Source organism: Mustela nivalis (genome assembly GCF_964662115.1).
Source record: "Mustela nivalis genome assembly, chromosome: 14".
Lineage (NCBI taxonomy): Eukaryota > Metazoa > Chordata > Mammalia > Carnivora > Mustelidae > Mustela > Mustela nivalis.
In genome coordinates this window covers 12,052,493-12,196,070 of record NC_139033.1, presented here as the reverse complement: position 1 = coordinate 12,196,070, position 143,578 = coordinate 12,052,493, and the positions used below count along the sequence as shown (strand labels likewise).

General features: G+C 43.5%; 2 protein-coding genes and 2 long non-coding RNA genes across 6 annotated transcripts; 2 read left to right on the top strand and 2 right to left on the bottom strand.

The window, feature by feature from the left end:
• Window positions 1-42,758: 42,758 nt before the first annotated feature.
• ATP2A2 (ATPase sarcoplasmic/endoplasmic reticulum Ca2+ transporting 2) lies at window positions 42,759-101,397 on the top strand. Of its 2 annotated transcripts, XM_082698379.1 has the most exons (21): window positions 42,759-43,022; window positions 43,721-43,738; window positions 43,844-43,926; window positions 50,605-50,709; window positions 55,884-56,022; window positions 77,429-77,509; window positions 79,237-79,322; window positions 80,466-80,930; window positions 85,205-85,293; window positions 85,766-85,868; window positions 86,680-86,811; window positions 90,169-90,291; window positions 90,392-90,610; window positions 91,362-91,697; window positions 93,145-93,365; window positions 93,795-93,997; window positions 95,657-95,742; window positions 96,010-96,143; window positions 96,758-96,875; window positions 96,966-97,086; window positions 100,596-101,397. In XM_082698379.1, the coding sequence occupies exons 1-21, from the start codon at window positions 42,905-42,907 to the stop codon at window positions 100,607-100,609; spliced, it is 2,994 nt and encodes a 997-aa protein (XP_082554505.1). In that variant the 5' UTR covers window positions 42,759-42,904; the 3' UTR covers window positions 100,610-101,397. The 2 variants fall into 2 exon arrangements, with proteins under 2 accessions (XP_082554505.1, XP_082554504.1); XM_082698378.1 differs by lacking the exon at window positions 100,596-101,397 and having other exon boundaries at window positions 96,966-98,077.
• On the top strand, window positions 63,315-65,089 carry LOC309847803. The gene is made up of 2 exons (XR_014302635.1): window positions 63,315-64,642; window positions 64,857-65,089. It is a non-coding gene; the product is annotated as an uncharacterized lncRNA (long non-coding RNA).
• Window positions 101,398-102,172: 775 nt separating the features above from the next.
• On the bottom strand, window positions 102,173-109,330 carry LOC309847789. Its single transcript, XR_014302619.1, has 3 exons — window positions 109,186-109,330; window positions 107,586-107,689; window positions 102,173-102,844 (listed from the first exon to the last, which is right to left on the bottom strand). It is a non-coding gene; the product is annotated as an uncharacterized lncRNA (long non-coding RNA).
• Window positions 109,331-117,970: 8,640 nt separating this feature from the next.
• Window positions 117,971-141,017, bottom strand: ANAPC7 (anaphase promoting complex subunit 7). Of its 2 annotated transcripts, XM_082698429.1 has the most exons (11): window positions 140,813-141,017; window positions 136,162-136,348; window positions 132,905-133,024; window positions 129,372-129,483; window positions 128,786-128,939; window positions 127,917-128,059; window positions 125,924-126,041; window positions 125,178-125,374; window positions 121,848-122,072; window positions 120,454-120,604; window positions 117,971-118,841 (listed from the first exon to the last, which is right to left on the bottom strand). In XM_082698429.1, the coding sequence occupies exons 1-11, from the start codon at window positions 141,010-141,012 to the stop codon at window positions 118,652-118,654; spliced, it is 1,797 nt and encodes a 598-aa protein (XP_082554555.1). In that variant the 5' UTR covers window positions 141,013-141,017; the 3' UTR covers window positions 117,971-118,651. The 2 variants fall into 2 exon arrangements, with proteins under 2 accessions (XP_082554555.1, XP_082554556.1); XM_082698430.1 differs by lacking the exons at window positions 132,905-133,024; window positions 136,162-136,348; window positions 140,813-141,017 and adding an exon at window positions 131,317-131,350.
• Between the last annotated feature and the right edge of the window lie 2,561 nt (window positions 141,018-143,578).

Sequence of the window (143,578 nt, the reverse complement as noted above, 5' to 3'; positions counted from 1 at the left end):
TCCAGGATCCATTGAATTGTTTTATAGATGTTTCTTGCCTTCCTCAATGAAAATGCCAAGGCTAAACCAAAGAAGTTAGCAAGATGTTACTTGATTAATTGGAGAAGGAAATTGTAAATTCATTTATTTATTTGCAAATATTTATTGAGTATCTTCTGTGTGCTTGACATTGTGCTAAGTGCTAAAATATAAAGTAAATGTAACCTGGTTTTGGCTTTCAAAGAGCTCACAGACTAGAAGACTCTAATATTATGTAGCAAAAATTAAAGTTCTTTTATGTATAAAAAGAACTAGGAGGGGACGCCTGGGTGGCTCAGTTGGTTAAGCAGCTGCCTTCGGCTCAGGTCATGATCCCAGCGTCCTGGGATCGAGTCCCATATCAGGCTCCTTGCTCCGCAGGGAGCCTGCTTCTCCGTCTGACTCTGCCTTCCACTCTGTCTGCCTGTGCTCGCTCTCGCTCGCTCTCTCTGACAAATAAATAAAATCTTTAAAAAAAAAAAAAAAAAAGAACTAGGAGCTCAGAGGAAGAAGCAATTAATCCTGACACAGGAGACTGAGAAAAGGCTAGTGGGAGAGGTAGGACTTGAGCTGGGTTCATAAGAAGGAGTTAAGATTTCGATAGCCATGGGAAAGGAGGAAGACATAAACACATTTAAGAACATGGCATGCTCAGGAAATGGCAAGAAGTCTAGTGGCTCAGAAAGTTACCCAGATACATTAGGGAGAGGAATGAGCTCCTATCACGTGCCCAGCCCTTGTGCTCTGTAATCTGATGTGCTAGGTGCTCAGCTACACTCTATGAAAAGGTACAGTAAGTATATAAGACATGGCCCCATCCTTAACAGGACTAGCAATAAATTAAACAGTAGCAAACATACCAAAACCTAGTAATCAAGTGTTAAGTTCTGTGGTGCTATCAAAATTCAATCACAACAGATATTTAGAGAAGACTAAAGGGTCCAAGGGGAGTCCAGGAGGTCTTGCCCAAGAGGGAGGAATGATCAGGGTCTGGAAAGATGAGATTTGGACAGGTGAATGGGAGAGTGTGAGAGCGTCTCAGGGATGAAACCGGCAGGTGCTTATTGGCCCTTTCCTGCATCCAGCTCTGTATCAAGCACATCAAGCAGGAAAGGTATGGCCTCCCCTTTCAGGGAACTTCAAGTCTTAGTTACCAAGATGAGAAATGTAACCAATAATTGAAGTAGTCTTCAGCATTGGATTATCCAGTAGGCAAATTGATACACTCCAAATTTTCTGCAAGTGTTTGATATTTCAGAGATCAAAGAAGTTTTCATTAGAAAAATCAGAACTAGGAGCGCCTGGGTGGAACAGTCAGTTAAGCATCTGCTTTCAGCTCAAGTCATGATCCCAGGGTTCTAGGATCAGATCCCACATCAGTCTTCCTCCTCAGTGGGGAGCCTGCTTTTCCTTCTGCCTCTGCTGCTCCCCCCGCTTGTGCTCTCTTGCTCTCCTTTCAAATAAAAAAAATCTTTAAAAAGAAGAAAAGAAAAGAAAAATCAGAACTATTCGATTTCCTTACACTTTTCTCAGAGTTTAGGGTCTCTAAAAGTTTCAGTGCAGGTTTTTGGAATGGGATCAAGTTTAACAGAGCTAAGGGCAAAAAGAAAAAAACAAAAACAAAAAACTTTGGGCTGGAACAATTTGGACAGGCTGAAGATGCAGGTACAAGTTAAAACCCTTCTGCATATCTTCAGATACTAACCAGGCAAGACCAGAGGGAATCAGGAATAATTTGGAGATGGAAACCAAATTGCTGAAGGTTTTGAGGTGGTGCAATCGTGAGTCATGTCCATTTGGTGTATGATACCTGGGAGTTGTTAATATCTCTGCTGCTCCTTGAACACTTGAAGCAATGAGAGACTCACTGCATTGTAGAGAATGACAGACAATCGCTGCCACAGGAGACTGCTAACCTGGACTAAGTATGTTCTTTTTTTTCATGACAGAGGAGAGGCAATAAGCCAGTTGTTTATTTCTTTGCATTTAGGGGGATTTATTTTTTTAGGATCTTATTTATTTATTTGACAGAGAGAGAGAGACAGACAGACAGACAGACATCACAAGTAGGCAGAGAGGCAGGCAGAGAGAAGGGGAAGCAGGCTCCCTGCTGAGCAGAGAGCCAGTTGCGGGGCGCGATCCCAGGACCCTGGGATCATGACCTGAGCCAAAGGCAGAGACTTAACCCACTGAGCCATCTAGGCGCCCCTAGGGGGATATTTTTTTACACTAACTCAAAGTTTCAGCATTTTATTCTTTGATTCAGGTTACTCTGTGTCATCTCTATGTTGAGATGACATACCACTTTTTCGTTCCATGTAACATTTTCAGACGTGTGAAAAGGATTTGATAATTCCAAGGAATTGAGCTTAGAGACAGTGTATTTAAGAGTTATGCTTCTGTTGAGAGACATTTTTATGAGTTTAGATGATTCTCTATATATTAAAAAATGTGAGAGAAAATTCAGAGCTGGTGTTTAACTGTGCTTTCTTTCTTTTTCTTGAGAGTAGGAAAAAGAACCTCCTTTTTGTTGTAGTTAATTGCCAAGTCACCAAGGAGAGCCTCCATGCTTGAAGAGACCCACTTGCTAGTGACTTGGCAGTGTCAAACAAATGTTCAACTTTTATTCTGACACTTCTTGAAGAATTTGATTGAAACTATATATGTCCAGATAACACTCAGCAAAGTGCCCTTCTTGCATTTGTTTCAAGATATATTTGGAAACAAGAGAGATGACCTTGGATGCAGCTGCTTTTCCAATTTAGGACTTCTCTCTGGGTCTACTGAATAATATTTCCCAACATTGAAAATTCAAAGGATGGAAAAACATTTTGGTTACTATATGCCATAAGTCCCATGATGGAAGATTTTTTTCCCCCAGCAATATGTTCTGCTTCTGAAAGAATGATATATTTAGACCACAAACTCTATGTTAGCTTTCTAACCATCTATTTCAAAATACATTTAGGAACACATTTGCTTTTCATCAGAGCGCCTTTTTGTAATCTAAATTGAGCTGTCCCTGCTTTTTAAAATATTTTAGCATCTGAGAAATAAAAAATAACGAGCGGTTAACCCTTCGCCTTTGCTTTCTGGCATTCAAAATTTGTTCCGAAGCCAGGGTTCATTGTAGCTTGATGTAAGATCTAAAAGAAGACTGGGGAGGCTCTGACATCCCCGGCTAAGGTTATTGCCACCTGTCCAGATGACAATACAAGTCCTGCTAGTCTAACCTCAAGCCTGAAAGCCAAGGTTAGCTTCCAGTTGTATCTACATTTAGCCCACGGAGATGGATGGTTTTAACTGTCATTGAAGTGATGTTCTTTCAGTTACCATTATGCATATTTTGGAGGTTTAAGCAGTTCCATTTTTAATTTATTATCACAGTCACAGGACAAGACTTAGGTAACCTGTTTGATAAAACAATTTTACTTGCAAGCAAGTAACTAAGAATTAAGAGTCTGATCATTGCCCTGCACAGCATGTCACCAGAGATAGTAATATTTTCTGTTTTCCTATGGTTTCCTAAGATGTTATAGTCAATCAGAGCATTTATAGAGATGATTACATTGTTAGCAACAGTCTCCAGCATATGCAGTACATTAATTCCCAGTAAAATGTGTTAGACACGCGCACACACACACATGCACGCACACACACACGCACACACACACATGCAGACACAGAAAAAACACCATATTATAATACTTCAAAGGATAGCTTATTCTTGACAATTCCTTGTTGCTTGATTTGGAATCAGATCAGTAACATCAACTGTTAGCCACAACGTGAGTAAATTTGAAGAGTCAACAGATTTTTAAAACTATCTTACGATACTTCTAAAGATGATCCATCCCATCAGACAACAGTCTCATCTTAAATTTTTAATTGTTGTAAATTATTGCCCCAGCCTCACTTTGCAGTTTCCTAATTCAAAAACTGGTGACTTTTATTTTTAATCTGACATTTACTCCTTTATAAGAACAGACTTTCCATGGGCGTGCCTGTCTTGTGTACATTTCCATTATTTTATTGATGTTAAGCTAGAGTATTGCTATAGTCACCACACAGCCCTAATTAAGTAAATAAGAGTTAATAGTACCCAAACTAATGGATTTTATAGAAAAAGCAGTAAAGTTATCCTATCCTATCCCAGAGACGACTCCAACTGCACATTTGAACTGTGCTTTTTAAAGATATGAAAAAGAAAAATAAGGTCATACCTACAAAATGTTCCCAAGATCTGTAGTGCTCAAAGACGATTTTAATGAGGGAAAAGTCCCATAGAAAAGGTAGTTTTATTTTAAGTAATACAGAGATTAAATGTGATTTTTGTGGAATGTTTTTATAAAACATTACTTTTCAAATGTATGTTTTCTTATCCTTCTAAAAACATGAACAAAACTTTGAGCCAAAAAGAATATTCCTGCATGGTTTGTGTTGATTAAGTTTGTCAGGATGTTTCAGGAGCCCTTCTCTCTCTCTCCAGCTCTCCTTATATTCACAGATAGTCTTAACCAAATCAGAGCATTATTGAGGTTCAGTTAAGTATTTATTACTTGAGAATTAGTATCTCGCTATCAACATTCCTAACACAGGAGAGATTTCTGTCAACTACAAAGTGAGTATATTTCTCTAAACTCTTTTTATCTGTGTCTTCCATAGATGGAATTCATAACCAGCTTTCTGCAGATTTATATAGAATCTAGTTTATCCAAATATTTGCAGTACCATCAAATCAAGAGTTTCTTTATTTCCTTATCATGCTCGAATATCTTACCTTGATCTTTTTGTTACAAAATCCAGATGTGTTTATTTAACAAAGGCAGATCTAATGTGTTCCTGGTTCAAACTCATTTTAACATCTTTCTTTTTTTCTGTCCATGACCCTCTCCAACTTTTTCTGTTCTTATATATTTTTTCTTCTTTTTTATGTGTATCATTCCATTACTATTTAAACTTCCTCTGATTGTATCTCACACATTCTCTTGCCACTAATAAGTTCACTTCTTTTTTTTTAAGATTTTATTTGATTTTTATTTGACAGAGATCACAAGTAGGCAGAGAGGCAGGCAGAGAGAGAGGGGGGAAGCAGGCTCCCTGCTGAGCAGAGAACCCGATGTGGGTCTTGATCTGAGGGCCCTGGGATCATGACCTGAGCCTAAAGCAGAGGCTTTAACCCACTGAGCCACCCAGGTGCCCCAATAAGTTCACTTTTGAAGCATCTCCCATTTTGGGGGGGGGAGGCAAATTTGGTATATAACATTATATGAGTTTCAGGTGAACAACATAATTATCTGTGTACACTGATGATTATACGACTCTGTGATGATGGTACAGCTCTGTGAATATATTAAGAAACACTGAATGTGGGGCTTTAAAACCGCTTTAAATTGGTGAATTGTGTGGTATGTGAATTATGCCCCCAATTAAACTGCTAAAAATAAAAATAGAGCTCAATGTAACAGAAGTCAAATAATATCAAACAGTATTAATTATAAAAAATAAAAAGCCCTCAGCAACCTCAGTCTTCTCACTCCTCTGAGGCATTTCCAAAGTTAACTTTTGGAATATTCTTCCAGATGTTTTCATTACACAAAGGGGGTTATAGTCACTGTTCTGCAACTTGCTTTTTGCACTGAACAGTCTTTGCACTCTTATGCAAGTATATATGTCAGGGAGGAAAAAAAAAAAACCCTTAGAAGTAGCATTATTTTATTCAGATGTATGTGCATTTAAATTTTCATACTCTCCAAAAAGCTGGTGATAATTTGTAATCCCATTAGTTGGGTATGACAGAGCCTACTTTGCTGTTCCCTTGCCTAAGCTAAGTGTACTAGCTTTATAAAATCTTTGTCAGTATAATAGGTCTAAAGAATTATTTACTTTGTATTTTTAAAATTATGAGTTAAAGAAATTATGAGTGAGGTTAGTTTTTTGTGGCTTATTTTTAATTGATCATGTGATATTTTTTCTAACTGAAAATTCCATAATGTTAATTGTAGAATTTTGAGTAACTAAAATCATATATAATCCCACCACCCAGAGATTATCACCATTTACAAATTTACTTCTAGTCTTCTTTCTGTGAAATTTATCTTGTAATTTTTTTTTAGCAAATAATGAAGGTTGATAAAGGAGCTTTTTTTTTATACTCAAAATACACAGTTTCCAAAAGGAGGTTATAATTCAGCTGCTTAGAATATTGCTTCGAGCTCTTTTAATCAAGGTACTATATAAATATTCAGTGGAGTTCCCCTGTGCCAAGCTTTTGGGATCAGCTAGTGGAAAAATCATTAGCATTCTTTCCTTGACACTGTACTGTCACTACCAGGGCTCAAACTGGATGAGATTTCCTGGGAGCCAACAGGTCTCTTAGTAAAGTAGACAGAGCTCTATGATCCTTTAATGGCATGGAAGATAGAGAATCCTGTACCTTAAAAAACAAACACACATTTCATAAGGCATGTTTATATATGGGCCCACATGTATAATCATTAATCTCACTCACATGCACAAAACAAGACGAGATGACATGACATGAGTAAGCCAAGATAGGAACCTGTAGAAAGAGTGCTGAACACCTGGGGAACAGTAAAACGATTAGCATTCAGAGATTAGCCATTCAGAGACACAAGTCCTGTGTGGTAATCATGTTTCCTTACCTGATTCTTCTTGGAACTGGAAAAACATGGAGTGCAGGATGGATCTCTGTTCACAGTTACATTCCCCGTGCCTAGTTAGGCACACAGGCAACTTTGATCGGGAAGAATGAATGAATAGACATGAAAGACCGTGACCTTGAATAAATCACATAATTGCTTTAGACCTCAGTTTCTTTCTCAGACAGCTTCAGAGAATTATCAAAAGGATAAAATAAGGTAATATATGAAGGTGATAGGTGAGACTGGCAGTCCCCTCCAAGCTGACTGTCCCTTCTTTATTTTTACAGAGCTAGATACAGTTGCCATTCAGACCCTCCTCAAGGAGGCCCTACTGTAGCAACTGCCCAAGAATCATCCTCTTGGTCAACCAGACAGAAAACAAACTAAACACTATGGCACTTTATAATTAGAAATAACTACCAGTAGGACCTGGAGACTATGCCATCTTAACCACTGCTTCATTCTCAGTATTTAAGGGTAGCTGAGGTAAATCTAACACTAGAACTCCCATCAGGCTGTGGGTCAAGTTATAGAACATTTAAGACACTTTGAATTGCATCCATATGATGATTGTTTTTTTTTTTAAGATTTTATTTATTTAGTTGATAGAGACAGAACGATCACAAGTAGGCAGAGAGGCAGAGAGAGGGTGGGGGAAGCAGGCTCCCTGCTGAGCAGAGAGCCCAATGTGGAGCTTGATCCCAGGACCCTGAGATCATGACCGGAGCCGAAGGCAGAGGCTTTTACCCACTGAGCCACCCAGGTGCCCCTTATATGATGATTGTTTAAAAGCAGAGATGACAACTCAGGAAGGCACATGGTACAGGTTTAGAATAGTTAGTAGCTACTCCCAGAGTTGACCTATTGTACGTGATTATAAATGAATGCCTGTCCTTTATGGCTTGTTTTATATCAAATTGTCAGAGGCCATTCCAAGCAATGATTATATTTCAGAGTTAATGTAAAGAAATTTTTAAAAATTCTATGAAAGATTTTGTGATTTACTCAAGATAGATTCTATGACCTTTTGAGTTTGTTGAAAGAGGAAGCTAGTGTGTTGTAAAACCAGTTAAAATAAGAATAAACTTGGAAATATAAAATAGCCACCAGCTCATAGCCCTTAGGGAAGATAACTAATGGCCCAGGCCCTAAAATTCCAATTTATTTAGAAATAAATTTTCATAAAAACTTCATATAAATAGAAATATTTCTTAGTCCAGTCCTCTTTAATGAAATGCCATAAAAATAAAAGACTAGCACATAAATTTTTCTTTTTTTCCTCTTTGTAACCAAAAGCATTGCATAATCAGGCAGGAACCAGGAAGTAAAAATAATCACAAAATTAAACCAAGTGATCTGTTTTCATTACTCCAGCAGGAGTAAAAAGTGAAGATAAACACAGCCAGCAAGTTCCTTTATCAAATTCGAAAATCCTTTCCTTGTCAGTCATTCCTTAATAGAAGAATAAAAATGGAATTTCTATTAAGCCTTTTAAATCAACACTGCCTTAAAATTGTTTTAATTGAGGTAAAAAAAAAAAAAACATAACCTAAAATTTACCATATTAACTATCTTTAAATGTTCTTTAGTGTTAAGTATATTCACTCGGCTGTACAGTAGACCTCCATAATGTGTTCATGTTGCAAAACTGAAACTCTGTATCCATTAAACAACTCTCCATTCCCCTTCCTTCTGGCAACCACCATTCCATGTTATGTCTGTGAGTCCGAGTACTCTAGGTTCCTGATTAAGTGGAATCATAGAGTAGTTATCTTTTTGTAACTGGTTTATTTCATCCATCACGGTGACCTCAAGGTTCACCCACACTGAAGCATGTGGGAGGGTTTCCTTCAAGTCTGAACACTGTCCTTCTTAATATCATTTTTACAGCACTGTCTATTCTACCCTTAAACATCTTTGCAGGTGTTGTCTGTTTCAATGTTCCAGAACATGACTAAATACAGAATGATGAGAAGCAAGGCAAAATGCACATTTGACCTTCCGAATTCTCCATTTGACCTTCCGAACTCTCCTGTCAAGAAATCCGGGGAGGGGGCGCCTGGGTGGCTCAGTGGGTTAAGCCGCTGCCTTCGGCTCAGGTCATGATCTCAGGTCATGATCTCAGGGTCCTGGGATCGAGCCCCACATCAGGCTCTCTGCTCAGCAGGGAGCCTGCTTCCCTCTCTCTCTCTTTCTCTGCCTGCCTCTCTGCCTACTTGTGATCTCTGTCAAATAAATAAATAAAATCTTTAAAAAAAAAAAAAGAAATCCGGGGAGGTTACAGTGATTGTAGACTGTAGGACTTCCTTAGAATGAGAAAAACTATTAGATGCTAAATTAGCAGTCAAGACTCTAGAAACCTTTTCGCAAGCCCTTTGTATTGAAGGTTTTTAGGTTTTTGTTGTTGTTGTTTTAAATATCGTATTTGTTTATTTATTTATTTGGCAGACAGAGATCACAAGTAGGCAGAGAGGCAGGCAGAGAGAGAGGGGGAAGCAGGCTCCCTGCTAAGCTTGATCCCAGGACCCTGAGATCATGACCCAAGCTGAAGGCAGAGGCTTAGCCCACTGAGCCACCCAGGTGCCCCAAAAGCTTTTAGTTTTTTCTAGAAATGCATTTAACCTTAAAAAAAAAAAAAAAGCATGTAACCTGTTACTTTTTTTTTTTTTTTTTTTTTAAGTCCCTGCTAATCTATCTCCGCTGCTGGGTTATTTTTTCCCTTCAAGCTACAGACATTCTTTCCAACTTCTTCAGACTGAGTTAGCTGTGTTCCTGTTTGTGAACAAGCCCCCTCTTCAATTCTGTCCTAGCGACAGCCTCATGTTCCACAGTTTGTTAAGAGAATGCAATTGCCAGCTGTAGATATTGTTAGGTCACAGAACCTAACAGGAGTAAGTTTTAAAAAGAAGCAGAGCTCATTCATTTTCAGTCTTCTTACCTTACTTTTTAAACAGCTTTGTTGAGCTATAATTCACATACCATACAATTCACAAATTTAAAAATTCAATGGTTTTTAGTATATTCCCTGAGTTGCACAACCATACCTACAATTCACTTTGAGAATATTTTACCACCCCAAAGGGAAGCTGGTAACCAGTATCAATCACTCCCCATTCCCCCACTAGATCTCCCAGCCCTCAGCAATGACTAATCTCACATTTGCCTATTCTGAAATTTCATATAAATGGGACTGTATGGTGTGTGGTCTGGCTTCTTAGCGTAATGTTTTCAAAATCATGCATATTATAGAATGTATCATCACTTTACCCCTCTTTTTTTATTTTTATTTTTTTTTTTTAAGATTTTATTTATTTATCAGAGAGAGAGGGGGAGAGAGCGAGCATAGGCAGACAGAATGGCAGGCAGAGGCAGAGGGAGAAGCAGGCTCCCTGCCGAGCAAGGAGCCCGATGCGGGACTCGATCCCAGGATGCTGGGATCATGACCTGAGCCGAAGGCAGCTGCTTAACCAACTGAGCCACCCAGGCGTCCCACCCCTCTTTTTTTTAATTGTGGAAAAATACACAACATGAAATTTACCATCTTAATCATTTTTAAATGTACCTTTCAGTATTTTTGTTTTGTTTTTGTTTTTGTTTTAATTTTTTATTTTTTATAAACATATATTTTTATCCCTAGGGGTACAGGTCTGTGAATCGCCAGGTTTACACACTTCACAGCACTCACCAAAGCACATACCCTCCCCAATGTCCATAACCCCACCACCCTTCTCCCAACCCCCCTCCCCCCAGCAACCCTCATATGATCTCCCTGATATGAGGAAGTGGTGATGCAACATGGGGGCTTAAGTGGGTAGGAGAAGAATAAATGAAACAAGATGGGATTGGGAGGGAGATAAATCATACCTTTCAATATTTTAAGCACATTCTCATTGTTGTCTCCAGTCTCCAGAACTCACTTCATCTTGTAAAACTAGACTCTATTCCCATTAAACAAGTTCCTCCTTCTCCCTTTCTCACCACCTCTGGCAACCACAATTCTACTTTGTCTCTCTGAATTTAACTACTCGGGGAACCTCATGTAAGTGGACTTACACCGTATTTGTGACTGGTTTGTTTTGTTCAGCATGATAGCCTCAAGACCCTTGTCATTCATATGTCAGAACTCCCTTCCTGCTTCGTTCCTTTTTATGACTGAATAATATTCCCTTGCATAGATACACTACATTTTGTTTCTCCGTTCATCAGTTGATGGGGCTTGGGGTTATTTCCACTTTTTGGTTATTATGAATAATGCTATTGTAAACGTTCATATACAAGTTTTTGTGTAGACATGCTTTCAGCTCTCTCAGGCGTATACCTTGGAGTAGAATGGCTGAGTCACATGGCAGACTCTATCTGTTTGTTTTAAGATGGGAATTTCTTTTTTTATTTTATTTATTTATTTGACAGAGAGAGAAAACACGAGCAGAGGGAGCAGCAAGCAGAGGGAGAGAGAGAAGCCGGCTCCCCGCTGAGCAGGGAGCCCAATGCAGGCTCGATCCCAGGACCACGGGATCATGACCTGGCAAACTATGCTTGATGTTTTGTGGAACCAGGCAACTTTTTCATATCAACTGCATCATTTTACACCAGCAAATTGTGGAGGTGCAAGTTTCTCCACATCCTCACCAAGGATGCTGGAGAGAAGGATGTTGTTACTGCCCACCTTATTAGTCAACCGAGTACGCATGAAGGAGTATCTCATTGTAGTTTTGTTGGCATTTCCCTGGCGACTAATTTTCTTATGTTTAATTGGCCATACTTTTTTGGATCAATGTCTGTTCAGATCCTTTGTCCATTTTTTCATTGGGTGGTCTCATTATTGTTGAGTTGTAAGAGTTATTTATGTATTCTGACTGCAAGTCCCTTGTCAGACATACGACTTACAAATATGTTCTCTTAGCCCGTGGCTTGCCTTTTTCACTTTCTTCATGGTGTCCTTAGAAGGTTTTAATTTCAATGAAGTCCAATTATCTATTTCTTCTTTTGACACTTGTATTTTTGGTATTGTATCTAAGAAGGTTTTGCCTAACCCAAAGGCACGAAGTTTGGAGCTCCTGGCTGGCTCAGTTGGAAGAGCATGTGACTCTTGATCGCGGGTCATGAGTTCTTGCCCCATGTTGGGTGTAGAGATTACTAAAATAAGATAATATAGATTTAAGAAAAAAAGGCATAGAGATTTACTCCTGTTTTCTTTTAAGAGTCTGTAGTAGTTTCAGCTCTTATAGTTAGGTCTTAGATTCATTTTTGGTTAATTTTTATGTATGATGTAAAGAAGAGAGCTAACCTCAGCGTTCTGCATATGTGTACACATTTGTCTCAGCACCAAAGACCATTCATTCCCCACCCCTCATCATTGGCTTAGCATCCTTGTGGAAAATCAATTGGCCATAATTGTGACAGTTTATTTCTGGATTTTCAATTCTCTTTCATGGATCTGTCTGTCTATATATATATTATGCCAGTACCCTACCGTCTTGATCACCATGATTTATGGAGTAAGTTGTTTTTTTATAAAGATTTTTTTTTTATTTGACAGAGATCACAAGTAGGCAGAGTGTCAGGCAGAGAGAGAGGGGGAAGCAGGCTCCCTGCTGAGCAAAGAGCCCGATGCGGCGCTCGATCTCAGGACTCTGGGATCATGACCTGAGCCGAAGGCAGAGGCTTTAACCCACTGAGCCACCCAGGAGCCCCTCCTTTTCATTTAGATGTTAAATATGCAATCCTCCAGGGACACCAGAAGGGATGAGTTGGTTTGGGGGAAGGAAACTTTGGAAACAGATGTTTATGAAGCTGATCCAGATTTGGACGGGCCTAGAAATCATGACTAGGTGGTAAGGATGGTGGAGCCTGGAAAGAGAGTGGAATGGAGAATGGACAGCCCCTCTGGCACACAGGAGGCTGTACTTGTAGTACTCCACTGTGGCATTTCCAGCTCCACCAACTCAAAAGGATTTTTGGTGTTTTGGGGGGGCTATTAGTTTATGAGAGAAAGATTTCACAAAAGAAGGTCAGGAAGGGCCTTCCCAGGGAAATCAGCACTTTGCTGTGATCATCACATTACAGAGTCTGATTAAAAATTTTGCAGATCTAGGGGTGCCTGGGTGGCTCAGTGAGTTAAGCATCTGCCTTTGCTCAGGTCATGATCCCGGGGTCCTGGGATCAAGCCCCACATTGGGTTTCTTGCTCAGTGGGGACCCTGCTTCTCCCTCTGCCTGCCACTCCCCCTGTTTGTTCTCTCTCTCTCTGTATCAAATAAATAAAACTAAAATCTTAAAAAAAAATTTTTTTGCAGATCTAGGACAGTGGTGATGGTTGCACAACAGTGTGAATGAACTTACATTTAAGAACAGATAAAATGTTAGATTCTATGTTATGCATATTTTACTACTATTAAAATGTTTTGCAGATCGGGAAACCAGACCCCAGGGCCTAGATGTTTCCATCTAGCCCCTAAGATGCCTCTTTTCCTGTTATCGAAAGATCTGAGACAACCTATTGGTAATCAGAAACTTACGGGGGGCCTGGGAAGTAGTTGCAGAGGCCTGAGATGTTTTTACTTCTGATTATGTATGCAAGGCTCTGTGGCAGCTGGGAAACTGACCGGGAGACTGTGTCCCTGTCCTCCCCTGCCTAATGCTACATAAATACCACCAAATTCCTGTTGTGGATGGTCTCCTTTTGTCAAAACCCTGCAGGCCATCCCTCTGTTTGTTGGTACACATGACAGAGTTCAAGTACAGGGTAGCTGGGTGCAGCTTCCTTGGGTTGTCCATGGTGGGGAGGCCTTAGCGGCCAGCTACAAGGAGACCAGAAGGGTGGGTAGAGGTCAGCCCCTAACTGGAACTGGAAGTTCACATCTCTTGTGACCTGTCTGCTTTTAAGTGGCAGACCTTACTCTTGTTGGATTCTCATTAGTTTTTTTCTCAGAAATTAACATTATGAAGAGCCTCCGGGGGCCTCTCCTACATGATCCTTTGCCCCAGGGCCCTGTCTTCCCTTCCCACTTCTCCTCACCAGGAAAACCCATTTCTCCATTCTCCATGCCTTGTGTGAGCACATCTCCAGCCCAGGGGAAGGGGGTCTGGGGGCCTTGGTTATTTTTCGTTTAGGACTAGCATGAGGTTAAGGCATGGCCAACCAAACATAAACCTGAGCCCACAGAGAGCTCAGATTTTAAAAAGTGCTCACCAAGTCTTCCCAAGTGCCACCTTTCACTGCCCTTCCTTTCACTTGTCTTGATATCTTTGGACCCTCCATGGTATTGTTTTATCACCTACCTCCATCCCGATTTTTCTTTTTTTCAAATATGGAACGCCTCGTGAATTTGCATGTCATCCTTGTGCAGAGCCCAAACCGACCTTCTCCACATCATTTCAGTTGTAGTAAATGCTCTGCCAGAGCGAGCACCCACCATTCGGATGTTGAGGGTCACTTGACTGCTTTGCGCAGCTGCTGTTTTCTGCCCCCTGCCTGCCGCGCACAGGGTCCATGTCGTAGTTCAGCCCACTCTGGGCCCCTGGGGAGGGCACCGAGCAAGATCAGCTTAATTTCTCCATCCACTTTGCCAGGACAGTCTCATTAGGAGTCCATTACACTTTGAAAATGCTAAAACCAAATCACTCCATTCTCTCTCTCTCTCTCTCTTTTTTATGTAAAACTTGTTTTTTTAAGATTTTATTTATTTATTTATTTGACAGAGATCACAAGTAGGCAGAGAGGCAGGCAGAGAGAAAGGAGGAAGCAGGCTCCCTGACAAGCCGAGGGCCCGATGCGGGGCTCTTTCCCAGGACCCTGAGACCATGACCTGACCCAAAGGCAGAGGCTTAACCCAGTGAGACACCCAGGCTACCTCTTTTTTTTTTTTTTTTTTGTCTTACAGAAAGTTTTTTTGTCTTTCATAGCCTTTGAGAATCACAAAAAGTGGGTGGTAAGAAAGGAGGGCAGCCATGCAGACCCGCTGGAGAATAGAAATGGTAGAGTGCGCGGTGCTTGGCGGCATTCACGCGGAGCTGTGGGTCTCAACCGTTCTGGCCCCGAAGCCGCCGACCGCACCTGTCTGGTGTAAGCCAGCTCAGTCCCCTTGCCGTGAGCTTGGGGAATCTGTTAGCTTTGCCCCTCAAGTTAGATTCCGTGCTGTCTCAGAAGAACGGTAGAGGGAGAGAGGAGGGGAGGGATGAAAGAGAAGCTAGGAAAAGATGTGTACTGATGCTAGACAAAAAACGAACGCCCTTTGTGGGTTTACTTACCGCAAGGTGTAGTGCAAATACCTTGACCTGGCAGTTCCACACCCCTGACTACCTTCCAAACTCACGCATGCACGTGTGTACACACACACACATCAGACACACAGAACAACTCAAAGCTCTGGTCTGGAAAATCTTTCCACTGGGGTGTCTGTTGGTTGTCTTGTGATGACAGGTTTAATGGTTTTATATCTCTGCATTCCACTGAGACCACCTACCCAGAGGCCACACCCTGCTGACCTGGTTAGCCAGGGCCTGAGACTCCGTGCACGGGAACACAGGAGCCATGCAGATGAAGGGTCAGGAGGCCTGTGCTCTGGCTTGGGTGAATCGCTTTGACCTGCTGTGTGACTGCATCCAGGTTGCTTGCCCTCTCTGTAATTTGGGGTCCCAAATTACAAAATGGGACTAACGCTCTTATCTCCTAGAAATGTCACAAGACAGAGTAGGGGCGTGTTCCAAGTGCTTATGCTTCTAAGAGTCAAGAAATCAGGGAAATCTTATGTTTCTCTCTCTTTGTTGTTGTTGTTGTTGTTGTTGAGGTAGGGTGTTCTGGGCTCTCATATGCAAGCCCTTAGAAGATAGGAGAAGGAGATAGGAGAGTAAGACTGTGAAAATAAATAAATAAAGCGAGCCTGCTCATGAAAGAAGAGCCTTTCCTTTCCTTTGTTCTAGTCAACAACCTCAAGTGGGGAATAGAGGTGCTTTTTTTTTTCCTCTCATTTTCCCTTTCTGGTCAGATGTCTCTCTTTGAGTGACACTGGTCGGGCCACAGGTTATGGTAGAAAACAGTGTCCCAGATGCTCGAGTCTTTCTATGGGGTAAAACACTGATCAGCCGCCTTGTGGGTTAAAAAAAGCAACAGCTCTTCTTATTGATGTGCATTTATTTGATTATTCGTTTAATCAGCCCAGCTGATTGCGTGCCCTCTGATGGTCTGGTCGTCTGTGGTAAAGTACGTCCAGAGGAAAACACCATGGTCTGAGGTTCTAGGTAGAGTGCGGTGCCCAAGAACGAACCTGAGGCTTCTCGTTCTTGTGCAAGAGCCCCAGGTTCTCAGCTGCTGTCTCCACCTCCTATTGTTGCTGCAACCAATTGCCACAAGCTTAAAACAACACAAAATTTTCTTAATTTTGGAAGGTCAGAAGTCAGGAAGGCTGTGTTCCTTCTGGAGCCTCCAGGGGAGAACTAACTCCATGCCTTCTTCAGCTTCTGGAGGCCACCGTGCTCCTTCGGTCATGGCCCCTTCTCTGTCTGTCTTCTGGGTGGGCCACCCCAGCCTCGGTCATACTTTTCTCTAGCAGACCCTCCTGCTCTCCCTGGCCAAGGACCCTGGTGATTATGTCGAACCCCACCCCCACCTTTCCTGGGTTTCTCTGGGCCTCAGGGCCCAGAGCCATTGGGGAAGTGCATTGATTAGAGTCTGCGGAACTTTCCTTAGGACAGGAGGTGGCCTGATATTCCAGGCCTGTTGACCCCTCTCCCCGTCAAAGGTGTCAGTGATGGTGGAAAGAACTAAGAGTATGGGCATAAAAAGAGGGACCCAATATGTCTGATTCTAAGAAGTTCATTTAGGAAGGGGTTGGCGCCATAAGCACAGCCTCACTGACGACATTCTCCTTCACCCGGATTTTGGAATCACTTCACCAGAGTGCCACCACATTTTCCATCGTCGAAGGCCTTTATTTTTAGTTTGGGGTATTTTCTATTGTTTGAAGGTTGCCTTGCAACCCGTTTGCCTGCAGGGTTTAAACAATATAGAGTTTCTTTTCTGAGCAGGAACAGTAGCCAAGAGAGACCGAGTATAAACTTTTAAGTCTATTTTCTCAGAGTTCGTACATCAGCAATGGCTTTAAACAGAAGAGCTCACGCCCCCTGGCTTGCCTGTCCCTGGGGGAGGGGGAAAGGGTGGCTTGTGGAGAACATTTTGTGTTCTCTTATCTTTCGTACTAGTGGAAGGGGATAAGCACCAGAATAGGAAAACAAAATATCTGGCTATTAATATACCCTAAGTCCTCTAGCACATGGATTGGATTTGTTTATTTGTGAAAGAGAAAGATGCTTCTCTCTGACCGCGGCTCCCCTGCCGGCCGGAAGGGTGCGGCAGGCATAGTGCCCTCCATAAGGTGAAGGGGATAGGGAACCAAGACCTAACTTCCCACTTAGAAGAGAAAACCCTCAGACTTTTCTCCAAAAAAGTTGCTTTTCTGGCTCAATTTGCCTCAAGCCCCAGCAGCGTCACTCAAGGAAATTAAGAAAGAAAGAAAAAATAATGACAAAGTAGGAGGATTCACCATCAAAGGGCCAGAGAGTGCCCCCACCTTTCACACCAGACACCTTCCACATGTCCAACCTGGGGAACCAGAGCACTGGGGAACCTCGTGGGAAGAAAGGACATGCAGGTTCCTCAGGCCAACCACTTAGCTGGCCACAAGGAGGGCAGACCCAGGAGTGTTTTCCCCTCAGAGGATGAGCTCTTAATGAGGAAGACGACACTGCTGAGCTCAGGTTCGGGGCTACTCTCCTCTAACATGTTCCCTTGAGCCTCTTAGTGGTTTGAAGAAAGCAGTGTCCCAGAGTAGACAAGAGTTTTCTGGAGGGACAGATGGCTAATTAATTATAAACCTTCTGGCTGGGAAAAAGCCAGAAGGGAAGAGATTTCTTCTGGGGGCAGGAGCACGCACACGCCTCCGAGCCCCATTCCTGCCGTGTCTTGAACAAGTTTCAGAGCGCCCTTTGACTGCCTCAAGAGGTCTCTGCTTGCCACCCACCAGGGTCAGGCCTTCTCAGGTTCCCGGGAACATTCTGATTAGCCAGGAGTCCCAGGCACACACGGAGAAGAGTTAGACAGGATTGGCAGGGCCTGCCCTCCCCAAGAGCAAACAGGGACAAAGGTCGGTGTACTTAAGGGTGCCCCTCCCAGGCAGGTCAGATGCCCCAGGTTGTCCCCTTGTTGCTACATGATGGAGGAATCTGTCATCTCTGTGCCTGCTGGGTCACCCATTACCCCAGATCCAGTTCCCAAGCAGGGAAGGTTAGGACACCTGAGCAGAAGCAAAGGCTTTGGCATTCAACAGCTCTGAGACAGAAATGCTGTCATGTCTTTACCTGTTCGGTGGAGAACCAGACATGTTACACGTTATGACGCGATCGTGGAAATATGTATGAAAGGAAGAATTGGTGAGCTAGCTCTCCTGCCTGTCTTGGGAACGGGGACTCTCTGAGCAAACCACAGCTCTACAGACACTCAGAATTGGAACAAACATTCTTTTTTTTTTTTTTTTAAGATTATTTATTTATTTCACAGAGAGAGAGATCACAAGCAGGCAGAGAGGCAGGCAGAGAAGGGGAAGCAGGCTCACCGCTGAGCAGAGCGCCCGATGCGGGGCTCGATCCCAGGACCCCGAGATCATGACCCGAGCTGAAGGCAGAGGCTTAACCCACTGAGCCACCCAGGCGCCCCTGGAACAACCATTCTTTGTGATGATTTCTCACACTGTATTTCACTGTCCTCCTACCCCCCGCCCAGAGCGTTTGAATTTGTCTCTGCTCCAGCCGGGTCTAGGTATCCGCTGGGCTCTGCCGTGAGAATCTCAACATGTTGGAGGTCACTGAGGTCGCCAAGCGTAAACCAGTCTGGCACAGATCTGGCGTGAGAGCAAGCAGGGAAAGAAGCTTGGGGCTTTACGAAATCATCACGGCTCCGGCCCACAGCCCTTCTTGTTTGGGATGAGAATTAGAAGGGGTGTTTGCTTGTTCTCCTTCTCCGGGCCCGGGAACAGTCTTCCGCCAATGGAAGGAGGACACCGCAGCTGAAGTTCACGGACGTGTCCACCTGCATTCTCTCATTTCACTTGCACGTCACACCTGTGAGGGAGACATGACCGACCCCCCAGCCTGTGGGTGAGGCCCAAGGCTCAGAGCCACTGCCTGCTACGGTCAACGGCGAATCTGACCTGCCAGCTCCCCTTGTTCTGAGCGCCGAGGAGGAAGAAACAGGAGGGCTGCACTTGCGGACAGGTTTCTTGGAAGCTAGGGCCCTTGTGATTTATGTTCCACGGGGCCATCTGAGGAAGCTGTTTAGTTTCTGAGGTGATAGATGAGGGCAGAGCGTGGGCCGAGGGGTAAGTCAGGACAGTGTGTCTCGTCTGGTCCCCGTCAGGGAGTCCACAGGCCGACTTCTGGGCTGTGTTTATATCATTATTTTTAAGGCACCAACCCCAGCTCAGCAGCTCTAAGCTTTCTCTTCCTTTAGCCATCCTCCGTGAGGAAAGGAGCCAAGAGGGAGAGTTTCCCCAGCCATTTCCCTCAGGCAGCTGATCCCAACTTGAAACCTAAGACCTGTCACCCTGTGGCCCAACTGAAGCCCGGCTAAGCCGCCTGTCTTTAGACCCAGCAGGAAGCCATTCCCGGCTCCTGGATCAAGAACCATCTCCGTGGTCCGGGGCGGGGGGGGGGGGGGGGGGGGCTCTGCTTCCACAATTTGACCTCAGCGGGGTCAGCTGGCTGCTGGAGCCTGTCAGTAGCGATCCTATAGACTGGGACAGTCCGCAGCAGTTTACTGGAAGCGAGGGGGGAGGGTGCCCAGGGTTCGCCTGTTGAATTTGGGGCCTCTTCTTGAAAAGTAGTCTCTTTGGGAAAGGAAGGCTGTAGAGGAGTTCCTACAGCATTGAAAGAGCCCATTTGCTGCCCTGAGGGGAGCAGTGGTGATCCAGAGCCATGCCCTGCCCCCCACAACTAGGGCTCGTGCTCCTGCCTTCAGAGCCATCCATCATCCTTTGTCCCGGCCGACAGAACTCCTCTGTGGAGGGGCCATGCGGTTAGTGAACCCTGGGGCCTCCTGGCCACCCACAGGTCACAGGACCCTCCAACGTGATGCTCCGGCAAGACTTTGGTTCCATCCTGCCTGCCTGTGTCTGTCTCAGACGACACACATCAGCTTTGCTGCACTCTGCGATGCTGAACTACCCTCCCTGGCAACCGGCACCAGCAGTCCCCTCCCAGTGTCCTGATATCCCCTGGTTAATAAGCAGCTCACATAAAGACACCAAGGACTGTTGCAAGAGGGGGAGAAAGGCTGAGGTTCTCTGAATACAGGCCAGAAAGCCCTGGACTTGACCCAGGAGCTTGGTGGCTGTTTCTGTTCTCTGCCCTTTGGTAGCCTTCCTCACGGGTTACAGAAGGAAGAGAAGCCCGAATGCCTCATCTCAAGCTGGGGTGGGCCATGAGGCCACGAGGTATTTATTAATCAATGGGAGACTCTTGCTGAAGCCTGAGGTCCCTTCCTGGAGGATTCTTGTCCTCTCTAGAAGAGAATAAATTTCTGCCCTTTGTTCTTTCAAACTTATTTCTAGAAGGGTCCTAGGTCCCTGTTAATTAAACCACTAATCATTCACTTCCCTCCCCCCTGTCTGTCTGAGCTGCCCAGATGGCACTCTTCCCACAAACCACCCCCACCTTCCGTACTGTTTTATCCCTGGAGTTTGGAGATGTCCTTGAGATGTCCCTGTGGAAGGAACTAGTGGGGAGCGTGTGCCAGACACCCCCCCCCCTTATTGTCAGTCCGGGCTGAATCCAACCCACAAGGGGAGCTGGAGCCCTCTCCCTGGGACTGCCCACTGTCAAGGTCCTGGTCACCTTTAAAGCCTCCTGCAGGGATCCCCACTGCCAACAGAGCCGTTTGCTGAGGCCGGGCACTGTGACATTTTAGACTTGGAAATCCCTAGACAAATATGTCTCACTTAATCCTCACCGAGCTGGCCCCCAGTGGAGACTCATTTGGCCAAACTTATCAAGTACCACTAGTTCTTGCAGCAAACATTCCCTTTGTTCCAGGCATTGTGTTCGGGGCTGGGAATGCAGGAAAAACAAGGTAAGGTCTCTGTCCTTGAAAAGCCACCCGACTGTCAGAGGAGACACACACTATGGGCCTGTCTTACTGGGAATGCCTCCGACTCAGCACTCCTCTACCTTTCCAGGCTCGGGACGACCCTGCTCTCTGCCATTTCCCAGCCCCGTGACTTCAGCTTAACTGCTTACCCTAACCCTCAGGTTGCTTATCCGCAAAGTGGGGCCATTGATGGTATCTATCTCCTAGAGACATGGCGAGGATTAAATAGAACCACTTCTGTTTAAGGCACCTAGAGCTAAATACATACTGACTGTTAGCATTTTCCTCCTTGAGGTCACGTGTGCTGGGGGGGCGAGGTCACCTGTGCTGGGGGGCGAGGCAGAAGCCGGCCAGCTGGGTTTGCGTCCCAGCTTCCAGGCAAAAATGATTCTCCCGAGCTTCCTCTTCATCAGTGATAAGAATTTACTTAATCTGAGTAAATTGGCTGATGTATGTGAAAGTACCTAATACAGAGCAGGAGCTGCCCACGTGTTAGCTTCTTGGAACTTCTTAAGGATCTGAAGACCCTACCGCTCCAGGAAGCCAGAAGGGACTCAGAGAGAAGCCAGCGCCTCCCTTAGGAGATGTCCCCCGTTCTCCCAGTTAATACTCCAGGCTTGACCCTCCCTGCTTCGGTTCTCATGCCCTCAGAGAGGCGCGCTCCGTGATCAAGTGTTCCCTCCCTCTGTCCTCTGCGCTTCTGTACTAAGTACCTGGAGGCCCTTGTCCTGTCCACACTCAGGCACCACTCGGCCTGAGATAGCCATTCAGCTGCTCTAATCGGCCCTCCAGCTCCGGCTCCCCCCTCCGCAGCCCCCACTTCATCCCTCGTTCCCCTAACCCCTTAATCAAATTAAGGGAAAGAAGAGCGTTTAGATAGGGTGACTAAATATATTTCTGTTCAGGGGAGGGAGAAAAAGGGAAGAGGTGGGGGGTGCGGGGAGGCAGAGTGTGAAATTCCTTAACGGAATGCGCTCTGAGAGCCTCCTTTCTCTCGAATGAGCCCCGAATCACCTATCTGGGGTGGAGTTTTCTCTCTGGCAAAGTGCTTTCACAAACATTATCTCATTACGATACAGGCCTGGTGGCAGGGTGCCCACTCCCCGGAAAGGTCTGCCGAGGCCATCGTGCCTCACGAGCTGGGCTGACCCTGGTCTATATATCTCACAAGACACCCTGGCCCCACAGGGGTGACTCGGCCTTCCGTGGGGGTATGACACCAACGGCGGGGCCGCTCACGGCTGGAGGTCACAGTTTTCCCTTCTGTGTTCCACACGCACACACCCCCTCCCCAGATCCGGAATCTTCTGAACATTTTTGCTTTCCAAAAACTGTAAAGCGCCAACTGTAGAAACCTTTGACAATGTCCTCACGTATCAAGGGGAGAACGAAAGTCCCCCATAGTCCACAGCTCAGTTCCTGGCAAAATCTTGAGGTGGCTTCTGAAGCGTGTCTGAATTACACCCACGTATTAGTGGATGTGTCTGTGCATTTGTGCAAGAGGAACCGTATGCATACCTATTGTATGTATTCAGCTTTTATGTTTTGTGTTCCACTTCGTCAGAAATCGCTCTGACATAATACTTTAAAATAGCACAGATTGGGGCGCCTGGGTGGCTCAGTCTGTTAAACGTCTGCCTTCAACTCGGGTCATGATCCCAGGGTCCTGGGATCGAGCCCCGCATCAGGCTCCCTGCTCTGCTTCTCCCTCTCTGTGCTCGCTCTCTCTCTCTCAAGTAAGTAAATAAAATCTTAAAAAGTAAAAATAAATAAAATAGCACAAATTTGGATTTTTTTTCCCCTTATTGAAAAAGAAGACATGTCCATTTCCAAATATGATTATTCACACAATCATGAGTTTTATAAGGCCGGGGACCCTGCTCAGCACTTTACACCCGGGATCACACTTAATTCTCACAGCAACTGTCCCTGGTAAATGCTGAGAAACTCATTTTACAGAGAAGGGAGAGAAGCCTCAGCTGAAGGCGCTCCTCCCGGCCAGCAAAGGGATTTCACACACACTGTTTCGTCAAACTGCCACACCACTGGCCTTATGTGATGACGACATAATGTTCTTTAACATGGGTTTGCAGTGATTAACCATTCCCTTTTGTTGGGCATTTAAAGATTTGGGTTTGTAGTTTTTTTTTTTTTAAGATTTTATTTATTTGACAGACAGAGATCACAAGTAGGCAGAGCGACTGGCAGAGAGAGAGGGGGAGGCAGGCTCCCTGCTAAGCAGCGAGCCCGATGCGGGGCTCCATCCCAGGACCCTGATATCATGACCTGAGCCTAAGGCAGAGAGGCTTAACCCACTGAGCCACCCAGGCACCCCAAGTTCATAGTTTTTTTAGCAATGATCATCTTCGCATGAAATCATCTTTGTTCACATCTCCTGCTATTTCTTTAGAATGATTTCCTAGGAGTGACATTACTGACTCATCCTTTTTCAAAGTCTTGTTACTTATTACCAAGCGCCTTTCCGGAAAGGCAGAGGGCACTCCCCGCGCGCCTAAGATCCGCTTTGGGAGGCTCTCGGTGTGGTTGCTGGAAGGTGTGTCTCTCTGACTGGGTTTATGTCTCTGGGATCACCAGTGAGGTTGAACTTCCCTCTCACACACCGATTAGTGGTCCCTGAGAGTGGCCCGTCACTCTTGCTGTCACTTCTTTCTCACTCTTGCTCCCTATCGCTGCAGATTTTGCATTTCAGTCCGGACCCAGATAATTCAGGGGTGCATCAGCGAGGAAAATTGTCTCACAGTCAACGTCCCAAGCAGAACTTTGTTCTTCTGGAGGACCTGCGTCCGCATTCCGACCCCTCACCTCAGCCCCTGCCACGCACCACTGCCCCACCTCAGAAGAAAGGTCGGGGTTAAGATTGCCTTCACCGAAACTCAGTCTGCAAGTTCAGGCCCTTCTGGAAACTTTTTTTTTTTTTTTTTTTTTTTCAGGAAGTAGCTGAGCCACAGCCAGAGGGCCCATGCACCCTGCTTTCTCTGCCTGGAGAAGTTTCCATTCCTTTTGTTCTCAGGGGAGGTGAGAAAGGGAGGAGGGCCAGAAGAAGAAACCCGACTTCTCCTGAGCTTTCTGACAGGGACCCCGGTCTTTGGAGAGCCTGCAGGCCTCTGAGTTAGACAGGAAAGCATCGTCACCTCCCATAGGTTGTGTAACCCCCTTCCTCCGGGACAGAAGGTGCTGCCAGGCTCTGAGGACAGGCAGGCGCTCGCTGCGTAGACACGTGCAGCACCGGAGTCCAGAGGGATTTGCACGAGTTCCTCACCTCAGACTCCAGCCTGAGTGTGTGTGCAGGAGTGTGTCCACCTGCCTGCTGCTCCGGGATCACCTAACACTTCCTCCGGCGTTCAGTCTGGGCTGTCCTCTGACTGTCATTGAAGAACTCAGGAATCTCCCTTCAGGGGACTCCCTCCTCCACCAGGCGCCAGCTTTTCGCTCTCATTTCCCTCCTCCTCACCAGCACTTAGGATCCTTGGCTCAGGTTGTTGGATGTCTGGTTCCCTCAGGTTTTACCTGCGTGGAGCCAGAGGTTTCAAATCTCTGCAGGTAGGAGAAGTAAAAATAAATAAATTTAAAAAAAAAAAATGCAGGCATCTGGCCTGAGAACTGGACCGTAGACCTTTCCTCAGACTCTTTTTTTTTTTTTTTTCCTCAGACTCTTGACGTACATAACTCCTATGTGGGCTCACATCAAAATCTGGTCTTTGGCTCTATTCCCTATTTGGAGTCGTGTTTCCAAAGCCCCTCTTGTGTTATTTCAGCATATCCAAGCCCCAGGATACGGGTGGGGGTGCTCCACACCATGAAAGTGTTGGCACTTGTGAAGCGACAGGAATAATGAAATGCCTCAGAAAGCTAAAGATGGCACCTGCTTATGTGGGTAGAGCTTCAATAATGTCATCAACAAACGTCTAAGTATATCGTTTGGGTGGAGCAGCCATTAGGGTTGGGGAAACAAAGACCCAGAAGTCACGCTTCTGACCCTTGCAGGGTCATCACAAGACCAAGCTGGTCTGCAGGCCAGGAGAGTAGTCACCCACAGCGTTGTATGAATTCACAGGAGGGAGCCCTCACACGTCTGAGGAAGCCAGAAAGTCTTCACAGAAGCAGCTCTCCAGCCTGGACCTGGAGGAGAACATTTCACTCAGGGGTATAGGCAACAAGGGAAGACTCACAGGTGGAAATTGCGAGATCATTCTAGCAGCTCCAGGACCCACATGAGGGGTTCTGCCTCAGTCAGGGCTCCCAGAGAAGCAGAACCAGTAGGAGATATATAGTGAGAACTGGCTTATGTGATTGTAGGGACTGGCCAGGAAAATGTGAAACCCCTAGAGCAGGCCACCAGGAAGGGCAGGCGGGAAGGAAACTCTCCAGCAGGAACAGAAGCTGCTGTCCAGGCAGATTTCTGCTTCCCCATGTCAGCCTTAGCTCTCTCTGAAGGTCCTTCAACTGCTTGGATCAGATGATCCAGAACAAATTTATTCAAAGTCGATGGATGTTCTTTTTCAGCTTTATTGAGGTATAATTGACAAAATTTTAAGATATTTGAATTGTACATCATGATGATTTGATTCGTGTGTATATTGTGAAAGGGTTTTTCCCATCTACTTAATTAACTCATCCATCACCATCACCTCATATTACGCATTTAACTTGTACTCTCAGCAAATGTCAATGACACGGTATAGTGTTATCCACTATAATGTTATACATTATATCCTCAGATTGGCATTATTCATCTTTTTTTATTAAAATTAATTTTATTTATTTATTTGAGAGAGAGAGATATCACAAGCAGGGGGAAGGGGTAGAGGGAGAAGCAGGTTCCCCACGGAGCAGGGATCCCCATGCAGGACTCGATTCCAGGACCCTGGGATCATGATCTGAGCCAAAGGCAGACGCTTAACCGACTGAGCCACCCAGGCGCCCCTGGCATTATTCATCCTACAATTGAAAGTTTGCGCCCTTTTACCAACCTCTCCCTATTTGTCCTACCCTCAGCCCCTTATTCTCTGAGGTGTCCTTGAGTCTGACATTTTCTTAGATTCCACATATAAGTGAGATCATGCAGTATTCGTCTTAATCTGACTTATTTCACTTAGTGTTAAGCCCTCAAGTCCCATCCATATTGTTGTAAATGTCAGGTTTCCTTCTTTCTCATGGCTAAATAATACTCCATTATCATTCCAATACCATTACCAACGGTGCTGGATAATAATGCTCTCCAATAATATTATTCAGTAACATTCCTTTACCATTCCATTTTCATTTCAACTGTCTCACCTTCACCTACCGATGGACACTTCTGTTGCTTCCATACCTTGGCTATTATGAATAATGCTGCAATGAACATGGGAGTGCAGAACTCTCAATACCCTTTTTTCATTTCCTTTGGATATATTCTCAAAACAGGATTGCTGGATCATATGGTAGTTAGTTCTATTTTTAAATTTTTCAGAAACCTCCGCACTGTTTTCCACAGTGGCTGTATCAATTTACATTCCCACCAGCAGCGCACAAGGGTTCCCTTTCCTCCACATCCTTGCCAACACTTATCTCTTGTCTTTTTTTTATGACAGTCACTCTAATAGATGTGAGGTGATAATTCATTATGCTTTTGATTTGCATTTCCCTGATGATTAGTGATTTTTGGCACATTCTCATGTACCTGTTGGCCATGTCTCTTTGAAAAAGGTCGGCTCGGTTCCTTTGCCCATTTTTTAATTGGATTGTTTCGGGTTTTGCTATTGAGTTGTATAAGTTCTTTGTTTGTGTGGATATTAACCCTTTATCAGATAGATGGTTTGCAAATAGTTTCTCCCATCCCACAGATCGCTTTTCATTTTGTTGATGGTTTCCTTTGCTATGCAGAAGCTCTTTAATTTGATACAGTTCCACTTGTTTTTTTTATTTTGCTTTTGTTGTCTTTGTCAAGACTGATGTCAAGGAGCTCACCGCTTATGTTTTCTTCTAGGAGTTTTATGGCGTCAGGTCTTAAATATAAATCTTTAATCCACTTTGAGTTGATTTTCAGAGATGGTGTGACAGAGGGGCCCAGTTTTATTCTTCCGCACATAAATGTCCAGTTTTCCCAACATCATTTTTTGAAAAGACTATCTTTTCCCGATTGTATATTCTTGGCCCCTTTGTTGTAAATGAGTAGATCCTTTATGCGTGGATTTATTTCTGGGCTCTCTATTTCTATTCCATTGGTATATGTGTCTGTTTTCATGCCAATACAATACTATGTTGATTACTTTAGCTTTGTACTGTAGTTCGAAATCAGGAAGTATGATGTCAATCACATCCACAAAATACCCTCACAGCAATAACTCGATTCGATCAAATAACTGGAGACTACAGTCTAACCACGTTAACACATAAAACTGAACATCACAGATAGTGATCAGAAATGAGAATGGAAAAAGAGAATGAGGTCAACATGGTTTTTCAAAGCCTGAGACTCACATACATGAGTAAATTTATAATTTACTTCCCATGAAGTCAGATTTCCATTATCTTTCCCTAGTCCCAAATTCTCCAACTGGGCAACTCTTTAGTGGAATCTTAGTATCTAGAGAGGGATCATCATGATCCCTTTTTAGAACTACATCATTTTTTCAAGGCTAAATCAGATTGGGTAGTTAATATGTACAGATTCCAGCCTACCCATGTTCCCAACAGACAGAGTATCAGTAAGCACTTGGCCTGAGAATTTATGGTTAAGGAGGAAGACTATTTTGAAGTTTTCTCTCCTCTCTTTTCTACTCTATCTCTACTGCAGCTGAGGTTCTAGAGGGCAAGAATAATGTTTGAGAGTATTGTATCTCCTTTTATCCCTGCTACCCTTCTCCAAAAGTCTAAGGTAGACCTCTCCACACCAACAGGTCACATCTACAGCTGAAGCCAACTGAATCAGGCACAAGTGGGAAGCTGACCCTGGTTAGATGATTCGGGATTTACCATCTCAGGACTGGCAATTAGTGGGGTGGTCTTCCAGAAAGAGAAATAGATGATAACTTTCTGGTCTGATATGGAGCTGATGCAGAAGATCTGAGGAAGGACTCCATCCCTCTGTGTCTTGAACTGAATCACACGTGACTCTGGGCCTTGCTGTTTAAGAGGTCAGCGCTAGCCAACCCTTAGAGCCCCAGGTGACCCTGAGGAACAATGGGGAGGAAGCTTCTACTAAAAGTTGAGATTTGTATACCCGGGCTTCTGAGAGCTCATTCTCTCCACTGCGGTAACCTCAAGAGCAAGAGAGATGACAGAATGAGGCTGACAAACTCCTTCTGACGTCTGCCTTCCTGGAAGAAAGAGGAGGAAAAATAAGAAACAAGTGGCAATGCTTCCCAGATTTAGAAAGCAAAAAATAGCCGATACGGAGTCTGAGATGGTTTGGTCACTGGGACCTTGGGTCCTGCGCCTGAGCCCTGCTCCATCTGGAATCACTCTAGGAGACCTAACCCTGGTAGACAGAATGGGGTGAAGCCGCAGTCGAATGAGCAGGGCGAAGGGTGGGCCTCACCAAACTTGGTGGGGTGAAGCAGGAGGGTAGAGCAAGGATCCGAATGAGCTGGGGCACCACGGCTGGTGGGAATGTAAGACGGAGCAGCTGCTATGAAAAACAATATGGAGTCTCCTCAAAAGTTTAAAAATAGAACTACCGTATGATCCAGCAATTCCACTTTGGGTATATATCCTAAAGAGCTGAAAACAGAGCTTGAAGAGATATTTGCGCCCCGTGTTCACTGCCGTGTGTTCATAATAGCCAAGAGATGGAAGCCACCTACATGTTCACCAGCAGATGAATGGATAAAAGGATAAAAAAGATGTGGTGTGTACATGCAACAGAATATCATTCAACCTTAAAAAAAAAAATAAGGAAATCCTGTCATATGCTACAATGTGGATGAACCTTGAGGACATTATATAAGCGAAATAAGATGATCATAAAAAGACAAAAGACCGCATGATTCCACTTACACGAGGCATCTAAAATAGTCAAACTCTTAGAAACAGAAAGTAGAATGGTAGTTGCCAGGGACTGGGAGGCTGGGGAGAGAAGGGGAGTCGCTGTTCAGTTGGCACAGAGTTTCGGTTTTGCAAGATGAAAAAGTTCTAGAGATCTGTTGTGCAACAATGTGTATGTAGCTACTACTACTGGACTGCACACTTAAAAATAGTTAAGATGGTGGCACGCCTGGTTGGTTCAGTTGGTTGGGGGTGGGACTCGATCTCAGCTCAGGTCTTGATCCCAAGGTGGTGAGTTCGAGCCCTGTATTGGGCTCCATGCTGGGCATGGAGACTACTTTAAAAAAAAAAAAAAAAAAAAAAAAACAGGTAAGGTGGCAATTTTTATGTTGTATTTTCTTTTTTTTTTTTTTTTAAGATTTTATTTATTTATTTGACACACAGAGAGAGATCACAAGGAGGCAGAGAGGTAGGCGGGGGGGGGGGGTGAAGCAGTCTCCCTGCTGAGCAGAGAGCCCAATGTGGGACTCGATACCAGAACCCTGAGATCATGACCCAAGTCGAAGGTAGAGGCTTAACCCACTGAGCCACCCAGGGGCCCCTTTATGTTATATTTTCAAGTGCAATAAAAAAAAAAAAAAGAAGGTGGAGCACCATAAAATCCAATTATGCATGTGCTAAGGTTCGCTCCATAAGGAAACTTGAGGTGAAGCTGTCTGCTGTGTGGGGGCATCGCCTTGCCAAACCTCACCAAGGCACCCGGTCTACCCAGAACACATTATCTGGAAGACCCAAGGCATCAGCTTCGTACATATGGGCCATTTTCCATGATACCCTAAACTGATTTTTTTCTTCAGGTATTTTTACAAATCCGTGAAATACTTCTTCTCTCTGATAATAATAGTGATAACTAGCATTTATGGAAAACTTACAAAAAAGGAATTACATTATATATGATGAGTAAGGTGAAAATTAACTACAGTCAAACCAATCCCTGAGAGCCCCTTAAATTGCCCACAAAATACAATATATATATGATTTAGTGTAAACAACCTTCCCATACGGTAGTTCTCAGGCCAACAAAAGTGTTTGAATTATTGAGGTAGCTCAGAGGAAAGAAGAAAAGGAAAGTTTATATGCAGATGTCTGGGATTCATAACTATAGGGAGGGGACTTGTGAGTGAAAAATTCATGCTGACCCACAGGCTTTACTTGATTCTCTTTTGATATTAAGGCTCTATCAAAAGTCCCACAGTTCGGAAATTGTCATCGGCCAGTATCCCCACAGTGCCAGAACCCCATGGCAATGCTGGCTTTGGCTGTCTTCAAGGTAGGAGCAGCCTTCACAGTCTGAAAGAGGAGGTGGGACCTATCACATGGAGACGAGTTCTCTACAGCGCACACCAGTCTATTTCCAGGCACCAGCAGTGCAAAATTTGGCAGCCCTAAATGAAGTCTCATCAATTTTGGAAGCCGGGGGAAAAAACAGAGCTAAGTGTTTTAGGGAAGAGGGAGTGAAATTCTCGTCTTTGATTTTATCTGGGAAACCCAACATTGTACACTAATAATATGGACTACAGAGGGAAAAAAACTATGGAGATTTCAGCGCTTTGTTTGTGTTGTTTTACTTGTTTATTAAAAAAAAAAAATACATGTAGGGGCACCTCAGTGGCTCAGTCGTTGAGCGTCTGCCTTCCACTCAGATTATGATCGCAGGGTCCTGGGATCAAGTCCCATATCAGGATCCCCACTCAGCGAGAAGCCTGCTTCTCCCTCTCCCACTGCCTTTGCTTGTATTCCCTCTCTTGCTGTCCCTCTCTGTCAAATAAATAAATAAAATACATGTAATGAGAGAGCCAAAAAATGAAGTAACTATAGATGTAGCTAGAGATATAGGTAAACCTAAAAAAACAAAAAAAAAAAACAAAAAAAACAAAAGCGTAATTGTGAGTGAGGAAAGGCAAGATGCATGCAGGATATGCACAGCATCGGTGATGTGTGATGTGCGATGCAGAAAATGCAAAACAGCATGGTTTGCAAAATTTCTTGTGGATCAATATATATTATATAGTAGAAATATAAAAATGTGCATGAGGGTGACAAACGTCAAGTTCAGGATAGACGTCTCCACTGGGAAAGAAAGGAGGAGGAATTCACGGAGTTCCTGAGGACTCCCATTGTACTAAGCATGTCAAATTTCTTAAACTGGTTGGGGGGTGCATATGAGTGCTTATTATATAATGATTGTACTTTTTTTTATATGCCTTGCCTAGCATATTTCTTACTTTTTAAAATTAACATATAATGTATTATTTGTTTCAGGGGTGCAGGTATGTGATTCATCAGTCTTACACATTTCACAGAGCTCACCATAGCACACACCCTCCCCAGTGTCCATCACCCAGCCACCCTCTTTCTTACTTTAAAAAGGTGGGAGGGGAGGGGCGCCTGGGTGGCTCAGTGGGTTAAGCCTCTGCCTTTGGCTCAGGTCATGATCTCAGGGTCCTGGGATCAAGCCCCGCATTGGGCTCTCTGCTCAGTGGGGAGCCTGCTTCCCCCTCTCTCTCTGCCTGCCTGTGATCTCTCTCTCTCTGTCAAAGAAATAATAAATAAATAAATAAATAAATAAATAAATAAGGGGAGAAATGAAAACTAAGAAGCCTCTACATACTCAGTAATGTTAGTAGATGTGTTTATTATGAGATTGAACTGAATGATTTGTTTTGAGAAAGCCGGATCTGAAGATGATCCTAAGATAAAGGTGTGTGTCTGTCGCAGCTCTTCTCCAGGTGCTGTGCTAGACATACTCCACTTCATGAAAGCTACGTGAGGTCAGTTCTCTTTCCCACATTTCACCAAAGAGGAACTTAGGGGCAAGGGTTAAGTAGTTTGCCTAAGAGCATACATTCCTTACTAGGTGGCTGCAATTCCCTGAATTTGTTTCCTTACCATTGCCAAAAGGCGGTATTTTGAGGACCTGTGATAAGGTTGAATCATGTAGTGGGAAAAATAGAGCAAATCACAAGCTAAATCATACCTAATGCCTGCCCTTTAGGAAACACTCATTGAGAACATCATTAGCCGGAAGTGTGGGTCTAATGCACTAAGCCTTTCCCCCCTAACCAGGGCTGTCTCTTTAATTGACACTTAGTTGCCTTCCGTAAGACTTCTTTCAATCCCAGTGCCTACAGGCTCCTGATCTTGGGGGACTGGGAGAGCTAGACCTAGCTTTTCTCAGGCCCGCTGCCTTCTCAAGTTTTATTCCTGGTTCCATGGGCTTATCTTGCTTTACTTCCCCTTTTGTGTGTGTGTGTGTGTGTGCGCGCACACATACTGCTTTAATTGGGCAATCATGATGCCACTCTCCCATTCACGTTGGTGGGGAAGTGAGTAATCAAACCCTCAGTCGTACACTTCGGTAAGATAAGGTCAGCAAGTTGTGTGGCACCGAGATGGTACCCTGCACCCGCAAGAGAAAATGACTCAGTGGCTCTCATTGTTTTGGGGCTTGTTTGCGTTGCTGTGCAGTTGTAATGGAAAACGAATAAAAATAAAAATCCCGGGGCCCGTTTTGGCCCGAGCTTGGGAAGTTAATCCCACTGTCCTGGCAGAATTCCAGTTCAGGTCACTGCATTCTGCTGGCAGAAGCCGCCTCATGCGGTTTTCAGTGGATGTCACTTTCTTCTTTGCGTCTTTCTCAGCTCCGTGTGCAGCGAATTAAACAGCTGTCCCTCCCCCACCCGCGGGGACTACAGCTCTGCAGAACTCAGAATGACCCCGCCTCTTGTCACAGTGGGCTCAGGGGCCAGGAAACTAACCTGCTCCCAGAATCAGCCGCCGAGACATTTGCTACAGTCAAGATCCGGATGCTTGTGTCTTTCTCTGAGCGCATGCACGCTTCGAAGCAGACTCCTGGCATTAAAAGATTTTTCAGGAATCATGTAGTTTCTTTCCCACTCTCTATGCATAGAGTCCCTCCATTTGTTTTGTCACCTTTCTATGCAAGTTAAAATGTTTCCTTATCTGAGGTACTTAGAAATGTATCTCTCCTCCATCTGTATATGCTTTTGTTGATGCTTTTAATTGTTTTTACAGATTTTTTTTTCCCCTATGAAACGTATTGCATTTCATGGCGTGAGGAATGGTTCTAACTAACTAGTCCTTCTCCCATACAAATAATCTTGTATTCTTTTTTAAAGTTTTATTTATTTGAGATAGAGAGGGAGAGAGAGAAAGAGCACAAGCAGAGGGGAGGGTCAGAAGATAGGGAGAAGCAGACTTTCTGGAGAGCAGAGAGCACAATGCGGGACTCGATCCCAGGACCCTGGGACAATGAACTGAGCCTAAGGCAGGTGCTTAACCAGCTGAGCCACCCAGGCGCCCATAATCTTGTTTTCTTACCAATGTTTACTGAATAGCGATTTCTATGTGTGTGACTTCAGCAAAGGACTTAAACCTGTCTGAGAGTCAGCTGTCAGTAGCTGGGAAAATAGGAGTAATAATGATACCTACCAGACAGGCTCCTCCCGAGGATGGGGTAAGACAACACATGGAAAGCTCCTAACACGTTGCATGCATGGCCGGTATGTGCGTGATAAATGTTATCTTCCTTTTTGTCTCCTTTCCTTCCCTTTTATCTGCATCAACCTATTTTTTTTTTTCCCCAGAGCCCTTTTATGTACCACTGAAATCAAGGCTCTCTGGCATGACCCAAAAGTTGTCTATCCCAGGTCTGGTTTGGTTTTGTTTTTTAGATTTTTTATTTATATGACTGAGAGATCACAAGTAGGCAGAGAGAGAGGGGGAAGCAGGCTCCCTGCCGAGCAGAGAGCCCAATTCTGGGCTCCATCCCAGGACTCTGAGATCATGACCTGAGTGAGCCTAAGGCAGAGGCTTAACCCACTGAGCCACCCAGGCACCCTTATCCCAGGCTTTATATTAGGAAGCTACTAAATAGAAAGTTTGGGGGAAGTGGAGGAGGTAGGGGGCCATGAAGGCACTTTTCTTCAAGGGAGCCCACCTAACAACACATGCACTTTCTTTGCCTGCAGATGATGGGCTGTTTCTGCGATTCCCTTTATCCCCAGGTCAGAGAGTCCTCTTCCGAGGCTGTTCTCCGGAGGCCTTAAAAGACTCCCCTCCCCAACTTGCCATGTCAGATCTTTGGGGGGGGGGGGATCTGATTTTTAAGGACAAGGCTCTTTGTGTGGGTTGTTTTATTTTGGGGGTAGGGTGGGGGTAGGATTTGGCCATGGGTTTGCTGCATTCCAGGAAGAGGGAGGACTCTGCTCTCCTCCGATGAGTCATGGAAGAGAAACGTCTCATGTTTGCAAACATCCCCAGCCAAGCCTTTGCTTTCTTGTACTCTGCCCATCCCCCATCTGTGCTGATGGAACCCACCTGAGACGATTCAAATGTCAAGCTTGAAGGTTAAAGCAGAGGCTGTGGGTTTTAGACCCTAAGAGATGGACAGCTGCTCAGACAGAGAAGGGAGGGCAGTACCCTTGTATCTGGCATGTGAGAGACAGAACAGGACCTTACACTGGGTGTATCTCTCTCCAAATCGGGACATGATCTGGGTGGTGCAGGAGGACGCAGTGAATGGACAGGGATGTCCCAAGGGACGTGCACGAGCACACTTCTGCGCAGGGCTGGGAGATTGAGAGAAGCCTCAGGTGGGAGAAAGGAGCAAAGGCGATTGCAGAAAAGAAGGCAAGAAGCCTGGAGCTGCAGCCTTGGGGGGGGGGGGGATGAAGGCTGAGCGGGCTGGAGAGGGGCTGGAGCAGGCGGGGGTGTGCGGGAGAGGACCATCGGCAGACTGCTGGAGCCAGATGGGGCCCATGATGCATTCTCCCAGATGGAACGGATCAGCCTTGTCAGACATGCTTCCCTCAGGATACACAGTGTCCCCCCTCCTCCCCCTCTGAAATCAGGAGAGAATCACAAGGTGACTTGAGAGGGCGCCCAGGCTCCTGGGATCTTTTGTGAACTATCAGGTAACGACAGCGGGATCACAATAGGAGACCTAAACATGCCTCCACCGCCACCACCTCCACACACCCCCCCCCCTTTATTTTTCTATTGTGGGACATCAAGGGAGCGAGCTCATGAGCTTGGGAACAAAGATCCTATTCTAGGAATTTGTCCACTGCAACCCTATCCGGGGCACTCGCAAACCTTGGATTTCTGCCCGACGGAAACTCTACCTGCTCCCTGCGCCCCAACCATCACCAGAGCAGCACCCTGGCCCCGGGCAGGGAAGGGACACTCTGAGGAGCTCATCATTTAAAATTAAAATCGCATTTAATCACTGTTCATTTCTCTACCCGGCTCAGGAAGCACTGTCATCTTTTCATTTTAAACATTTCACTGTTTAAGGTCTGAGCACCTTGGGGGGTGAGAAAGGAGGGCAGTGGAAGAGAACTTTTGAAATCTTTCCACAGAAATCAAAGAACAAACCAACCGGAGGGAAAAATAGCAGCTATATTTAAACTACATTATCCCATCAGGGAGCTATGGTTTTGAAAACCATTCCACAGTACTTTGTTTGGCACTGATGCATGGGTTTCTTTTCTGTAATTTTTTTTTTTTTTAATGGCAACATTTTTTTTTCCCCCCAGAGCAGTAATTGCAAAGGAAGTGAAAGGCTTCATGAATTAGTGCATGGAGGATCTGCTATGTGACCCACCCTGCTCTAGGCACAGGGACACACAGTCAAGAAGGGAGCACTCGAAGACCTCACAACAAATAATTATCATGCATTCATTCGTTCTTGTACACCTTCTAAGTACATATGATCCTTGTTCTCCTGGACCTTATAATTTGGTGGAAGAACACAGACAATAAACAAGTGACTAGTTACTAAGCGGGATGAAAGAAAGACATGTACGTTTGCCAGTTTGCCGGTCCTTCTGTTCCAAATGCTGTTCTCAGCTCTGACTGTGCAAATGGCTATATATTATTCATGGCTCACTGCTCAGAGGGCGGTGACCATCCCACCGCCCCACCCCGCCCCACACCTGTCACTCTCCCATGTGAGTCCGTGTCCCAAACAAGGGACAAGATCAAGGAGACAGCTGGGTTTAGGAGTCTGGATATACAAATGGGCTTGTCATCAATATTTAGGTGGAATTTAAAGCAGTGGGCCTAAGGAAAGATTGTGGATAAGGAAGAAAGTCCCACATTCAAAGTCCTGCGACACGCCGCGTTTCAAGTTGCGTAGAAGACGGGAAGCAGGCTGACAAAGATACACCTGAGAAGTGGGAGGCAAACCTGAAAAAACAAAAACAAAACCAAAAATACCGCAGAAAACCCGAGTTACGGAACTACAGTTGAGTGAGGATACAAAGTGCCATGTGGGCTGTAGGACCGGGAGCAACTAATTTCTGGGGTGGTGAGAATGGAAGTGCTGGAGAAGAGATGACCGTGGTCAGAGAAGGCTTCCAAGATGGGGTGGGATTTAGCCCTCATCTTGGACAGAGGATTAGGGGTTCGCCAGGCAGATCCAAGCAGCAGGAACAGGAATAGCCTGAGCAAAGTGCAGAGGAACAGATGATAGTCCCTTGTGGCCGGAGCTTAGAATGGAGGAGAGGCTGCTGAGAACTCCAGTGGAACTCCGTTCCCAACCAGACTTCCCAGTGTTCCATGCCGGTTACTTCTGCTTCCTCCTAAAGGAGTTAAGCTCTTTGACTTTCCTCAATGAAGTGGACATCTTTTGTCCAGTCAACCCACCATTCATTCCCTTCCTTGATTAGATTTTCCATAGAGGCATTGTTTTCCAGGATGCAGGTCCTTAACTAACCGTGTCGACATCACCTGGGAACTGGCTAGAAATGCACGTTCTTGGACTCCATCCCAGATCTCCTGAGTGAGCATTCTGGAAGGAGGGCCCAGAAGACTGTTCACAAGCCCCCCAGGTGATGTTGCTGCAGGCCAAAGTTTGAAAACCACTGTTTCAGGGAACCACTTCTTCCCTACTCTCAGTGCATCTAATTCAGATCGCAGTCCCTTTTTTCAGGTGGGATACAGGACTCTCAGAAAATATTAGGCCTTTCCCTCCATGAAATTTCTAAATGTGGATTTTAAACTGGAGATGCTGGGGGCCATGTCTGCTGTCACTTGGACAGAACCTACATCAAAGGCAAAGGCAAGGGAAAGCAGCAGATCCAAGGCATAGAAAGAGATTCTCTATGACTTTATTCTGGCACCTGGATCAAGCTGTTGGGAATTTGGAGTCTACTTCCCGTAAGTCCCTTTATTATAAACATAAGCTAGTCCGTTGGCTTTTGGACACTAAATCATCAAAAGAATACTTACCAATGGAGGCAGGGAGGCAAATTCTGGAAAAGGCATTCTGTCAAGTTTGGCAAATTCTCAGATGTTAAAGTTATAGTTTATGAACCTGTAGAAAAAATGGTGGTCGCTAGGCACTGGCACGTGTTCAAAAACACAAGCCAGCAAAAAACAAAACAAAACACAAGCTATGCCAAACCAGGTACATTTCTATGAAAATTCACTAGAATGTGACTTGGAGTCTGTTCACCAGGACATGGACTTTGAGTCTGTTGTAGACAATATATCTAGAGTCAACAACACATTCAACTGGTCTCATTAAGTTCTTATGAGCAAGTCCAGAAATGTGGGCGAGATAATAACACAGTGGACTAACATCCCATGGTTACCTGAAGAGACTTAAATATACATAACAAAGTATTTTACTATTGCAGCAATTCTGTCCATTCTTTTTTTTTTTTTTTTAACATTTTATTTATTTAGGGGTGCCTGGGTGGCTCAGTGAGTTAAAGCCTCTGCCTTTGGCTCAGGTCATGATCCCAGGGTCCTGGGATCAAGCCCTGCATTGGGCTCTCTGCTTAGCAGGGAGCCTGCTTCCCCCTCTCTCTCTGCCTGCCTCTCTGCCTAGTTGTGATCTCTGTCTGTCAAATAAATAAATAAAATCTTTATTTGACAGAGACGCAGCAATAGAGGGAACACAAGGAGGGGGAGTGGGAGAGGGAGAAGCAGGCTTCCTGCAGAGCAGGGAGCCCGATGTGGGGCTCGACCCCAGGACCCTGGGACCATGACCCGAGCCGAAGGCCCATGCTTAAGGACTGAGCCACCCAGGTACCTGAATTCTGTCTATTCTTTACTCAACATGCATATGTTCCAGAGTCAGTCAGAGAGGCCAGATGTGACTGAGTTGGACAGCCTTACTTCCCACTTGCCTCTCAGTGTGAACAGCTTACTGTTCTGAGTCTAGCATGTAAATATGTACTTTTCACATAACATGATCCTTAAGTCAAGTTGACTACATCAGGTGCTCAACTGAAAGAATAGTCTGTTCACTGTTGTATAACAAAGTACTATGGGAGACAGAGAGGCAAGAGAATACATTCTAAGATTTTCACTTTCCTGACTTTGGAACCTGTAGCCAAGTTGATTTTATGGCTGTTGAACAATTAAATCCAGTTGATTATTTTCTGATCTGGAATGAATGTCTAGACATTCTATTGGATAAAGATATAGAAGTTCTAAGTTATACTTTCCAGATTTATGCATAACCCAAGCTGGGACGTAGAGATAAAATATGTCTTGAAGATGAAAACTCAAAAAAACCCACAGCAGACTGCAAGGACCAAAATGAACATGAGAACATTCCGTTATAGTCAGAGTTCAGTGCCTGGGTTAAAAAGAATCAACAGTGCAAGTACACGATGGGAAGATTTAATAAGACTGTAGTTTATGTATACAGGATTCAATTTTGAGTTGATTGTTAAATCAACAGTGTTCGGGGGGGAAAGAATCAGAACAAGGGAGGATAGTGGTACCTCCACTAGGGCTTTGCTCCAAGACTATGCCTAAACTTTTGTGCTCCGTGTTGGGTGTCTCCAAGACTGGCCAATGAGGATGCCGAGGGATTGTAGACTCCTGCTCTAGGAGGAACAGCTCAGGAACTGAGCTGTTTCTTTTACCTGAGAAAAGAGTCTTTATAAAGCACCATAGATATTTTGAAATACTCATCTCACACAGAAGAGGGGTTAAATTTATTCAGAGTTGTTCCAGAGGGCTAAACAAGAAAAAAATATAGGGGTGCCTGGTTGGCTCAGTGGGTTAAAGCCTCTGCCTTCAGCTCAGGTCATGATCTTGGGGTGCTGGGATGGAGCCCCGCATCAGGCTCCCTGCTCAGTGGGGAGCCTGCTTCCCCCTCTCTCTCTGCCTGCCTCTCTGCCTACTTGTGATCTGTCTGTCGAATAAATAAACAAAATCTTTAAAAAATAAAAAATAAAAAAAAGAAACAATATATAAGGGAAGTTAGTTAGGGGATGTGGATTCAGCCTAGAATGAGCCTACTTTAATGATTAAAGCTGTCCAAATATGGAACAGACTGCCTTTTGCAATCTCCATTGCTCTACAGGAGGGCTGTAGAGGGTTAGGAAGTTGGCTGGGGCCTCCTTTCCAGGTCACTCTTTTTTACTGGGCCTTTTCTGTCTGCCTAGCTTTGAAACTAGTCTGCCTATTACTAGGTAATGTCCTCCTTTATTAATTCCTTTGAGGTTCTTTGATCAAATCATCCATTATTCGGAATCACTGTTTCTCTTCTTTCTCCTCTCCCTGTCCTCAATTGATTGAAAATAGCTGCAATCTTGGGTAGACAATAGAGTACTTCCAAAACCCATTGTTACTTTTTTTTTTTTTTTAACCTTGTTCAGGAGAAGCACATGTAGTTCAACGCGCAAAGTAAATTGAACATACGTTTCTTTTTTATTTATGATTTTTTAAATATTTTATTTATTTGACAGAGAGAGAGACAGCAAGAGAGGGAATACAAGCAGGACAAGTGGGAGAGGGAGAAGCAGGCTTCCCTCTGAGGAGGGATCTGGATGATGAGGGACTCGATCCCAGGGATCATGACCTGAGCCAAAGAGAGATGCTTAACAGCTGAGCCACCCAGGCGCCCCATGTTTATTTCTACATAAGAGAAACTTGATTTTTCTGCCCTTCAGAGGCTGGCTTTATGCTAAATTTTGGCCACCTATAAACAAAAAGTTTCAGCGATACCCACAGGTTGATGAACCAAGCACATAAATGGACCAACTCCAGGCTAAAAATCACAGTTTCGGTTTAAAAGAGTATTCCAACCTCCAAGAGATAGTAGATTTGCAAAGAACAGTCTAGGAGGTGATGACAATGTGGTAACAGCACCAATGTGAACTTACACATCACTCCTCTCTGAGAAGCCTTTAATGCTGCCTTGTTTTGTATTTGTTAAACCTGACTAACTAACCTTCACAGCCATTCCCATGAGGCGAGTAGTTCGGAGGCCCTCCTGTTTATTTCACAAATTGGAAATCAATGAACTTTGTCAATTGATTTCTTGAGGCTTCTCCTGAGCGGAGGCCGTTTGCAAGTCACCGATGGATCAGGGATAGCGGAACTCGTAACTGCAACAGTAGGCGTTCAGTAAATGATGAAAGTATACCAGGGACCATTCTACATCCTGAGGATGGACAAGACAGACAAACCCATATTCTCATGGAGATTGTATTCTAGTTAGGACAAACCGACAGTGAACAGCTTAAAAACAAACAAACAAACAAAAAAACACCCCACAGTATTGCAGATAAATGCCATGAAAAAAATAAAACAATGCAATAGCAAGGGTGACCAGGGAAGGTAGCTACTTTAAGTACTCAGCCAAGACATCTTCAGGGAGATGACATTCTCTTTCAAGGTAAGTGCTGAATGATAAGATGGAACTAGGCACGTGACAATCCCAAGAAGACCACTGAATACAACAGCCAATACTGGGAACCCCTTAAAAACCTCATGATCATACCAGATCCTTACAACTGCAAGGATCCATGGAACTATGGAACAGAGACCCAAAGTCAAATGGCCAAGATAATTTCCAGGCTAAGACAGTTACCAATCCTTAAGCTTATAGTACCTTTATTATTGCTGAAAAAGATGAGGTGAGGCAGAAGCAATGGTGCAGACCTGTTCTCAGAGGGAAAAGAACCACCAACCCTCCATTACCACACCTCCACCACGAGATCACGTGTCCCTCCAGGAGGCAGCTCCAATCCTGTGACCTAACCAGTTTCCACCTTGCTTCTCTTAGCGCATTGCCATACACTAGAATTTTGTTTGTTTATTTCGTGTAGGGTTTTGTTGGTCCTTTTCCAAGTATCAATCAAAACTGCATGCCAGCCTCCACTCCTCGGAAATAATTAAATGAAATGACGTGCCTGATTTTTTCAGCTGGGTAAGATACTGTGATTTGCATGGCTGAAGGAATTCATCTTAAGTCCTGAGCTGAGCCATCTGGGACAACTGAGGTGTTTTTTTTTTTTTTTTTTTTTTTTCTCTTTCTCTGCTATGGTTCATGCCAATCATACACTATTGCCAAACACAAAAGTAGACAAAAAGCTTCATTTCTGCGACATACTCCCCTAAGGAAGCTGTTCTTTGTGATGCGAATATGGTCACCTTTTGTTCATGAATTCATCGCAAAGTTCCCTTTCCCTGTTAAGTAATCTAACTTTACATAAGCAAAATGCCCTTTATTTTGCTGTTACCTAGGTTTCCTACAGACTTCTGGAGCAAGTCATCTCTGGTTTAAGAATAGGTTTTGGATTAAAGTCCTTTCTCCTATTGGGGGAAGTGGAATCTAGAAAATAGCCTTGATCTTAATGCCCAAGTGAAGCACCTCCTAGCACAATTCTCATTCTTTAGCAGTTACGGTGGCATAGCCCGTGACTTCTAGGCAGGCATGTATCAAAAGGCTGTGTGGGCTGTTCAAATTAAAACCCCCTCCCTCCTCCCCCGAGTGGGATTCCTTCGGTCAGAGCACAGATCCCGCCGGGGAAGGGCTGACATTGGAGCGCTCGGCTGCGGGTGTGGGATGCGGTGTTCCTGAGGCGACAGATGAGGGATTTGGGCCGTGTGGGAAGTGAACTGCGGAATTCCTCCCCTCGATTCCTGAAGGGGGCTCTAAAGCAGACAGATCAGGACGCAGAATGCGGCCGGCAAGGCAGAGGGCGAGAGGGCGGGCGAGCCAAGGACACCGAGCCGAGCGCGTTTCGGGAGGCCCAGTGCGGACCGAGTTCCTAGGTTCCCCGGCCTCGCCTATCCAGACACCCACCCCAGCCCCAGGCCCAGCCCGAAGGGCAGGCAGTTTTCCTCGGGGCAGCGAGTGTAGGGAGCCCGCCGTGAGCCCTCAACCTCTCAGGGCTCTGTGTCAGCGGGCTGGCGGGGAGGGAAGACCACCGGAGCCCCGAGCGGGTTTAAGATTAGCTCTCCACGCGTCCGCAGGCGCGGCATCGCGCGCGCCGGCCTCTATCCGGGTTCCTGGGGGCGGTGCGCGGGAGGGGGCGGGGCCTGCGCGGCGGCGTGGGCGCTAGTCGCGCGGGGGGGAGGGAGCCGAGGGGAGGGGGCGGGGCCGTGCCGCCCGCGCCGCGCTGGGCCCTCTCGGCCAATGAGCGGCGTCCACATGCCGCGGCGGCGGCGAGAGGGGAGGCAGCGGCGGATAAATGCTATTAGAGCAGCCGCCGCGGAGCCGTCCCCGACGCCACCTCCTTCTCCTTCGCCGCAGTTTCCTCCGCCGCTGTCGGGGGTGCGGAGCTGAGGGAACAGGGCGAGCGCGCCGCGCACCACCCCGCCGGCTCGCCGCCCCCGCTCCGTTCTGCCCTCAGGGGTCGGCCGGGTGCCCCTTCCTCCGGCCCGGGCGGGGCCGCGAATCACCTCAGGAGAGCGGGGAGGGGGTTCGGGGGCCGCGGCCTGCGTTCCCCGCGGGCGGTTGAGGGCGAAGGAGGCCCTCCCTTCTGACGAGGGGAGGGAGGGTCAGGAGCCCCCCACCGCCCAGCTGAGTCCGGGGCGTGCACCGGCGAGGGCCGGGCAGCCGGAGGGGCGGTTGTCTGGGGGAGGGGGCGCGGGGTGATTCAGCGCCCGGCGAGGCGGAAGCGGCCGCAGGAGGAGGAGGGGGAAGAGGCCGGTCCGCGCCTGGGCGCCCGGGGTGGCACGAGCCCGCGGCCCGAGTGCGAGGCGGAGGCGAGGAGGCCGCGGGGACTGGAGGCGAGGCCGGCCGGGCTCCCGCAGTCATGGAGAACGCGCACACAAAGACGGTGGAGGAGGTGCTGGGCCACTTCGGCGTCAACGAGAGCACGGGGCTGAGCCTGGAGCAGGTCAAGAAGCTCAAGGAGAAATGGGGTTCCAACGGTAGGTGCCCGGCTCCGGGACTGCAGGGGCCCCGCGCGGCCCGGCGCGGGCCCGAGAGCCAGGGAAGATGGCTGACCGGGCTCCACCTCGTGGGTCTGGGCTCAGCGCCCGCCGAGGGCTGCAGGCGGCGGGTCGAGCCCGCGCGCCGGCCCCGCGGGAGAAGGGACTGCAGACGGGGGCTCCGGGCTTGTCCGTACCTCCGGGACCCCGCGCCTCGAGCCCTTGACCTTCCCCGCACGCAGTTAGCTCGGTGTCTTCTCACCCGCAGCAGCCGGCCCCGCTGGAGGGAGGGACGCGTTCTCCTGCAACTGGGTTGAACCCTGCGAGACATTTTCTTGTCCCCAGCCAGTTTATGAGGCGTCGTTGCAGTTGAGAAAGCCTCTAACCGTTCTTGTGCTACCCAAAGTTACACATCTGGCAGAAGTCATGACATAGCTGAAATAAGTCCTTGTTTCGGGAGCCCTGATTAGTAGATAGCGGTGAGATTTTACCCTTCGGGATACACTAAGGTATTGGTTCCAACAGATTTTCCTGGGGTACCATTTGGTGTGGTTTTTATTTAAAATGGTTGAAGGTTTTCATAGATCTGGGTACGTCTTTCGAAGACTGATAATTTTAGCAATTCTCTTTATAACGACAGTGCTAATTTTTTTCTCCCCTTCTTGACACGTTGCCTGGGGAATTTCTACATTCTGCAGAGTTACCGGCTGAAGAAGGTGAGTTATCTTAATATGTTCTTTTTTTTTTTTTTTTTTTAACCGCCCCCCCCTTTGTGTGCTCTTGTTAAGATGACATTTACAACAATTGTTTGTTTCTAACAGGAAAAACCTTGCTGGAACTTGTGATTGAGCAGTTTGAAGACTTACTAGTTAGAATTTTATTGCTGGCAGCTTGTATATCTTTTGTAAGTATAAAGAAACTTAATTTCTGCTCTTTTCAGAGATGAAAAGCCAAGAACAAGTCCTGTCTATTGAGTGAGAACATTATATTTAGAGATTTCACTGGTGTCTTCATTTTTTTAAAAAAAATCTAGATATTTTAAAATTATAAACAAAACACTCGAACCATTTGTGTGCAGAAAATTAATGCCTGACATTTACAGTGCAGTTAGAAATTGGTTCCAAAACGAGGCAGAGTCTTAAAAATTTTTGTGGTTTATCAGTTTTAATATCAAAAAATTCTTTGTTGGAAAGCCTTTTCTGTTTTGGGTTCTTCCATTGTGTAAGATCATACTAAGATGGTGTTGGGCCCTTTGTAGTCTGTAAATAGAACTTACAAAAGGAATATTCCAGTTGCTCTCCCTTCCTGGTAATGGCAAGGTGACAGTTGTTTCTGACAGTGACAAGAATGATGACGGCAGTGATGGCACCACTGTTGACCAAATTTGGTCACTGACCTTTAGGGTGGTATATTTATCTAAATTGGACCCCTGTCTTAAGTGACTCCTAGGTAGAGAGAACAAGGTTCAGTGCAACTGGTTCTAGATTTTTAAAGAAAAAAACAAAACCAAACCCGTTTTCTCTTGGTCTGTGTGTCGTTACTGTCTTGAGTCCCGTATGGTTGCTAAGAAACTGGTGAAATGCAAAGAACTACAGCAGAAGAAGGGTGATGAGTTGGTGAGGTTATTTCTAGGTTATTAACATTTTTTTCCTGTTCAATATTTTTTACTGCATTTTTTCTTGGGCAGTGGACTTCTTGATAGTTTTCCTGAAAATGGTCATGAATAGGACACAGATGTTCCTAATCCTAACAGCATGAGATGACTTTTGTTCTTAAATTACAGTATTGTATTCTTACAATAACTATGATGGGAAATGAAATTCACCCAGTGCAGTACTTTTTCAGGCTTCACAAAATTGACACAGTTTCAGGGTTTCATTTTTGTTTGTTTGTGCATTTGCAAACCACAGGCATCTACCTCAGTCTTTATGACACCGTATCATAGAAGGCTATTTTGAGAACTAAATCAGAAGGAAGCAGTGGGCACTTCTTTAGGTAAGGGGGGGGAAATTGGCAGGAGGTGAGCTTTTGGAGTAGTATTATATACAGATTCTGACCTGAGACTTTAATACATCTATCATGTCTTGTTGGCTAAGTGATATGTAGTTATTAATAATCAGTTCTCACGAATCTTTTTTTTCTGTGGTTTTCATTGAATAAAATTGAGAGTGTCATAGCAAAGTGTCATACAGTGTCCTGAATTACTCCATACTTACACGTCTGTCTGTTCTTGATTAATTCACCGCCACCCCTCCTAAATGGCTCCTGTTTTTACTGATTAAGATAAGGGAATAGAGTTGTTTGATTATCAGTTTCAGTACATTGTTGTGAGGCGAAACAAATACTATGTTTGGGGTAGTGTAATGTTCATGTATGTTTAAGCTACCTGCATAATTCTGAAGTAGCCTCAGCTTTGGCTGTTAAAGTACCGGGGTTTAGTAAGGTTATCAGGGACATCTTAGAAGTAAATCACCTGGTATATACAAGGCAGAGATAAAATAAATTTTTATTGAGTTATTCTGTATATCTGCTTAAGGCTGTGTTGTAACATCAGCATTATTTCCAATAAACAGGCTATTGAACATTTGGGTTTTATAGGATCTCTTGAGTTGCTGGTTCAAATGACTTTTGCATTAACATTTTGAATTAGTGATGTGTGTGACTTTTATTTTGAAGAAAGGAGTTTATAGTTTCTAAGCATTTTCAGGTGGGTTTTTAAAATGCTCTAATTTTATCATAGGGTAGGATGTTGGATTTTTATAGCTTTATAGAACTGTATTTTGGAATTGAAATTTGAATTACCTTTTTAGTAACTACTTGGAGTTAATGCTCAGGACATGAACTGTGTGACATTTTCATTTCATGGATTGCTAAACAAAAATAATAAATGTTTAGGAAATACTGTTATTTTGCTCTGACTTGTTTGATCAAGACATTTTGGATATCAGACCTGTTTTGTTGATTTTCTTCATGTGAAATTGGCACAATACTACATTGTTCTTGACCTTTTCAGTCCTCATTTCTTTATCTTTTAAAAGATCACTGAGTCTTTTTTGTAGTGGTCAGTGTATTCCTAATTTACACGAAAATCATGGTAGAATATTCTTATTCTTTCGGAGAATTAAATAGACCGTTCCTACAATATGTACATGATATATCGTTCTGCTCGAGTTAAAAAGAAATACTAGGCTTTCGTGATTTATTTCAGATCTCTAAATTGTTAACTATAGGAAGCTGCGTTAATGTGTTATACTCATGACCTGTAGGGATAAAGTTTAATTGGAATATTCGCCAGATAGAAATAGTTTTAAGTTTCCTCGGATTAGAAGAAGTGAGCTATAATTTCTCCCACTACACATAAAGTAACATTAGAAATTCCTTCATTTCCCATTCATGAGCTACAATCCTGTCACTTTGTCTGTACATCCTCCTTGGTCACAACTTTGCCCTTCATTTAATACATCATACGATTGCTTACTGGAATACCCATTCTTTTTTCTCTTTCACTGCTTCATTAGGTATTTATTGAACACCTGGGACGTGGCACAGACACTGGGGATACAGCATTTGAACAAAATAGACAAAGTCTCAACCTGGAGCCGACATTCTAGTGGAGACAGATAATAAACAAGTAAAATGTATAGTCTGTTGGACGGTGATAGTACGTACTATGGAGAAAAATAAAGCAGGGAGATAAGAGTATGAGGAGGAGGGTATAGTTCTTAGGTAGGGTGGTCAGGAAAGTCCTCCAGGAAGGTGACTTTAGAGAAAAGACCTGAAGGAGATGAGCAGGAGGGCCATATTTGCTTCGTCCAAATTCAGAAAGCCCTTTGTGGTAACACAGTTTGCAAAAGTTGCTCCACCCTCCATCCCCATTTCCCCACCAGAGCTACTTGGATTGACCCTAAAATGCTGCTTAAACTTGCTTAGACTTAGGCACTTGTCACTTGTGTTTGAATAGTGTCTTTCCTTCCTACTGGACCCTTTAGAAGGGATTCTTCATTTCTTTTAGAGCCTGGGTTAGTGATTTTGATAAAACAAATATATTTGAACTTGTGTTAGCATTTTCAGAATATATGATGTCTGGTTTCTTCGGTTTTCTTAGTACAGTATAGTCAAGAAGTAGTTTATATATTTGTAATGATTCTACTTTTTTCCCCTGTGTTTTCTTTTAACTTTTTTTTAAAGGATAGAATGGGTGGTTCACTAATTGGTTTAACTAATTTATTTAGAGCCTTTCTTTAAAATGTTTTGAAAGGTGAGTGTGTGTGTGTGTGTAAGAAGGTTGTATTCTCAAATCTAAAACCAGTATTTTTAAGTAACTTTTTGTGTGGATCAGAAGAGAATGTAGTCTAAATCATACCTTTTTTTTTTTTTTAATTGCTAAAAGAATTTGTTTCCCGACCCAGAAAATTGTCATAACATTTATTGGTGATACCTTTCTTTCTCGTGAAGTGTTTTAAACTTCTTTTATTATGTAAATTTCTTCATTTGTTGAGCAAGTATTTGAGTACCCAGTGTCCTTGCAAGTTTCTAAGGACACAAAGAGGAATGAAGACAGGTGCCCTAAGTCTTAAAAATATGCTTATAGTCTCTCTCACTTTCTTTTTTTTGGGGGGACCTCATTGAGTGCTCATTACATTATCCCAACATGTAGCTAAGATAATGGAGTCACGGAACTATGACTGTCTCCCACTGAAACACGTCTTTTTACCTTGGCTTAAAGTTTGCTTTTGTTCATTAAACTCCACTCTCCAGCATCTTCTGGTTGTGCTGTCAGAAGTTACTGTTATATGCAGAGATCAGTTTTACAGCTAATTAGAAGATAGTCTATACTATCCTGTTGAAGCAGTCTAAGTTGTTGTTGAGTATTTATTATTAGTAAGTGGCTACTGAATAGGATTGGCAAATTTTGAAACTTTGAATTTGCTGGATTATATAAGCCCCAGAAGACAAGTATTGTTACTGTAGTAATAGTGCAAAGCAAAGGAGAAACACTGTGCCTAAAATTAACTGCAGTAGCTTTTTCTTCCACTTTCCGTTGAAAGTGTTGATGAAATTGGTTACTTACTGCTCTAGATGTTTAAGTGCAAATATTGCCCTCAGGGTCTTGTACCTTATAGGTTATATGAGATTTTGTTTCATTCGTTCGTGCCCCTGTAATAGTGAGCTTCATCTGTGTACCAGAGTCACTTCTAGGCCCCTGGGGATACGCTGGTGAACAAAAGACAGTACAAATAGATAATCATTTATGTTCAACGTATTCTCAGTGAAGATTTTAGAAACATTTACTCCACCATAGGAACATATTTTGTATGACTCAATAAGCCATATTTATGAACTGACTATACTATAATGCTAAAAGGCATCTTTCATTTTGGTGATGTGTCGCACACTCTTCACTCCCTCATCTCCTGGGATCTTTCATTGGTCAGCAGCATCATCTCATGTATACTAGGTTTCCTTTCAATAGAACAAACCAGGAAGGACTTCATAACATGATCTGAACATAATCAGCTGGATTGGTTCTTAGCAGTTAATGACACATGGGTTGATCTTCACTTTGGGCTGTAGCATTTAATTATTTGGGTTCTTTGTAGTTTCAAAATAGACATTTTAAAAAGTATTCAGGAAGTTGATGGTTGTTGATTTTAAATAGGTTCAGCACCAGCCTTCCACCCTGAGAGATTTGCCCACTAGTTTCCCATCATCCAGTTATTAATATACTTGTGGAATCATCAAGTAATTATGACTGCTTGGGTTTCTTGCACATAAACATTTGAAGTCCTATGGTGGAAGAAAAGGTTACTGCATTATACAGATTAGGATTCTACTTCTGCAGAGCAACCACACATTTTTTGAAAGTAAAGATTTGCTCTGGTAGTCCTGTTCCTATTTGCTGTAGTCTTCCCTTTGCTCCAACTGTTAGAGGATAAATTACTTTAAGTTTGTTCCTTAGGCTTAGCTGCCAAGAGGGAAGTTCATACCCTCTTTAACAAGGTGTGAAGCTTATCTTACAGTTGCTAATGCCTCACTGACCTTTTGCATAGGTCCTAGTTACTCATCAGGTTGAGTGATTTTTTTCCCCCAAGAGCTAATTAAGTTTCTTATTTCTGATATGCTCTCTTTGGCAAGTGTTTGAAAGACTAGTATCAAAGCAGCTGTGGTCTTGCATCTATCAAAATTTATAACTTCCTAGAGAAGTTTTCATTTTGGCACTAGGCCTGGCCTTAACACCAGGAATGCCCTGTTGAAAGCCTGCGGCAACATTTATATTCATTCTGGTTTTCTGCCTGCCCTAGTTCACTAGCTGTACCAGTGGTCACTGGTACTTCTTAGGACCCGGTCCTGGTGTCTCCTGATTTTTTTTCCTGCTCAGGTTGATCTTTCTTGTTCATTCATCATTCCCTTATCTTATTTCGAAAATTCATTTTTGGCCTTGTCTTACCTCTCTGGTTGTTTACTATTTGTGTAAAAGCTCACTTTATACTATTCCACTAAGTATAAACATAGATGGTTTCATTATTGCCACGAGTCCTATCTGGTTGTATTAAAAAGTATCAAAACCAGTGTTTTCATTGTTTCCTAAATCAGTCTTTTAAAGAAAACAATTTTTGTGAAATATACAGACATTTTAAGCAATGCTAAAAAACAAAGGCAAATCGTATCTCCCAGATTGAATCATTAGATATATTTGACATCCTTTCTGGATAGGCAGTTTTTCACAAAAAGTCGGTTTTAACTATTTAGATGGCTGTTTTACCATGTTCTTTATCATTCTTAATGATTCATTTCTTGGGTTCTCTTATCAACTTAAGTTTGCTCTGTTATGAAGTTTAATTTCTAGCTCACACAACCATAACCTCGTCAGGATGTAAAAGCTACAAGATAAGAGAACCACAGTAAAATTCATTTTCTGCTCATTTCCTTGGGGCAGTGTTCTGTATCTAGATATAAATAACATTTGTGGACTACTGTCCTCTGAAGTGCTGTGTTGATAGATGACGTGTCATATGGAGGATAACCTTCAAAATACATTCCTTATTGCAGAACAACCTTGAGTAATTTTGAGATGACTTAGAGTGATACCATTGAGAATAACCGGGGTGCTATCAGTACTCTATAATATGGAGTCCATGATCAAGTGATTTTTACAATTTATACCTATTAGTATTATTTGGTAGGAATACTAAACAACCCAGCAAAGTTGTAGATGATTGCCTTTTCCTTTAACAAAATGGAGAATTTAAGTTTTTATTCTGAATATATTCATGTAAAATGAATGGGTTTCATTTCCCGGAAAGTATTTTATTTAGATTTTAAAACAATTAGTATGCAAAAAATTAAGTTAGCTTTTGAAGAATAGTAAGAAGTTGTCTAATTTTGATTCTCAAGAATTACTCTGAACAAGGGACATAATAAACTGGTTGTTGGTGTCATTACATTTTGCCACCATTTGTTTCTAGAGATGGTAAGAAGAGTTTGTGTATTGCAGTTCCTTTAGTGCCCACCACTTTTGTTGTCAGGTGGCACTAAGCCTAAAAACACATTACAGTTCTAACACATGCCATTTCTTTTTTAGGTTTTGGCTTGGTTTGAAGAAGGTGAAGAAACAATAACAGCCTTTGTAGAACCCTTTGTAATTTTACTTATATTAGTGGCCAATGCAATTGTGGGTGTATGGCAGGTAAGCAAAAATTCTGCGGCGCTAGAGCTTAGCAGTTTATATAAGTGATTTAAATTGCCTTAATCTGTTTTTCCTCCCGATATATTGACTAGAAATATCGTTGAAAAATCTACATGTGGTTTTTATTTTGTCTGTTTATTTAATGGCAACGTTTTAGACCTCTTCTGCATGATTATACTGCTAAAATTGCTCATCCTTCATGGTAGCATAGAGTTAAGAATAATGGATGAGAGAAGCTATTTGAGGAAAACCAGGACATTAGAAAACCAGTATCTGTCTTTATATTTCCTAGTTGCTTCCTGTGAAAAGTTTTCATAAATTTGATGTCATTTTTATTCTCCTTGGATTTTTTAAAATATTTATTTATTTATTTAGCTGTAAAAATTGTTTTCCCTTAATAGCATACCCCTGGCTGTTTTCCTTCTGTTGCCCAGGACTTTCTGACTCACAGAATGAAAGCCAGTGTACAGAAGCATAAGATTCCTACCCACCCCCCTTCATGTAATTGCTATTCTGTATATATCTAGTTTAGAGGACTTTAACTTTTTTACTTTCCTAGGACTATTGATCTGGTTTTTTTTTTTCCCCTAAGATTTTATTTATTTATTTGACAGATATCACAAGTAGGCGGAGAGGCAGGCAGAGAGAGAGGAGGAAACAGGCTCCCTGCTGAACAGAGAGCTCAATGTGGGGTTCGGGGTTTGATCCCAGGACCCTGAGATCATGGCCCAAGCCATAGGCAATAACCCACTGAGCCACCCAGGCACCCCATGATTTTTTTTTAATATATATATATTTTAACAGATGGAGACTAACACTTCAGATTCATCTTGAGTATTGATACTTAAATATGGTATAATCACCCCTTTGAGGACTAAAATAGAGTGCATCTACATTTTTTTTTTTTTTAAGATTTTATTTATTTATTTGACAGAGAGAGAACACAAGTAGGCAGAGAGGCAGGCAGAGAGAGCCGAGGAAGCAGGCTCCCTGCTGAGCAGAGCAGAGGACTCGATCCCAGGACCCTGAGATCATGACCTGAGCCGAAGGCAGCGGCTTAACCCACTGAGCCACCCAGGCGCCCTGCATCTACATTCTTAAAGTGGAAACATTTTATAAGCATACTTAGTCCTATTAGAATTGTAAACTTATGGGGAGCCTGGGTGGCTCAGTCATTTAAGGAGTCAACTCTTGATATTGGCCCAGGTCGTGAGATCCAGCCCCATATCAGGCTCCCCACTCAGCAGGGAATCTGCTCGCGGTTCTTCTTCTCCCTCTGCCTTTAACCCTCACCACACACACACTTGCACTCTCTCTTTCTAAAGTAAATAAATAAATCTTTTTTTAAAGATTGTAAACTTCTGATCTTACTAATAAACATGAAGGCCGGGGCGCCTGGGTGGCTCAGTGGGTTAAGCCTCTGCCTTTGGCTCGGGTCATGATCTCAGGGTCCTGGGATTGAGCCCCGTGTAGGACTCTGCTCAGCAGGGAGCCTGCATCCCCCCCCCCCACTCCCCCAGCCTGCCTCTCTGCCTGCTTGTGGTCTCTGACTGTCAAATAAATAAAATATTAAAAAAAGAAGAAAAAAGGAAGAGGAAAGAAATATGGTCTTAGAAGAACATTTTATTGTGCTATATTTCTCTTTATTTTTTCTAAAATTGTTTAAGTAGAAGTAATCCTCTTGTCAATAGTATAGGTAAGAGAGACAATAATGGAGCATTTGATTGTCCTTCTCAAGTAGTAATGTATGTTTTCCTATTAAATAATTTATGCTAGTTACAAGGTAGATACTTTATGTACATTCCCATTTCACTGTTACAGTGATCTTTTCAGGCAAATGATATTCCCACTTGACAGGTGTGACCTTGAGGTTCAGAGGTTCAACTGACTTCTTAAAGGCCATATAGGTAGTACAGAGTATCTGGGACTTGAATCCAGACCCAGGCTGATCCAAATTCTAAAGTAAAAACTTATAGCAGTTTTCATAGGACTTTTATTTATTTATTTATTTATTTGACAGACAGAGATCACAAGCAGGCAGAGAGGCAGGCAGAGAGAGAGGAGGAAGCAGGCTCCCCGCTGAGCAGAGAGCCCAATGCGATGCCGGGCTCAATCCCAGGACCCTGGGATTATGATCTGAGCTGAAGGCGGAGGCTTCAACCCACTGAGCCACCTAGGTGCCCCATTCACAGGACTTCTATATTTATTTTCATTTAAAAAACAACATTCTTATGTCTTAATTTCATTTACGTGGTATACAGAATGGTGTGAGCAATACTAAAGAGTTACTGCCTTCTGGAAGGGAAATTATAAGTATAGCATAAGGTAGTAATTGGAGGTGGGGGGGCACATGCTGCTGACCAGTGTCATTAAAGAAGGTGACAAGTGATTGTCACCGAGAATCACAGAAGCCGAAAATTGTTCTAATTTTAGTATATATGCTGCTGAAGTGAGCACTTGATATAACCTATTTGAATATGTGATCATTTGTTTCCCTTTCCCACTCCTACTTTCTAAATGTTCCTTTTGATCTTTTGAGGGGAAGACTTTTAAAGTAATTTTAATTGGCATTTTTGTCCTTGGGGTCTGAGATAATTTCTCTTTCATGCTTCTAATTTGAATATACTTTTGCTAATTTTGAGAAGTAAAATACAGTGCTCCTGGGATATTTCTTAACCTTGAGCAGTCTAGTTAAACTCTACCTGACATGACCTTGAAGAGGGAGAAAAGGAATTAAAACTGCTACAAGTAACAAATGGGAGAGGTAGTCCTATGAAAAAAGTGGTTTCAAGTTTGACTAATCAAGTATCAGCAGTGCTGAGAATTTATTCTTTTACAGTATCAGTAGCATTTGAACATAAGGACCTTATAGCAATGGCATTTAATCAGAATTAAATATTCTAGTTTTTTTTTTTTTTAAGATTTTATTTATTTGACAGAGAGAGAGAGATCACAAGTAGGCAGAGAGGCAGCAGAGAGAGGGGAGGAAGCAGGCGCCCTGCGGAGCAGAGAGCCCGACTCGGGGCTCGATCCCACGACCCTGGGACCATGACCTGAGCCAAAGGCAGAGGCCTTAACCCACTGAGCCATGCAGGCGCCCCTAGTATTTCTGTTAATACCTGTTATACAGGTATTCTTCAAGCAGATCCGATATGGGGTTGAAATTATTTTTATCATGAGGTTTCCAATTTTAAAATATTCTATACTTTTTTCAGGGATGTAAACATTTAAAGTGAGACTTACACTATTAGCTTTCAGTTTTAAGTCCTCTAATTTCACCTTAAGCAGGTTTTGGGATTTTTTTTGCGACAGACCATAAGTCTTACACTAAGGTAAAAAATGAGATCACAGGGATGCCTGGGTGTCTCAGTTAAATATCTGCCTTTATCTGAGATTGTGTTCTCTGAGTCCTGAGATTGAGCGCTGCATTGGGCTTCCTGCTAAGCGGAGAGTCTGCTTCTCCCTTTCCTTCTGCCCCTCTACCCTGCTTGTCCTCTTTCTCTTGCTCTGTCTCAAATAAATAAAAATCTTTTTTTAAAAAATGAAATCATGGGGCGCCTGGGTGGCTCAGTGGGTTAAGCCACTGCCTTCGGCTCAGGTCATGATCTCAGGGTCCTGGGATCGAGCCCCGCATCAGGCTCTGTGCTCAGCAGGGAGCCTGCTTCCTCCTCTCTCTCTGCCTGCTTGTCATCTCTCTCTCTCTCTCTCTCTCTCTCTCTGTCAAATAAATAAATAAATAATTTTTAAAAAATGAAATCATGTAGTATTGCGCAAATTCTACCCAGGTAAAGGTTAAATTGAGCTTTATATCAGAGGGCAAAAAATGAGAAGTGAGAGAAATTAATCCTTTGTGCATTGAGTGATGTCTCCTGGGCATGCACCGTGTAGATTTGTTCCTTGACTTCTAATTGCTTACTCTCTGAAAGGAGGGAAGACAAATTTGGCACATGTGCTACTTTTCTTTTTCTTTCCCCCCCCTTTTTTTTTTTTTTTTCTTAAAGGAACTTTTCTATTGCCTTTTTTTTTTTTTTTTTTAAACATGTTGATTTCTACATCTTTCATCTCAAAATTTGGAAAGAAAAGCTATTTGTGACTAGGATTTGACATGTTCACATACAGTATTGTAGTAAATATAATATATATGTTATGGGACTGGCAGGGTTTTTTTGTTTTCTTTAGCGGGGAGGTGGAAAGGGATAGAGGGAAACCTAATCAGGACCCATGCTCAGTGCAGAGCCCAACTTGGTGCAGTTTCACAGCCCTGGGATCATGACCTGAGCCGAACTCAAGGGTCAGCTGCTTGGGGCACCTGGGGGGCTCAGTCAATTAAGTGTCTGACTCTTGGCTTCAGCTCAGGTCATGATCTCAGGGTCATGAGTTCTAGCCCCACCTGGGGCTCTGCATTCATCTGCTGCTTTAGGTTCTTTCCCTCTCCGTCTGCCCTTGCCACCCATACATTTGCATGTGCGTACTCTCTCTAAAAATAAATGAATCTTTAAAAAAAAGTTGGACATTTCAAATGACTCAGCTACCCAGGCATTCCAGGACTGGCAGTTCTCTGATGAGATTCCACCCATTTATTAGTCTTGACTTACTGCAGAAAGATTTCCTAGAATTTGTGAGATGTAACTTGATTTTCTTAATTCATCACTCATAGTATGTATCATGTGCTGAAACCTAGTGTAAATAGTTTGTAAATCCTCATAGCCCTTGAGGTAGTAGCATTGGTGTCCAGGTTTTGTAGGTACCAAACCGGTGTGTTGTGTAACTCCTGCCTAATCACATAGTCAAGTGGAAAAGCCTGGAGTGAACTAGGCAGTCCAGCCCCAGACCATCACCTTTCATGTGCGACAGGATCAATTTTCAGTGCTGTGGCTGTGGCTCGAGGTGAAAGCAGTGTTACACAGTGGGCTTGGGGACAACAGATTCTGTAACTGCTTTTTCTATTAGGATTTTATTCCCTGTTTAGGCCTGTTAGGGTGCTTAATTCTTCATTTCTTAGCACAAAATTGTAAGAGCCTAGTGTTTATCATCGTATGTGAATTGTTTATAACTATCAGTGTGTATCTTTTGTGTCTTTTTCCTAAAGTTTAGAACTCTAAAATTTGATTTCTTGGTCTAAAATACTAATTTGCAACGGCAGGTGTGTGTTGACCATCATCTTTTTTTTATAGGAAAGAAATGCTGAGAATGCAATCGAAGCCCTTAAGGAATATGAGCCTGAAATGGGCAAAGTATACCGACAGGACAGAAAGAGTGTCCAGCGGATTAAAGCTAAAGACATAGTTCCTGGTGATATTGTAGAAATTGCTGGTGAGTTGAATTTCTCATTTTTTAATTTTACTTTGTTCTGTTTATTCTATTCTATTTTATTCTTGATTGTGTATCTGAATGCAGTCCTCTTCTCAAAGCTCATACTTAAGTATTTTAAAAATTATGCTTCTGTGTATCAATTATATTAATAGGTTTTGGTGTCTTCCAAACAAATCAAGTTTTCTATATATTTCTAGGTGTTTGGCACCTCCCCTTGTGTTGATAAAATTTGTTTAAAACAAAAAGTGTTTTGAACTATTGTACCTACTACTTTTGGTCCATGGTAGTACACTAGCACTAGTGAAATAATGAACTTAATCTCTATTTGACAATTAGTTGTAGTGAGCAATTTAGAATACTAGTTAAGGGGCACCTGTATGACTCAGTCGTTAAGTGTCTGCCTCCGTTTCCAGTCATAATCCCAAAGCCCTGGGATAGAGTCCTGCATCGTGTACCATGCTCAGTGGGAAGCCTACTTCTCTCACTCCCCCTGCTTGTTCCCTCTCTCGCTGTCTCCCTCTCTGTCAAATAAATAAAAATCTTTAAAAAAAAAAAAAAAAAGGAATACTAGTTAAAGGATACATAGTTTTTTGGGGTTTTTTTTCCCCCGTTTTGATTCTTGACACAAATGTTTAGTCATACTTGTAACTATCAAATTAAGTAGATGGTCAAGGGTAATTTCCTGGCTCTGAAAAGGTTTGCTTTAAAATACTTCTACATAACATAACACAGAGCCAGGAGTCTCAGCTTCAGACTTTCAAAGAGTTTGTGAATTAAATGCAGGGCCAGAGCTCTCCACAGATCTTAAAGGAGTTTTGTATCTTTATTGCTCAAGATCAGTGCCATCTTTTTAGGTAGGCCTGAATGCACAGAAACTGTAAGAACAGTCTAGTGTTTTTGCTGAAGAGTTATCATATCAGATCATTCACATTGTCATGGTTTTTCACAGCTCACTGAGCTCCAAATACTTACCAGTTGACCCTTGAACAGTGCAGGACTTGGGGCACTCAGGAATCCATGTGTAACTTATGACTTCCCCAAAACTGAACTACTAGTAGACTACTGTTGACCTTTTTTTTTTTTTTTTTTTAAGGATTTAATTTATTTATTTATTTGACAGGAAGATCACAGGCAGGCAGAGAAGGGGAGTGGGGAAGCTGGCCCCCTGCTGAGCAGAGAGCCTGATGTGGGGCTCCATCTCAGGATCCTGAGATCATGACCTGAGCCAAAGGCAGAGCATAACCCACTGAGCCATCCAGGTGCCCCTACTGTTGACCTTTTACAGAACATAGTTAAGACATATTCTGTACATTTATGTTTTATGTACTGTAAGTAAGCTAAAGAAAAGAAAATGATTATTAAAATCATAAGGATGAAAAAATGCAGGGGCGCCTGAGTGGCTCAGTTAAGTGTCTGCCTTTGGCTCAGGTCATGATCCCAGGGTCATATGTTCGGACCCCGAGGTAGGCTCTCTGCTCAGTGGGGAGCCTGTTTCTCCCTCTCCCACTCCCCATGCTTGTGCTCACTCTGGTTCTTTTTTCTGTCAAATAAAATCTTAAATATATATTTACAGGATTGTATTATTTTTAAAAAATCCATTTTTTAAACTAACTTTGACATAAGAATATCATAAGAATAGTAACAGTTCCCATGTACCTTTTATCCAGATTCTCAAAGTGTTAACGTTTTATCATGTGTGTTACCCTCTTGCAGTCAGTATCTATACATTCATACATTTTTATCTGAACTATTTGAGAGTACATCACAGGCATAATGCTTCTTTAATCCTAAATACTTGAGTATTTATAAAATGAAGGGCATTCTCTTAGTACAAGTTCAGTACAATTATCAGAATCAGGAAATAGATACAAAACTCGTCTGATCTCATTCAGAGGCAAACCTTATTCCGTTTTTACCATTTGTCACAGTGCATTTTATAGCAAAAATAAGAATTAGGGAATTCTGACTGTGAAAATAGGTCAGAAAGGGAAAGGCTAGAGCTAGGTCATTTGATGGTCTAGGCCAAAGGTGATGAAGCAAGAGATAATGAGAGCAGTAGCATTAAGAATAACGACGGAAGGATTTTGAGTGTATGAATAGTGGTTCTTAAGCAGAGGTACACATCAGAATCATCTGGGGGTGCTCTTTAAAGTTTTTACCAGGTCGCATCCCAAAATAATTGAATCTCCCTTGGGCATGAAATTATGGCCTTTGTAGTTTGACAGGTGAGTCTCAAATTTCAATGCAGAGTGCCAGGTTTTAATAACAGATGGTTTTATGGAGCAGACGGGGCTTGGGATGTAGAATTGAAGCCATTGGCAGGTTTTCTGGTTTAGGTGACTGGATGGTGAAGGTGCTGGTAGTTGAGGAAGAAACCTCAGAGGTAGGTGGTTTGTCTTCCCAGAAGTATGTATGTGAGAGGTGCAGAGGCTGATAATGTCACCTGAATTTGTGTGTGAGATTCCATTTGACTTCGTGTGTTTTCCATTTCTCCAGCCTAATCTGGTAATATATACTCTTCAGCCTCACATATAAAAATATTTTAAGAATTTTTATGCTAGTTGGGCTACTTCAGTGTATTGAGTCTGTATGAAAAGTTAGAGAAGGGGCGCCTGGGTGGCTCTGTGGGTTAAGGGCTCTGCCTTCGGCTCAGGTCATGATCCCAGCGTCCTGGGATCGAGCCCCATGTCCGTCGGGCTCTCTGCTCAGCGGGGAGTCTGCTTCCCCCTTTCTCTCTGCCTGCCTGTCTGCCTACTTGTGATCTCTGTCTGTCAAATAAATAAATAAAATCTTTAAAAAAATTTTTTTAGAGAAATTACCATCTAAGCGTTTGTCCTGAGTTTGTATTAGTAGATGGCAGTGGTAAACAGCGTCTGAGGGAGCTGTAACCTTGACCCTGGAGGCGTCTTCCCTTTTGAAGAGATAAAGGCCAGCTACTCTTTTGATCTGTCTTCTCCAGGCTTTCCTATGTCAGTAGGTCATTCTGACCACCTAATTAGCTTGAGAGAAGCTTGGGAGTCATCTTGGTCCTTCCTTCTCATTATCTGTCTCTAAGACCATTTGTCTCGAAAACAAACCCCAAACCCAAATTTGTGAATTTCTGTTTTCTCAGTTACTAGCTCATACTGGGACTGTCCTTGTGTCCTTACTGTGCTCTGGATTCCTTTGTCTCTTCCAGTCTTTTCTCCACGTAGCAGCCAGAGCAGTTTCCTAAAGATCCTGTTGTTTACTTATCTGCCAAAATTCTTCAGTGGCTTCCTGATTGCACCTGAAATATAAAATGCTTTTCACCTAAAAGACCTTGCTTCATAAGGCTCCTCCTCGCTTCTGTGATTTCATCTCATGCCTTTCTCTATGCTCCAGCCATGCAGGCTTCTGTTTTCAGTTTTCAGTACCACCGAACTCTCTTGATCTTTTTGGGGAAGTTATAAGCAAACTTTGTAATTTATTAATTTGCCCAGTGCCCAGATCTCACAGGGACAAAGCTTTGTTTATAGCCCTAATCTACCTGACTGTTCTTGCCCATTGTGAAATGCTGTTTCCTATAATGTAATGTTTTGTATGTTTGTGTGTATATATATATTTTTTTAAGATTTTATTTATTTATTTGACAGACAGAGATCACAAGTAGGCAGAGAAGCAGGCAGAGAGATAGTAACACATCCCTGCTGTACAGAGAGCCCGATGCAGGGCTTGATCCCAGGACCCTGGGATCATGACCCGAGCCGAAGGCAGAGGCTTTAACCCACTGAGCCACCCAGGCGCCCCATGTTTATATATGTTTGATGGCTTAGGAAGGACAAATTTTATGATTGGATCCGTGTGTGTGACCTAAGATTTCCAGTCTCCTGGAGTACCCTTATTTGCATATGGTGTAGTGAAATACACAGAGTATAAAGTTTACCATTTTGACTGTTTTTAAGTGTACAGTCCCGTGGCATTAAGCACATTCACATTATTGTGTGATCATCTCCAGACCATCATCCATCCATCTCCAGAACCCTTTGTTTTCTCAAACTGACCACCTCTTCCCATTTTCCCTTTTCCCCCTTCTTTGGCTTCTGGCAACTACGCCCTTTCTTTTACTGTTCAAAAAACAATCATTTTAATATTGAAAGATGAGTTTAAATCCCTCCTCTTGCGTGAATAGACTTACTAGTAACTATTTTAAGCAATAAACACATTTAGACCCATTCTGCTTTCACCTCTTTTGGAAACCTTTGTGGGGAGTGCAAGCAGTACTAATAGCAGCACTTTTTCCTTCCTAGTCTCCCCACTGGACACGAATTGCTAAAAGCATGTGCAATGCTTGCACATTGGGCTCTTGTATACTACTCTTGAATTTTGACCATTGTGAGGAATGCAGAACAGAGGTGGTATCTAGTTTTAGATAGATGCAAACATGTTGTTAAATACTGTTGTCCTACCAGTAGGCAGTGAGCTCCTTAAGGGCAGAGCTGTCACACTGACCATCATAATCTTCTTGCTGGGGATGTGACAGTCTTACTGAATAATAAAGAAGTATGTGGTAGGTTCAGCTAATAGAAACATGGTTATTGTGCAGCTTCTGTGCAGAGCAGATAAGTGGAAGTCTATATGCACACATACAATAATAGCTAAACTTGGAGTGTGCAGCAGATACCGTGACTGGTTACAAATGTTTGGTTCTTCACCTGAGGAGCACACTCTGTGTATGTGTGCTGTGCTTCACACTTGACAGTTGAGGAAATGGAGTCTTTGTGACTTACTGCTTCTGTCTTCAACTGTAGCTCATTTGCTAGAGAATGTACTGTTTACTTAGTGTACACATAGCAGGTCTTTCAGTTATATTTTTATTTGTTAGATGCGCAGGTCACAATTTTTTTTAAGCAACTTTATTGAGATATAATTCACATATCTTAACATTTACTCTCTTGAAGTGTACAACTGAGAGGTTTATAGTATATTCAGAGTTAGGTAGTCATGATCACTATCTTATTTCAGAACATTTTCATCCCCTAAAAAAAGAAACCCTCTACCTATTAGCAGTCATTCCCCCTGCCTCTTGCCCCTAGGCCCCAGCAGCCACAATTTTTCTGAATATTGACTATAAATGGGACCATACAGTATATGACCTTTTGAGACTGCCTTCTTCACTTGGCATATTATTTTTCAGAATTCATCCATGCAGCATCGGTCACATATTTCATTCATGTGTATAATGTATCTCATTGCTTTTTTGGCTGAATATCCCATTATTTGGGTGTAGCACATTATATTTATCTACTCATCAGTTTACCAATATTTGGGTTGTTTTCCCCTTTTGGCCTTGATGAATAATGCTACTGTGAGTATTCGTGTACAAGTTATGTGTAAACATACACTTTTACTTTCTTAGGTACACCCTTAGCCATGGAATTGCTGGAGCATATGACTACTCTATGTTTAACATTTTGAGCGACTTATGTGAAGTAGTTGCATTATTTTCCATTTCCAACAGCAACATTCAAGTTCCAGTTTCTCCACATTCTCACTGATGCTTGTTACTGTCTTTATTTTCTAATTTTAGCCACTAAGTGTTATCTTCCCTAATTTCCTAATGAGCATCTTGTACTATTTTCTGTTAGTGTGTTGTCTTTGGAGAAATGTCTTTTCAAATCCTTATCCATTTAAATTGGGTTATTTGTCTTCTTAGTGATATGTAAGGGTTTTTTGTTATTGTTGTTCTTTGTTTTTTTTTTACATATCCTATATCAGATATGGTTTCCAAGAATGTTTCCCGTACTGTAGGTTTTCTTTTTTAATTTCTTGGTGTCCTTTGTAGCATAAACATTTTTGATTTTGATCAAGTCCCATTTGTCAGCTTTTTTTCTTTTGTTGCTTGTGCTTTTGATATCCTAAGGTACTGTTGCCTTATCTAAGGTCACGAAGGTTTTTTTGTTTTGGTTTGGTTTTGTTTTTTAAAGATTTTATTTATTTGAGAGAGAATGAGTGAGAGAGAGCATGAGAGGGGAGAAAGTCACAGGGAGAAGCGGACTCCCCAAGGAGCTGGGAGCCCAATGCGGGACGAGATCCTGGAAGTCCGGGATCATGACCTGAGCCAAAGGCAGTCGCTCAACCAACTGAGCCACGCAGGCACCCAGTCATGAAGGTTTTTATATGTGGTGTGAGGTGTGTAGGGGTTGGGCTTCCTTCCAGTTGTCTGAGCACCATTTGTTGAAAAGACTTACTCATTGAATTGTCCTGGCTCCCTTGTCAAAAATCAATTGACCACATTTTCCACTACAAATGGACTATTATTCCATTGATCTGTGTGTCTATCCTTGGGCCAACACCCACACGGTCTTGGTTTGTTTAGTAAGTGTTGACGTCATTGTGTTTATGTCCTCTCTACTTTGTTGTTTCTCTTTATGCTTTAGATTATATTGGGTCCTCTGCATTTCCGTATAAATTTTAAGATTAGCTTGCTAATTTCTCCAAAACAAAAAAAAAGTGGGATCTTGATAAGAGTAATGTTGATTGTATAGATCATTTGGGGGAATATGGCCATCAACACCATTAAATCTTCAGTGTAAGAAAATGCCACTTGGCTGATCATGTAGGGTATCTTTCCATTTAAGTCTTTTATTTTTTCAGTGTAGGTCTTTTGTTTTAGCCTTCTGTTGTTTACAGTGTACAAGTCTTGTATTTCTCTTGTTTATTCATAAGTACTTTGTTTTTGTTTGGGAGCTATGTGTAATTGGGTTTGTTTTCTCTTTCATTTTTAGATTATTCTTTGCTGGTGTATAGAAATACAATTGAGGGGCACCTGGGTGGCTCAGTGGGTTAAGCCGCTGCCTTCGGCTCAGGTCATGATCTCAGGGTCCTGGGATCGAGTCCCGCATTGGGCTCTCTGCTCAGCGGGGAGCCTGCTTCCTCCTCACTCTCTCTCTCTCTACCTGCCTCTGTGCCTATTTGTGATCTCTCTCTGTCGAATAAATAATAAAATCTTTTAAAAAAAAAGAAAGAAAGAAAGAAATACAATTGATTTTTGTCTGTTGATCTTAAACCTTGCAATCTTGCTGGAATCTTACTAGTTCTTCAAGAGTCCTTCTTAAGATTTTTTATAAATAAGATCATGTTAATTGCCCTTGATAGAATTCCCAGTAGACTATTGAATAGAAGTGGCAAGAGCAGACATTCTTGTCTTGTTTCTGATCATAGGGGGGTAAGCATAGTCTTTTATCATGAAGTCTGATGTTAACTGTGGCTTTTGTAGATGGCTCTTGTCATGTTGAAGCCAGATGACAATTTAATTTTTGGGTTGTCAATATATTGTTGTTTGGTCTATTTGGTGACTTTTCATGGTGGTTGTATATTTATATCCAAATTAGAAATGATAATTATGCTGAATTACTAGAACTATTGGGTCACTGAATTGGGTAACACATAATCCTAAAACATGTGCAAGGATATATGGAACCTTTTTAGAAAAACATACTGTAACTGCTTAACCTGAGCCAGATAAATAAGCATTTATTTAATAAAACATTAAAATTGTACATGTTGAGGGTTTTTAACATCTGTTTTTATCAGGATTAGTAACCTGATGGACTCTGCCATTTGGCATTTAGCCCAATAATTCAGTTCTGTGAACCATAGAAACGAATTTTAAGAATAGGTCTAAATTATTTCTTGGCAACCAGTCTCTACATAGCCTGGAGGGATAAATAGCACAATCTGTGCTTTTATTTATTTATTTTTTAAGATTTTATTTATTTGACAGACAGAGATCACAAGTAGGCAGAGAGTCAGGCAGAGAGAGAGAGGAGGAAGCAGGCTCCCTGCTAAGCAGAGAGCCCAATTTGGGGCTCGATCCTAGGACCCTGGGATCATGACCTGAGCTGAAGGCAGAGGCTTTAACCCACAAGCCATTGAGGCGCCCCCAATCTGTGCTTTTAGATGTGGTGACGTTTATATTTTCATTTAAATTAATGAAATTAAGTTTAAGGGAGTTTTGTTAGCTTTTGGATATCTATAGAGTAGTTTTGCGGAATTTTCTGAAGGCTAGGCTGAACCAAGAGGTTTTTTGAGGGGGAGATGTAGGGATTAAGGAAGTTAAATTTCAGGTACTGCCATACCAGCTAATAACCTTTCCAAGGAGACATTGTGTAAGCATGCATAGCAAATGCTGTGTAAACCTAGAATATAGGAGCCAAATAAAACTGCTTTGGCAAGTAAAAATACAAAAATAGTTACCTACGTTTTTGTCTGAAGCCACAGTACTTTTGTATTAATGCCAGGAAAATATTTGGATGGATAGAAACCAAAATTAGTAAAATCAGGTATAATTTTATGAGAAATGAACATCCATATTTTTAAGTTTTCTGGATTATCTTATGATCTTATTAAAGTCAAGTATGGTAGTTCTAAAAGTCATCACTTCAGAAATTTGGGGGTTCCAGTGTATGCCTAGGGGGGTTATTTATTAACTCTCAAGGCCATTGTGTTTGGGATTGTTTAAATCAAACTTTATGTATGTTAAGCTGGAGTTGGTGATTAAGTACAAAGATAGACGTATGCTTAGATGATTTCTGTCCTATAGTTAAGTATACTTTACAGCAAATCCTATCTTAAGATTATGTAAGTGACAGAAACGACAGTCTTTTTTTTTTTTTTCTTTTAAAGATTTTATTTATTTATTTGACAGAGAGATATCACAAGCAGATGAAGAGGCAGGCAGAGAGAGAGGGAAGCAGGCTCCCTGCTGAGCAGAGATCCCGATGCGGGACTCGATCCCAGGACCCCGAAATCATGACCTGAGCCGAAGGCAGAGGCTTAACCACTGAGCCACCCAGGCGCCCCAGAAATGACAGTCTTAACATAAAATTGCATTTGCTTTAGCTTCTAAAGAGTTTTTTTTTGTTTTTTCTAAAATGAAAAGTAAATGTGCAGTAAGTAGAGCCAGCAGTTTTGGGATTTAGTCGATAAAAAGACTAATTCTTAAACTTGGCAACTATTTAAGGAAGAAAAGTTTTACTTTTTTTTTTTTTAAGATTTTGTTTATTTACTTGACAGAGATCACAAGGAGGCAAAGAGGCAGGCAGAGGGGAGGGGGGAGGGAAGCAGGCTTCCTGCTGAGCAGAGAGCCTGATGTGATGCAGGGCTCCATCCTGGGACCCTGAGATCATGACCTGAGGCGAAGGCAGAGGTTGAACCCACAGAGCCACCCAGGTGCCCCAAAGTTTCACTTTTGATAGTCATCTTGCAATAATGGAAATTAGTAACCTGTGGAGCGGTGTTTCCAAGCAGTTGAGAGAAAGGAAAGACAAAGTTATAAAATACAAAGGTGACTGATTGACTGAAGAACCCGGATTATTATTCTAATTCTATATGATACTGGACAGCTTAACCTCTGCAGAATTGAGTAGTTAGAGTAGACTTTTTTTTAAAGGAGCTTTCTGGCTCTAAAAGATGTCTGATTCTGATAACATGGCCTTATCATTTGTTAACTGGGGCCATGAGTCCAGGTGTACTTTTGCTTTTAGGAAGAAAAGTATTGGAGCAGTCTGAACAGTCAGCAGACACTTTAATCCATAACTGTCAAGCTCCCTAAACCCTAAAACAAATACCCAAGATACTAGTTCTGTTCTATAGAGCAGAGAGGTTTGCAAACTCTGTGTGTGTGTGTGTGTGTACGTACACAGAGCCTTTTAGTAAATATTTGAGGCTCTGTGGGCTCTAGTCTCTGTAGAAAAATATGTATGTGTACATACATATTTATTAAGCCCTTAAAAATGTAAAGATCATTCTTATCTTGTGGGCTCTTTTAAAGTTTTTATTTTTATTTATTTAAGAGAGAGAGCATGGGGGTGTGCACCTACTTGAGCAGGGGGCACTGGGAGAGGGAGAAAATCTCAAGCAGACTTCATGCCAAGCGCAAAGCCTGACTTGGGGCTCCATCTGAGGACTCTGGGATCATGACCAAGCTGAAATCAAGAGTTAGACCATTAATTTGCTGAGCCATCCAGGGACCCCCTTGAATACTCTTTTAAAAACAGATAAAATAGGCCTTCAAATCTGGCCAGCCTGCTTACAGCAGTGTTTCCCTGACTTCATGGGGAAGGGGGTTTTGTTACTGTCCAGATTTTACTTCTGTAGGTCTGGAATAGGATCTGATTGTTTGGCACTTCTGTCAGGCTCCCAGGTGGACCACACTTTGGGAAACGGAGCTCTAGTGCAGTAATTCTTTTTATTTTTATTTTTATTTTTTTAAGATTTTATTTATTTATTTGACAGAGATCATAAGCAGGTGGTGGGGTGGGGAAGCAGGCTCCTTGCTAAGCAGAGAGTCTGACATGGGGCTCAATCCCAGGACCCTGAGATCATGACCTGAGCCAAAAGCAGAGGCTTAACCCTCTGAGCCAACTAGGCGCCCCTCTAGTGCAGTAGTCCTTAATCATTTCTAGATTACAGTCCCTTTGAGAATTGATGAATTCTCTCCTCCAAAGACACATTAAAATCTTGGATGCAATTTCAAGGTGGGTTCATTTGTCCTTCTTCCCAGAAATTCATGTCAGTATCTAGCTATTTGGTTTTTATAAGAGTACATACTCCGTATGATCCAGCAATTCCATTTCTGGGTATATATATCTGAAGGAAAAGAAATCACTATCCCAAAGAAATATCTGTATCCCCATGTTACTTGTAGTGCTATTTACAATAGGCAAGACATGGAAACAACCTAAATGTCTGTTGATGGATGAATGGGTGAAGAAATGTGTTATATATGTGCAGTGGAATATTTCTCAGCCATAAAAAAGGTTGTCACGTCATTTGCAACATGGATGAACCTTGAAGATGTTAAGTGAAATAAGAGAAAGACACATATTGTGTGATCCCACTTACATGTAGAATCTTTAAAAAAAAAAAAAAAAAAAAAAAACTCTTAGAGATCAGATTGGTGTTTGCCAGGGACATCCAGGAGAGGGAATTGGGTGCAGGTGGCCAGAAGGTACAGAATTCTAGTTATAAGACAGATACTCAGGAGATGTAATGTCAAGCATGATGGACTTTGGTTAACAATACTATATTGTATATTTGAAAGTTGCTAAAAGCTTGTATCACAAGGAAAAAAATTGTAACTGTGAGCTGATGGATATTAACTAATTGTAGTAATCATTTTGCGGTTTATACATATATCAGATCATTGTTACACACCTTAAGCTTATACGGTGTTATATGTTGCTCTCAATAAACCTGAGGAAGGGGAGAAGTACAATTAAGTGGTGTAATTAAGTTAAATATTGTTAAGCAATTTACATAGTATTGCTGGAACATTGTTAAATAGGTTTTTCTTGTTTCTAAAATGATAAACATGGGTTGCCTGACTGGTTCAGCTCAGTTGATAAAGACTCTTTATCTTGGAATCATGAGTTTAAGCCCCCATGTTGGGAGTAGTAGACATTACTTACCACACCCCCTGAAAAAAGAAAAAAAAAACCCAAATGCTCCAAAATGATAAACATGGATCAGAGAAGTAGAAGCAAAAATGTATGACCAAATAAGGTGGGGAGCAGGTTTGCTGTCTTGACTTTCCCCCATATGGAGTTGTTTTGCAGTGAGAAGAACGGAGCTAGCTGGAGGTATAGGTCTGAGCCTCTGCGTCCAGATAGTGTAGAAATCATTATCCCAGGTGTTCCTGTAAGTCATAGGTCTGTTTCAGAATCAGAGATGTTAAGTTCTTAATCTTTTTTTTTTTTTTAAGATTTTATTTATTTATTTGACAGAGAGAGATCACAAGTAGGCAGAGAGGCAGGCAGAGAGAGAGAGGAGGAAGCAGGCTCCCTGCCGAGCAGAGCCCGATGCGGGGCTCGATCCCAGGACCCTGAGATCATGACCTGAGCCAAAGGCAGCGGCTTAACCCACTGAGCCACCCAGGTGCCCCTTAAGTTCTTAATCTTAAGAACTTGTACATAAGCAGAAGAGCAAATAGTCTTACAGAAATCAGTCCAGATGTATTAGAAGCAGAGAGTTTTGAGACCTAGGTCCCTTCATTCATCATTCAACGTTGTTAAAACTTTAAGAACCTCGGAAACAAGGAACTCAGGCAGGTCTCCTCTGACCATCAGATCACACGATGGACTAGTTGATCTTGAAGCCTCACCTAAATCTCCTGGGGCTGGCATTTCCTGATTTCCTGTAATTACCTCCTCCCTATGCCCCATGACTCAGAGGTAGTCACAGTACCAGTAAGTACCATCTTTATCCATGTCACTCTGATTAAGATTTTGGAAATTAGAAGAAGCCGTGTTGTATCGGGAACCTGTTTCCTAAGTGTGATACAGAACTTCCAAGAGCACCAAATTTGACTATGTAAAAATGTAAAATAACTTTGATCTTGAAGATAAAAGAATTTTGAAAAATAAAGTATTCCAATGCTCAGGAAAATACAAGATTGAGAATGAAGAAATGGCAGGAAATAAATTTGGTGGGAGTATGTTTTGGGGAAAATTTTGCTTCTATGAATCTGTCCTCTGGAATTAATCTCAGTATGCAAAGATGTTTAGCGTAACAGTGTAATAGGAAAAATAAATGCCCAGATGGCCATGAAAATGGTGACTGATTTAGTATGTAGTGTTGCTATAAGTGCTGTGACCTTGAGCAAGTTTGCTCTGTGTGCCTCACTTTTCACATCTGTAAACTGGGAATGAATATAATCACACCTTTCTTAGAATTGTGAAGGTTGTTAGTAACCCATAAAGCCCTTATGGAAGTGCTTGGTATGGAATAAGCAAGCATTCCCCAAATTTTAGAGGGTGTTAGCACTATGCAGCCGTTTAAAAAGCATGAGTATATATTAATGTAAAAGGTTTGTGATTTCTATGTCAGTGAAGTTTTAGTACGTGTTATCCATAGAGAAATGCTTAGGACAGAAGATGTTAACAGCTGGTATCTATTTGGATGAGGGGATTGAGGAACAGGTTTCACCTTTTAAAAGCAGACTTTGCTTTTGTAGTACTGAGAAAAGTGCTGGTGGGTATGCTGGGTACTGTGTGCTGTAAGCCTACTTAGTGATGGGCTGCTTCTGCAGCGTCTCTTGAGCAGTTACCTTACACCTCCAGCCACTGGAAACTTGGCTCTTCGGGACAAGCTATGCCATTTTTAGTCCATTTTGATATAAAATACTCCTCATTATGAGCTCAAATAAAGTCATCTGTTGTGTATGTTAGTTTTTCACTTTTTTAGTCACACAGAAGTTTGAGTCTTCCTGCCATGATAGCCTGTGAGGTACGTGAAGGAAGGTAAACTCATGGCCCTTTTAGAATCAGAGGGGAGCTTAAACGACTAGCAGCTGGAGCAGCAGCAGCTTGTCTGGTCGAATGAGGCAGTTGTGATTCGAGTGCTAACAGTGTAGTGTATGCTAAAATTTTATTATTTTTTTTAAAAGATTGTATTTATTTATTTGAGAGAGAGGCAGAAGGAGAGGGAGAAGCAGATTCCCTGCTGGGCTGGGAGCCCAACTCGGGGCTTAATCCCAGGACCTGGAGATCATGACCTGAGCTGAGGGCAGACTCTCAACCATCTGAGCCACCCAGGCGCCCCATGCTAAAATTTTAATTTCCAAGTTAGTTTTAGCTCTTTGAGCTGTTCATGTAATTATTTTCTTTTTTTTTTTTTAAGATTTTATTTATTTGACAGAGATCACAAGCAGGCAGAGAGAGGGAGGGGGAAGCAGGCTCCTTGCTGAGCAGAGAGCCCGATGTGGGGCTCGATCCCAGGACCTTAGGATCATGACCTGAGCTGAAGGCAGAGGCTTTAACTCACTGAGCCACCCAGGTGCCCCATGTAATTATTTTCAAACCCTTTACCATCTTGATGGTTTTCGTTGGTGCCCAGACTTAAATGCTGTTATGTTAGTGGAGTCTGGTTGATATTCTAGACGCTTTTCTGCTCTGATAGTCTAAGGACACTTCTTTGGCAACCTTCATTGCCTTACCAGCTAAAGCCCTGCTCTTGCATGTGCTCTTTCCGCTATACCTCCAATCTCTGCTAGCGTATGTGGGACTTTTTTTGGTGATAGTCTAAATGTAGAATTTCACTAACAGCCACTGTTGCCTCATTCAGCTCAACCAAGTTTGAGATCTCTTTGGTCCTCTTTTCATTGTTCTTCTCTTTGTGACGTTCGCCACCCAGGCGCCCCTATTGAAACATTTTGAATAAGAGTATTACATTTGCTCTTTGGGGTGCCTGGGTGGCTCAGTGGGTTAATAAGCCTCTGCCTTTGGCTCAGGTCATGATCTCAGGGTCCTGGGATTGAGCCCCATGTAAGACTCCACTCAGAAGGGAGCCTGCTTTCCCCGCACCCCCCTCCCCGCCTCTCTGCCTGCTTGTGATTTATCTCTGTCAAATAAATAAATAAAATCTTAAAAAAAAAAAGTATTACATTTGCTCTTTTTTTTTTTTTTTAACATTTGCATTTTTGAAAGAGGAGTCTTCTCATGGGTAATACTCCCAAAAAATGGACTGGGAGCAAACTTTGGTGTATTATAGCAGTTTCTGATATTCGTTCCCAGCTCACTCTGAGGCCTGGAGAAAAGTAGGCAAGTGGGCTTCTCGAGTGAGGAATTTCATTCACTCTGCCTGACTATAAAAATCTGTGAGTCAAATTGGAAACATAATGGAAATGTTTGAGTCATAGTTAAATGTTTCAGTAATTTAGGTTAATTCTATTACAGCTTGCTTTTCCTAGGAGCCATTTAAAATAAAAAACAATAGTGGTATTTAGGAGGTAATTTCTGCCTTATATATAGTTATTCCTTAGAAAAGACTTGAATAGCTGGTAGAATTTGTCACAGTAGATGTTTTTTCCCCTACATATAACCAGTTCATAAAAAGGCCTTGTCTCTGGGGCACCTGGGTCACACAGTAGGTTAAGCATCCAACTCTTAGTTTCGGCTCAGGTCTTAATCTCAGGGTCGTGAGATTGAGTCCTGGGTCAGGCTCTGTGCTTGTGTGAAATCTGTTTAAGATTCTCTATTCCTCTGCCCCTTCATCCCTCTCCTACCCCCAACATGCGTGTGCTCTCTCTCTATAAAATTTTTTTTTAAAGATTTTATTTATTTATTTGACAGAGAGAGAGATCACAAATAGGCAGAGACAGACAGAGAGAGAGATGAGGAGAAGCAGGCTCCCTGCTGAGCAGAGAGCCCTATTCGGGACACGATCCCAGGCCCCTGGGATCATGACCTGAGCCGAAGGTAGAGGCTTAACCCACTGAGCCACCCAGGCGCCCCTATAAAAATTTTTTTTAAAGAATTTATTTATTTATTTGACAGAGAGATCACAAGTAGGCAGAGAGAGAGGAAGGGAAGCAGGCCCCCTGCTGAGCAGAGAGCCCGATGCGGGACTCCATCCCAGGACCCCGAGATCATGACCCGAGCCAAAGGCAGCGGCTTAACCCACGGAGCCATCCAGGCGCCCTATAAAATTATTTTTTTAAGGCCTTTTCTAAGTAATGCTGATTTTAACCATCAGTATTCATTCATTTATTCATTTTTAAGTTTATTTAGTTTTTTTTAGTAATCTCTACATCCACCAGGGACTTGAACTCACGACCTGATGATCAAGAAGACATGCTCTACCAACTGAGCCAGTCAGGAGCCCCCATCAGAATTTATTTTGGACATAATGATGTAACATAGTTTAAGTACCATGGCTTACATTCTTTACCAGGTTTTAAGATAATGCTTGTGTTCGGGGCGCCTGGGTGGCTCAGTGGGTTAAAGCCTCTGCCTTCTGCTCAGGTCATGATCCCAGATCCTGGGATCGAGCCCCGAGTCGGGCTCTCTGCTCAGCGGGGAGCCTGCTTCCTACTCTCTCTCTGCCTGCTTCTCTGCCTACTTGTGATCTCCGTCTGTCAAATAAATAAATAAAATCTTAAAAAAAAAAAAAAAAAAGAAAGATAATGCTTGTGTTCATTTCTAAAATGTGGCAGAGTAATTTCCTTTGACTTTTACTTCCATTCTTGATGACGTATCTATTTTGTTCAGAGTGGAAATCCCTATTGTGGTAGCAGGTTAGAGTTTATGGACTTAGGAGGTCAAGAGCTGAATTTGGAAAGTGTCAGATGTTAAACAAATGGAAGGTATTTATAATAGAGTTTATTCTTTTATTACGCCACCAGAACCCAAGAGATGGGGGAAAATTTTCAGAGGAAAAAATTGCAGAGCATCCCCTTGGCAAGAGTAAGAATTTTCCACTACCACTTGCCCTAAGGGCATTGACATGCCCCATCAGGGAAATATTACTGGGTGCAATCATCAGGAACAGCACTGCCTGCTCCTCACTCACAAAACCCTCTGTCTGAAATTCACAGAAGCCTTCAGACAAAAGAAAATTATGCCTTAGTTTGAAAAGTATCCATTGAATCTAATGAATCTTTTCCTTCCTTAGAGTGTGCTTCCTAATAGATTAAATCCTAAATTGACTCTTAAAAAACACAAAGCAGAGTCACGCTGTAGGTTAAAAGAAGTCTTTCCTTCTTTGAAGTTCCTTAGGTAAGACCATTTCTACTTCGAGCTTTAGTTACCTAACTAAAATGAGGACATAGGTTGATCAAGATGATGTAAGGGCGTTTCTAGCTAAGAGAATACTAGAACATAGCAAGTTTTTAAGACCAGTTTGGATTGATGCTTCCTTATGGCTTTATGCTGCTTTCTCACAGAGATCAGTTACAAATGGAAGCATACATAAAACTTTGAGAGAGAGCAGACACCTTTGCAAGTGAGTAGTGGGAGGGACAGAGGGATGGGGAGAGAATCTCAGGCTGACTCCGTGCTGATCGCAGAGCCCGAGATGGGGCTCAGTCCAACAACTCTGAGTCATGACCTGTGCTAAAATGAAGAGCCAAGATGCTTAATCAAATGAGCCACCCCGGTGCCCCCTAAGACTTAAAGGTAATAAATTTCTCAAGGTGTTCTTGGCCTAGAGCTGGCATACTTGGCACTTGAAAAAACGGCACAAAGTAAACAGGCTGTTCTGAACAAGCCCTTCATGGGATCTATAATCCATTATTAGACTTGGTGGTTGTTGTTGTTTTTTGTATTATTTTTTGTGTTTGGAGAACTTTTCAAAAGGTGGATTTCTAGACCCAACCCCAAACACATTGAACCAGATTCTTGAAGAGCAGGCCCTGAGATTGTATGGTTTATAAACAGCTCCCAGATGAAATTTTTCTTATAACTCTCAAACATTTAATTGCCTCCCAGTTAAGTTGACAAAATTGCTGTTTGGTTGAGAAAAGCTTGAGGTCAATTTTTTTTAAGGGCTTCCCAGGTCATTTGTTCTATTAGCATTTCACATCTGAGTCATTCCTAAATATTTGGCCAACAGTTAAATGTGTATCCATATAATTTCTGTACAGCAAAGACATTATTTAATATATTTCATATATTTAAAATAAAATAGACCTTTGGGGCAGGGGCTCCTGGCTGGCTCAGTCATTAGAGTGTGCAACTCTTTTTTGTTTTTTTTTTAAGATTTTATTTATTTATCAGAGAGGGGGGGGAGAGAGCAAGCACAGGCAGACAGAATGGCAGGCAGAGGGAGAAGCAGGCTTCCCGCCGAGCAAGGAGCCTGATGTGGGACTCGATCCCAGCACGCTGGGATCATGACCTGAGCCGAAGGCAGCTGCTTAACCAACTGAGCCACCCAGGCGTCCCAGAGTGTGCAACTCTAGATGTCAGAGTTGTGAGTTCCATTCCCATGTTTGCATGTGCAACTCTAGATGTCAGAGTTGTGAGTTCGATTCCCATGGGATTGAGCCCCATGTTGGGCTTCCTGCTCAGCGGGGAGTCTGCTTCTTCCTCTGCCCCTTCCCCCCTCCAAGTGCACTCTCTCTTTCTCAAAATTGTTTTAAATGAAATGGGTTTTGTGTTTTTTTTTTTTAATTTGTCAGAGAGAGAGAGATCACACATAAGCAGGGGGAGATGGAGGGAGAGGGAGAAGCAGGCTCCCACTGGGCAGAGAGCCCGACAGGGCTTGATCCCAGGACCCTGGAATCATGACCTAAGCTGAAGGCAGACATTTAACCAACTGAGCCATCCAGGCACCCCAAATGTTCTGCTTTTAAAATGCTGGTATGTGATCAGTTGTTGGAGTGCAAAAGTGTCTTAGTACTTAAAGGTCATTGGCCAAGACCTCTGTGCCGTATTAGAAATTTTTGGCACCTGTGACAATAAGAAACATTTTCAAGTAAATTTTCCATTTGAGGTCATAGTTCATCATTGAATCTTGTATTCTTTTCATGTTCAAGATCATGCGTGGTCAAGTTAATTATGACATCCAGAAAAAATACAGTAAAAAATTTTAAATGGTTTCAAATTTCCATCTCGATGGGGCATTTTACTGTTGTAGGTCTCTGAAGTTTCATACAGGTTGATTGTAGTAGGAAGAGAATTAAAGTGAAAGGTTCTCGTTTATTCAGTTGGGGAGTATTGCTATTCATTGCATAAGCATTTCCAGCAGGAATTTCACCTTAACCTAATGTGTCCCTGCAGTGAAATGCAAGGATGAATTTTGCCTCTTGAGATTATACACTCACAGTCTGTTTCTGGGCTGTTTTGTGACCACATTTCCTAGTTAGGTTACAGGGCTAGTTAATGAACTGGAGCTCAAAAAGCAAATCATACTCTTCCTACACTTCAAAGCTCTGAATTGCACAAAAATCAGAGCTAAAATAGAGGGTTTACCAAATGAATCTAATTGGACAGTATGGCTATTTTGCCAGGTTATATATAACCAGTGATAGTTAAAATTCAGTGTGTAATCATGGAAAATGAACTTTTGACTTAAAAATACTATATGTAGGAGTGCCTGGGTGGCTCAGTGGGTTAAGCCCCTGCCTTCGGCTCAGGTCATGATCTCAGGGTCCTGGGATCGAGTCCCGCATTGGGCTGTCTGCTCAGCAGGGAGCCTGCTTCCCTTCCTCTCTCTCTGCCTGCCTCTCTGCCTACTTGTGATCTCTGTCAAATAAATAAAATTTAAAAAAAAATACTATATGTAGAGGTGCATGGCTGGCTCAGTCATTTAAGCATCTGACTCTTGATTTTGGCTGCGGTCGTAATCTCAGGGCTCTGTGCTGGGCACGGAGCTTGCTTAAGATTCTCCCTCTGCCTCTCCCACCACCCCCTAACTCCCTCTTTAAAAAAAAAACAAAAAAACAAAAAACCTATATGCAGTTTGAGGAGAGACTATACCTGTTCTAATTTTTAGCTCTCCCTAGTTATCAAACTTGGAAAACTACCATAGTTACTTTCAGAAAGTCAGGGAAAGTTGTTGTACACTTATTTTAATGTCCAGTTGCTTTCGTACTGATATGTGCGTGTTCAGTATTATTTGGATGTCTACAGTGTGCTAGACACTGTTTTCAAGACCATGTAATATTGGCTTTATTTGTCCCTGCGTCTGCACTGTGGCATTTACTGTCTGAACTAGAGATGTGGACCCTTTAAGAGCTGTTAAAGGACCACTTTGGCCCAGGGAAGAAGACTTATTTGACTTAAAGATTTATTTGACTCCGTGCTCGCTTCGGCAGCACATATACTAAAAAAAGATTTATTTGACTCAAGAGTGAGGTGATGCAAGAGGTTTATTCATTTATTTGATAAATCACATTTCAAAAGGTACAAAGTGAGAAGTCTCCCTCTACTCCATACCCAGTTACAGCATTAAGATTTTGTAATACCTTCCCAAAGGTATTATATTCCCTTATAGGAATGATAGTCCGTATAGGTGATGCTTCACACTTGTGTTTTTCCCCTTAGTATACAGTGTGTCTTAGAGGAAATTTTCACTTCGGTATGAAAGGAGTTGTTTTACCTTTCTATAGTTAATTTAAAAAACCTATGCTGTAACTAAACTTACTCTGCTGAGCCTATCTGAAGAACAAATTCCTTGTAGTGGATTATATGGGGTAAAAAGATTGTGCTTGTAGTTTTTGATATATATTGTCAAACTGCCCTCCAGAGATTTTGTAACATTTTTTTCTTAGTGCTCAGCAGCCACATATACGGGTGGTCACAAAGTCTGGAAGCTGAGTTGAATTATAAACACTGAATGAACTGTTACTTTTACATAGAACATGTAATACATTACGTGCAGTTGATTTGTCCTTACTAACTGTGTACTAGCACAGAATATCATTGATCTCTGCTCAGGCACTTGCCTCTAAGTGATTTAGGACTCTGAATTTTTTTTCCTCCTATTTACACCAAAATTTCCAGATTTTGTAGCCCCCCATAATAAGAATCTCTATTTCTTCTTTTCTTCTTTTTTTTTAAGATTTTGTTTGTTTGACGAGAGAGCGAGAGAGGGAACATAAGCAGGGGGAGAGGGAGAAGCAGGCATCCTGCTGAGCAGGGAGCCTGATGAGGGCTTGATCCCAGGACCTAGCATCATGACCCAAGCTGAAGGCAGGCAGATGCTTAACAACTGAGTTACCGGGCACCCCAAGAATCCCCCATTTCTTTTTTTCTTTTTTCTTTTTTTTTTTTTAAGATTTTTAAAATTTATTTATTTGACAGCGAGGGAGGGAACACAAGCAGGGGGAGTGGGAGAGGGAGAAGCAGGCTTCCCGCTGAGCAGGGAGCCCGATACAGAGCTCAGTCCCAGGACGCTGGAAGCATGACCTGAGCTAAAGGCAGACACCTAACAACTGAGCCACTCAGGCACTCCAAGAGTCCCTATTTCTAGACATCTTTGTAAACTTGGCACATTTTCTCAACTCATTTGTCAGTTTGTTTTAAATTGATGTCTTTGTAATTTTATTTCTCATTCCTGTTATGACTGAGATTTATTGAGCATCTTCTAGCCATTTGTTACCCACTCAGGATATTTTAGCTCTTTGATGGGATATACCATGGCATATACAACTTGATCCGCCTCACCATGCCATGTGTGTGTGTGAGTGTGTAAATAATGTGTTGTTAGAGGTTTCCCCAAACATTCTCTTCCTTCCCGTGTAATTCAAATCCAGTATTTATCTGCCAAGGGTTGTTTTTTTTTTTTTAAAGATTTTATTTATTTATTTGACAGACAGAGATCACAAGTAGGCAGAGAGGCAGGCAGAGAGAGAGAGAGAGAGAGGGAAGCAGGCTTCCTGCGGAGCAGAGAGCCCGATGCGGGGCTTGATCCCAGGACCCTGAGATCATGACCTGAGCCGAAGGCAGCAGCCCAAACCACTGAGCCACCCAGGCGCCCCTGCCAAGGGTTTTGATAACCCTAAGAAGCAGTTGATTATCTTGCTTAATTTAACAGATTTTTATGTATTTGTGCTATGTACAGGCTATGTATTTTCTTTAAGATGTGTTTTATTTGGAAACAGATTGATCTCTATTAAACATGAAATGCAAAATTGCTTATTTTGGCTTTTTTCCTCCCCAATTAGTTGGTGACAAAGTTCCTGCTGATATAAGATTAACTTCCATCAAATCTACTACTCTAAGAGTTGACCAGTCTATTCTCACAGGTAAGCATTATACATTGGAAGGTCGCTGAATGTTGAAGTCCTGCTCAAACTTCAGGCTGAGTGAGTTGGCTCCTGCCCCTCCTATTCCTTTTTAGGATTTCACCTTAATTCTCTCCAAGATACTTATTTCTTAATGCTTTAGAAATCAGGCTTGTTTGCCGTTGTATCGGGTTTAAAGGTATTTAAAAAGAAACTTGGCTTTCATCATAAGACCTTTATTTGTCTTTAATTTTATCAAAAATTAGCTTTCGCCAAAAATCTTTTGTTTTTACTTCCTGAAAAAAGAAGTTACAAATTCCTACATTAGCAGAGGTAATAATCTTAAGGTTGAAGTGTTGTCTGTCTGTTTTATAGAAAATGAAATAATTACTTACTGTCCTTTTTCCAGGCAGGAGGCAAAGTTTCTGGAGCTATAATTTTTTTTTCATTGCAGGAATACTAATATTACATCTATTTGCAATGATCAAATGCACAAATAACAGAAGTTAGCAATCCACCCCCCCCCCCCTGCCCTGGGCCCCCCCCTGCCAAGTGGTGAATGTTTTACTGCCTAAAGTTTGCATGCTTAGATTTGAGATTGTTTGGAACATTTTTCCATTTTTGTTTGATAAAGGCACAGTGTAGGGTGGAGGGTTCTAATTAGCTGGAAGTAAGGTGGTCAGAAGATTAACTTCAACACAATGCTAACCTGAACTAAATAGAGTAATTAGAAAATCCAAAGGTAATCAAGATTTATCTGATTATCAGTTTTGAAAAGCAACTGAAGTCCTAAGAGGTAGTACTGTGAGTGACGTGGGCTCTTTTATTGTTTCTCTATGAATAGCTTAGTTACTAAACCTCCCGTTAGCAGCAACAAGCTGAAAGCTGATTTGAGCCATAAAATGTTGGGAAACTGATTAGGTGGTGCATGTATTTTCATTGTATGCCTACAGAAATAATTACATTTTAAAACCTCTCATAAAATTTCTTTAGTGTTTTTTGTTTTGTTTTTGCTAAATAATCATACTGTAGTTTCAGGCTAGATTGAAGAAGCAGGTTTGTTGGGATATCAAGAGTTGAGGTTGGCTACCTGAAATGTAAATGAACAACTGGAGCCATATTTCTCGTTACTCAGACCTGGCCCAGTTACACATTCCATAAATGATGTTAAGTAAGGTTGAAACGAAATTCAACAAGACATTGTAAAAGTTCTCAGCAGCAGCCTTTTATATACTGTGTGATGTTTTTGTGCTGATTGTTTTTCAGTTTTGTTTTGTTGAAATAGAATGGTCTGATCACTCACTGCTAGTGCCAGTATTTCTGAAGCCGTGTTTTCATTTCTCTTGTCTGGCATTGATGAACAAAAATGAGCTTCCCAGTAGATGCTATTCATTATACGTATAATGTATCTAGTGTGTTCACAAGATCATTATGTTAGGAATAAGTATATTTTGACCTTTTTATGAAGTATTAGTGTGTATATGTAAGTTTATAACAAATAAGTATAAATATATGTTCACAGTATTAGAGTATGAACTTGATTCCTGAAAATAAACTCGATTTGAGTAGTTACTTCAGGAAATACAGGCAGTTGACTGGGATACTGTTTCTAAATATTACTGGTCTTCCTCTTTTGAGCGAATTTGGTCTCTCACCCCCTTTCCTGAGTGTGGGGTAGCTTGAGTGGGGTGCTCAGGGTCTGGGTGTGCGTCACAAGGACCTGACCATGCTTCCTGCACCCCCCGCAGGCGAGTCTGTATCCGTCATCAAGCACACAGACCCCGTCCCGGACCCACGGGCCGTCAACCAAGATAAGAAGAACATGCTCTTTTCTGTGAGTACTTCATCACGCGCGGTCACTTGGGGACATTCCCAGAATGTAAGATCTGCAAGGTTTTCAGTTGGTTTATTCTTAAGTAAACTCTCCACCCAGCATGGGGCTGAACGCAAGACCCCAAGATCGATAGTCACATGCTCCCCTGACTGAGCCAGCCAGGCTCCCCAGGGTCAGCTGTTCTGGCAAGTTTTCGAGGGGCCATCGAGAGAGAAGTCACACATCTTTAGATTCTTATCTATAACCCAGAAAAGTAGGTGTTCGTGGGCAAGGCTTATCAGCCTATGAAAGATATTTTTTGAATGATGTGGGTGATAGCTGTATGTAGTTTACAATGAAAAGGTGTGAGTTTAGAGAGAGCAAATGTGGTAAACCATTTAATAATTGGGGAGTATGGATGAAAATTAACAGGGACATTTATTGTACGATTTCAGGTTTTCTGTTAAATTTTTTTGAAATAAATGGTTGAGAAATTTGTATTTTTGCTTGTTTGGTTTTTTAAATGCTGTTTCAAGTGGTAGGTTTTTGTGGGTGAGCATGGGAGCCTAATCACTCATAGTAAGGAAAGTGCTATAGAATTACAGTGGAAACAATGAAGTTGTATCAGGCCGGCACTGGGAGTTAAAATAGGCGGGGGGGAGAGTGCTGTACTTGATTTCATTGATTTTTTTTTTTTTAATGCCTGTGCTTGAGTGGAGATCCTCAAGGTAACTTATGGGGCTGGGTGCCCTACTTATTGTAGGTAATAAAAGTAGGGGAGGTTGGGCTTTTGGCAGTGGAGAGTGCTTAGGGTTGAGGGCTGTATGGAGTTCAAAAAATGAGGAACGCAGAGGGGTTAGAGCCTGAGCTAGTCTGCAAGCCAGGTTTGGTATGGTGAATAGAGATTCTGTGAGGGGTCGGGTTGGAGCTGCGCTGGGCGAGTGGGGAGCCACATGAAGTGAGGATAAAGAAGATCTGTACCGTGCTGCCTGGATTGTCGAGGTTGGATGGCAGGTTCTCTGAAGAGCAGCCTCTAGAAGGCCCAGTAGAATATGAGAGTCTGTGTGCTCTAATCAAAACCCACATGAGTCTGAGTTTGCTAGTCGGTGTTTAAATTGGGTGCGGTGTTAATCTTATAACTGGTTTCCTCTCCTTCTGACGTAGGGTACAAACATTGCTGCTGGCAAAGCCATGGGAGTGGTGGTGGCAACTGGAGTGAACACAGAAATTGGCAAGATCCGGGATGAGATGGTGGCGACAGAGCAGGAGAGAACCCCGCTCCAGCAGAAACTAGATGAGTTTGGGGAACAGCTTTCCAAAGTCATCTCCCTCATTTGCATTGCGGTCTGGATCATAAACATTGGGCACTTCAACGACCCAGTTCATGGAGGCTCCTGGATCAGGGGTGCTATTTACTACTTCAAAATTGCGGTGGCTCTGGCTGTGGCAGCCATTCCTGAAGGTCTGCCTGCTGTCATCACCACCTGCCTGGCTCTTGGAACTCGCAGAATGGCAAAGAAAAATGCCATTGTTCGAAGCCTCCCTTCTGTAGAAACCCTTGGTTGTACTTCTGTTATCTGCTCAGACAAGACTGGTACGCTGACAACGAACCAGATGTCTGTGTGCAGGGTAAGTGGGAGTGATTTAAGACTCTTTGCTGGTGGTGAGTTTCGGTACATCCTAGGAATATGCCCTCATGCCATCAAAACATCAAAACCTTGGATGTGTAATATGATACCTTTTTTTTTTTTTTTTAAGATTTTGTTTGTTTATTTGACAGAGAGAGAGATCACAAGGAGGCAGAGAGGCAGGCAGAGGAGGAGGGGGAAGCAGGCTCCCCACTGAGCAGAGAGCCCAATGCGGGGCTTGATCCCAGGACCCGAGACCATGACCTGAGCCGAAGGCAGAGGCTTACCCCACTGAGCCACTCAGGCGCCCCAATATGATACCTTTTTAAGGGCTTTAAACAAACAGGTTGTGTATATAGCCAGAGCCCAAGGTAATCTGATGCCCCAGAGGAATTAGTCCTCTAATTCCTAAAATTGATTCATGAAATAAAGGCTATCTGCATGGTTGATGTGCTTATATTGGGGAAGGTGACCATAGACAGTCTGTAAATGTGTTAGGTGACTATGTTCCTTTTGTATTCCTGCTCCTCTGTCTCTGAGGGCATGTATGTTACTGGACCAACCTTAAAGGAAGAGAATTTTAATAAAGCAGCCAGTTCCCTCCATATGTGCCTAGCTAAAGTTCTAACTGGTATTTCCATAAAACATTGAGTGAGACATGCTTTCTTGAAAGGTGAATAATTGCCTTTAACTTACTTTCTTATATGTGTTCATCCTTCTCTTCTTAGGTTATTTTGACCATCACTAGGGGGATAAAATAAACTATTTAAACCTGCCCTTAGAAAAGTAGTAACTACAGGGCGCCTGGGTGGCTCAGTGGGTTAAGCTGCTGCCTTCAGCTCAGGTCATGATCTCAGGGTCCTGGGATCGAGTCCCGCATCGGGCTCACTGCTCAGCGGGGAGCCTGCTTCCTCTCCTCCTCTCTCTCTCTCTCTGCCTGCCTCTCTGCCTACTTGTGATGTCTCTCTGTCAAATAAATAAATAAATAAATCTTTTAAAAAAAAAAAAAAAGAAAGAAAGAAAAGGGGCGCCTGGGTGGCTCAGTGGGTTAAGCCACCCCCTTCGGCTCGGGTCATGATCTCAGGGTCCTGGGATCGAGTCCCGCATCGGGCTCTCTGCTCAGCAGGGAGCCTGTTTCCTCCTCTTTCTCTGCCTGCCTGCCTCTCTACCTACTTGCAATCTCTCTCTGTCAAATAAATAAATAAAATCTTTAAAAAAAAAAAAAAGAAAAGAAAAGAAGTAACTACAGAAACACTGATACCCTGAATTATGTTCTTTACCTAGGTTTTATTTAAACAATTTTGTACAAGTCTTTTTTCAGGGTATAATTTCCCAGAAGGTACACTACTCATAAAAATACTGAGTGGAAAAATATATATATACTGAGTGGATACCAAAGATTATCTTAAATAATGAGGGAATCAGCAAAACTGGTTACAAGGGCATTTGAGGAAGTACTCAATAACAGCATAGAATTGCTATGAGTTAGGCTGCAAAGCCTGGTTAGTACCTAATAGGGCAGTAAAACTACAGCTTATCTTTCCTACAGGCCACACAAATCCACAACTTCATGTAACATGAGCTCTTAATAATAAATAGCACAGTGGAACGATGTTAATATTTTTCTAGAATACTACATCTTTGAGTCTGTTAAAGGAATGCTTCTGAATGACATCGTAGGGACATGTGGACATCCTCTTGGCCTTAATAACTCCAGGTTTTGGATAATACATTTTCCCACTAGAAATTGTTTTTATTTATTTTTTTTAGACCTCAGAATTGCAGACTTTTTAAAAATTCTTTTAAAGACGTTTATTTATTTGACAGATCACAAGTAGGCAGAGAGGCGGGGTGTGGGGGGAGTAGGCTCCCTGCTGAGCAGAGAGCCTGATGCAGGGCTTGATCCCAGGACCTTGAGATCATAATCTGAGCCAAAGGCAGAGGCTTAACCCACTGAGCCACCCAGGTGCTCAGAAATTGTTTTTAATACAGTTAAACCCTCTGAATCTTTATCTTGCCCAATTTAAACTTGCGGTGATTTTTAGATACACAGTCATCATTGGTGTTCGTTCCGTCTCTGCCTCCCTCTGGCCATTCTTTGTGTAGTCCACATCCCAACTTAGAATGAACAGATAGTTGTTTTGTCTCTTAAGTGGTAAGCTGCTAGTCTGTCCTGGGTTTCACCAGAAGTACAGGGTTTGACTCAGCTGCCTAAATTTTCATTCCTTGGAAACAAAAGGTTGCATAAATCAGCTAATAGCTAGTTGGCAACTAATTTCAAACTGTGGCAGCAAATGAGATTTCATACTAAGAATAAAAGAGAGTCCATAGTAAAAATGTTTTGTTTTTATATTTTCCCTTAACTGGTTTAAGATATTTTCTATTAAAGAAACAGCCTGGCCTGCCTCTTTGTTCTCATCTCCCTCTATGACAGAAAGCTGATGCTAATCAGTATTCTCCAGGAGGTTTCTTGCAGTGGGTTGCATAACTGCCCTTGACTTAAGGATACTTTCATCATCCAGTTCCTAAATGGTTTACTTGCTCGCAGTCTAAAATGCCCATGTGCGTTCAGATTTACTTACTGTGGATTAGAATTCTGAATATCTTAGAGTGTTTTGGGCATTGGTATAAACCGAAAGAGTTTCACTTTTTATAAACCATACATTAAGTGTAGTAATGCTAACTTGCTTTGATATTGCTTAGTACAGTTAATTTGCTTTCTCACATGTGACTTTGAATCATATGGTAATCATGCTCAAGAGGTTTAAAAAATTAAGGCCCTGAGAAGTTAGTAACAAATCCAAGGGTAACACAACTTCTAATAAAAGGTAAAGTTGGATTTTCTTATAGGAGAGATTGGTAGTTAAACCCAGGCCTCTTTCTTCCACTTAATAATTATATAACCTGGAGCACGTGTTTTAACCTCTCTGGTCCTTTGTTCCTCTTCTGTAAAATGTCAGGCATCTTTGGTAGGAACCATTTGACAAGCTTCCTTTTTTAGATGCTGTATCTGTTAGAAAAAAAATGTAGGTGTCACTGATCTGGCTGCATGTGACCTTTGGACATGAATCTTTTCCTCATTTGACACTGGTTGTATATGTTTGAACTAGAACCTGTTTTTTTAATAATCAGGAGTCACTTTAAAATCCCATTATACACTTTCTTTTTTAAGACATTTTCTGTGTCTTGCTCATGGCATTAGTTCCGTTCCAAGGCTGATTTGTATCTAAGTATACTTTTGAAATGAAGCTTTTTGGGCCACTGGCTGGCTCAGTTAGCATGCAACACTTCAGTCTCAGAGACTGTGAGTTCAAGTCCCAGGTATGGTGCAGAGATTACTTTTTTTTTTTTAAGGTTGTATTTACTTATTAGAAAGAGAGCGAGAGCACACGCGGGAAGAAGAGGGAGAAGCAGACTCCCCGAGAATAAGAGCGTGACACGGGGTTCAACCCTGGGGTCACAACCTGAGCTGAAGCATATGCTTCACCAACTGAGCCACCCAGGCACCCCACAGAGATTACTTTAAAAAGAAAAGAAAAAAAATGAAGCCTTTTGGGGTTCCTGGGTGGCTTCAGTCGGGTAAGCACCCGACTCCTGGTTTGAGCTCAGGTGGTGATCTCAGGATCATCAGATCCGAACTCCACACCGTGCTCCGAGTCTACCCCCTGCCTCTTAAAAACAACAACAACAAAATGAAGCTTTTGGAATTTCAAAGTTAGTACTATATAACAAGCAAATCTTGTAAGGCCAAAAAAAAAAAAAAAGAAAATTATTGAGTAGGAGTTGGGATGCTCTGAAAAGATGTTTTAAATTTTTAAGGCATTACCTGGCTCTCATAACTTGAGATAAATATTTAAATTTATTTTAGAACAGTTTGATCATATTCTTTTTTTTTTTTTTTTAAGACTTATTTATTTGACAGAGACTGCGAGAGAGGGAACACAAGCAGGGGGAGTAGGAGAGGGAGAAGCAAGCAAGCTTCCCGCTGAGCAGGGAGTCCTCATAACTCCTGTGCCATGTGGGTTGTCTTCTGTGACTTTGGTGCCCCTGCTGCTGCTTCTTTGTTCAGCATTGTCAGTGATGCTGTTTTCTCAGTGTCTTGGATAGATGGGAAAGTGATCTTAAACAGCATCTGGTTGGAATAAGGGATAGTACTTCCGATGTTCAGCTTCAATTTATAAGTTTGTTTTCTTAAGTGAGAAATGCTTGTCGTAAAGATTATTTTTTTCCAGCACATTTTTATACCTTTTAAACATTTGTGCCTTTTTTCTGTAGATGTTCATTCTGGACAAAGTTGAAGGTGATAGCTGTTCCCTTAATGAGTTTACCATTACTGGATCAACTTATGCACCTATTGGAGAAGTGTGAGTAAACCTGCTTTATCATCTAAAGACTCATTGTGGCAGTTTGGGACTTGGATAGAATTGCAGTATATCTAAAAAGCTTTCTGAATGTGGCTCATATTAGTTACAGGGGTCATGATTTTTTTAAATATAATGCATACTTTGAAAGAGAAAACACAGGTTATCGTGTCAGACTTTTTTTCATCTTTATTTGGCTCCTTGGAGCCCAATTTTTCGAGTGGGATTTCTGTTTGTTCTGTATTGATACCTGTGGTGGAAGAATTTCATTAACTGAGAACTTCTGGTCTTTACTGATTGGTTCTTGATGTCAATCAAAGATGCATTGTTTTATTATCTCCAGCATCAGATTTCTAAGAGCCATTACTCAGATTCTTTAGAATACTTGCCAGGCTCTTGTCCACAAAATTGTATAATTAAGTAAAAATCAATAGAGATGACCACACTACACTCTAAAAGTATTTTCTTTTGATAGGCATAAAGATGATAAACCAGTTAAATGTCATCAATATGATGGTCTTGTGGAATTGGCAACAATTTGTGCTCTTTGTAATGATTCTGCGTTGGATTACAATGAGGTAAGGCTTCTCATAAATGAGAAAGTAGACCTGGCTGTTCTGGTTCAAGGGTGGGGTGGGTGGAATGAAAATCCAGCCTTCCTTCCTCCTTTTGGAAAGTAAGGGCTCCTGATTTTATTTCCTCTTTCCATTTTATCCAAGTCAGCATGGCCTAGCCAAAGAAAGCGGAAAGCCTTTCCTATGTCCCCTGCCTGAGCATTGCATTCGCTTCGCTAAGAGTCACAGTGTATGTGGCGCGCTCTTCTGCTGTGGCGCAGCTGCTATACATGAGGAAACCCTCGAACAAACAGGGCATGTTTTCTTCACAGTATAGGGTATTGATTTCTTTTCTTTTCTTTTCTTTTTTTTAAGATGGGGACTGTTACATCCTTGACAAGCTGAGGGTTAGAGGGTTGTTTTGATGGTGATGATGATGATACAAAATTTAACCAACAAGAATCCTTTTTTCCCTTTTTACTTATATAGTAATCGCTGGTTTCTGTCTAAAATTAGACAAGCCAGTTCCCAACAGAAACCCCACGTGAACTCTGTAGAATGATAACACACAGTGACACATGCTTTTTGCAGGCTCTGTTTGAATTAATACTGTGACTAGTGGGTTCTCATAGTTAAAGGAAATAAAAAGCCTAGTTGTTAGAATAAGATAACATATTTTGAGTATATTTTTAATTATCTGCGTCATATGCTCCAGAGTCGATAAAAACAGCCCCTAAAAGAATGACGTGAAGCAGTTGTCCCTCCAATAGAAAGTCTTCATTAATGAAAAGCTTATTTACTACTTTTGTACTTTCTGTGCTTTTAACCAATACAGGCAAAGGGTGTATATGAAAAAGTTGGAGAAGCTACAGAGACTGCTCTCACTTGCCTAGTAGAGAAGATGAATGTATTTGATACTGAATTGAAGGGTCTTTCTAAAATAGAGCGAGCAAATGCCTGTAACTCGGTAAGTATTGTAGCTCGGTGTGTTGTCAGGGCTGCCCTTTGCTCCCCGCTCACAGACAGCTAAGATACATGTACCTTATCTCCCCCGACTTGCGGCATCTCCTTCCCCACATTTGCTCTCAGGTCAAATGATCAGCTATCTGACCAAGAATGTAGGTATCGCTAGATATTTTCCATACACAGTCATCGTGCCCCCAAGGTCTGTCTTCTCTGAGCCTCTGGCACTGTGAGGCCGCTGTCCTCGCTCCTGCGGTGCCCCAAGCCCCACCCCCTCTCCTGCGTTATCACTTTTCCGCCTAGTCTCCACCGATCTTTATCAGCATAGGACAAATAGTAGTATGGTTTTTATCTTAAAACTTTTTGGGACTTTATTTCCCCCATTAGCACCCAGCTTCTTTTCTCTTCTAGTAAAATTTCTCAAAGCAGCCATTTTACTGTATTCTTTTGTTTCACTTTTTCTGTTTTCTCAAATCCGCTCCATTCAAGCTCTGTAAGCATTTTGGTGAGCACACCAAACCTCCCGCTGTGAAAGGGGCTTTAAGACTATCCAGTCCAGGGCGCCTGGGTGGCTCAGTGGGTTAAGCCGCTGCTTTCGGCTCAGGTCATGATCTCAGAGTCCTGGGATCGAGTCCCGCATCGGGCTCTCTGCTCAGCAGAGAGCCTGCTTCTCTCTCTCTCTCTCTGCCTGCCTCTCCATCTACTTGTGATTTCTGTCAAATAAATAAATAAAATCTTTAAAAAAAAAAAAAAAAAAGACTATCCAGTCCAGCCTGGCGCTTACAGGCAGGGAGACTGAGGCCTTCAGTGACTCCGCGTGATCTTATAGGGTGAGGCAGAACTGGATTCCTGCTTCTGCACCCCTTCTTTCCTTCATTTTGTCTCCTTTCTTGGCATTATTTGAGGAAGCAAAACTTATGCTAGAGTTCAGGACCCAGATCTCTGCTATAGTGAACTGATTCACATCTCACAGCCAGTTGTCTCCTAGCCTGAGGGTCTTGGGCAGGTCCTGTGGCATCCTGGCCTGACATATGTGACTTCCACAGGACCGGAGAATTCGAGGCCCCCTGTCTCCATTAGAGAGCTCACTCCCTGACTGGTGGTAAGGGTAGGGGGTGGTGCTGGTCCCTGGAAAGCCACATTGCCTGACAGCTGTATTATTAGTTGGTGTGACTAAGTGCAACATAAAGACTTCGCTTCATAGAAACTGAGGGTTAGAATTGTTTGATTCTAGACCTAGAACTACTCAATGAAGGGAAACAAGTAGTATCATGGAGCTTTAAAAGTAGTATGTTAACTGTTATGACCACAAAAAAGGGCACAGCCATCTGTTCTCTTGTCTGCAAACTAAGCATTTTCTTGCTTCATGGCTGCCTTTGCCTCATATTTTTGGTCTGCAGCTGAGCGGGGCGGGGAGAGGGTGTCAGAAATGACTATCATGGGTAACTTAACTGAAAATTCCCACATCCAAATTCATGCTGATCCCCAGCCCCCAGAAAGGAGGAACCTGTTGTAGGTCCGAGGTAAAGTTGGGCAGGATCGAGCTTTTTAATACCTAGTGGACCATTTGGAAATAACTACCACTCTAGACCATTCTAATGCTGAAAGAAATGGCTTTGTTCACCCACCCACCCCCACCGCCACCCCATATATCTGGTGCCTGGGTCCACACCTTAGTCAGAATCACTACATTTCCATCAATCTTCCTTTTGAGCATTTGATACAAATGCTTGATAGAAACTAAACACGTAAGAGATCCATACGCGTCAGGTAATGCAGAATTCAGTGATGGTCTTTTTTCGGCTTGTGGCAGCCGGCTGAGAGGGTGGCTGTCAGTCCACTCATCACTGCCCACACTGGATGCTGAGGTCCTTGGGGATTTCTGCAATTCTCATTAGCTCTGTGTCTGAGTGGGGGCTAGGGGAGAATCAGGGTAATTCAAATCAGGACGGAAAACCATAAGATTATTATGTGGATGCAGACAAGGCATCTGATAAAATTTCTGTTCATGATAAACTCAGCAAACTTCACCTTCAAGTTGATGGTACATTTACACAGAGCCTGTAGTAATGTCATACTCAGTAGCAACAGAAGTTTTACCTTCCATGTTTCTATTCAGTATTCTACTGGCAGCCCCCGTCTGTGCAATAAGGCAAGAAAAAGCAGAGGTAGAAAAAGACACAGTAGGGGCGCCTGGGTGGCTCAGTGGGTTAAAGCCTCTGCCTTCGGCTCCGGTCATGATCCCGGGATCCTGGGATGGAGTCCCGCATCGGGCGCTCTGCTCAGCGGGGAGCCTGCTTCCCTCTCTCTCTCTCTGCCTGCCTCTCTGCCTACTTGTGATCTCTGTCTGTCAAATAAATCTTTTAAAAAAAAAAAAAAAAAAAGACCCCGTATATGTTGTAGGTAATTTGATTGTACACATGATCCAGACCCACAGCGTCTAAGTCTGCAGCGTACTTTTCCGTCCTCCTTTACCCAAGCTGTCCGTCTCTCCCTCCTTGAAACATTCCTTCGCTTGTTCTCTTCGCTCCTGCCCTCTGCCGACTCCCTTGGTTGGATCTTGCACCTCCTGCCAGCGGTAGGAGGCCCCAGGGCCCAGTCCTCGCCCTCTCCTGTCTGCAGTGACTCCCATGAAGTCTCCCAGTCACCGTGCCGGTGTGTAATACGTGGCCACTGGCACCTGAAACTCCTCAGGTGCTTAGTGGCCACACTGGACAGCCACATGAGCAGCTCTGCTAGAACATTCCCACCACAGCAGGAACTCCTGTGAGGCAGCATTGCTCTGGACCACCTATTTCTGCCCACAGTCGCCATCATTTCTTGGATTATTTGTACTAAGCGGTGCTCCTTGTCCCCCTTCAGCTCATTCTGACACAACTGCCAGACCTTAAAACCCTCCCTTGTCTTCCATTTTCACTTGTTACAGATGCCTTAAGGTGATTTTTAACATCCTACAACCTGTTTCTCACCTCTTAGTCTTGCAAGATTTTCGAGCTGCTTGTCCTGGAGGCCCCTTGAACAGGCCGGGTCCTACCAGCCTACGTTCCGCACTCCGGGTTCTCACGTTTTTACTCATATTGCCTTCTGGCTGTTTTATGTAAAGTTGTGATCTGAACATACATACATATTTTCCACCTTAAAGTTTTTTTCTCCATAGCACTTTATGTTTACATTCCAGCGTGTCTTTCCCAAACTAGAGAGCAAGTTTAAGCTTCATGAGGGGGAGAACTTACTTGTTTTGTTCATTGTCATAAACCCCCAGTGCCTGTCACATAATAGGCGCTTAGTGAATATTTGTTGAATAAGTGAAAAATATACAGAAATTGCCATCCAGTAATATTCCATGGGTGTTCTCCTATAGGTCATCAAGCAGTTGATGAAAAAGGAATTTACTCTGGAGTTTTCACGTGACCGAAAATCGATGTCCGTTTATTGTACGCCAAACAAACCGAGCCGGACATCGATGAGCAAAATGTTTGTGAAGGCAAGTGTGGCAGACTGCAGTTGAGATGTTCTTACCAGGATTAGCATCCTGGGTGAGCCCAGTGAATACAGTTGTTGACTTCAATCTGTAACATTTCCAGGGTGCCCCCGAAGGTGTCATTGACAGGTGCACCCACATTCGAGTTGGCAGTACTAAAGTTCCTATGACCCCGGGAGTCAAACAGAAGATCATGTCTGTCATTCGGGAATGGGGTAGTGGCAGCGACACACTGCGGTGCCTGGCTCTGGCCACTCACGACAACCCACTGAGAAGAGAAGAAATGAACCTTGAGGACTCTGCCAACTTTATTAAATACGAGGTTAGCTAACGAAAGTTTCTTCCCCCACACCCTGCACGTTCATTATGCTCAAACAGCACTCCTTCCGTGGAAGGTCGAATGAGTCTTGCTTTTGCCAAGAAAGGGGCGTGGTTGTTTGTTTTTCTGCAGCCAAAGGCGTCGCCATTCCGATCTAGCTTGCTGCTTCCAACCTGTGTAGTTAACAGTTGAATTCAAGTCTGTTACTTTCAAGATAGAATAATTAAGACTTGAGCTAAAAAACTTGTAGAGCCTATTTTGCAACTCCTCTGTAAATTAAGATGTTTTTAAAATTGGGAATTTTTCTAAATATTCATGAGTTACTAAAGGTCTAAATACCAAGTTGGGAGATTCCTTCCACTTGTCTGTTCATAGAACTTTTTCTCATCAGGTATGTGACTTCCTGAAGCACCGCCTGAAAGGAATAAGGAGTAACTTGGGTATTGGGGGCCCCTAGAGTGGCCTGTATCAAAATGCTCTTATTTCTTGGTGTGTTTTTCATGAAAGTTAAAGTATGATTTAGTTACAGGAACGTAGTACTGTTTTTCATTCTTTCCAGTTAATTGGAACTAATATTGTTCCTCATTAGATTTCTGTCTCTGTGAATATTAATCTTAGGTACGAGCCACAGTTAAAGGATTTATTATAGGAAAATGCAGAGACTTTTGCTCTTAATGTATGACTGGCTCTTGTTCTACACCAGAGGAGAAACTAGAATTTCCTGTTTGAACGTAAGGTGATTCTTTTGCTGTAGACCAATCTGACTTTCGTTGGCTGCGTGGGCATGCTGGACCCTCCAAGAATTGAAGTGGCCTCTTCCGTGAAGCTGTGCCGGCAAGCAGGCATCCGAGTCATTATGATCACGGGGGACAACAAGGGCACTGCAGTGGCCATCTGTCGGCGCATTGGCATCTTTGGGCAGGACGAGGATGTGACGTCAAAGGCTTTTACGGGTCGGGAGTTTGATGAGCTCAATCCTTCAGCCCAGAGAGATGCCTGTTTGAATGCTCGCTGTTTCGCTCGAGTCGAACCTTCCCACAAGTCAAAAATTGTAGAATTTCTTCAGTCTTTTGATGAGATTACAGCTATGGTGAGTACCTTTGGACTCATACGACGCAGACACCGCAGATTGTAATTTTGACTTAAGTTTTTAGTAACAAATCCCAGATTTAGAATATCTTGGATTTTTGTCACGATCAGGCTGTTTCTGTGGAGTTCTGTTGACCCGTAGTTGGCATGCTGTATGTTACCTGAGGGAAGATTCTGGAGTAGTTTAGGAAGTAGAAGTATGCCTTCTGAATCAGTTGTGGGGAAACATTTGGTGACATCTAGTCTTTATCTTGGTTAAAGTGTACATATTTCTTTGTGTTTTAAGATTTTATTGAATTGAGGGGCACCTGGGTGGCTCAGCGAGTTAAGCCTCTGCCTTCGGCTCGGGTCATGATCTCAGGGTCCTGGGATCGAGCCCCACATCAGGCTCTCTGCTCAGCGGGGAGTCTGCTTTCTTCTCTCTCTCTCTGCCTGCCTCTCTGCCTGCTTGTGATCTGTCAAATAAATAAATAAAATCTTTTTTTTTTTTAAATAAAGATTTTTATTGATTTGAGAGTGAGTGAGTGAGAATGAACCAGAGGGAGAGGGAGAAGCCCACTCCCCACTGAGCAGGGAGCCCGATGCAGGACTCGATCCCAGGACCCTGGGATCATGACCCAAACAGAAGGCAGACATTTAACAACTGAGCCACCGTAGCACCTCAAAAAGATACATGTTTCTATCTCAGGTTTTCTAAAAAAGTGATTCAGGGTGTAACTCTTTGGTGTTCCATAACCCTACCTGAGGTTAGATGTACTGGTCAGGCATTAAGAACTGCCCGTGTGCGAGGCATTTGCAGTATTCTTACCTACTGTGACTCTGCACCCAGACACATTCACCTTGTGTAATATTTGCTTTCTGTGGATTATCTGTAAAACTTGACGAAAGGAATGTGTTCCATGAAAGCAGATGTGACCGGGTCCTCCCTTTCCCCTCCCTTCCTCTCCTCCTCCTCGAGGGAACCGCTGTTGGGAATTCAGTGTTGGGTGTTCAGGAAAAGTTTAAAAAACACGCATGGGGATGGTGGCTGTGTGTCTGCAGACAGTATTCAGTCCTGCGTGACCGTGACCTCTGTGAACGGCATGTTACGGTTTCCCTCCTCCTGCGTTCTGCAGCTGTTCTACTTGAGATTTCTCTGTGTGGACACAGGTCTTCACTGCCACGTGGGCGGTTTCGGGTTTGGTTTGCTTAGAAAAGAACATGATGAACTTTGAAGTCCTTTTTGTTCCACTTCCCTCTGAAGTCTCTTCAGCTCATGTGGCAATTTTACGTTTCCCAGATTTAGTGTGTTTTGTGATGCCACCTTGTAAAAATGAGAATTCTGTGTCTGTGCCCAGAGGGCCACGGCTCCTGTCGTCGTCCTCGCTTCAGGGCGGCCGAACCTTTGTCAGGGATGTGTGTGACGTGGTGGCCAAAGTGCATAAACCAGCGGTCACGTTCCCTTTCAGACTGGGGACGGCGTGAATGATGCTCCCGCCCTGAAGAAATCGGAGATCGGCATTGCCATGGGCTCTGGCACGGCGGTGGCTAAAACCGCCTCCGAGATGGTGCTGGCCGACGACAACTTCTCCACCATCGTGGCTGCGGTGGAGGAGGGGCGCGCCATCTACAACAACATGAAGCAGTTCATCCGCTATCTCATCTCCTCGAATGTGGGGGAAGTGGTCTGGTGGGTCCCCGTGAGAGATCACTTGTAGTCCTTTGAGGTCGGGGCGTGGGATGACCAGTTTTCCAGATCTGTCGTTCATACGGCAGCAGTTTTGTGCGTGAGTCGGGGGAGAGGGCCAGGCAGGAGGAGGAAGGTAGAGGTTCTTCCAGCCCACGGGAGGGCTGTCCTGTGGCTGCCCTTGTGTGTAAAGGATGCCCTTGAACATAGAAATGAGTTTTACTGGGTAAAGTAACGTAATATTTTTGGCCTTCTAACATTGTGCTTGAACTCGAAATAAGGTATAACCCATGTTCTGTGGTGGCCCAAAAGTAATTTCGAGCAGTCATTGTTAACTGTCCATTGATTTTATGGAGGAGAAGAGGGCGCTCGTGCTGTGTAAGTCGTGGCTGAAATAATTTGGGGTCTTTCTCTTTCTTCCGGTGGAAACAGTATCTTCCTGACAGCAGCCCTTGGATTTCCTGAGGCTTTAATTCCTGTCCAGCTGCTCTGGGTCAATCTGGTGACAGACGGTCTGCCTGCCACGGCCCTGGGCTTCAACCCTCCCGACCTGGACATCATGAACAAACCACCCCGGAACCCGAAGGAGCCCCTGATCAGCGGATGGCTCTTTTTCCGTTACCTGGCCATTGGCTGTGAGTATAGTTTCTATAGCGTTGACTTTTTTTTTCTTTTTTTTTTTTTTAAGACTTTATTTATTTGTTTGACAGAGAGATCACAAGTAGGAAGAGAGGCAGGCAGAGAAAGAGGGGGAAGCAGGCTCCCCGCTGAGCAGAGAGCCCGATGTGAGGCTCGATCCCAGGACCCTGAGATCATGACCTGAGCCGAAGGCAGCGGCTTAACCCACTGAGCCACCCAGGCGCCCCTATAGCGTTGACTTTTAAACCACATGTTTATGAGGCAAAATTTTTATCAATTCATTCCTTCAAAGCACATTTCTATCTGTAGTAGGGTAACGAAAAATGGAGTTTAATAAACTGTATACCCAGTTTACAGGAGAGTTAATCCCTTGTTTTATCTGTCTCTGTCATTCCTTGGGCCTTTGTGAAGGAGGTTTTCAAATTTAACCTAAGGGCAGAAGGATGCAGGCGTTTGCCAGCGTCAGGCTTTCCATCCCCGGGCTGTGGACCTCAGCCCCGCTCCCCGAGAGCCGAGGAGGGGGCTGGGCCTTCACCCGCAGCGCCTGGGAAACACGCCGGAGCCCCGGGCGCGGTCCGGTTCCCGTCTGCGGCCCTCCTGCTTCTGCCCGGCTGCCGGCTCTTGTCCTCACTTTAAGAGCTTAGGAAAGTGAGGCCAGAGAGTTAAAATAACTGCCCTGGGGTTCAATGGGAAGGTGGTTTTTTTATTTTTTTATTTTTTTTTTTTTTTAGTATGTTCACATGGTTTAAAATTGCAGAAGCACACTGTGGCATAAAGTGGGAAGGTTCTCAGCCAGTCAGTTCTCTTTCAATATTGAATTTCTCTTGTGCCCTCCAGAAATACTCTAGCAAACAGATCTGTCCTGTGCATATATTTTCTTAAGTGTTGGTGTGCTGTACACACGTGTGTGCTGAAGCCTGTGATTCTCCCTGTTTTTTGGGAATTGCCATGTCAGTACGCGTGTGGCTCTCTTGTCCCTGTCCACCAGCTGTCTCCTGTTTCCTTGTAACTGCCGGGTTGGAGGGAGTGTGCGCTTGTATCTTCTGGTAGACGCTGCCGCACCGGGACCATCTCCGTGGTGTCCCTGTGTTGACTACCCCGTTGCTTTGTCATAAACTTGCTCCATTCAGAACCACTTGGTTGGGGGTGTCGGGGGGGTGGGGAGGTGATCCCAGAATCTGCCTTGGGTTTTGCCATGTTGCTTGCATTCTGCACTAACTGCTTTGGTGGTATTTCCACGAAACGGTTCTGCCAGGCCTTTGATGGAGCAGGTCAGTGGGTAACTGGGAGCATCGGCTTTCCTCCGAGTCCTGGGCGGTGTGACCTGGTGCTGCAGCACAGCGAGGCGCTCTGGAGGCGCGTCAGCCGCCAGTTTGAGAGGGTCTTGGCTAGCGTAAGATCCAGCCAATTCCCGTAGGTCCTCTTCCTCACAGACTCTGGAAAAGTTGCTTAGTTTTTCATACCGCGCACACCCCTCTCCTTGCAGAAACCCTCTGTCTCAGTGCTTTGGCTTCTGGGCGTGAGCAGTTGCTAGTGGCTGCACAGGCTCTCCTGCGCCATCATCATACCCTGTGTCCCCCTGCTGGGCACTGGCCCACGAGGCAGGACCTGCAGTGAGAGCGGGCGCTGCAGGTGCCGCCTGTGTCTCTTCCCAGGTTACGTTGGCGCAGCTACCGTGGGTGCCGCCGCGTGGTGGTTCATTGCTGCCGACGGAGGGCCCAGGGTGTCCTTCTACCAGCTGGTATGTGTCTGCATTTTCTCCTCTTCCTAGGGGCAAAGCGTTACAAGGCTGTCCTTGAGCATTTTGTGGTTTGGGTGCCTACCAAATAAGCTTAACCCTCAGATAATTAGCAGTGGCATCTAAGATGATCCTGAAGGACCCAAGGCTTCTCTGGGAGATGGGGTGAGAGCTTGAGTGGGTCCGTGTCCTGGGCTTCCTGTGGAACGGGGACAAGGGCCTTGGAAATGTACTTGACTGATGACAAACTTGATTGGGCATTTGTTGCAGAGCCACTTCCTACAGTGTAAAGATGACAACCCGGACTTTGAAGGAGTGGATTGTGCAATCTTTGAGTCCCCATACCCGATGACAATGGCGCTGTCTGTTCTAGTAACCATAGAGATGTGTAACGCCCTCAACAGGTCAGTGAAACCTCGACAGGCTGGGGCAGGAGCTCCACCAGCCAGGGCACCGGGGAACTGGGTGTCGCGGTTGCTGGAGGATTTGCAGGAAAGCTCCTCCCTCCCAGAAAGAAAGAACAGGCAGCACCGGTTTTAAAAACTTGAGTCGTCATCACCTCCGGGAAGTAGTGGGAGTGCTTAACCACACGCTCCTTCTGAGACAGCGGGGGCCAAAAATAGGGCCTTCGGCGCCCCTGTATGCCGGTGCCCACAGGGAAGGCACTCTTGCCCTGGAGCAGCGAGACAAGTGGTATCCTCCAGTTATAAGCCAGTGGCAAAAATGGGAATTTTGAAACGGTGTCAGTGTCAAGGGCAATTGAGAGCAGCTTTGAGTCCATGAAACGGAGTCCACTGTGCCGAAACCTACATTTAAAATTGGAAGTTTGTCCTACATCTGAACATTCTTCCTTTAATTTTGCCACAGTAGAAACTTCACTAAGTAGAATTAGGTCAGTGGGCAATGCTGTGTTCGCCCTGCCTTACTGAAGCGTGGTTCGGGACGGTCTTGGTCACTCATGAATAGAGCCTTTGCCTTTTAGGCGGGCATATTTCACGTACGTCTTGTTGTTCTGCAGCTTGTCCGAAAACCAGTCCCTGCTGAGGATGCCCCCCTGGGAGAACATCTGGCTCGTGGGCTCCATCTGCCTGTCCATGTCGCTCCACTTCCTCATCCTCTACGTGGAACCTTTGCCAGTAAGCGCTGGTGGGACCAGGACCGAGGCTGGGGCCTCGCTGCCTGTCCTGCGAGGTCTGGGAGCTTGACAGAGCTTTTTTGTGTCTCAGCTTATTTTCCAGATCACACCGCTGAATCTGACCCAGTGGCTGATGGTGCTGAAAATCTCCTTGCCTGTGATTCTGATGGACGAGACGCTCAAGTTTGTGGCCCGCAACTACCTGGAACCTGGTAAAGAGTGTGTGCAGCCTGCCACCAAGTCCTGCTCGCTCTCGGCATGCACCGATGGGATTTCCTGGCCGTTTGTGCTGCTCATAATGCCCCTGGTGGTCTGGGTCTATAGCACAGACACTAACTTTAGTGATATGTTCTGGTCTTGACTGACAGTTTTACATAAAGAAGATGTTTAACTTAATCAATTAATTTTTTTATTGTTTAAAGCAACTGTCTATTTCTGCTGAATTTTCACATGAACATATTGGCTGGTGAAGGAGATTTCATACTCTAGATTTTGTTTTGCTTTTCTGACTCCAGTGGGGCAAGATTTTCCTTTTTTATACACATAATTAAAGTGTCCATTGACATGTACAGAGAACTAACACTATTTTATGCAAATATTTTTTTGTAGATGAAAAAGCATGTACAGTGTTCTGTTTAATACTCATCCTTGTATAAAAAAATAGTTGAGCCAGCAGACATTGTCAGCAAATTAATTGGCAGCAGATTTTAGGAAATGAATGTGTGTGGTTTTTTTTTTCTTTTTCTAAAACTAAATAGCATGTATTGTGTCTTTTGCATGATCATCTGGATTTAATCTGAGATCACAGTCTAATTTTTATTCATAAGCCAATTTTTCTGCACTGAGCAGAGTACTGCTACCTCAGTCAGTATTTTTTGGTTTGCCACTTCCCTCACTCCCCTGGCCCCCGTTCACTCCCACCCCCACTCCTGGCCCCGCTCGGCTGCTTCTCCTATAGGTTCCGATGGTTCTGTTTACATCAGTCTTAACAAGAGGTATGCCTGTTCTCGCTTGTGCAGAAAACATTGTTCCAGATTCAATCGACTGGGTTCGTGTCCCCCCACGTAGTTTTTAAGGTTATTTATTTAAATGTCTAATGTATTTTATTGTAACAGACATTGTTTTGCCAACATTGCCTATTTCAGTGGCACTTCACAATCTAGTTTAAAAAGGAAAATAAAACATTTTAAATGGACAGAAAAATAACTGTCTTGTTTTTAACTTTTAAGTGGCTTAGCTTGAACTATAACAAATTGTGTCCAATTTTCTCTTAAGTTCTTAGCTCAGAACTTGAGTTTTATTGTGCCGGAGGGGAAGGAGGATCGTGTTCTGCTGCATAGGTAGCTGTAGGAATGAACACATAGGCACCTGTTGTCACCCATGATACTTTTTTGCAAGTTTCTGCTGGCCTGTTCTATAGCCTGGTGTAGAGAACATAAGGGGGAGTGTGTGTGTATGTGTGTGTGTGTGTGTGTGTGTTTTTGTAAAAATTCTGTAAATAGCACATGACCAAATGAACATATTGTATAGAACTATTTTTATTTGAATGTGGCACTAACCAACACCATGGTTACTATGATACGTTGCGCATGTTTGAGATCAGTCTTACCAGCCGTGTGTAAGTCATTAACTGTCCTAACTATGGTGTTTTCCTCCAATGCCTTCCAACATCCATCAACTAACGTGAGTATTCCCTGGACCCCTGATGCTTTAGCCTAAAGGTGACTGCCACTGAGTGAGCTAGCTGTGACACTTAACGAAAACGTCCCTTGTGTCGTGTACTGCTGTGCTCTGTGACTGTCTCCGAGAGCAGCAAGAGTGTGGTGCGGGGTACCTGTGCGCACGCGGGGCGGGCTAGCAGATCCGGGGTGTGACGGCTGTGGACTCCGTGCACGGCCTTGGGACGGCGGCTCGGCCAGATGCTGAGGAGCGTCTGGTGGGAGAGACTCGTCGGGAGGGCCTGGCTCTGCTCGCAGCCAGCCTAGTCGCGAGCCAGGGTGAGGGAGGCCTAGGCAGCAGCTCCTTCCCTGTGAGCCCCGGCCTGTTCTTACGAAAGTTCTGGGGCCAGCTGCGAGATGCGATATAAAGGCTCAGTGTTCGGGGGACAGTTCATGGATAGTAAGCAAGGGGCCGCCGGCTTCCCGGGTCTGAGTAGAAGGGGCTGGCAGTCCCGGCCTGGCTCGCTGAGGTCTCTGAGGAAGGGCGGTTGGTTGGTTTGGCGGAGAATATAGAGGAGGAAGGAGGGTGGGTTTTGCCGATTTGGGCATAAAAAGCAGTTGAGTGATCAAGTGCAAGGAGCGCACCGTGGCTGCAAACCAAGACAGGATGTCTGAGCTTGCTGGTGTGCTCGTCCGGGAAGCCAGACTTCCCAGACAGCTTTCCCTGCTCTGGTTCCTTGATACAGTGGCATTTGCAGAAGTGCAATGTGGTTTGCTGCCGTGAGACACCCACGCGGCCCCAGATGACCCTGGGCCGGCTCTGGCCTTGTGGTTTCTCAGCTTCAGGCCTGTCCAGCCCATGGAGGTGGTTCAGGCACCCACTTGGCTCAGCCCAGGCTGCTGGGAGCGTCCCCTTGTCAGCTCTGCGTCAGGCTCTGCTGCTGAGAAACACGCGCACGGGAGCCCCCTCCGCGGCCACAGAGCTGTTGCGGGCACATCCCTGGCCTCGGGCCTCCCGCAGTGCGGGGCAGGTGCCCAGACCCAGCCTCACCCAGCCCTGGCGGGAAAGCACAGGTGGCCTCTGCTTTTGCCGCCATCAGGACTAGTCAGGGGAATGTTTTCAGACTCACCAAAACTTGTCCATGTTCTCCTCGAGAGAAAGGTAGGCCTCGCACGGCTTCTTTGATAGGGCTCGGCCGGGAAGGTGGCGATCTCACGTCCCCAGCGGGGCTCCCACGCCAGCAGCTCGTTGTTCGTCTGCACAGAGCAGGGGACACAGGGCGCAGAGTGAGCTGCACGAGCTCCCAGACAGGCAGGGCCGGTGCCAGCCTCCCCGACAAGCGGCTGCTACATCGACCCCGACTGGGTCTCAGCCCCCTGAATGTCCTTGCGGTGGCAGACCTCAGGGGTAGGCGACTACAGGCGTTAGCTCAAGGTCTGTACAGCACCTGCCCGCCGCCGGAGCAGTGCGCAGTGCCCTGAGCTAAGGCCGCCACATCGTCTGTTGCCTTTTTAACGTAACCACCAGTTTCGTCAGAAACCACCGCGCAGCTGACAGGGACGGTAATCCCCTTCCTTCTTCAGGGAGGGGGTAAGGAGCGCGGCTCCCCTTCTAGAACCAGGCAGGACCAGCCCCCTGGGAGGAAGGGTAGGGAACGGGAGGAGCCAGAGGCTTCGCACTCTGCCACGCTGCTCACCTCTGCTTCACCTTCCTTCCCGCGTGCACTGCTAACCGAGAACCTCCCCTCCTCTTGCCCCTCTCCCTTGCGTCACATCTGAAGCGATTCCATGTCTGCCTGCTGGGGTTCTTCTGTGAGCCAGGGTGGCCTTTGCTCTTTAGCTGGACAACAGGGGTCCGTGTTGCCAAGCCAGTGCTTCTAGCTGCTACCCTACGTAGGCAGCGCCTCAGGGACAGTTCATCAGAAATGCTGGTCTTGAAATCTTAAAAGGTCAAACTGAATACTCCTTCTCGCTATTCCTTGTCACTATTAATCTTAAATAGTTATTCTAACATTTCTTTCCCATATATCATAAAGCTGATTTCCTCTCTCTTTCCTTTTCAGCAATACTGGAGTAACCGCTTCCTAAACCATTTTGCAGAAATATAAGGGTGTTCGGTTGCGTGCATGTGCGTTTTTAGCAACACATCTACCAGCCCTCTGCATGATTGATGTTGGGGAAAAAAGAAAAGTAGAAAAAGTCCCCAACTCATTGTGTGTTATGTGGAGGAAACGTATTACCAACGGGGTTTAGCTTTTAAATCAAAATAGTAATTACAAATGTACAATTTAGCTTAATGAATCAGAAAGCCTCTCCAGAGAACTTTGGTTTCTTTGCTGCAAGAAGAATGAGGTTCTGAAACCTTATCTGAGAACTCAGAAGCCATCAGCCAAGTCTCCATGTTTCTCTGTGCAAAATGTCATAGTTTATATAAATGTACAATACTCAGTTGTAATGCATGCCTTCAATTGTAAGTAGCCAGATTTCTGTGGTGTCATTTAAACCTGCTACTTTTTAATTGGCCCTGTACAGTTTGCTTATTTATAAATCTATTGAAAACACTACAGGTGTTGAAAGGTTAGAATGTAGGCCTCTAGTTCATAACTTGTTACTTTTTTTTGAGTGTGCAAACAGCTATTTTGCACTGTATTAAATGTAACTTATTTAATGAAATCAGAAACCGTAGACAGATGTTGGTGCAATACGACTCTTGTGATGCATTTATCTTAATAAAATGCTAACCGTCAATTTATCACAAAGCATGTTTGACTTTAGACTGTAAATAGAGATCAATTGTCTGTTTCTGTGCTGGTAACAAGCATTGCACAGACATGGTTTCGGGTAAATAAATCTATTCTATGATAAGTTCACGGTGTGGTGCTGACTGTTCTCCGGCGGGAGGAGGGGGTGAGGGGCATTGAGGGCCTCCAGCCCCGCACCCCAAAGGGTTTTTACCTTCCGGTGGGGGAAGGTCTCAGACTTGACTTTCCGGGAAGGAGATGTGCTCGTAGGTCACACAGCTCAGGTGTGGGGCAAACGGCGTGTCTTGTCATTGGGTTTGCAGAGAGATGTTTTTAAAAGTTGTCAGCATCTTGGAGATGGTGCCAGGGGAGAGAGGCTTCGCATGCTGTTCAGATGGAAAAGGTAAAGTCCCGCACTGCGGCTGCAGCAGCGGATTCGTCCGCTTGAGGGTCATTTCGTGCCGCTCTAGCAGGCATGGGTTTGAGCTGGGGCATTTCTCTACCTTCCAAATAACCTACAATGATTCTTTTATCATTAAAAAAAAAAAAGGCAGTGAGGCAAGGATAAACCTAATAAAAGGCACAAATCCTAGCAACCACAGAGAAGGAAGAAATAGTTGATAAAAATTTGATAAACTAACATCCATTCTTGACGGAAGGAAAACGTCCGTTTCCATAATTCCCATTTCATGACCTACTGAAAACGCAACGAGCAGTCCTGACGCAGCCCGAATGCCGCTCGCCCTTGTGCGCGCTCCTCGGCACTCCGGCCGTGTCTGCGCCCAGGCGGCCGGCGGGGCGGCGCCTGCAAGAGAACAGAAAGCGCTGAGAGTCTCCCTAGGTCCGTGGTAAGATCCTGTTCTTAGGGAAGTTTAATAATTCGGAGGGAACGGACATCGTGGTGATCCGAAATTCACATATTAATGATAAATGAAGATAGCGGCGCACATTTTAGTCAAATAGGAGAAAAGCTGGTGTGTGAGAGAGTGTGAGGAAGCTGGTAGTTCAGCTCAGTAGGTCGGAGGTGGGGCATTTGCTCAGTTGTTGGTCATCTTGAGAAAACAGCTGAATCCCCCTTCTGCCCAGTCAGTTGTAAATGAATCAAAAAATTTGAAAAATGAAAGCCGCCAAAAGGAAAATGGCTAGATGCCCCAGGCAAAAGAAAACAAGCATGGCTTATAAATAAGAGACGTACAGCCCCACAGGCCAAATCCCAGTGAGACGGCGGCGGTGCCCATCAGCTGACCAATGGGCCCTGTGCCACCAAGGAGGCAGGGAACCGCCGTCTCCGCTACACCGCGCCCAAGCACGGACCTCCCCGCACCGCCCGGCGGGCCCGCTCCTGCCCATCTGCGAGAAGCCCTCACCGCTGCTGGACGAGTCCCGCCGGCACGTTTATCAAAGCATCGGAACAAACCGAAGGGACCAACAGCAGGGAAACAAGTACGTGGCCTCTGAGACAGGTTCAGATGACTCCCCAGCGAGGACAATGAGGGAACTGGGACTGCAGAGATCAACAGAAATCTCCGGGCACCGTGGAAACCAAGTGCGGTATACACAAAGTCCAAAATCTGCAAAAAACCCGGAACACTGAAGTGTTACATATGAGGGTGTTCATTATGCCTGTTTGCATGTCTGGGTTTTGTTTTGTTTGTTTGTTTGTTTGTTTTTAAGAAAACCATAGGGGCGCCTGGGTGGCTCAGTCGTTAAGCCTCTGCCTTTGGCTCAGGTCATGATCCCAGGGTCTTGGGATCGAGCCCCCCATCGGGCTCCTGCTCCCTGGGAAGCCTGCTTCTCCCTCTTCCACTCCCCCTGCTTAGTTCCTTTCTCACGGTGTCTCTCTCTGTAATAAATAAATAAAATCTTAAAAAAAAAAAGAAAAAGAAAAGAAAACACCACAAAAGTGCTAGGAGAGAACATGGAAGATGACCAGCTTTTCCAAACAGGACACAAAATCCCAGGAGAAAAGGGGATAAATTGATTACGTATAAAGGTTAAAATTTGGAACAATACTGAGTTAGGAAAATAGAGCTGCTGTGCCTGTGACAGAGTGAATTCCCCCTTCACGTGATCGGCAGAAGTCCGAGGTTGACGGATGCTGAGCTCTGCCTTGCGGCTGGCGTCAGAAAAGCCGTATTCGTGCTGATGGGCAGCAGAGCAACTGGCCCAGCCTTTGGAGAGCAACTTGACACGTCATGGAGGTTTTTAAACATCCACGCCCCTTGGTCAAGCACTTCACTTGAGTGAAATCCTCCCACATGTTCACAAAAGCAACAAAATCCTGCTGTAGGATTATGTAGTAAAAAATCGGAAATAGTCCAGATGCCCATCAAGAGGCGAGGCAAGGTGTTGAATAAACTAAGAACATTGATGCCAGGGAATATTACGCAGTCTTCAAAACACAAGGTAGATCTGTGCGGACCAGCAAGGAATGACCGCCAATCGCTGATGTCTGCCAGTGAAATAATTCAAGTGCAGAACAGCTTACATGCTATTTTATCGTTCATTTTTGAAAGATTTTATTTTTTTTATTTGACAGAGATCTCAAGTAGGCAGAGAGGCAGGCAGAGAGAGAGGGAAGCAGGCTCCCCACTGAGCAGAGAGCCCGATGCGGGGCTCGATCCTAGGACCCTGAGATCATGATCTGAGCTGAAGGCAGAGGCTTAACCCACTGAGCCACCTAGGCACCCCACTATCGTTCATTTTTTAAAAACAGGAGGAAGTTAACAGCTTCCAGGAATGATGGTTACTGAGAGGAACTGATAATACTGTGATACAGATGGCGGGTGTTGGAAGCCAGTGTTCTCACTGTGGGAGTGGAGTGGGAGGTTAGATAAGGGGAGAAGGCTAGAGTGATTCACATGGTAATTAATTACAGTTGGAGGTACCAGCATAAATTAATATTTAATGTTGCTACAGATGATTTTATGTAGACATATTTCTTAGGGTGCCTGGATGGCTCAGTTAAGCGTTGGCCTTCCGCTCCGGTCATGATCTCAGGGTCCTGGGATCAAGACCTACATCGGGCTCCTTGCTCAGTGCAATGCCAGGGCAGGGGACATGCTTCTGCCTCTCCCTCTGCCACTCCCCCTGCTTGTGCTCTCTCACTGTCTCTCTGTCAAATACATAAAATCTTGTTTAAACATGAAATATTTCTAGTTAGGTGTATGTGTCCATGCGCTTCCTTGCGCCATCAACTGAGAGGGCCAAGCAACGAGGACACTGCAGTGGAACTGAGCGCATACTTCAGTTCTCCAGTGAAAGGAATCAAATCTCCTTAGAGACATGGCAGATTCCGGGGCCAAGCCAGGAAATGTGCAACACGCGCCTGGAGAACACTGCGGTGTCCGGAAGCGCAGCAGTACGAAAACAAACAAAAAGCAATGATCAAAGATGGGGTATATCGGAGGGACAGAGGAGCCAACTGAAAAGGCTTTGGGTAGCCGAAACCAAAACAACCTCAGCAACAAAATCATGGCGTACTGGATTATAATCCAAAGTGTGGAAAAAATATCCACGAGTCTATCCTGACATAAACAGGAGAAACTAGAAATCTCCCATGCAGAAAAAATCCAGGTAATTTCTTTCTTTTTTTTTTAGATTTTATTTGTTTTTTATTTGACAGACAGAGATCACAAGTAGGCAGAGAGGCAGGCAGAGAGAGAGAGAGAGGGAAGCAGGCTCCCCGCCGAGCAGAGAGCCCGATGCGGGACTCGATCCCAGGACCCCGAGATCATGACCCGAGCCGAAGGCAGCGGCTCAACACACTGAGCCACCCAGGCGCCCAAAATCCAGGTAATTTCTGTAGGTAACTCGGCCCCCAGGGAGGTGAACCTCGACTCCCGTTTGTGAGCGTGAGCGGCACCCAGTGGCCTCCCCGAGAGCACGTCCCTGTGGCTGGGAAGTCACCCACCGCGGAGAGCCCTGCAGACACTACCTCAGCCCAGTGAGCTCATCTTGAGAGCATGTGCCCTTGACAAGAAGTGATGAGAGCGGCATTTTACCTGTGGTCTTCCTCCCCAAAACACGTAATCTCAGTCTAATCAAAGAGAAAACATCTGACAAATCCCGAAGACAAACCTGCGAGATAGCCGGCCGGCACTCCGTAAAGCTGCCGAGGTCATCAAGAACAAGGCAAATCTGAGAAACTAACAGCCAAGAGGAGCCTCAGGACACGTGAGAACGGCACGTGGAATGGGATCCTGGGGGGTCCTGGGGGGGAGAGAGCAAAGCCTGAATGAACTACGAACTGTAGCCAATAATAACATAAATACCAGTTTATAATAATACATAAGCACCGGGACGAATGTACCAGATCATCGTGAAATGCTGAAGTTGGGGAAGCGGGGCCCAGGGTATGTAGGCCCCTTCCACGCCATGTGCTCATTTTTCCCTATGTCTATAAATATTCTAAAATTAAAAGTTTATTTTAAAATGCTGGGATAAATATATATATTTTTAATCTGTATAGAAGTATCAAAGAACTACAAGATAGTACAGAAATTCCAGGCCAAAATCCAAGCAGCAGCAAGGAGAGATCAGAATCTCCAAGGTCACTTTTCCCCTCTCCAAATACGCTCAGCAGCGAAAACACGAGAGTGGGGGCTTGGGGAGTTCACAGGGCGAACAAGCAAAGTCAAATCCAGGGTCCACCAAAAGTGAGAAGTCTCCTAGGACATTCAGCTGTGACCCCAAAGGACTAACAGCTCAGGATAAAGACAAACCAGAAACAAAGCTGCCCTCCCTTCCCCAGGGCTGTAAGGCTCTAGGCCATGGTGCAGAGCAGAAGCAGGAAAATACACCCACCCCAGAGGGAGTGTAAACACCAGCTCTCCAGGCCGTGCAGCCCAAACTGTAGCCTGGGGATGGTCTATGAAGCCTCAAGGCATGAATTTGAAGTCGCAGGCGGTACGCCTGAGGCCCAGGCCGAACTGAATGTCGATCCTCCCTAGAGGAGAACACCTTCATTTTCTGTCAGGAGATCTACACAACTGTTTTGCAAAGCAGCCTACAGTAAAAGCGAACTAAGTATGCAAGAAAACTAGGCACTATGAGTGAAAGGCAGCAGTAATAAACAGGACAGGTCTATCTAAACTTCACATATTAGAAGCATTAGATATAGGGGACCTGCGTGGCTCAGTTGGTTAAGCGACTGCCTTTGGCTCAGGTTATGATCCTGGAGTCCCCGATGGAGTCCCACATCGGGCTCCCTGCTCAGCAGGGAGTCTGCTTCTCCTACTGACCTCTCTTCTGTCATGCTCCCTCTCATCCTTTCTCTCACAAATAAATAAAATCTTTAAAAAAAAAAAAAGTATTAGATCAAAAACACCCCTGGCTTACTTTGTTTAAAGAAAAATAAACAGGGCACCTGGGTGGCTCAGTCCGTTGAACGTGTGCCTGCAACTCAGGTCATATCTCCAGGTCCTGGGATGGAGCCCCAGGTCAGGCTTCCCGCTCAGCAGGGTGTCTGCTTCTCTCTCTCTCTCTCTATCTCCCCCTCCCTCTGCCCGTCCCCACCATTCATTCTCTCTCTTAAATAAATAAAACCTTACAAAATAAATACAAAATAAAGAACAATAAACCTACCTGAAAATCTGCAGGAGACAGGAATTTTTTAGTATTTTATTTATTTATTTGACAGAGATCACAAGTAGGCAGAGAGGCAGGCAGAGAGATGGGGGGGCGGGAAGCAGGCTCCCCGCTGAGCAGAGAGCCTGATGTGGGGCTCGATCCCAGGACCCCGAGATCACGACCTGAGCTGAAGGCAGAGGCTTACCCCACTGAGCCACCCAGGCGCCCGAAGAGGAGGCAGGAAATTATAAGAAGTGAACATACAGAGTCGATAGGAAAGTCAAATAGGATTGTAGAGATGAGAAGCACAATCACCAAAATTAAGAACTGGGGGACTGAAGTGGCATCAGAGCGGACACCGCCGCAAAGTAACAAATGAAGTGGAAGCCAGCTAAGAAGTTAACTAGAATGCACCAAAGAAAAAAAAAAAGCTGAAAATACGGAAGAAAGATTAAAGTACCTGGTAGACAAACTGAGAAAGGTGACAAAGTCAAATGTGTATTTTATCGTGGCTTCAGACGACAAGAGCATGAGGAGGTTATTATTTGAAGAGAAAATGACCAAGAATTTCCTACAAGTGACAGAAGACAGTAATCCAAGACACGGAGAATCTCAACAAATCCCAAATAGGGTAAGTGAAAAGAAATCCAGCTGTTGACGGGGTAGAGTGAACTGCAGAAAACCAAAGACAAAGAGAAAATCTTCAAAGCAGCGGGGCGGGCGGGGAGCCACTCCCTTTACCTCTCCGCGAGTGACCCCGCTGGCTCCGGAGGACCCGCGGAGGCCGGAAAACCGGCACGACAGCTTCACAGGCTGAAAATTACTGGCAACGTCGAATTCTAAACCTGGAAGAGAACATACAGTATTTAAAGGAGCAAAGTAAAATAAAAGTATTTTCAGACAAACAAGAACGGAGAGTTCTTCACCAACAGACCCACACTCAGGGACATTCCAGATGGCGCAGAGGGAATTGCTCTAAGTGGCCTGGGGCCTCTGCCATCCAGGAGCACAGCAAAGACCCCGGCCGGCTACACACACAGATACACGCATGCGACGACTCCTCGGGGAAGCAGAAGACGGGCAACACTAACGAAGCAACAGAAGGAAACAATGAAAGAACAAATGGAAAGGGTAATAGAAGCTGACAGGCAGCCCCAAATATAATTAAGAGTAACACTCCGAGGGCGCCTGGGTGGCTTGGTCGTTGAGTGGCTACTTTCAGCTCAGGTCACGATCTCAGGGTCCTGGGAATCAGGCCAGTGTTGGGCTCCTAACTCAGCTGGGAGCCCGCTTCTCCGTCTGCCCATCCACCTGCTTGTGCTTCCCCAAACCCCATTGCTCTGTCAAGTAAACAAATAAAATCCAAAAAAAGAAAGAAAAAGAAAATTAAGAATTTGCTTTTTATTTTTTTTTTAAGATTTTATTTATTCATTTGACAGAGACACAGCAAGAGAAGGAACACAAGCAGGGGGAGTGGGAGAAGGAGAAGCAGGCTTCCTGCTAAGCAGGGAGCCCAATGCAGGGATCCTGGGATCATGACCTAAGCCGAAGGGAGAGGCTTAACCACTGAGCCACCCAGATGCCCCCAAGAATTTGCATTTTTATTTTTTAAAAGATTTTATTTATTTGACAGACAGAGATCACAAGTAGGCAGAGAGGCAGGCAGAAGGAGAGGGGGGAAGCAGGCTCCCCGCTGAGCAGAGAGCCCAATGTGGGGCTCGATCCCAGGACCCTGAGATCATGACCTGAGCCGAAGGCAGAGGTCTAAACCACTGAGCCACCCAGGCGCCCCAAGAATGTGCTTTTTAAATAAAGTCTGCTGATGAACTCCTGCAGCTGCAAGAAGTGGGGTGGTGTGCACACATAGACTTGGGCAGCTTCAGATTAGTTCTAGAAAACTACACAAAAAAACTCTTAACTACTGTCATTTCTACAGGAGGAAACAGAGAAGAAAGGCAGACTGAGGAAATTTAACCCTATGCCCTTTTGAAAATTATGAATCTAACTTAAATATATCTGACCCTGATACTAACAATTTTATGGAGCGACAGAGAGCTAAACATACCCAAAGCACTGCTAAGAGTAACATCAGGGGGTCTTGCTTTTCCTAGTACTGACAATTTTCATAAAGTGGTAGTAATTAAGACAGCACAGTGTAGGTCTGGGACAGAGAACGACTGACCATACGGAAGGGAGCGCAGACAGATGTGCTTATCTGGGAACACCTGACTTTGGACAAAGCTGGCTTCATAAGTCGGTGAGAGAAGCAGTTTTGCGATAATTGGTGGTTATACAGGTTTAAACATAAATGAAAAACAAATCAATAAACTTGGATTCTTACCTGCCTGGGTGGCTCAGTTCGTTAAACGTCTGCCTTCTGCTCTGGTCATGATCCTGGGGTCCTGGGGTGGAGCCCCAAGTCAGGCTCCCAGCTCAGCAGGGAACCTGCTTCTCCCTCTGCCTGCTGCTCCCCCTGCTTGTGCTCTCTGACAAATAAATAAATAAAAATCTTTAGAAAATTAAAAAAAAAAAAAAGGGGTCCCTATCTTATAACACACGAATGGGAGAAAAGATTTTTGCTCTGAGATACATATTTCCTAAGAAAATAACAACTACAGGGTGCCTGGGTGGCTCAGTTGGTTAAGCACCTGACTCTTCGGTTCAGTTCAGGTCATGATCTCAGGGTGTTGAGACCCAGCCCTGCCTCGGGCTCCACGCTCACCATGGAGTCTGCTTGAGATTCGCTCTCTCCCTCCCCCTCCGCCCCTCCCCACTCATTCTCTCTCTCTAAAATAAATAAATAAATCTTAAAAAAAAAAAAAAGAAAATACAAACTATTTTCTATAAATACTATTTTCTATTTCTATACAACTAAAGAAAAAGATTTATAATTTACATTAAAATTAAGACCTGTGTTAATCAAAAGATACTATAAAGAGAATGAAAACGCAAACCATAAACTGGAAAATTTTTGCCACTCCTGTTCTGAATTATATCTAGAATATATAAAGAATTTCTGTGAATTAAAAAGAGAAAAATAAACGACCCAATAGAAAAGTGGGGGGGTAGATTTTATAGAAGAGGAAACACAAATAGTTCCTAAACATATGAAACAATGTTCAATCTTGTCATAAAACAGAAAAACATAAACTAAAATCATTGTATCATCTCAAACCTACTCTGTTGCAAAAAATTAAGGATAAGATCAAATGCTAGCGAGGAAGTGGGACAAAGAACAGCAGGTTTTTTTTTTTTTTTTTAAGGTTTTATTTATTTGAGACAGAAGGCAAGAACAAGTGGGTAGGAGGATCAGGAGAGGGAGAAGCAGACTCCCCACTGACCAGGGAGCCCGATGTGAGAACACAGAGATCCTGACCTGGGCCAAAGGCAGGCAGTTAACCAACTGAGCCACCCAGGCGCCCCAAAGGACTGCAGCTGTACCTGTAAATGTATACAGCTTCTTTGGAAAACAGTTTGATAGTAACTAGTAAAACTGAACATGTCTATACCCTGTACCCACCAATTCCGCCTCTGGATATATAACCCTACGGAAATGTGTGCTTATGAGACACATACAAGGGACATCTGGGTGGCTCAGTCATTAAGCATCTGCCTTCATCTCAGGTTGTGATCCCAGGGTCCTGGGATTGAGCCCTGCATCGGGCTCCCTGATTGGCAGGAAGCCCGTTTCTCCCTCTCCCACTTCCCCTGCTGATGTTCCCTCTCCTGCTGTGTCTCTGTCAAATAAACAAATAAAATCTTTAAAAAAAAAAAAAAAAGACACATACAAAAGTATATATAACAGCACTGTTTGAAACAAGGATCAGAAACTGAAATGTCCAGGGCACCTGGGTGGCTCAGTGTGTTAAGCCGCTGCCTCCAGCTCGGGTCATGATCTCAGGGTCCTGGGATCGAGTCCCGCATCGGGCTCCTGCTCAGCAGGCAGCCTGCTTCTCTCTCTCTCTCTCTCTCTGCCTGCCTCTCTGCCTACTTGTAATCTCTCTCTGTCAAATAAATAAATAAAATCTTTAAAAAAAAAAAAAAGAAACTGAAATGTCCATCAGTGGAAGAATTAGTAAGGTGTGGGTGTTACAACCAAACATCATACACAAGATGATTATATATTATTACATAGCAATGGAATTATATCATATAGCAATGAAAAATGAATGAGGCGTTCTACAAAATCCCTGACCAGTCCTCCCCCAAATCGTCAAGGTCATCAAAAACAAGTCTGAGAGACTTTCACAGCCAAGAGGAGGCTTAGGAGAAATGATAACTACGTGTGTTGTACTATCCCGGATGGGATCCTGAAACAGAAAAAGGGCACCAGGTAAAAACTAAGAACACGTAAGTAAACTATGGATGTTATTAAGTCCATAATGCATTGGGGGATGGGAAAGCGGCTTGGGTGGCTCAGTCGGTTAAGCATCCAACTCCTGGTTTGGGATCAGGTCATGATCTCAGGGTTGTGAGGTTAAGCCCCGTGTGGGGCTCTATAGTCGGCAAGGAGTCCGCTTGGGGTCCTCTCCTTCCCACTCCCTCTCGCCCCACTCCCACTCGTACTCTCTCTCAAATAAATAAAAGCTGAAAAATGTCTATTAATTAAAACATGAATGAGTTACAGCATTAACATGGATCAATTGAAAAAATAACATTAAGCAAAAGATACCATGGAAAAACAGACCTGACTCCACTTACATTAAGTTCAGGAACAAGCAAATAAATGTGTTGTTTAGGATAAGATACGGTAAAACTCAAATAAATGTGTTGTTTAGGATATGGTAAAACTACAACTGAGTAACGGTCTTATTGCACAGGTGAGAAAAATTAGCTCACCACTTGCCCAAGGTTCACACGACCTTCCAGGGTCAGAAAATAAAGGAAGTGTAAAAACAAAATTGAGGGGGCGCCTGGGTGGCTCAGTGGGTTAGGCCTCTGCCTTTGGCTCGGGTCATGATCCTGGGGTCCGGGGATCGAGTCCTGCATCGGGCTCTCTGCTCCGGCACGGAGCCTGCTTCCCACCCCCCCACCCCTGCCTACTTGTGATGTTAGATAAAAAAATCTTCAAAAAAAAAAAAATGAGAATAGTTGTTGCCTCTGGCAAGGGGAGTGGGTGGAGGGGGAAGGAGGGAGGGAAGGCCTGCGGTCAGGTCTAAGCAGGGGCAGGCGGGGAGGAAGGGGCGCCCGGGACCGTGAAGCATGCCATTTCTTGTCCTGAGTGGAGTGTGCACATGTGTTCGAGCTGTGCTTCTTTAAATACTACATGTTTTCATATACTTCTGTATGTATGCCATACTATACAAATTTATGTTTTTATTAAAAAAGAAAAAAAATACTTGCCTGGCCCCTGGCAGGCTGTAGGCCCTGCTGCACCGGCAGGAGGGTTTCCTACCGGACGCTGCTCTCCTGGGTCTCCTTAGGGGTCTCCACACAGCCCTGACCTCCAAGGTAGCCCCCACTGGTTCCCCTAAGTTGAGGGAAGTGGTCTTCTGGTCAATGCACGCCTGGCTTGAGTATATGCTCACCTTTCCAGATGGGACTGTACACAGGGGTCATCTCTGTCCCTTCCTGTCATATGCCACCAGGCTCAGCAAAGCAACAGCACCGGAGTGGGAAGCAGCTGTGGGCCTGCAGGATGCGAGGGGTGAGCTGGTTTCAGCCAGTCCAGGATGAGGCTTCTGTCTGGGCACCACCCAGGCTGGAGGGCACAGGCCTCTCTCAGGACAGATGGCTGCTTGCTGCCACTCCCACTCAATTCCTGGACAAAAATCCCCACGGGCCCAGGGGACCGATAAGAGATGGGCCAGTGGGCCGAGTAGGCTGAGGTCGTAGATTGGAGATGATCTCTGGGCCACAGAGCATGTAAAACTAAATCTGTCACCGAGAGGGGCTCTGGGCAAATCTGTTGATTCAGCACCAAAAGGGGTCCAGTCGCCTGTAGGTCACTGATCCCCAGTTTAGCCCTGGGAGGCTGATCTACTCCCACATGTTCCACGCAAGCCTTGAGCACTGACATCCCTGCCACAAAGCCCCTTCACATCCAACAACAGGGAGACAGAACCAGACTCTCTTGAGTTCTCTTCCCAAGGGACATGGAGGGTGCCTGAGAGTTACCCATGACCACACAGCCAGTGACAGGCCATGGACCTGACGCTTCCACCTAGCGCTGGAGAGGCCCTCCCTTTGAGAGGCTCAGCCCTCCTACTGGGGAGAGTGGGATTCCTTCAATGGGACGAACATAGGTACTCAGAACGCAAGTAGCCAGCAAACACCCCCCCCACCATAAAACCTCATCAAGCAGTCTTCCACAGCCCTAGAAAGAGCAAACAAGATCTGATCTCAGTCTAGAAAACATTCCCCAAACTAGATCCAGGAAGGGTTGTCCTATGGGGGAAGGGGCCCCAAATCCCAAAGGCCCAAGAAAGCAAAGGCAGATGCCTTGGCAGACATCGCCAGAGTCTACCACAAGCCCTCAGCTCCACTGAGGGAAGCAAGTGGGAGTTTCAGAGACTAGGGAGTTCCTGGTCCACCCCTAACCTGAAGCCAGTAAATGGACTGACTCTGTGGGTAGACTGGGACACCAGAAGAGGCCTCATCAACAGGAGAAAGGGAGGCTGCAGGGCCAGTCTTGGCTTACAGATTCACTGAACAGAGAAAGGACCAGCCACCCAGACCCCTGAAACATTCCAAAAAAGATTCCGCACTATCACTCTGAGCCTCCTCCTGGGAATTTGCCCAAAGAAGGAAAAAGCTGTGAGCACAAAGGAGGTCACCAGAGGGTTGTTTATAGATAGACAGTGGAAGATTTAAGTGACAAAAGAGAGCTGAGAGCTGCGTTGTGATGATGTTGCCCTGGACAGTCTGGCTGGCAAGGCTTAAATGCAGCAGAGCTTAGGACCTTCCTTGGTCCACATTCTCTTTATGGCTCAGGGATAAATGTTAAGAGGTGATAACATAAGCAAAGGGCTTGCCTTGTGGCCTGGCCCAGATGATCGCTCAAATAGCAGCTCAAGCAAATAAAAATGATGGAATGTGTATCACATTTAAAACTGGTAAGAAAAAAAACAACACTTGACACTGGTTATCAGTGAGAATACAGGAAGCAAGCTATTGGATGGTGACCTGACAGCACCCATCAAAGCCTTAAATGGACATAGTCTGAGACCCAGAAATTACACTACAAAGAACTTGACCTGTGTGTCTTCAGATTATGCCAAAATATGTTCATGACAGTGCAGACTGTAATAATTATATACAAAATTGGAAACAAGTGTCCACCAACAGCACAAGGATTATAGTAACTGTTCCATCCACAGAATGGAATTCTGTGGAACTGTCAAACAAGGAAGAGCAGGCAACCTCGGGCAGGAATTTCTCCGCGTGACAGCCTGACTGCTTTAGTGTAACTTTCATATACAGATCATTAAGTAAAAGTTCAAAACTATTTTTCTGAAGTTAGAACCAGAACACTTATTTTGAAGAGAGACACTGGGTTTCAGTAGTTTGGAAAGTCGGTAGATTTTTAATCTTATACCTTTCTTTGAATTTTTAACATTGTGTGTACATTAATGTAACACATATATAATTATAAATACATGTGTTAATGGGGCTGTCCGGACGACAGAATTATAGGCCATTTCTTTATTGGTTTTTAGTTCTATACATATACATATGGATGTGTATATAGTTTGTATATATAATACAAATGTGTATGCACATATATGTGTATGTGTGTGCGTGTATATATATATATATAAATCTCTCTACGTATGTAGATATAAAAAAAATTTACCATCCTAACCGTTTTTCAGTTCGGTGGCATTAAATACATTTCTGTTGTTCAACCATCATGACCGTCCATCTCCAGAACATTCTAAATGGAAACCTTTCCCTGTTAAACACTTAATTCCCTATCTCTGCTCCCTGTCCCCCACCCCCAACCAACATTCCACTTTCTGTCTCTGAATTTTGGCTTCTCCAGGGATCAGTAAGTGGAAGTAGACAGTATTTCTCCTTTTGTGACTGGCTGTTACTTAGCATGTCCTCAAAGTTCATCCATGTTGTCATATGACATGACTTCCCTTTTTAAGGCTGGATCGTATTCCATTGTGTGTTCACACACACTGCATTTTTTGCTTTTCCATTCACTCAACAATTTAACATTTGGATTATTTCCACCTTTTCACTCTTGTGAATAATGTTGCTATGAACAAGGGCGTTCAAGTGTGTGGTGAAGATCCTGCTTCAGTTCTCCTGGCTACGTACCCAGAAGCAGAATTGCTGGACTGTGTGGTAATTGTTTGGACTTTTAAAGAACTGCCAGACTGTCTTCCCCACAACTGCTCTATCATTTTACTTTCCCACCAACAATACATGAGGGTACTCTTATTTTCCAACGGTTTTAATGGCTGCTAAGGAGACCAATTTGTTGGCTTCTGGCTTGTTCCTGGTAATACTGTGTGATTTGTGAAATAAGGGACATGTTCTATGTTGTCAACACCTGGCATCTTCCAGTCATCTGGAAAAACCCCACTCCCTGCCCCTGTATAGAGGTGTAGCCTGAGCAGCTCAGAAGCATCTAGACAAGAGCAACCTGCCATTTTGTGCCCCAAGAAGGGAAGTGGTGGCTGGGACACCCCTGTCCCCATCGCCCCAGGACAGAGAGGCTCCCCATCCACTTCCCCAGGACAGAGAAAAGTAGAAAATCTTAGTGAGGTGCTTACCTCAATGGGCCCTCCCAGTGCCAGGGATTCCTGGCTGGCCTGGCCAAGGCCATGGTCCCCGGAGGCCACGGTAAGGTGCTTGTTGAGTCAGGCCTCACTGCCTGTAGCCAACGGAGAATGCAGTCACCACGCAGAAGGCAGTGCCTGTGGACTCAGGGCTGGCCAAGCAGTTCTGGGCATGGCCTCCAAAGACCTGGTCAGACAGTTGTACAGTGAGGCCCCCACAGGCCTTCTGAGGTTAAGCCCAATTTCTGGGACCCCCAAATCCCCTCCCCCAGGTCTCTCAATATTTGGACCACAAAATGCCTGCATCAGAATAGGCAATCAAAGTGGGAGTGATTGAAGATGCAGATTCCTGGGCTTGAGCCCTGGGTTTAGATGCAGGTTAGATACTGTGCCTGGTGAGCTGCATCATCTAATTGAGAATGACAGACTTCAGCAAAAGCTGGTCGCATTCTCTGAGGAAGAACTCATTGGCAGGAGCATGGCTCCCACACTAAGGCTAGGAAGGAGAGCTCCTGACACCAAACCTGTAGGGGCCATTTCTGCCAGATCCCTGGCACACAGCAAGGGTTCGGTGGAAATGCCCAAGGCGGGGGCAGGAGCACCATTCCTTAGGACCCTGCCTCCCGGCTTAGCTGAGGGATCGCCAGGAGAAAAAAGACAAAAAGGCTTCAGAGTGGTACCATCAATGCACAATTCCGAAGGGTCTGGCATTTCCCCTGTAATGTAACGGAAAACATGATGGGCACCACACTGAACTCCTTACGGGCTGCTTCTGTCCTCAGCCCAGAAGCTATGCAAGCTCAGGCCACGGAAGCAAACTGCCTGGCCCCTGACCCATAGCTCTGACAGTGGGAGAGCAGGGACTTTTAAAAGAACCTGATTCCAAACTGGGCTATGAACAAGCTGGAAGCGGCTGGGGGAAAAGGACAGGGTCCGTTAAAACTTCCCCTTCCTCATTGGTGTGTGAACTCCAGACACCAGAGGGTACCCGTGGTGATTAGGCACTTGGGAGCCCATCCCTTGTCAAGATCCTTCATCTCCTGGAAGGCGGCTCAATGGGATAGCCAGAGAGCTGGGCAGCCTGATTGTGTCCCTGCTTCCTGGGGCTCCCTGCCCTCATGACTTTTTTTTGTGAGACCAAGTGATAGCAGCAATGCCAGGTGAGATCTTCAGCACCCTTTAAGTCACACTCCTCCCATTCTTTGATGTGGACCAAGAATGTCTTCATCCCACATCAGGTGTGTGGAAAATGCAGCTTCAGTTGCCTCTTCCAGTCCGGTTTTGACCCTAGCCTGGTGAGAATAGAAATGCTGGAGCTGCACGTCGAGGGGTCAGAGGGATCCAGTCCAGGGTGTTGCTGGGATGCGGGGCCGGGGAGGATCCAGGGGCTAGCCGCAGAGGTGAGGGCCAGCCCAGGAAAGGGGAGGAACATGCTGGTGCTGAAAGGAGGTAATACACAGGGCTTGGGCTCCAAGGCACATCCTGACCCCATGGGAATCTTAGGGGTAATAGTAACAAGTCTGGCATGTGGCAACACATAGGGTGTGTGAGGGCTTCATCCCCAAGCCAGGGAAACGGCAAAAAGGTTTCACCTTTTTTCCCAACGCACTGACTGGTAACAGCTGCTAAGAGGAAGCCGAAGGCCATGAAGCTACACCCAGAGCAAGCACCCAGGCTGATGAGCAGCGTCTCGCCCCGCGGCAAGCTCACCTGGAACGCCCCCAGCGGCTAGCTGGGATCTTTAAAAACTGCTTGATCAAATGGTGCTGCCCAGGCTTGGAGTCTCATACTGAAAGATACTCAGAACAGTAACATTTTTGCCCATTTGAAGTTGTAGTTATGTTCTGAGCTCCTAAACTACTGAACACTTCCACTGTTTTTACACTGTAGCACAGAACTTCCCATTTATATCAAAATCACATTTTGTACCACCTTTGACTAATTTTGTTTTAGTGAGCATTTCGGGCTAACTGTACCGTTCTCCCCACCTTCACCTCCAAGTTAAGGGTACAGTGAAAAGCATGGCGTCTTAAGAGGGTAGGTGAAATCTCCCAGCACCAAGCGCAGGGAATGTGCCCCCTGTTGATCCCGTGACAGAATGCCATAAGACCTGTTCAGTGCCCTTGACAGAACTGGGCAGAACCAGCCACAATCAGGCCAAAGACTCTGCCCCAGGAGAATTTAACCAATCAGAAATGCAAATGGGTGAACCAGCTCAGTGTTACCCAAAGTTCCCAATTTTCCTGGCTCCCAACACTCTGGGAAGAAAGGCAAATAATTCTGGCAAATAATTCTGGGGCTGAATCAATGCATTGTGAATCAGAGAACCCCACCCCCCCAAAAAAGAAAAATAAGAATCTATAAAGGGCTTCCATTCTGATCAACCCAACACCATTACTGTACAAAAAACAGTTTTATTAGTTAATTACCCCAGGTGTGCCTCTGTTCATGCTCTAGGTCACACCCCTTTCTCAGATCCGGCCCAGGCTCATAGGCAAGTTACCAGATTAGCAAATAGGAAAATTGTTCTGCAAAATAGCAACTGTCAGCTTAAGGCATTACTAACATTGCAGAAGGAAGCAAGGTTACTGGGGAAGTTTGGACAGCTCAGGATGATGATTTCCGGAACAGGAAACCCTCTCCGAAAGCGCCAGCCCATGCTGCTGTCTGACATGGGGAAGGACACTCTTGCTCTGGGTGATAGGTCACTCTTATAACTCACCCACAATGTCACAGACAAAACTCTGTCTATTCCTCAAGCTTTCAGATTTAGAAATTAGTTATATAAAAAGCACTCTGTCCCAGAAGCCCTGGCACATCTGCAGGCCTCCCAGAGAGCTCCCTCGATCCTCCCTGACTGGAGCAGGGGAGGACAGAGATATATGGAAGGTCGGTCAGGCTCAGTTTTTAAAAATGAATTCACTACTAGAAATATGGAGCAAGGGGTAGAAACCCCTGCTGCAATTACATGCGGAATCATTGTCCTCCCAGAGAGCGGGCTCCTCCGGGCTCCTTCAGTCCACGGAAGTGCTCAGAGCAGGGCAGGCCAGTGTGGCCAGAGAGCTGCCGCCTGCCTCACTGCATGCCGAACCACTGCTCCTGGTCAGCCCACTGGGCCGCCTCACTGTCGCTGCCCTCCAGGTCCCCTTCTTCCCCACTCCCTTCCATGTCGTCCACATCCTCCTCCTGAGTGGCATCCGTGGGACTCTCCTCCTTCTCCATCTTCTGCATCCCCTCTAGAGACTTCTGGTCATTGGGGTCCAAACTAGGGGACAACAAAACAAAGGAGAGGCCTGAATCTCTGCCTTGCTTCTTGCTGGCTGATGCGTCATCTCCCTGGCACGGCAGTGAAATGACCACCCAGTCACAGAGAAACTGCTAACGCCTGGCCTCTCCAAATAACTCTGGTTCCACAGGCGAGATCGAGGGAGTCCACCACTAGAAGTGAAAATAGGTGTCTTGTCCTAATTTTTAGAAATCTCAGTTTGACTTTTCTCCACGTATTTCTTATAAATTTTCACACTTCTTACCCCAGCATTCTGCTAGAGGAAAATACTAGATAACACAAATGAAAAAGCAGCAAACAACCATTAACAGAAAAATTCAAATGTAATTTCTTAACAGTATCAGATTTTTAAGCTACAAAGTTACAAAAAAAATACTTATTTTTCTGTGAGTGAAGTTGTTTCATGTTCTTATGATATAATTAACCACATCAGCATTTTAGTAGTCAACCAAAATTGTCATGCTTACCATGGACCACATCTGTCAGCTCCTAGGTTAGACCCCAGGACCCAAAGCTACCTCTACTCGGGCACGTGAGTTTAGCAGCTAAGAATCACTACACTTGCCAAAATTCCCAAAGTTCAGAGTCTCCAGAACATTTATTTACTTGACTTCTAAGCAATTCTTCCTCTAGCCTTTGTGATTATCACCAAGGCCAGGAGATGTCCAGTCGCTAGCAAATTCCACCTCTACTTATGTAACTACAGATTGATTTGTAACCTCTGAAACCCTCCATACAACTCTCACCCATACCCAGGGCTCTGCACCCTTGGGACTCCCACCTTGCCTTCTAGAGACTACTATGAAAGCACTTAGCACGTGACATTGATCAGTCTACATGCCTGCGACTCAGAGTTCCCAGAATCGCAGCTGGGTATCAGTGGTTACTGAGATGCCAGGTGCTCAAGTGCTGAACAAATAAATGGATGTGATCAGACTCGATTAAAGACAGGCCTTCACCATAATCTTACAGACACACAGACAACCCTCAAAAAAATCACTTCTATATTAAACAGTAAGAATACCACTATTTATTTAGTATTTACCATGTACCAGGCACAGCACTAAGAGCTTTACATGGAATAATAATTTAATCCTCATTTAATCACTTAATACCTAATAAGGTAGATATAGACAAATTTGTTAGTAACTTGCCCAAGATAACAGGTGAAGGTAATATTCAAACTTCAGCGCTTAAGTTCGTTACTACAGTAAGTAGAAACATGGGAAAGTACTTACAATACTTTTGATTTGAAAAAGCAGAATATAAAATATATACTACATATACCCTATAAAAATATGTTTATGTGTGGGCAAAGCCAGGAAGATGATCTATACAAATGAAAACAGATGATAATAGTGGTATGGGCTGGTTATGAGTGAAACAGTTCTTTAATGTTGCTTATAATATGCTTTATGACTTTTTTTTTTTTTTTAAGAAGTTATGTACTCACAAATAACTCTTCTACCATTACTGTTATTACTCTGTTTTCAACCATGGGCACAAAAGCGTTTCCAGAACTCCTATCACATAGTTCCCTGCCTCCTCTTCCCCTCATTGACCTTCCCCCCATGGGAGGCTAAGTGCCTACCTTAGTGCTATACTATATTGGTCCATTGCCTCCTGATACTCATTGACAGCTACAAGGAAATCTCCTAGGATCCGATGCAGGACACAGTCACTCTGATTAGCTAGTGCGTTCCTCAGCAAAGCAATTCCATCTTCATATTTCTGTTCTCTGCCTGAAAAGAAAAAGATCCTCATTTTCCTACTTAACACAACATTCTGAAAATATACTCCCATCTCAAATTATATAAACAAAAGCACAACAATGATCAAAATCCAATAATCTCTTTGTAGATGTCCTTAAGAGAAGAGTGGTATGGCAAGAAATAAGAAAAAGTTTATATGACTTCCTATTCCATTAAGAAACGTGGAGCCTGAGATCTGATTTTTTAAATTATACTCTTAAACTAAGTTCAAACAAAAAGCCAAAATGCATTTTATTTACCAAACTAGCCCAAACCCAGGATTTCATCATAAATCAGGACTAAAAAAGGAAAAGTCATAAGCAAATCCAGATGGGTCAAAATTGTTCGAGCTGGCTTAAACCAGTTCTAGGGCACCTGGGTGGCTCAGTGGGTTAAGCTGCTGCCTTCGGCTCAGGTCATGATCTCAGGGTCCTGGGATTGAGTCCCACATCGGGCTCTCTGCTCAGCGGGGAGCCTGCTTCCTCCTCTCTCTCTCTGCCTGCCTCTCTGCCTACTTGTGATCTCTCTCTCTCTGTCAAATGAATAAATAAAATCTTTAAAAAAATTGGCTACTATAGGGTGGCAATTATGGTTCTTAATAAGTAGATGTTTAGGTCAAGAATTTGCTTTATTTTATTCCCTCTCTCTCTGCCTGCCTCTCTACCTACTTGTGATCTCTATCAAATAAATAAATAAAATATTAAAAAAAAAATAGCATGCACATCCAATCATTTAAAAATAAATAAATAAATAAAGGGTGCCTGGGTGGCTCAGTGGGTTAAGCCACTGCCTTCAGCTCAGGTCGTGATCTCAGGGTCCTGGGATCGAGTCCCGCATCGGGCTCTCTGCTCAGCAGGGAGCCTGCTTCCCTCTCTCTCTCTCTGCCTGCCTCTCCATCTACTTGTGATTTCTCTCTGTCAAATAAATAAATAAAATCTTTAAATAAATAAATAAATAAATAAATAAATAAATAAATAAATAAAATTAAACCAGTTCTATTCAGCCCAAACTAGTTCAGGACAACCAAAACCAGATCAAAGTGAGTCACTGCCAATCCAAGCCAGTCTAAACCATCTACATTTGGTTGTGCTAAATATAAACCAATTCACACCAAACTTGCTACAGAAGGCACACACCTGTCTGGTCATCTGTAACCAGCTGGGACCAGGAAATCCAAATGAAACCAGGTTTTATACAAATAACAACAGAAGGGAAGTAAGTAAGATACACTTACTAAGTAGTTCTGCTTTTTTCACCACAGCCTTAATGTAATCCGGCCTTTGGGTCAGGGCTTTATCTAATAAAGTTTTGGCTTTCTCCTGTGTCACTGGGTCTTCAAGACAAACAGTGGCTAAAAGGGTAAGGGTCTGTGCATTTGCTCCCAGAGTTTTGTAAACGTTGTTAGCCATTACCATTGCTTCACGAATGCTGTTGGAAGCCAAGTAACATTCAATGAGACCTGAAAAAATTTAAAAAAAGTTTAACCACACTACCATTCTAAGCAATGCTTCCACGCTGACAGTCTTCCAAATTGCAAAGCTTCAGACAAAGGGCAGGCCAGGGGAAAACTGATGACATTAGAGAGTACGGAGATGGAACAAGAAGTGCTCCTCAGAGCACTTCAGGGATGTAGAAAAAGGCTGCGTGCACTGCAAAGGCACCTTTAGTTAGCAAAGGAAACAAACAGGTAGAAGTAAAACAAAGCAGGTAGGCAGCCCAGCTGAATGTTAGAGAAATAAACATGACCTTAATCATTACTTGAAACAGAGATGATGCTGACAACAAAGCATATGGTTCCATTGCCTTTTTTTTTTTTTAAAGATTTTATATATTTATTTGACAGAGAGAGATCACAAGTAGGCAGAGAGGCAGGCAGAGAGAGAAAGGAGGAAGGAGGCTCCCTGCTGAGCAGAGAGCCTGATGCGGGACTCGATCCCAGGACCCTGAGATCATGACCTGAGCCGAAGGCAGCGGCTTAACCCACTGAGCCACCCAGGCGCCCGGTTCCATTGCCTCTTAATGAGCTATTAATTTCTGGCTGTATCCAGTCACCTCAAGTCCTAGGCTTACGTGGGAGAAATGACAGTTGCAAGTGAATGTCCAATTCTACAAGACTACTATTTTAGTGTAATTTCTACTAATGGACCTAGGGAGCAACCTAAGAACAGGTTTTCATTTGAAACATAAAAGTTATCTCAAAGACATTTGCTGAGGGTTTCCCTAACCTAGATGGAAAACGCTTATCAGATATACCAAATACACTGAGACTGGCAGCTTCTGCCTCTTACCACACCCACAACAAGATGCCCAATGGGGACACTTCAAGCAGAGACAACTCTCAACTCTTCTTGCCAAGAACTTGAGAACAGAGGAAGTACTTTTTGACACAAAGCTCTCATCAAAACAGAAAAACAGTTTAAACCCAAACCCACGCACCCCCGGCAGATTCTGTCTGCGCACTCCTCCGTCCTAGCAGCATTTATGACATCTGTGCACATCTGCCACACACTATGGTGCTGAACCAGACATTACCTAACTCTTCGGGCCAATGTGCTGGATTCCAAATATGGTTGTTTAGGGGCACTTGGGTGGCTCAGTGGGTTAAGCCTCTGCCTTGAGCTCAGGTCATGATCTCAGAGTCCTGGGATCGAGCCCTGCGTTAGGCTCCTTGCTCATTAGGGGGCAGGCCCCCTCCCCTACTGCCTGCCTCTCTGCCTACTTGTGATCTGTCAAATAAAGAAATAATTTAAAACAACAACAACAAAAGAATATGGTTGTTTGTAACTACTGAGCAGTTTTATTTCCCTGCTAACGGCCCTCTTGGAGCTTCAGAAGGAAATGGAAGGAATGCTCTTCATGACTCCAATGCCTCCACCAATAAAGGAAGCTTGACTAGAGGCTGTGAGAAGCACCAGAGAGCATAATCTGGAGAACCCGGAGAAGGTCCTCTGCTCCCAATGACTCTAACCATCACTCTTTCCAAGCATCGTGGAGTTCGCTATTTAACTGTACTCCTGGGCTCTTGTGAAACTGGCATGCAGTAGAAAGGAATTAGCGTGATAAAAACAGCTGAGAGACTAGGAAGTTAGTTTTAGGATCAAAAATTTAGGGGCGCCTGGGTGGCTCAGTGGTTTAAGCCTCTGCCTTCGGCTCGGGTCATGATCTCAGGGTCCTGGGATCGAGCCCCACATCAGGCTCTCTGCTCAGCGGGGAGCCTGCTTCCCCCTCCTCTCTCTGCCTGCCTCTCTGCCTACTTGTGATCTCTCTCTATCAAATAAATAAATAAAAATCTTTAAAAACTTAATCTAGAACCAAAAACATGGTTTGCTGGGGATACTTTAAGAACAAATCCACAATACACACAGTTCTCTATCTAAGCAGATTTCGTTCTTTACCCAACTTTCAAATTTCCTCAAATCTGAACTCATCTTCCTGTTAAGAGCAAGTCACTCTTAGACTCCTGGGTTTATTTTTAAATTCTTACAAAAATATGCTTTGGAGGAAATGCATCTTATAAGATCTATTTTAACATCTGTGACTGAGTCACCAAATGTTGCTGAAGCTGGCATAGCTCCTCTGAACTCCTAGGGTCAGTTCACATGAACTTAAAATAGTATGTAACAAAACAAAGTTTGACCATGATCGTGCCCACTCAGGAGGTCACAATGAACTGACTAGTTCCCACAACCAACACTGTCATATGGATATGAAGTTACCCTTTGAGTAACATTTCTGGCCGAGGTAAAACAACTATTAAAAAAGAATAAAGACATAACTAAGCGATCTAGCACAGTGCCAGCATAGACTCACATTAAGGAGTGGGCCACGTTTAAGAAATAAAAATAGGACCAAAAAACCCTAACTACTCCTTCACCAAAAACCAGGAAAAGAGAATAAAAAAAAAATTCTGAAGGTCCAGTGGAAGTCCTAAATGAATTTTAAAATGTGTAATGCAAACTTGACCACATATTGGCATTACCTGGGGTCTTCAAAAAAATATCAGTGCCCATCTCCCAAATGCAATATTCTGATTTAGGTAGTACTGAATTTAGTACTGGATTTCTGATTTAGGTAGTACTCAGTACAGTCCTGGCAGTACTGGTAGTACTGGTAGCATGAGGATTTTTTAAAAGTACCCCCAGATGGGGAGCCTGGGTAGCTCAGTTGTTAAGCGTCTGTCTTTGGCTCAGATCATGACCCCAGTGTCCTGGGATAGAGCTCCGCATTGGGCTCCCTGCTCAGTGGGGAGCCTGCATCTCCCTCTCCCACTCCCCCTGCTTGTGTTCCCTCTCTCACTCTGTGTCAAATAAAAAATAAAATCTTAAAAAAAATCTTGATTTTGGCTCAGGTCATGATCTCAGGGTTGTGAGATCAAGCCCCCGCGATGGGTGCGGAGCATGATTAAGATTCTCTCTGTCTCTCTCTCTGCCCCTTCCCCCCCAGAACTAGTGAGCACATGTGCACTCTTTCTCAAAAAAAAAAAAAAACAAAAAATTAAAATCTTCCACCTGAGCGTTAATGCTACACACCTACTGATTCACACCATTCATCTTTTTCATCTTACCTTCGTAACAATCTAAGCGACAAGGTGCAAGCCGTATAGCCTCCCGAAAGTGGATTATTGCTTCTTGGACTCTGCCCATGTTTCTAAGTGCTGCTCCCTTAAGTAGCAAAGCTTGAACACTATTACTGTTCAGCTGAATGGCCTTTGCCCCTAAATAGAGGGCCCGAGAGTAGCGTTTGCTATAAAAGCTATGACACCTGGAGAAAAAAAAAAAAAAAAAAAAAAAAAGGCAACATTACCTGAGAGAAAACGGTAAAGAAACTTCATTCAAAACCAAACAGAAGGTCCTCTACATGATCCTTATTACAAAGCACACTTACAGCTTTAACCTGAGATATTAGCAGGCAGGAGAGACAAAACCAAGAAAATCTAAATATTTATTCTGGAGGGGAAATACTGATATGGAAGGGAAAAATTATGGGAAAGAACCTGATATCTGGATATGTTATCAAGTGAGAGATATTCAAAGAATCTGTAAAGCCATGATGAATAACAAAGCAGCAGCTTCTGGCCTGTTCGCTGATGGCTTCCAGTGCTGAGCTCGATGCTCTATCCCAGTGGACACCTAGTCCATGAAAGTCTGCGAAAAGACTCAGTGAGGTAACTAATGTGTCCCAAGTCAATGTGATCTGAATTCTGATTATCTCTTAAACCTGTGTTTTCAACCTATATGCTATTTGGGAGGAACCACAATTTCCCAAAGAATGTACTGAAAACTGGAGAGAAGAGAGAACGCATAAACATACCCAGAGACCACCCAGGGCTCTGCATGCTGATCAGAAATATTGAAAAGGCGGCAGCCAAGGTTCTCCACGTCCTCTAGTCGCCCTTCTCTTGCTAGGAGGTAGCCATATACATCCATTCCTGGAAAGGAAGAGTCTTTTTTTTTAAAAAAAGCAGGTGTCCTTTGTTAAAAGCACAACAGCCTTTATCAGAGCCCCCACTCAAGCCCCAGCTCCAGCATATTCTGAGCCCTTTCCACCAGGATGAGCTCTTCCTACTAGCATTCCCACTTTCCTACAATATGACTACTAAAGGGGGCGCCTGAGTGGCTCAGTCAGTTGTGAGTCTGACTCTCGGATTTCGGCTCGCGTCATGGTCTCAGGATGGTGAGATCAAGCCCCACATGAGGCTCTGTGCTCAGCAGGAAGTCTGCTTGAGACTCTCCCTCAACCTCTGCCCCCCACTATGGCTTGTAGGCTCTCTCTCCTTCTCTAAAATAGGCAGATAAATCTTAAATTTAAAAAAAAAAATGACTTTTTAAATAAGGAGGAGCAAGGGGAGCAGCAGGCGGAGGGAGAAGCAGGCTCCCTACTGAGCAAGGAGCCTGATGCAGTACTTGATCCGAGGATGCTGGCATCATGACCTGAGCCAAAGGCAGACGCTTAACCGACCGAGCCACCCAGGTGACCAGAGGGGAGAAAAAAAAAAAGACTATTAAAAAAGACAAAACACATCCAAAAAGTTTAAAAAGCAAAGGAGGAGAAGGATCCACAACTCACAATGTGAAAGCCAATATTTTTGGGAACTGTTTGTCCCTACAACCTGTGGCATGATACACAGTTATCCTAACTCAAAACCAGAAAGGGCCCAAAAAGGCTTCATGTAATTTCTTTTCAAGAAACCTAGATACAGTCCAGGGTGCACACTTAATATGCTGGTTAGTCTCAGAAAAAGTAGCCTATCCCAGAAAAAAGCATCTAGTTCTTTTTGGAGTCCAGATGATTTAAGATCACCCTACTCCCTCCTTATTCTTACTCCTGCTCAATAAAAAGGGTCCCATGCTTGCTGTCACCCATCTCTTACCACCATCCCCTTCATTCCTTGTTATCCCTTCAGACTCCGAGGAAAATGTCTATCTTGCCAGGATTACTGCAATACTCCCTGCTGGCCTCAAACTCGGGCCTGAGCTTTCAACTCCAAGCTGCCAACTACTGCCAGACTAGTATGTTTAACACACCATTTTCATCATGGGCACAGACAACTCAGAGAAGAGAAATAAGCACTAGGCAGGAGGGTCTCAAGACCTTGGGCAAACAATTTCGTATTTCTGGATCTGTTCTCTCATCTCCCTGCTCTGTAGTTCTCATGGCTTAAGAGTCTCTAGGACTAACAACTGTCACTAGGCCATATTTTTCTGATGGCCTCTTTTGGGACTTCATAAGCAGATTCCAGCCTACCTATCAGACCTTATTTCCCACTACCTGTCACTCACTGCCAGGCACTGGACACACATCCCTTTGAAGTCCCTACGGCTCACCTCTTCAGCTACAATCTTTGAGACCAATGATTAATTAATGATTAATTACTTCCTTTAGTCACCTCATTACTTTATTATTGCCTGTTCACTTACACTCTTTTAAGTATACTAAGGACACAGTAAAGCTAAATGCCCTAAAGGATATTTTGGGGTTTTGGGGATGCCATCCAAAATCTCAGGCACATCATAAATTTATAAATCATAAAGAAGGGCTATTACCCCTCCTAAAAGAAAAAGAGCCAAATAATGATCTGCCTGGAAATGACGCTTGAGTTCAAGCAAAAGCAACTGCTCAAAATGGAAGTACTCAAGTGTTAGAGACATGTAGCAGACCTAAAAAAGGTAAAAGGCTACTAAAATAAGTTTCACAAAATATTTCTATGAAAAATGGTATCAGAATATTACTCTACATTGTCTGCCCTTTTTTTGCTGACCTTCCCCTCTGCAGCCACTTCCACCATGCCTCAAAAATTACTTACCTTTTATCAAATAAGGATCCAACATCTGCGCCTGTTCAAACTTGAGGACAGAGTTTTTATTGTCTCCAGCTCTGAAGTACAGATCTGCTAAGCTTCCCAGCAGGTCCACGTTATCACGCAATAAGGACTTTTTCTCTAGTGAACTTCAAAATATTAAACATTGACCCCTAAGATTTATTATGCATCCTCTTAGTTTCTGAATCTGGGTGACAGCATATAAGCACTATTTTCTTTTGTATATATATGACATTTTTCATAATAAAAAGCTTTTCAAACGAACGGTATACACTAGATTTTCTTATTCTGAGCTTGATTTAAAGAAAGTTATACACAGTAAGAAAGCCAATATATAGAATGAAGCAGAAATTTCTCTCATTACCTAGAAAGAACCTTCTAGCTGCAGGTTTTCAGAGGACAATATGATCCTAAATGTAATGTCATTCAAAAGTGACTTTGCATAACACAAAACACAAAGTCCAAGGATTAGGACTTTACCTGACTAGAAAGAAAATCCCAGTTGTAAAGAGGTAACCCAAGTCAGATGCTGCAATCCACGCTACTGGGACATCCAAAAAGATGTTCTTCCAGGTTCCAGCATGACAACTAAGGCAGCTGGCTGTGCGAGGGTTACCACTTTTGCAAATACAGAGCTGAACTAGGTCGAAGTTTACCTTTAACAGGTCCTCAAAACAGATTATTACCCTTAGGACCAGTAAGTACATTAAGAGACTAAACCAAGCCAGAGGACAACAGGCTGCAACACCAAGAAATAAGCATCTCATATTTCTATTTCGCTAATTTCTATTTTATACCAGATCTGCATGAAGGAAAGGGCCTCAAGAACACTGAATTAACTTTGTGGCTCTCACCAGATGGTATTGATTGCTCTCGAGTTGTCACCAGTATGAACAAAAGCATATGCTTTGATCCACACAGAGAGCCAATCCAAGTTAGGCACAGTCTGGATCACGTTCATTGTCATCGATGCCACCTCTGCGCCTTTTACAGAAAGGGAAAGCAAACCTAATCCAACAAAAAAACGAGAAATAAGTAAAGCTTAGCATCCCTCTTCCACAATGCAAGAAGCATTAGGCTACTCTTTCCATTGGCTACAAGGTAACACATTTCCCTATTCTAAGCAAGATGCAGATGACAAAACCACCATAATTTAACATTTCTTGATTTGTGAAAAACACATGACAACAGTAGTCTACTGAATTACTCTCTGGAAGTTAGGCATGGAAAAAAAAAATTTTTTTTTAATTTACCTTTTTAGTAATCTCTACACCCAACATGGGGTTTCAACTCATGCCCCGAGATTAAGAGTCACAAGCTCTTCCAACTGAGCCAGCCAGGTGCCCTTGACATGTACAGATTCTAATGTACAGCTAAGAGTGAGAACTACCAACTCAGAGAGTAAACAATCTATAGAAATAGACTGAGAATGATCTGTACCTAGTATGGCATCGAGGGCTAATGGGCACTGCCTCAGCACTTCCTTATAGCTGGTGACTGAAGGGCGCTCCTGACCAGCCTTCTTGTACAGGTTTGCCAGCATCATGTTTATCTGTAATAAACAAAAACAAAAGACAGTAAGATAAGTGTATATTGCAAAGAAAATATCTCACCATCAATTAAGACCTGATTTTTTATTACCAGCTACTATTCTACTTTTTACTGGAAAATCTACCCACAGCCCTGTGGAAATAAACAAAGACCAATCCCATTCTTCAAACCAGAGGAAATCACTACCTTCGCTTTTCCTACGTCCTCCCATTTCTAAGAGGAAAATCAAATTCCTCTCACTTACCCAACCAAAAGGTCCTGTACTATCTGGACCAAAGATGCTGCCTCTGGAGATGGGAGTAATATTTATTTGAGAAATTTTACACAATTCTAATTACCTTGATTCTTTCGATCTTAAGACAGAAGATGAATTACCCTAGGAGTGCTCAAGTTTACATAATTTAAATACAATTAATATCAGCACATAAGAAAATGAGGAATTCCTAAAGTAGTTTGTTAAGAAAAGTCAGATGAGGGCGCCTGGGTGGCTCAATGGGTTAAGCCGCTGCCTTCAGCTCGGGTCATGATCTCAGAGTCCTGGGATCGAGTCCCGCATTGGGCTCTCTGCTCAGCAGAGGGCCTGCTTCCCTCTCTCTCTCTCTGCCTGCCTCTCCATCTACTTGTGATTTCTCTCTGTCAAATAAATAAATAAAATCTTTAAAAAAAAAAAAAAAAAAAAAAAAGAAAAGTCAGATGAATTTTCCCCAAAAAGAAAATGACAGATACAGAATTAAATACTTGGCTTCTCTCTGACAATTATTCTAGCAGCTAGACTCTAGCCTTTCTAACACTGAAAGCACAGACCCACAGGTACTATCTGACTCATCAAAGTGAAGCTATAAAAATTAAACTCTAACTGACCTCTGGAGGTACAATTATCCAGAGATAATTTAAATCCAGTAAATGCATTTTTAGTGCAATTCAAATTTGTTACTCAGTAGAGCTCTTCTAAAATAACCCTTTCTGAAAACACAAGGAAAATCTAAGAAAACCTAAAAGTTTCAAAGAACGTAGAAGTTACAGGGAAAGTAAATGATCTTCTTAATAGGACAGAGAGAGAGAAAAAAAAACATTCCAATTTAAAATTAATAGATCTTAAACATAGCAGTGTTTGCCAGATCATTAACCTAAGGAAGCAATCAACATGAGGACACACAAAAAGCTAATCCCCAATCTCTTCGGTTATTTGTAGCCTGGTATGCCAGATTTTTATTCAAAAGAGTGGCTCTGAAGATGAAAAACATCTGCTCTAATTATGACTTACAGTATAAAAACAATCTAGTATGGCATTAATCCATACTGATGATTCAAATAATGAAATAAATGAAATACTAGACATAAAACTTTATTTGGCCTCAGCTTTTCCATTTCAGGCTATGTTGAAAATGCAAAAGAAAATACTTAAAGGAAAACTCCAGTATTAGTGTCAATACTTGAAAAGAATAAAAGGTTAAATTTAAGATCCTTTCTTGACTGCTTGTTATTAACTATGACCAAGAGACCATCTGTCTCAACAAATATTAAAATTCCCTTTAGACTACCTGTCATTTCAAAATGAGTTTTAAATACTACCTATGAGAAAGTCAATTCTTTTTAAGACAGACCCTTACTTGGGAACATCACAAAGCCACATTACACCAGTTATAAATACAAGCAGTCATCTTTTTCTTAAAAATAAGTGAGAAATGGTATGTTGATATGTTTACTCTTAAAAGTTGAAGATTTACCAAGATATAATAATCTCACACTGGAATTTTCCTTTAAAATGTGAAGAAATGTGTGGTGGTGTTTACCATACATTAACAGACGTTCATTTAGACGTATTTTGACTCACTTCCTTGTCCTTTACACAGACTGAGAAGCCAGTTAACTCCCTAACGGACAAGAAAGAAAAACTGTAAATATTATAGGTTTATGTTTGAGGCACACATCTTTGTTTGTTCCTGGCTACAACAGCTCTACAGAATGATGGATATGTACTCCTCACAAATGTGGATTCTGCTAGTCCCTCTTAAAACACAGCTTTAAACACCAAAGTGCTGGATACCACAAACTGAGTTTATTTGCCATTACTCATTTTCAAAAAATGTCCCCACTCTCAAGGCATTGAGGAAACTGTGGTACATTTCCAATAAGATAAGGAAAAGACATCATTCAAAACGGCATCTTCCGAAAGGAAGACACTCTACACATACACAAAAAAATAATACTTGGGATAAATCTTTCATAGTGTATCAGAAAACCACTTAGTATATAGCCTCCAAGCTCATTATGAAACAGGTTGGTCTATAATATGCTTCCAAATGTCCTTACTAGCATAAAAAAAAACTAGGAAATAGCTTATTTTTTAAGATACTCAGAAAATAGTAAATAAATTCTCAATATAAGGAGATGCTTAAACACATTCTCGTCAAGTTTGACTGGTTACTTTAAAACTCAGCAACACTTAGGTGAAAAAACATGAATACACCACTGCTTGGGCTCCTTTTAAGGGCAGGAGGAGGTACAGAGACATTTTACATATAAAATTCACTGTTAAGCACAAGTTGCACCGAATGGGTCTTTAATGAAGTGAGGAAGGCAGGCCACATGAGAGCATATGTTAGAGTATTAACTACTGATGTGAATTCAATACTAAGAACAAGGATTCTCACTGTTTGTCTAAACTGGACTCAAAACAAACTGTAATCAAAGATACCCGATATGATACTCCTTACAGAATATTATTTTTAAAAGTACTCTTTCACATATGAACTTATTTATTTTTCCAAAGGTCAGCAGAGAAAAGTATTATTAACCTCATTTTATAAATTAAAAAAAGTAAAAGTTCAGATTGGTAACTTGCCCAAGTTCACACTACACCGTTCACAGCTTGTATGGCCTAAACTCAGACAAGATACCAGATCTCTTGATTTTGGCAGAAGGTATTCTATTGATTGTAATATGTTGCCAAATCAAACACAAATATATATCCCACATACACATAAGTACATAAAGATTTTGTAATCTTGGATTTTAAAACAAAAGGATTGATAAGCTCATTCACTATCAACTATCATTATCGTGCTGTAGGCGCATCTGCGTATACCTACAGCATGCAAAAGATGAGGTTTTTTAAAAAAAAGAACCATTGCCACATGGAAGCATTTGCAAATTATTATTTCCTCTGGTAAGATACCAAAGAATGAAGAACACTTGTAGTATTCTCCAGCTATCATTTTCATCAGCTGAATTTTCAGGGTTTCATAAGAAAGTAATTTTTCTATCTCTCTGAACCTCATCCACTCCATTAACAGGGGAACAAAGTGAGTCAAGAGTAAAATGTTCCGATGGACTCCCTAGGCATGGAGAAAACAAGGAGGAAGTGGGTTGGAAGGACCGGGCAGGAGAATATTATGTAACAAATTGTTATTTCAACTTACTTTGGGAGTCCTTTGTCTTGAAGGGATCCCATCAAGTATAGCAATGGCATCTTTATCTTGTTTTAGCATTGTGTAACATTCAGCCATTTTGTATTTCACTTCAATTTCAGATGGAAGACACTAAGAGGCAATGAAAACATCTCTTCAAAATACTACTTCAACAGTATGGCAGTTCTTTAAAATGTTATACATACATACAGTCACCATATGACCCAGGCATTCTGCTCCTGCACATATAGCCAAGAGAACTGAAAACCTATGTCTGCACAAAAACCTACACACAAATGTTGGGGCACCTGGTTGGCTCCATCAGTTAAGCCGCTCACTCTTGATTTCAGCTCAGGTCTTGATCTCAGGGTCATGAGTTCAAGCCCTACGTTGGGCTCCATGCACAGCATGGAGACTACTTAAAAAAAAAAAAAAAAACAAAAAAAACGTGCACACAAATGTCCATACCAACATTATAATGACAGACAAAAAGGGCGAAGTAATGCCCATCAACTAAAGAATACCTAAAATATGGCATATCCATACAATGCTGTATTTTTTTTTTTAAGATTTATTTATTTGAGAGCAAGAGTAAGCACGAATGGGTGGGAAGGAGCAGAGAGAAAGGGAGAAGCAGACTCCCCACTGAGTAGGGAGTCCAACTAAAGGCTTGATCCCTGGACCCTGAGATGATAACCTGAGCCAAAGGCAGATACTTAACTGACTGAGCCACCCAGGCATCCCCATACAAATGGAGTATTACTTGGCAATAAAAAGGAAAGAACGAAGAACTGAGTCATGCTATAACATGGATCAAATCTGAAAACATTACACTAAAGTAAAAGAAACCAGACACAAAAGGTCACATGTTTAGGATTCCATTCCTACAAAATGACCAGAACATACAAATCCATAGAGACAGAGGGGCTAGTGATTCCCAGAGGCAAGTTACAGAGGAGGTAACAGGCATGGGAATTTTCCAGGGTGATAAAAATGTTCTGGAATTGTTAATTTTATGACACTGTGTCTTAATTTTTTAAAAAATTCCTTAGATTAATTATAGAGAACTGATAATTACCAGAGGGGAGGGAGGTGAGGGAAAGGGTTAAATAGGCGATGAGAACAGGGTGATGTATGCAAGTGTTGAATTACTTACTGTATACCTGAAGCTAATATGATACTGTAAAGGTAACTAACTGGAATTAAAACAAAAACTTTAATGGGCGCCTGGGTGGCTCAGTGGGTTAAGCCGCTGCCTTTGGCTCGGGTCATGATCTCAAGGTCCTGGGATCGAGTCCTGCGTCGGGCTCTCTGCTCGGCAGGGAGCCTGCTTCCTCCTCTCTCTCTCTCTGCCTGCCTCTCTGCCTACTTGTGGTCTCTCTCTGTCAAATAAATAAATAAAATCTTAAAAAAAAAAAAAAAAAACTTAAAAAAAAATTTTTTTTTTAATGTGAGGTCAAAAAAATTCTTAAAGATTATTTAATTAACATAAAAGGTTTAGCATGGTGCTTGGCATACTGAAAGCTCTAAAGTTAGCTACTTCTATGAATGACCCTAAGTGGATAATATACATGACATCCATTCAGTGCCAGAAAACAGAAAATCCTGGGGGGACCTCATTGACTCAGTCAGTGGAGAATACAACTCTTGATCTTGAGGTTGTGAGTTTGAGCCCCACACTGGGCATACAGATTACTTTGAAAACATAAAAAAGGGGTGCCTAAGGTGGCTCAGTTGGCTAAGAGTCTGACTCCTGATTTCGGCTCAGGTCATGATCTCAGGGTCCTGGGAGAGAGTCCAGCACCAGGCTTGCTGCCTGGGGAATCTGCTTGTCTTCCTCTGACTCTCTCTCAAACAAATAAATTTTAAAAATAAAATAAACAAAAATAAAATAAATAAAACAGAAAATCCTGGCAATCAACTCTTTAACAATAAAAAACAAGGGTTTACATAAGGAGACAACAAGATGAAAATCTAGAGGCTTTAAAAATAGAGCAACTAGGGGTGCCTGGGTAGCTCAGTGGGTTAAAGCCTCTGCCTTCGGCTCAGGTCATGATCCTATGGTGCCGGGATCGAGCCCCGCATCGGGCTCTCTGCTCTGCAGGAAGCCTGCTTCCTCCTCTCTCTCTGCCTGCCTCTCTGCCTACTTGTGATCTCTGTCTGTCAAATAAATAAATAAAATCTTTAAAAACAACAACAACAACAAAAAACAAATTGCAAGGTTAAAGTTTCCCTCTCCCTAAATCTTTCCACTGTGAAATTGCTTTCCTTCAAACACACAAAATCTTTCACGTGTATTACGTGTGTGTGTATTATGCATATACCAGGATATATTTATATATCTATAAACTATCCCCTTTAAACAGAAAGTACTGAAACATTTCTTCAAACCTCATTTCGTTACTAATATATATAGTTCTTTCCAAACCAGCATGTGCACCACCTTTATCTCATTTTTCACTTAAGTAATAGCTCCAACACATTCTATCTTATGGCTATGCTCTAACTAGACCCCAATGATGAAAACTTTTGCTTCTAGTTTCTTATCATTACAAACTGCTGCAAAAAGCAGCATTGGTTATATCATATACCTTGTAAACCTCTCATGAGTCTATTAAGATTAATTACTAGCAACAGGATAATCCTGTCAAATGGGAGAACTCTGTATAATTAAAATTTTTCCCTTCATTTATTCAATTATCAAGTTACTAAAACTGTAGAATTCTTAGAATATTTCCCATAAATTTCCCTAAGGACTCACAATCCTAAAAACTGAGTTACATTTAAAAAGTTGTACTGGGGCGCCTGGGTGGCTCAGTCGTTAAGCATCTGCCTCCTGCTCAGGTCATGATCCTAGGGTCCTGTCCTGAGATCAAGCCCTGCATCGGGCTCCCTGCTCAGCAGGTTTGCTTCTCCCTCTCCCACTCCCCCTGCTTGTGTTCCCTCTCTCACTGTCTCTCTCTGTCAAATAAATAAATAAAATCTTAAAAATAAAGTTGTACTTTAAATTTAAAAAGTTTAGATTCTGAAAATTGTTTGGAACAATGCAGAACTTCAGTGAACCCATATAATTGTTTAACTCCATTTTTAGATTCATCCAGAATGAATTTCGCATTCTTGCATCTAACTGATTTTCCATCTTTGTTTCTCCAGCCAGCTCCCCTTTAAAATTACTTATTTTTCTATCTTCTACATCTGATCAGCAGTCTTGTAAATTTTCAGTCTCTCACTCTCGAAGGAAAAAAAATCAGAATTCCATCTCCATTTACCTGACTTTGTGGAGTAGATGCAGAATTACCAGTTGAAGGTCTCACTTTTGAAGTTTTACTCAGGGCTTTCTTCTGCTGTAATGCCATGGTATACTTACTCACAGCATTCCGATATTCCTTATCATGAAAGAGAGAATCTGCATGATACACCAAAAGCTGGTACTTCTGAGATGGGGAGAATAACTCACTAGAAAACAAAGAAAATATACCCCCTACATGGGTTATTTTGAAACGTTAGATAAGACACCCTCCTTAGTATCTACCCACATAAGTCCAGCATAAACCCTTATGTAATGACAGTTTACAAAAGTCACTGTACCTTAAGTGCTAGTCCCTAAAATGACAGGCGTGAGGGTTGTACTCTATGCTAATATGGTCAATACATCTAGGCGACTGCTTTAAATTAGTTTTAATACACTTTTCTCCTTTATTTACTGTAAAAGTAATGGGGTGCCTGGGTGGCTCAGTGGGTTAAGCCGCTGCCTTCGGCTCAGGTCATGATCTCGGGGTCCTGGGATCAAGTCCCACATAGGGTTCTCTGCTCAGCAGGGAGCCTGCTTCCCTCTCTCTCTCTCTCTGCCTCTCTGTCTACTTGTGATCTCTCTCTGTGAAATAAATAAATAAAATCTTTAAAAAAAAAAAAAAAAAAAGTAATGATACCTCTAAATCAAATTCAATAATATGGAGATATACAAAGAGAAATGTTATATATCTCCTCCCCTTTAGCCCAAACCCTCTTTACTTTTTTTAAAAAGAGAGAATGCGTGTGTCCTCACGCGTGTGCGAGCATACACAAGTGGAGTGGGAGGAAAGAAAGGAAGAGAATCTTAAGCAGGTTCCAAGCTTAGTGTGAAGCCTGGTGCAGGGCTCAATCTCACGACCATGAAATCATGACCTAGCCGAAACCCAGAGTTGGACACTTAACCAACTGAGCCACCCAAGTGCCCCCATCAAAGTCTTCTTAACTTAACAGTTTGATATATAATCATACTATCTTATATTGGCACCAATTTTTAGCATAATATAGACAAAGGAGAGAAATCACAATGGTTTAACTAATACTATCAAAGAAGGGTTGAAGAATCTGGAAAAGTGAAACCTCACTGTTTTGAAACATTTTTTGGAAAGTGCTGAACAAAAACAGGTTTCAAAGGAACTGAAAATTCTTTAAATACTGAAGATGGGAATATAAAAAAGAATGAGAACAGAATAGGATAAGCCAATGGGATAGAATAGGATAGAAAGAGGACTAGCCCTATTTGATTAAAGTTTTTTATATACAAAAGTAAACTTTATTTAAAAAAAAATTTTTTTAAAGACTTCTTACTTATTTTTTGAGATAGAGAGCACAGAGGCAGAATGAGAGGGAGAAGCAGACTCCCTGCCGAGGAGGGAGCCCAAGACGGGCCCCGATCCCAAGATCCTGGGATCACTCTTGACCCAATCCGAAAGCAGATGCCCAACCAAGCAACTGAGCCATCCAGAAGCCCCAAAACTAAACTTTATTAACACTAAAAGAATTTTAATCTCCTTGAGTCTCAGGGGTTTAAGGACAGTGTAAAACAATGTTTCAAGACTTTTTCATTAATGTTGAACACTGCTCATAACCATTATTAACTGCCTCCAAGCTGGCCACCATTATTAATGGGAAACACATGTATTTTTAATCTCCAATTCCAGCCCCCTCCCTCAATGCCCTGACTCCTGCCAAATTAAGAGGAATTTACACGTTTTTCTTTGACAGGTGAAAGCTATAGCCACTTAAAATGAAATAACAGTCACAGTCAAATCTGTAAACAGTTAATTGTCAACAAATGAAGGATACTCAAGAATAGATACCAGAGATTACTGGTTTCCAGGGACTGGAGGAAGTGGGATTAGGGGGGCTTACTAACAGATACGGGGTTTCTTTTGGGGATAATGAAAATGTTTGGAATATATATGGTGATAGTTGTACAACTCTGTGAATATACTCAAAACCACAGAAATGTATTCTTTGAAAGAATGAATCTAATGGTATGTCAATTTTATCTTAATTTTTTTAATCTTAAAAAAAAAGGATAGCTAGGCTAAACATAGGATATAAAATTATGAAGCAAATTCAAGGACTAAAGGTATAGTCCAGATACTTAAGATCTCTTCCACCTTTGATTCTACATATTTACTGAGAAATAAGATTTGACAGAAAATATTACTACACTCAGAGAAAGCACTGAGATATTTATATACTGTAACACATGTCTACTTATGCACCCATAAATGATCTTTGGAATGATACAGTTTCTCCTGTATACAGGAGAAACTGTTACTGGTTGTTGCCTCTGGAGAATGGAAATGGTGGGATGAGGTTCAAGACTCAGGGACAGAGAGACACTTACATGTATACCTCTTCTATACTGTTTGAATTTTTCTTACTGTATATAGTGCTAATTCAATAAGAACACCTAATAATACACGGTAAAGGTCAGAATTTATTTTTTTTATTTTTTTTTTTTTTTAAAGATTTTATTTATTTATTTGTCAGAGAGAGAGAGAGGGAGAGCGAGCAAGCACAGGCAGACAGAATGGCAGGCAGAGGCAGAGGGAGAAGCAGGCTCCCTGCCGAGCAAGGAGCCCGATGCGGGACTCGATCCCAGGACGCTGGGATCAGGACCTGAGCCGAAGGCAGCCGCTTAACCAACTGAGCCACCCAGGCGTCCCAAAGGTCAGAATTTAAACTGACATCCCTAGAGCTAGGAAAATGCCAGTTGAACCTAATAGAAAGAAATATGGGCTAAGCCGAGTCAGAGGATTAAACTGCTATTATCCTGGAACATTTTCAAAAACCAAGAGTAATGACTAACTGGTCATAATTGCCAATGATGGAGTGTGCCTTGACCAATCACTCAAAACCAACTGAAAGGCTCCAGAATAAACAGAGAAGGCTGAAAGAGACCAGGGCTCCTTACTGTCAGCACTAAGTAGATGGTGGTGAAATGATGGGTCTCACATAGTGAGGTCCAGAGGTACACAAGTGGAAATAAGAGAGCAGCAGCAGCTGCATTACAGGCACTTAAGGGGCTTCTCCTTTCTGACCTAGACCGCTTCTAGAGCATGCCAAATCCAAATGGGTCCACCCTGAGTAGAAAATTCAATTATGCCACTTAGAACTAGCAGACTGTGGTGGGTCAGTGTAAAGTTTTCAAAATCAGAAGGACCAAAGCCCAGACATCATGGCTCCTCCACTTACTAAATGTGTAAATTTGGACAGCTTTACCTCCCTAAGGTCGTACATACTTCCTTAGCACATTCAATAAACGAGTGCTCACTGCAAAAAGGCACTGTGCTGGCTGCCTTAGGCGTTAAGAGGGATGCCGCCTAGGTGGCTAAATTGGTTGGGCATCAGACTCTGGATTTCTGCCCTGGTCATGATCTCTGGGCTGTGACACCAGCCGATTTGGACTCTGGGCTCAGTGCAGTCTGCCTGTCCCTCTCCCTTTGCTCCCCCCCCCCCCCCGGAAACTCACTCACTCTCTCCCCCTCTCTCTCTCTCTCTCAAATCAATAAAAATAAAATCTTTAAAAGTTATCACCACAAGAAAAAAAGTTTAACCATGTGGTGATGGATGTTACTGTGATCATTTCAAAAATATATTGATACAATGAACACTCCTGCACACCTGAAAGAGAGATGCAGAATACAGAACAGGGCAAAGGGATGGAAGAGCGAGGGTAACGGGGCAATTCGGAGTTACAGACGCTGTTCCCTAGGAGGGGCTATCTGAACTGAAACCTGACCGAGGATACAGATCGCTGACAAGGAGGGCTCCAAGACAAACAGCAAACGCAAAGCCCTGAGTTAAGAACGAACCTGGTGGGTTCAAGTAACAGAAGGAACTGCTTGCAAGGCCGACGTACAGTGAGCCGAGGACACGAAATGAGGTCAGGGAGAAAAATGTTTGGCCTCCGAGGCCATGGGAAGGAACTTTAATTTAAGTACAATGGAGGAATGTAAGCAGGGGAGCAACGGGCACTCAAGGCTGCCAACAGCCCTGTGCTGCATCCGTCATTAGAGTTAATAAACGGCGGCTCTGAAAGCAAGAAAGGGGCCCTGCGTGTCCTTAAAAGGGCGCCACTCCCGCCCATCAAAGGAGTCTCCTGTTTTCTGGGGTTTTGGAGGCCAGAACGTGGACCCTTCTGACACACTCAAGGGGGAAAAGTCCATCTCAGATGGGGGCGAAGGTACAAGACTGGGTGGGCTTCTTGGAGCTGCGGCGAGCGAGAAAACGTTCTTCGGGAAAGAGACGGGGAGAGAGTCGGTCCAGAGGAGTGACAGTCGCGGTGGCCGGCGACAGGTGCCTCAGGAAACCCTCCGCTTACAACTTTCGGGAAACCCTAGCCAAGCTCGCCCTCATGGCTTCCGCCTTCCATTTCTCGAAGCCGCCGCTCGCCACCTCCCCCTCAGGGAGCTCATCCCAACGTATGGCACAGCGCAGAGTAACTCAACTTGCGTTCCTACATCGGCTCCGCCCGACGATGCCGTCACGGACCCCGAAGCCTCAACTGAGGCCCGCGGTCGCTCCTTCCCGCCAGTTCCCAGGGCCCCTCACACCCCGCTCCCAAACCGGCGCCGCTTTCTCCTCAGCCCCAGGCCGCTCCCCCCCTCAACTCACGGGTTGTTATTACTCATTGTAAGTAACAAGCTGCTGAGGAGCCGCACGTTAGAGTGCAGTCCCGCGGCCGCCATATCTCGCACGTGGTCTATCACATTCATCCTGCCCGGCGAGGCCGCGGGCAGCGGCTGCAGCGGCGCGAAAAGCCGGTAGAAGGTCCTTAGGGAAGACTCCAAAATGGCGGCCTCGCCGGGGTCCATGAGGTCCACAAGCGGCACCGCCCCCAGGAAAACAGGCAACTACTGAAGTGCCTGAGGGGAAAAAACAACAACTTCGTTCCTTCCCCAGGTACCCTATGAAGTGGAATGATTTGGTTGTGAGGTTTTGTTTTGTTTTATTTTGTTTTGTTTTAGCTAATGTGATGTCTCTCTAAGCTGCAAACTTTATTGAGGGCTTTCAGTCGGGTGGGGCAAAAGGCATTCCAGTATGAATACATGCTCAATTGAAATAAGATGACTCGGAGAAAAATTTCTGTCTCAAAAATTAATAAAAACGTATGGTCACTTACCATAAATAATTCAATATAGTTGGAGGTATTTCCAACTGCTGGAGTTAAATATTTTTAATCAGGCGCTAGGGGCAGTCCTAACTGCTTTTACAGTCGGGCTTGCGCACTAGGCTGAAGGCACCACGCCCCCTTCTCTCAGGTGTTCTGTGTTCCTGCAAGAATCAGGCTTCACCCTATGCATAGAATCCTTGAGTGCAAAAGGGCGTTATTTTTACCCTTTAAAATGAGCTCAGAGTGAATAAAGGCTAGGTTGCGTTTTGGGAATCCTAATATCTGTGTAGTAGTAACTTACTGTTTTAATTTGCAATTCCTTAATGACGTATGAGGTTGCGCTTCCTATTTGCTATCTATAGATTATAATTGGTGAGATATCTACTCAAATCTTTAGCCCATTTTTAAAATTTGGGTTGTTCATGGTTGGTTTGTTGGTTTGTTTTTTCTATTTTAAAAAAGTTTTATTTAGGTAGCCTTTATACCCCACGTGGGGCTCAAACTCACAACCCCAAGATCAAAAGTTGCATGCTCTTCTAAATCAGCCCGGTGTCCCTGGGTTGATCGTTTTCTTACCGTTGAGTCGTGGGGTTTTTTTGTTTCTTTGCTTTTTCTTTTTTTTATAAGATTTTATTTATTTGACAGATAGCAAGTAGGCAGAAGCAGGCAGGGAGAGACGGGGAAGCAGGCTCCCTGTTGAGCAGAGAGCCTGATGCGGTGCTGGATCCCAGGACCCTGACCAGAAGGCAGAGGCTTTAACCCACTGAGTCACCCAGTGGTTTGAGTTTTAAGGGTTCTTTGCATATATTTGATAGTGGTTTTTTATCAGATATATGTTTTATAAATATTTGTTCCCAGTCTGTGATTTGTCTTTTCATTCCCTTGACCATCACCTCTCTGTTAAGACAAAGTACTTTCAGTAATAATCCTGAAATGAAATAACTAGTAATAGCCAGAAAAGGAAAAGAAAATATTATCTTATTAAACTTTAAACTTCATCTAAATATGGTGCTAGTGGGGCGCCTGGGTGGCTCAGTGGGTTAAGCCGCTGCCTTCGGCTCAGGTCATGATCTCGGGGTCCTGGGATCGAGTCCCGCATCGGGCTCTCTGCTTGGCAGGGAGCCTGCTTCCCTCTCTCTCTCTGCCTGCCTCTCCATCTACTTGTGATTTCTCTCTGTCAAATAAATAAATAAAATCTTTTTTAAAAATAAATAAATAAATAAATAAATATGGTGCTAGTTTGTGGTCCATTGGAAAAAAAATAAAGATGCCAGTAAATTTCTTAATTAAAAATAAAACCAGTATTACAGTACAAAGGGTAAGAGATGAATACTTTTTAAATTACAAAAAAATATATTTTAAAAACTTTAAGCATACATATTGGATTGGTAAAGAAATGAAGTTTGTCAATGACTCAGAACTGATCATCTTGGGCACCTGGATGGCTCAGTGGGTTAAGCCTCTGCCTTCAACTCAGGTCATGGTTTCAGGGTCCTGGGATCGAGTCCCACATCAGGCTCTTTGCTCAGCGGGGAACCTGCTTCCTCCTCTCTCTCTCTCTCTCTCTCTCTCTCTCTGTGCCTGCCTCTCTGCCTAACTTGTGATCTCTGTCAAATAAATAAATAAATTCTTTTTAAAAACCTGATCATCTTTGCCTATTTGTGTTCCATAAGCAGTATAAACAGATTTGTCAATTGCTGCAGCACAGCTGTGAAAAGACATGGAGGAAATAGAAATTCATACTATTAGGTGGAAGAAGCCAATCTGAAAAGGCTCCATACTGTGATTCCAACTACATGACATTCTGGAAAAGATGAAACCGAGGACAATGAAAAGATCGTTGGTTGCCAGGATTTGGGAGGGCAGGAGGAATAGGTGGAGCAGAGGGGATTTTTTAAGGCAGTGAAATTACTATATGATACTGTAGTGGCCCATATATCATTACACATTTATTAAAACTCAGAATGTACAACAGTCAGGGAAACCTAACAATAAGCCATGGACTTTGGGTGATAGCGATGTGTCAACGTAGTTATGTCAGTTGTAACAAGGTACCACGGTGGTGTGTGATGTTGACAGTGTGGAGGCTGTGCATGTATGGGATAGAGGGTAAATGAGAACTCTCTGTATATCCCACTCAATTTTGCTTAGAAACTAAAACTGCTCTAAAAAATAAAGTTTAGGGGTGCGTGGGTGGCTCAGTGGGTTCAAGTCTCTGCCTTCTGCTCAGGTCATGATCTCAGGGTCCTGGGATCGAGCCCCACATC

Bases quoted from the DNA above. Each gene is read 5' to 3' on its own strand.
- ANAPC7 (XM_082698429.1), bottom strand. From the start codon at position 141,012: ATGGACCCCGGCGAGGCCGCCATTTTGGAGTCTTCCCTAAGGACCTTC. The intron at 128,940-129,371 runs GTACAGATCATT...TTGTTGGATTAG, and splicing joins AGCCCTCGATGCCATACTAG to GTTTGCTTTCCCTTTCTGTA. The intron at 120,605-121,847 runs GTAAGTGTATCT...TTTTCTTTTCAG, and splicing joins GAAAAAAGCAGAACTACTTA to GCAGAGAACAGAAATATGAA.
- ATP2A2 (XM_082698378.1), top strand. From the start codon at position 42,905: ATGGAGAACGCGCACACAAAGACGGTGGAGGAGGTGCTGGGCCACTTC. The intron at 80,931-85,204 runs GTAAGTGGGAGT...TTTTTTCTGTAG, and splicing joins ACCAGATGTCTGTGTGCAGG to ATGTTCATTCTGGACAAAGT. The intron at 93,366-93,794 runs GTGGGTCCCCGT...CGGTGGAAACAG, and splicing joins AATGTGGGGGAAGTGGTCTG to TATCTTCCTGACAGCAGCCC.